Raw genomic sequence first — 115,864 nt, 5'->3', positions numbered from 1 at the left:
TTAGAAGCCAACCTGTAGAAAAGACTCAATTTTCTATAAAAGAGCTGATAAAACTAATATACAGATTTACCAAGATCACTGTGTGCAAGATCAGCATTCAAAAATCACATACATTTCTATATTCTAGCAATAAATAATAAAAAATTAAAATTTTAAAATCATTTACAATGGCATCTGTGATATGTGAAATATATATTTGGTTTTCATTTCCATTTCCTGGCATATACCTCCTAAAATCCTTGGAATCATCAAAATAGTGTCTTTTATGTGCCATTGAGTTGACGGGTGGCTGGCATACCCTAGCTTGTAGCACAGACACTGGTCACCAGAAAAACCAAAGCAGGTTTAGAGGATTGGGACTTTCAGCCCTACCTGCCAGTCTCCATGGAGAAGAGAGGGACTAAAACTTAAGTTGATCACCAATGACCAATGATTTTATCAATTATGCCTATGTAATGAAGCCTCCTTGAAAAGTCAAAAGACCAGACTTTGAAGAGCTTTTGGATAACTGAGCACATGGAGATCCTGGGGGGTTGGGGGGCACAACTTGAAAGGGCGTAGAAGCTCCATGTCCTTCCTCCCATAAGTCACCTATGAATTTCTTCACCTGTATCCTTTGTAACATCCTTTGTAATAAACCAATAAATGTATTTCCCTGAGTTCTGTGAGCTTCTTTAGCATTTAAACAAAAGAGGGTTGTGGGAGTCATGATTTATAGTTGGTTGGTCAGATGCACAGGTAAAACAACGTGGAGCTTATAATTAGCATCTGAAGTAGGGGGTTATTATCGGAATGTACCCCCCCCCCCCCCGTCCTTTAGGATCAGATGCTTTCACCATGTAGACAGTGCCTGAACTGAAGCAGATTACAGCATTACCCCACTGTGTCCACTGCAGTATTGTTTGCTTGTTGGTGGAGAGAAATATGCACACCTTTCTGAAGTCACAAAAACCTGTTTTGCTGTGCTGTGAAAGAGGAAATCAATTTGATTTTTCCCTACAACATCAAAAAATATAAAACACTTGGGGAAAAGTCAAAATAAATATATGCAAGAGTTTTACACTGAAAACCATAAAACATTGATAAGAGAAGGTAAAAACTACATAAATAGAGAGGTATACTATGTTCATGGAGTAAAGACAGTATTGCAGAAATGCCAGTTCTCCCAAAATTGATATATAGATTCTGAGCAATTGCAATCAAAATCCCAATGAGCTGGGTGTGCAGGTGTGTGCATGTAGAAATTTTTAAGTTGCAAGTTGAAGGCTGCAACTACCTGACTTAAAAGACACAAAAGGCTACATATTGTAGGATTTCATTTCTATGCCATTCTGAAAAAGGCAGAACTGTAGGGGAAGAAGAGCAGTAGACATTAGGTGCTAAAGGAGACGGGGAGAGAGATGAGTATAAGAGGCCATAAGAGATCTTTTTTGGGTAATGGAAATGCCCTTAGTCCTGATTGTAAGAGTGGGGACACTAAACATTTGTAGGCTCTTTGACGTATACACTTGAATTTATTGAATTTAAATTAGACCTCAACTTTTGTGTGTATATACGCACATGTGTGCATGTACTAAGAATTGAACCCAGGGCCTGGCACATGCTAATAAACTTGACTTTAAAACAAAATCTATGACTCTCCAGTGGAGAGTCACATTTTCATGGCCACCCTAAGCTCTATTCAAATTGCATTTCCATTAGAAAAATATATACACCAGTCAGGCACAATCAACACCTTTTCCACTGCCCCAGAGCATGAATAGATCATGCCTCTCTTCAGCTCTTCACACCAGAGTAAAAATTAAATCATTATTTCTTGATATCTTCTTTTTCAGGCAAATCAGGCTTCTCCTGCCTATGACCTCTGCCCTCACTTCCATACCAATTCCCTAAGGCTTGTTTCATTTAGATTTATAGAACCTACCCTCAGACCATGTAGTATTTTACCAGGAAGTTGTCTAAAATTACTTGCTGCTTTTCCAGTTCCCTGAGGAGCTCTCTTACAGAGTGTATTTTCCCCAGAGGAAAATGAAACAACAGAAGACCATAGCACAGGGTAATCAGTGTCACAGTATTTGATCAACTGCCCCCTTCAGAAAATTTCCCCACCCTTGGCATCAGTTCTTTTTCATCAGAAAAAAAAAAATGGTAGTGACCTTTTAATTTAGATTGGATTGTCACTGAATCAACAGCAGGCAGGCAGCATTACTACTTCTGATAAGCCAATTTCTGAAAAAGCTTGGAATTACAAAACCAAGTTTGCGATTTTTTAATGCAACTAGACACAAGGATAGGTTTTAAAATTGCTTTTATGTAGTTCTATCATTTATTGCTTCACTCTTCACTGCCAACCCGTTTGCCTGGACCTGTGGAACTTCTCATGGCTTCTGTCTTCAGTTCTCACCCTCCTGACTTTTCCCCTATGGTTTTCTGGTGCCCACCCCCGCTCCATGCGATATGAACCAGGACAATCAGAGGAAAGCAAATGTCGGGGTAGTTCCATGTCCATCCAGTGTCTTGGAGGACTTTGACACACTGGCTTAGTCTTCCCAGGCTGCCACAACAAAAGTATCAGGCCAGATGGACTGTCAAGATGTATTTTCTCCCTGTTCTAAAGGCTAGAAGTTCAACATCAAGGGTTATCAGGGTTGGTTCCTTCTGAAGCCTCTCTCCCTGGCTTTCAGAAGGCCACTTTGTCCCTGTGTCCTAAATGCCCTTTTCTCTGTGCTTGCACATTCCTGACATCTCTATGTGCCCAAACTTACAAGGACACCAGGCACCTTGGGTAGGACCTACTCTCACATCCTCACTTATCACCCCAATAAAGGCCCTGATTTCAAGCACAGTCACGTTCTGAGGTGCTGAGGGTTGGGATTTCAGCATAGGTGTTTCGTGGGGACACAATTCAACCCTTACCCCTGCATGATCCTTCTCTCATCTGGTTTTTCAGAAACACATAACTGACCCCAGAATAGCATCCCCAACTGCAAGCTTCCGCACTGCCCTGTTATAACCTTCCTTCTTCTTCACAATTCACAGCGAAAAGACTGTCATGTCCGAACTCCCTGAAGTCCCCATGAGCTCAAGACCCACTCCTTTCCACATCCAGGATCCCTACTTTCCACTTCAAATCTCACATTGCTTCCAGCCTGAGTTTTCTAACTCACAAGTCTGATTAAGTAACTCCACTGCCCAGAATCTTCAACTGTGCCCAGCCAAGATTTCTAGTGTGAAATTCAATGTCCTCCTTAGCTGGGCTTGTCCTGCTTCCATAGTCCCTCGCTCTCTGGCAACACTGACCTCCTTTGACTTCTTTTTTATTTTTATTCTACACCCATCCCATTTAAAAATGCTATCACAATCTACTGGTGCCCACTGATTTAACGTGTCATGCTTCTTATTTTGTAAAAAACATTAGGACACTACCGGCCACTAAATGAACCTTTTGAATGTCTTATAATATCTAGCATGGTACTAAAATAATACTTGGATAATTTCTCCTATGACTTCTATGGAAACGCTATCCTTTCCAGAGACAGGACATTGCGGGGTCACTGTGTTTTGACTTGGGTAGTTAGCATGGTTATTCCACTTTTTTGCTGGGAAGCCCTCTGTGCTCTACAGAGGTACTGGTCCTTCAAAATGTGGCTTGAAAGCCCCTCATCCTGCTGTTTTCTCTGGCTCCTCTCCAACACAGTTGATGCTCCCCATCTGGTTTTCCCACGGAAACATCACCCTGATCATAGCCGGACACCCCAGGGATCACTCTTCTCCCTGACCTCCCCCACCCCACTTTCCCACTAAGCACAGTACCCCAAGTATACAGATGGTGCTTGTTTTCCTCATCTCTGTAGCTCCAAAGTCCAGCATATAGCAGAAAGAAAGAGAGGGAAGAAGAGGGCAAAACCTAAGTCTTTATATGATCCCACGTAATTTAAACACATTCCACTCATTAAATAATTCATCTAGGTTACCTGCTTTCGTGTAATTTCAAGGCAAGTTACATGATGCAGTGACTTACACACTAAAACATGGCTGGGCACATGTTTTAGTATACTGAATAAATGTGGTTTCATCTATAAGTAGTAAGTCTCTTCCCTGTGACCCTACCTCCAGCAATGCATCCTGTGGGACTTCTGGTCATGGACCCTACCCTAACCTCGGAGTTAGACTTATGGAGGCTGAAGCAATCATGAGTCACCAACTGGATCCAAGACCCCAGCCAATCAAAATCCTCCAGGATTTTTTTTTTTTTTTTTTTTTTTTTGCCAAGAGTTAGTGAAAACTAATCCCTATGCCTCACTGTTGGGATGCTATAAGTATGTCATTCTAGAAGCTGCAGGCAGATATGTACTGTAAATACGAGAGGGTGCATTTCAGAAGCAAATGAAGCCAAGAAGCAGAAAGGCAGAGGTCAGAGCTAGATGCAGACCCAAAGTATCTGAAGAGAGGAACTGTCTGTGTGACCCGTGTTGATGGCAGCATTATTCAAACAGCCAGAGGGTGAGAATAACCCAGACACCCTGGACATAAGAATGGATCAACAAAATGTGGTCTGTTCACACAACGGACTATTATTCAACCATCAAGGAGTGACATTCTGATACTTACTAACACCAACAAACCTTGAAAACATTATTCTGAGGGAAATGAGCAGATATAAAAGGACAAATGTTAAGTGATTCCACTTATATAAGGTGCCTTGAATGCATAAATGTGTAGATAGAAGAATGGTGGCATCGCAGGATTTGAACAGGGAGAAATGTAGAGTGAAGGTTTAGCAGTCCAGTCTCAATTTGGGATGAAGATAAAGTTCTGAAGATGGTTAGTGATGGTGGTTGCCCAACATTGCAAATTTACTTACTGTCACCGACTTGGACACAAAAACATGGTGAAAACAATTAAAAATTACATGTATTTTACCATGACAAAAAAATAATTAAGGAACTGAAAGGCACCAGGACGGGATCCCAGCGTGGGTTTGAAGGGAGCTAGTTGGGAGGCTGAGCAAGATCACCTAAGGAAGAACTGTAGATGCAGCTGTGATTCCCAGTGGTTGTGGGGAAAGGAACATTTTCAGCCGGGAGCTGGGATAAGCAGAGTGAATGTACATCATAGGGAACCCTCTTGCCACTCCAGCATAGGAGCTGGGGTGGCAAGAAGTGGAGAGGAAGATGAGACCTGCTCGGGGAGGACAGGGACTAGCGATTCAGAAAGGCAGCTTGGAGGAGAAGGTTTCACCTGCTCCCCTGCCCACCCCAGCTCTGAGCTTGGGCTGCTTTCCAGTGCTCTGGGCTTTGGATGCCTCATTCCAGCGCTCAGAATGACACCCCCCCCCCCGCCCCGCTGGGCAAAAGGAGTTTTTCTATCTGCACTGTGCAGAGGAAGTAAAATCCAGGGGAATGTTTTAGTTTGTCCAAGTTTAGATGGACAGTGTGAGGGTTAGCTGAGTTTCAAATATAGATCTCTTTTGATCCCAGAAGATGTTAAGAGTGCAGATTCTCAGGATGACTCTCAGATTCTGATTGAGGGCTTGGGCTAGGACCTGCAACTCTGCAGGTGCATGCAGTTCCTGGGTAATTCTGATTCAGGTGGTCTTCCGTGAACCTCAGTAGGGAAAGCCCTCTCTCTCCTGCTTAGAGTGCTCCTGGCCAGTCCAAGGACTCAGGATGGACAATACCACTGTGAACCTAGACCACAGTCCACTCCTCCTGCTGTACTGGGCCAGTTTTCATCCAAGCAGACATTCCCTGAAGCCTCATTGTTCGCAGGCACCATGGCTTCCTGGTCTGGAATACTTGAGCCTTACTTAACATTTTAAGCTAAACATCCATTTCGAGACTTCCCATGGCATCTATTCAGCCAAACTTTCCTTCAACCATGATCTCTCATATGAGGCTATGGTTGAGAAAGCTGCTCCCAGGGAGAACATATCTGGTGGCTTAGCCTCAGCTGCCTCTGTGTAGGATTCTGACTCTCAGGGAGTCTACCAGCGAGTCGTTGGGCACTTCCCTTGGGTGGATCATTTGACAATTTTCTGAGTCTAAAACATTATATTTTGTTTAAAAGAAAGTTTCTTTTTCCCCAAGCATTTAAATCTTTTTTACCATTCCTTCCATCCATCCATCATCTACTTTTGACAAATGCCTGTGGAGCAATGGCCACCTTATAAGACTCCCCTGGAGATTGGGGATACAATGGAGAATACAGTTAAGTGTCTGACTTTGAGAAGCGCACAGTCCCTTGGGAGGCTAGGAGACAGGGGTAAACTGGGTGTCATTATCCTAATAATTTACAGTTGCTTCTCAGAGGCAATGTTGAATAGACATGCATTATACAGGCTTTCATTCAAAGGTTAATGATATTATGGGCAATAAATCATGTTTTCTAGTGATCTCTGGTAGTTTGCTTACTCTAAAGAAATCTAATTACATTTTGCTAAAAGTATAAAAAGTTATGTATAAAGATGACCTAGTTTTTGAGGTAAATAATAATAACAATATATAGAACATAGATATAGCACTTTCTATGTGTAATTCTATGTGTAATACCTGTATTGGCAACAGGTAGATCATAATCACCTGATCATTCCTTCCCCTGACTGTCCCAGCCTGTTAAAGGTACCGCCTGGGTCCAGCTATCAGCCCAGGCTGGTATTCCATAGGTGAATTTGAACTTCGTGTGTGATTGTTTCCTCCTCTTTCCTTTCACTCCCCTGTTTCGGGTCCTCTGCGTCTCTTCGGAACTCTTTGCATTCTCTTCCTGACCAGCTTCTCTGATCTGCGTCCTCATCCTGCCATGACCCACCCTCCACTTTGCTTTGAGGTGATTGTTCTCTTGTCTCTGCTCCACTTCAAAGCTCCCAAAGGAGCTGGTGCACCATACATTCCCAGCTTCTTGGGAGGCTGGAACAGGAGGAATTCAAGTTTGAGGCCCACCTGAGCAACACAGCAAGACACTGTCTCAAAGTAAAATTTATAAATGGGGTAGGGAAATAGTTCAGTGGTAGGGTGCACCTGGGTTCAATCCCTAGAACTGGAAAAACAGAACAAAACAAAAAAACCTCTCAATGACTCTCTGATGTGTGCAAACTTTTTGCCTTAGAATTCAAGATTTTTAGAAGCTGGTCCCCGCTTAAGTAACTTCTTGTCCTGCCACCTTACCAACCCTTAGCCACACCAAGCTGCACTGTTTCCTAAACACATGATGAAATTCCACACCTCGGGGCAGCCGTCCACGCTTTTCCTCTTACCTGAAACACCCATCCTCTCTTTCTGTGTCCTTTGAAATCCATTATTCTTCAGTGTCTATCTCAACTGTTCTTGGTGCCATTGCCCGATTCTGCCACCTGATGCCCCATTGCTCTGAACCTTACTCATTGAAGAAAGAAGAGTTCTTCCTCGTTACTTCCAAGCCATGCTGCATATAAGTTCATTCTAACACTTACATCAGGGGCTGCTTTCTACTTGAGTGTCCTGTTCATCTCCTAGAGAAGAGTTGCTTGAAGGTTCTCCCTGCTCAGAACATGCTGTCACCCTATGTCACTATACATAGTTACTGTAAATGAATGACCTTGTCCATCTAGAAGCCCTCGCCCCTGACTGTGCCCTTTCATTGCCTTGAAATGCTGGTCAGCATAAGCAGAAACACCATTGGCATCTCCTTCCCCTTCACCCTGGGTTTCCAATTCTCCAGTCACCTCTTCAGCACTCTCCTAGGTCTTTGCCCAACTCATGGATTAATTCCATTGATTTCGATGCTCCCGGCTTTAAGTAGAGCAGAGTAACTCCCTCTTTCTCCTACACCCTTGGCCCTTGTGAGGCAGCACAAAGTCTGCAGAGCGTGAAATGTCAGCCTAAACTAGCTGCTGCCTTCCAGCTGTTCTGCCAGGAGCTCCTTGAGGGCAGCAGCAGCCTCAAGTTTGTCAGGTTTATATCTCTCCCCTCTCAGTAAAGGACTGTGAGCACGACGCCACACAGAGAAGTCCCAAAGCCATTATGAGAGGAGCCCCATGGAGGCAAAACCTGGAGCTATCCAATTCAAAGTCTTTACAGTAGATGGAGCTGTGTCTTTCACTGTGATCTGCTCTGTACTTCATGTAGCATGAAATCCTGACCGTCTTGGCAATCGTTGATGCTCATACTTTCTGCTTAATCACAGTAAAAGCCATGGGATTCACTTGCCGTGTTTATCCTTGCTAGCTTTAAATTACTAGAAAACATTTTTTAAAAGTTTTACTAAAAATTGCATTGATTAAAAGCAAAAGAAGACATTATTAAAAACTAGAGATCCAGTGAAATCTTTGTGACCTCCCAGAAGTGCACAGAAGACATTTACATTCCCACAAGAGCAGCCAACTCACAAATAAGAAAAGAGGTTTTCTTCTATGAGCCTATTTCTAAAGTATATATTCTAAATTAACCAAAAATGTTAGTGATAGTGCTCAAATCTGGTGAAGTTCTATTCAGACTGTTATACTGTAGTAAGGATGATTCGTGTTCTTCTGGAAATCAATGTGGTAGGAAACATAAAAATAATTCATCTTTTGAACTGATGATTTATATCGTTTGATGCCTTTGTTAAGAAACAATCCAAAAGAAAAGAAGTTAAATTTTTGAAATTGCTTATTGTAGCATTTGTTATCAGAGACACTTAAAATTAAACATTTAAAAGCCTTATTAATAAATATTAAATGACTAAAAATATGAGATTAGAATGACGGGATATTATGTAACCATCCAAATATTTATGCAGGCTAGATAGACATACAAGAAAATGCTTACGAGCCACTGAGGTGAGGGTTAGATCAACACTTCAGAATGTAATCTACCTATTCTCTTGTTAGGTATTGTAAAAAATCGTACATAAACATAGGCAAGAACTGGAGTACACAGAAAAATGAAAATAGTGTATATATGATGTAGAATCTTCTCCTCTAAAATATTTTTGTTGTTATAATGCTTTCTCAGTTTAAAAATTAGAAAACTTACTCCATTCTCTTTTGGTTTGTTCACTGGACCACAGCAGGCAGTGGAGATTCAGATTCCTACATCTAATCACACAGATGGTAGCACTGGGCTTGATCTTAGACAGAACTGCTGTTTTTCCACCAATGGAGCACGTGTTTCTGTCCTCAGTTTTGTATGACAAGACTAAAGTGTTTTACAAAGGGGACACACAGTATCTTATTCATCTGTCTTTCCAGACACAGGAAGGTGCTTGGCACATAGTACATGCTGAATACCAATTTTTCATAATCCGTCTCAAGTGAGTAAGTGGCTAAGAAAATTCCTAATCAGGCTGTCGCCCCAAGTCCCCAGCGGTGCCCATGGAGTTCATGCATTTCCTCTGGTTGGCAGACTGAAACCATGCCAGTGACAGTCCTTGTGCATGGGCGGCTCAATAGGTGGCATTGGAAAGTAAGCCCTCGCTGTCATCACAGAGACTGGTCCTAAACCAGAGGGATGACGTATCTTTCAGTCTAATTTTTATGTGGTAAGGAATGAACTTCCTGAGAACATGCAATGAAGGGTCAGGGGTCCTTGGTTCCTTTCCCCGTATTTCTGAGCCTAGTAGGATAGACTGGGAAAGTGGTGAAGACCATTGGAACACGTCCACAGTTGTCAACAGCAAGACTCTTACTGGTCAGAACTTAGTCACGTGGCTGTACCTAGGAAGGCTGGGAAGGAGTCCACCAGGCAACTGGGGCAGAATTAAACTATAACATGGGGAGGAGCAACTAGAAGTCTGTCGTAAGAGGGCATTTTTAAAACTCCTTATTATGAAGTTGCAAGTATGTTAAAGATGTATCATGAATTTCACCCATGACAAAAATCTTCAACCGTGACCAACGTTTGCATGTCCTATTTCACATCTTACACACCTCTCCCACTGCCTATATTCTTATCTGCTTTTTTAATTTTTAAAAAAATAATTAACTTTGCATTATTTTTAGCATGCCATTTTACCATATATACTTCAAATTACCTCTCTGATAGTGAATGACTTTTTAAACATAACCATCTGCCATTTTCGCACACGAATTAACAATAATTCATTAACATAATCGAATATCCAGCCCACATTAAAATTTGTTCATATGTCTAAAGAAGTCTTAGCTATTTATTTATGTCAGGTGCACACAGAGTCTGTACGGCATTTGATTATCCTGTCTTAAAACACTCCTTTGGCCTGGAATGTCTCCCCAGCCTCACCCATTTTTTTAAATGTCATCTGTTTATTAGAGAGATCAGACAGTTTTTTCTGAGCAATATTTCAGAATGGGCTTTAGGTCCTCGGGAAACATTCTTTAGAATAAATTTCTAGAATTATCTGCACAAAGGACACCAACATCTCTGTGGCTCTGGCTCACCATGTGACAGGCAGGAGTGTTTATCACAGGCACTGCCACCAGCGGGGGATCCTCTCGCTGCATGCCCTCCTCACAGCTTGCTGAACACCAGGTGCCAGGCTCTTCAGCGGGTGCTAATTTGACACACGTGAAGTAGCACCCTAATTTACATTTTGTTGATGGAAGATGTGTAAAGTGTTCCTGTAACTTCCATTTCTTTAGCTACTGTTGTTGCCCTTGTATTGGCTTCTTTCTTTTTTTTTCTTATTGGTGTGTGTTTTTTATTATTTTTTTACTTTATTTCAATTGACAGATAAATTTGTATGTACTTATCATATATAACATTTTATTTGTTTGTTTGTCTTGGGCAATTAGCCACTGAGCCATATCCCCAACTTTTTTTTTTTTTTTTTTTGAGACAGGGCCTTGTTCAGTTGCTGAGGCTGACCTTGAACTTGCAATCCTCCTTCCTCAGCCTCCTCAGTATAACATGATGTTTTAAAGAATATATTGATTGTAGATTAGTTAAATACAGTTTTTAACATATGCATTATCTTATAAGGCTATCATTTATAATGAGAACACTTAAAATCTCTTTTAGCATTTTTCAAGAATATATTGTTATTAATTATTGTCACTGGGTTGTGCAATAGATCTCTTGAAACTACTACATTTTCTAATTGGAATTTGGTAACTTTTGACCAACCTGCCCCCAACTCGGTTCTCCTCCAGCTCCTGGCAATCATGAATCTACTCTCTGTTTTGATGAGTTTGACTGTTTTAGATGCCACAGGAGTGGGAATATGTGGTGTGTGTCTGTCCGCTGGCTTATTGCACTTAGCAAAATGTCCTCCCAGTTCACCCAAGTCATCCAATGACAGGATTTCCTTCTATGGCTAAGTAGTACACCACTGTGTATGTGTGTGTTTACACACACACACACACACACACAGATACACATGCATATATATATATATGTGTGTGTGTGTGTGTGTATAAACAATATAAATGTACTACATTTTCTTTATCTAGTATAAATGTACTACATTTCTTTATCTGGTATAAATGTACAACATTTTCTTTATCTACTTGCTTTTCTCTGACATGACTTGGCTATACATATTTTCTCTCTAGGCAAAGGAGCAGCTCTCTACCTTTTATGTAATTCTATAGCAACTTCCTATCATAGTCATGATTCTCTCTTTTTATAAAATATTAAACTCAGCTGGGCACAAGGCTCATGCCTGTAGTCCCAGGTACTCAGGAGACTGAGAGATGGGGGGATCGCTTGAGGCCAGGATTGGAGGCCTGTCTGGCAGCACAGCAAGACTCCATCAAAAAAAAAAAAAAGGGGGAAAGAAAAGAAAGTTTATTTTTAGACAATGTTGAAGTTAACAAAAAATTAAGCACAAAGTCCAGAGAGTTCTAATATACCCTCCATCACAGCTTCTTCTGTTGTTAACATCTTGCATTAGGGGTGATGCATTTGATACAGTTGATGCACTAATAATGATACATTATTATTAATCAAAGTCCATGGTTTGCATTAGGATTCACTCATCATGTGGTGTAGTTCTAGGGCCTGTGACAAGTGCATAATGATGTGTCCCTACCATTACAGTCTCATAAACTCATTGCCCTAAAAACCCCGTACTCTGCCTTTTCATCCCTCCCCAGTCAACTTCTGCAATCACTGATCTTCCTATTCTTACTATCTTCCATAAATTTACCTTTTCCAGACACCACATGATTAGAATCCTGCAGTGTGTAGCCTTTGCAGACTGGCTTCTTTCAATGAAAGACAAGCATTTAAGTTTCCTTCATGGAAGTTTACTTTCATGATTCAGTAGCTTATTTCTTTATGTAGTTGAATAACATGTCATTGCACAAATGTTCCACAGTTTATATGTTTGCCCATTAAGGACATCATCTAGGTGGGTTCCAGGGTTGGGAAATGACATTAAGCTATAAAAATGAATGTATAAGGTTTTGTGTAGATACAGATTTTCAACTCATTTTGGTAAATGCTACATCCTACGGAAAGAGTATGTTTAGTTTTGTAAGAAATTGCCAAACTGACTTCCCAAGTGACTGTCCTATTTCGTTTCACCAACAGTGAGTGGCAATCCCTCTTGCCCCATGTCCTTCCTGACATTTGGTGTCAACATTTTGGATTTTAGCTACTTTACCAGGTGATATCTCATTGTTGTTTTGATTTTGTAACTCTTTAACAAAATACCATGTTGAACATCTTTTGATATGCTTATTTGACAGTTGTATATCCCTGTTGCATGTCTATTCAGACCTTTACCTTACTTTTCAATTGTGTTCATGTTTTCCATTGAGTTTGAAGGTTTTTTTTTTTTATGTATTGGATACAAGTTCTATTTCATATATTTCTTAAAAATTTTCTCCTTGACTGTGGCTTTTCATTCTCTTAGTAGTGTCTTTCACATTTAAACTTTTTTTGTATTAAGATAATTGTAGATTTCATGTAGTTGTGGGAACTAATCAGAGAGACCCTGAGTTCCATTTACCATTGCCCCCAATAGTAACACCTGGTGACACTAGAGCCTAAGATCACAGGCAGGATGTTGACATTGCTATGGTCAAGATACACAACCATTCCATCAACACAGGATCCTCAAGCTGCTGATCCCTCATATTTGAATCACCTTCCCCTAGTTAGATACTTCTGCATATTTGAGTCCAGTTTTCCAGGATAGGAATGAAAACTCACAGGTATGACATACCCACGTAGGACAGATGTGGAAGTGGCCAAGATGAGAAAACAGACTCTCATGGCTTCTGCATTTTTCTGCTGGCCTGGTGGTGGCAAGAGCACCCAGCTCTAGGGAGAAGTCCATGACATTGGTGCTGAAGGGCGGCAGGGGTACCTTGGCAGCTTGGCCTGAGGCATGGTGGTCGGACCCGCAAGGCTTTCCTCTTCAGAGCTGCTGTTGTGCTGGAAGTTTTAGAACCTCCAGTCTCCTCCCCCCACCTCTTTCCGCAATCCTACCAGGGACCCTTCATCCTTTATTTACCTATTTAGTTTGTTGGGAGGAACTTACAGCCTTTGATGATATAAACAGAATAAACAAACAAGGAACCTAGTGATATTGTTTCCTGGACACAGCTGTGTTATTTGTTCCTTTTCTGTGTGACCATCTACAATGCACGTCTCTTACTGGGAACTAAGGACATTGACTCATCAATTTCTCCAAGACTCAGGCGTCACTGGATCCCAAGAAACAGAAAGATGAGCTTCCCAGCACTTGGGCTGACAGAAACTGTTCCCAAACAGCTTGCAGACTCCAAAACACAGCATATGGTCACGTGAGACTGGACAGCACATTGTCTATCTTGGTGGGCAGACCCCTGGAACAAAGCAGCAGAGGAACCCACCCAGGTGACATGGGGTGCTAGACTGGCAGGATCTCTAGTGAGAATGACTCTCAGTACTGGACCTTCCTCCTGGGGCCATGATCAAGATGGACACTTGAGTCATAGTGGAAAGGTGGGCTTCAGGGGTTGAGAGCCCAGGGTTAAAACGCTGAGCTTGTCACGTCTCCTTTCAAGACACATTTCCCAACCTCCATTGGAAAATGGGGATGTAATCACCCACCTTCAGGGTTATTGCAAAGATCAAAGGAAAAAATGGGTGTCAAGGGCTGACACACTTTCTGGTTTGTCATAGGCACTTAAGGGGTCATTGTTATTTAGTGTCCTGCTGGGAAGATAATGAGATGACCCATTCTCCAAGATGCCAAAGAAGAGATGAGCAGACACCACCTGTTACCTCCCACTCTCCCCCCTTCCTTCCTCCTTATTAACAGAAATTTTCTTTGAGGGCATCAATGTTCTTAGCTACAGAAGTACATTTCCCAGCCTCCCTTGCTGCCCATATTCCTCAGTGTTGGCCAATGGAACTTCTATGAAAATCTCCCAGAGTTTATGTTTTATTTCTCCGGCAGTCTCCTCCACTTTCCTGGCCCACGGTCATGGGACTGGGGTGCAGTCCATCTTTTGATCAGAAGAGACCATGATGGGGAAAGCAGAAGACAGAAAACAGAAGAAACCCGGAACATTGGTGATATGACAGAGCCACGGCCCCTCCGGACCTCCCCTGTCAGTTACTGGGTGGACAAGTGACTCTCTCTAGTGAAGAGCTATAGTCCGATTCTACAGTGTACAGCTACACAGGGCCAAATGTATCAGGCCCACGGGCCCAGAGATGAACTAGCTTTTAATTTTGACCTTAAAATACAAATGATAGAAAGTGCTGGGGAAGAGGAGGCAGCATAGAGGTTGGTCCCATTCATCAGACAATAAAAGTGAAAATGGTTATTTCTTCCTAGATTAAGAAAAGCTAAACATTTCCCCATAGCATTCATGTACTGGGGTATCTACTGATGATATCAGATGCCAAGCACTTGTCTCACTGGTCTTTGGTGTGTGACAGCCCCGATCCCATGTGCTAGCACAGGCAATGCAGAGGTCCCTGCCGCCTCTTGATTTGTGTCCAGGGCTCTTGGGTCACAGTGTCAGGGGGTTGGGGGGTCTGTTTTGGTTCAGCCTGCCTGGTGCCTTGGCAATGCTGGAAGATGACAGCTTACTGAAGCTGGGCTATTGCCTGCGTCCAGTGTGACAGTGGACAAAATGGATCCCCAGAAGCCTTGGGTCCTTGGCAGAAGTGACTCTTCTCGTGGTAGTTAGGCCTGATTGCCATGGCTGTGCTCAGCAAGGAGGCTTACAGTAAACTGGCCACAGCTGTGTGGGACAGTGCACCTGTGGTTCCCGAGGGCACTCGGTAAACCCAGCAAGGTGGAGCGGGCCGTCAGCCAGCCAGCATGTGCAGCAAGGAGAAAGTGCCTCCTCGTGCCTCCTACCCCGCCCCATCATCATCACCACTATCCACGATCTTCATCAGTCCAGTTATAAAAAGTCATTGCCCTTGACTCCATAGACCCTACAGGGGTATCATCAAAACAAAATTAGGGGCTGGGGTTGTGGCTCAGAGGTAGAGTGCTTGCCTAGCATGCATGAGGCACTGGGCTTGATCCTTAGCACCACATGAAAATAAAATAAAGGTACTATGTCCACCTACAACTAAAAATAAACCTTTAAAAATTATAAATAAATAAAAAAAACAATAACAAAATTAGAAAACACGGGGCTGGGGATGTGGCTCAAGCGGTAGTGCACTCGCCTGGCATACGTGGGGCGCTGGGTTCGATCCTCAGCACCACATAAAAATAAAATAAAAATGTTGTGTCCACCGAAAACTGAAAAATAAATATTAAAAAATTCTCTCTCTCTCTCTCTCTTCAAAAAAAATAGAAAACACATCAGCAAGTACCTTGCAACTTTTGATTGCAAACTGAAAAATTAGAAAATAAACCCATGAGCTGAGACATGGAATTTAGGGAAGTAGTGGCTTCTCTATAATATCTAATGTCACACAACAGAGCTTTGCTTGTCTTGAAAAAAAGAAGAAGAGCACGACTTCCTTTAGAAAGTAGAAAGTACAGACTGTTCAAGGCAATACCTCTTAAAATGTGGTTTCTCAATCTCTGTGGGTTTTGGGGTCTTCACAAGATAAGGTCACTAATTGACAGTAAGCATGTAGACACTTTCTGAGATGCTAAGGGCATCATTTTATGTACATTGACTCAGTAAGAAAAATTGGGGATTTGTCATTTTTAAAATTTCAATTCTTTTCAGATCATTTTCACTGAATTTTACAGAAGTATTGGTCCGCTACAAATTGGAACCTCTTCTTCTTAAAGCCCTTCATCCCACACAGTTTGGGAAGTCTTACTTTAATTTCTCTCCATGATCTTTGATTTTAGGAAGCCCTCCCCAGATTTTAGGAAGCTCTCCAACTGCCAGGGCTTGGGGCCCCACTGGTGGGGTAGTTGGGCCAGAGAAGACTGCACTGTGGGAAGGCTGCCAGTCTAGAAAATTCTAGGCTATCAGGAACATTCCCAGGGTTATGGAAGAGCCAGAAAAAAACCTGGGAATGATGACTCCCAAGCGAGGGAGGGGGCCAAGCTTTAGAGGGAAAGGAAGGGGCGCCATTCTAATGGCCCAGACACTGGCTTGGGTTACCCCCTGGGTGTTCTATAGACAGGAGCTCATTTCAGTCCCCACGGCAGGGCTACTGCTGTGATCTCCATCTCAGAGTCCAGGGAAATGGAGGTTTGGGCAAGTTGCAGCTTGTCTGAGGTCCCTGACGCTTGACTGCTGGGTCAGGAGGAAGGAGGAGGCTCTCCTGGCCAGTTTTCTGCCCAGCGCAGGGTGAGGGCACCAGACCAGCCCCCTGGCAGGCGCTCTTCCCCTGGGATGTCTGTGAGCCCCAAGAGAATACGAGCCAGGGGTTGCTTTCAGGGACAGTTCCGGCAGCGCCAGGCTTCTGTTCCAGCTCTGCATTGGTATCTTCATTCATGCATTTTTTTCCAGGCTCGCCCTTCTCATGGGCAGGACGCACCACCCCGTAGCACTCAAGGGAGTCTTGACTGTGTCCGTGGGCTAGCAGCGGGGACCGTGCTTGGCAAGTCGTAGTCATGTTCCCTGTGCATCGCCTTCCTCGCCAGCTCCTGGGGGACTTCAGCTGAGAATGGACCTTCCCCCTCAGTCCTATCTCTACCCACAGCGCAGCCCCGTGAGTCCAGCAGGCCTCCCACGAGCTGCCCACAGCTGGCCAACCCTGATAACCAGGACCCAAGCAAGCGTCTCCCAGCCTACTAGCTGCCTGTGCCCACCCACCCCCCTCCTCATTTGTAATGCACTTGGCCTTGTGTCCAGCAAAGGGCAAGGTCCTTCCCCCTGAGCAGCCGTGGCCAGTGGCTGAGCTCAGACAATGACATGCAGGCTGATGTGCTGTGCAGTTCCTCTGGGCGCCTTCCAGGACAGGGGCAGCTCGTGACTGCTGTTCCTACACTCTGCAGCAAGGAAACTGGTTCTGTTGTTTGGGTGTGTAGTCACCATTTTGGACCATGGGGACAAGTCTAGGGGTGACACACTGTAGCAGCTCTGGAAGCAGCGAGGAGGGCAGGCAGCTGCCGTACCTGGTCCAGTGCCTCTCTTGAGAGGAAATAAGCTTCTAGAGCATTTAAGCCATTGATTTTTTTTTTTTTGGGGGGGTCTGTCACATGCAGCTGGAACCAGTCCTAAATGTTACAGTAATTAATAGAAAATATCACTCTATCTTCACAACTGCCATGTTCTATGGCATAGCCAGCCTGTCCTGAATGAGACCCACGCCACCAAGCTGAAACAGAATCATGCACAGCTGGTCACAGATCTGACCACCAAATTGCTGGATTTGTCTTCCTCTGCTGTATCCGCCCCGTCTGTCCCTCTCTCTTTAATGTGGCCAGATGATCTGATGTTCACAAGGTTAAGAGAGGTTTGTGACGGCCCCAATGTCTATTAGAAACACTGAAAATGTAGAGGTGGCAGGTGAGTGAAGGCAGGAGGAGCAGGGGAGGGACGGGGACAGAGAGGCCAATGAGGGGACACAGGATGGCAGCCTTAGATACACTGGGGACCTGGGATTCCCAAACCTGACTGCCATTCCCACGCCCCAATCTTAGGCACAGCAGCAGACCACTCAGGGTCAGGGGCTGGCCCCGCACAGTGTGGACAGGCGAGTCACCTCCCCAGGCAGGTGTGGGGAAGGAGGCCTAACTGGCGTCCCCAGCTCAGCACCACCGACTCCCAACCTCCGCCCTCGTCTGCTCCTCATGTTTCCCATCTCAGTGAGTTGTGCTGCCACCCTTCCAGCTGCTCAGGCCCAAACCCGGAGACTCCCGTCCCCAGATCCCATCCATCAGCAAACCCAAAGGACCGCCGTTCAGAATCCATCCAGAGCTCGCTCAGGGACCTGGCTGCCCCACCCGGGGCTGCCCCATGGCCAGCTCTTTCCTGCATCGTTGCCACAGAGTCCTGGGGGGCCCTGGGCTCTGCCTTTGTTCTCATGACAGCCAGGGTTGGCCTGTTAAATGTGAGTTGACACATCCTCAAAACCCTCCAGTGGATCCCAGGGTAAAGGTCAGAGTCCTTGCCACATCCCACAAGGTGCCAACTGACTTGCCTGCTCTGTGTCCCTTAACTCCTCTTCCACATCCCTGACCTTGCTCACTGTGCTTTCACTAAAGCAGCCCCCAAAGATGTCTCACCACATGAGCTTTGACCCAGGTTTTATTTTCTGGAAAATCCAGGCAATGATAATAATTTACTGTAGGTCACGTGGCTCATGAACGACAGAGCCAGGATTCAAACCCAGGCCGTCAATCTCCAGAGCCAAGCAGCCACCATTGCTACTGCAGCCGGCCCTCGGCCCCTGCGGGTCCTGAATCGGAAGATTCAACCCACTGGGGTTAAAAGAAAAAAATATATGTGTGTGCCTGTACACACATATATTTACAATAATATATTTATTTATAGTGATATATATATATATAGCTTTAAAATTACATCTTTTTTTGAACACAAACATTCCTCAACATAATCTAAAGAATACAGTATAGCAATTCCTCACTAAGTCTTTACATTGGATTAGGGGCTATAAGTAATCTGGAGACGATTTAAGTATAAGGGGGTGGGGAAGGGCATAGTTTGTGTGCAAATACCAGGCCAGTTAGAAGGAGCTTGAGTGTCCAAGGATTTTGCTAAGTGAGGGGATCCCTGGGACAATACAATCCCCGTAGACACTGACCGACGAGATGCCACTATTGTCTCTTCTTGGAGCTTCACATGCAAAGGCTCAAAGCCAGTTAGTTCAAGAACACATTCCCTACGACTCCAAGGCCACTGGTTCACCTCGCCTGGGTAAAGTATTCTTTCTTTCTTGCTTGCTTGCTTGTTTTTAGAGTATTTTTTAGTTGTAGATGGACACAATATCTTTATTTATTTTTATGTGGCACTGAGGATCGAACCCAGTACTTCGCATGTGTGAGGCAAGTGCTCTACCACTGAGCCACAACCCCAGCCCATAAAGTACTATTTCAAAGGAAAGGCACTGTCATTTCTGGTTGTAAACACACACACACACACACACACACACACACACACACGGAAATAAATGTTATCAATGACACAGTCATTTCAAGAAATTTATATCCAAAAATTTTCATAAGAATACATGAAATTTCACAAGATCATTCATCGTAGCACCAAGCCTATATTCCTTGATAGAAAACTGTCAAATAACAAATACTCCAGTTAATTTCCCACAGGGATAAATTATGCAAATAGCCATTTATATCTTAATTTACAATAATCAATAAATAAGAGTGCACATTCATACAATTTTTAATCAAAGATCCCTTTTTTTTTACAAAGCTACAGCCATATATATATATATTCTAAATAGACAAAATAATCCTTGTACTACAAAATAACATTTCACTTTTTTTTCCTCCATATTTCTCCTGAAGCTCTCAGTAAAAGTTTTCAGACACAGTCAATGAAGTCCTGCCATGACATTAAAGAAACATTAAATCTGCTAAATATATCACAGATTCCCCCAAAACGAAATACCTGCTAACCTCCAGGATAATAGCTCTGAAGAAACCCATCTCCAGGTTTAACCTGGTCCAACAGTGTTCAGTAGGGCTGGCCATGTTCCCTACAGTGTCAGCGCCAGAGCAAGTGATACAGGCAGCATCTTGGTCCAATCTCAAGGGCAAAGAGCAAGGGTCTTGACACAGACAGCTGCTCCCTCCACAGGCCAGCCCAGGCTTGAGGGATCTCAAATGCAAACAGCACTGACTCTGAGCAGAAATTGAGCCTTTTTGAGTCACTACTAGAAAAAGAGGACAGAGGCCAAAAGTGGAAAGGTCTGGTTGGGTACAGCTATTTATTTCTGCAGCTGAATTTTTTAATTTAAAAGAAATCCCCTGGGAAACCATGTCAGCTGCTGTTTTAACTTAAGGAGACCAAATTAGTTCTGGAAACCCAAGGAAGTAGGTCCCCAGGTTCTACACCAAACTTTCATCCCAAACCTTCTACCAGATGACCTTCTACTATTGCAAACTCTTCCCTAAGGCACCCTTTGTCAGATATGAACAGGAAGCAATGCTCTGAGCTTTGGCGTTCACTTATATACAGAAGTGCACATTTCCAGCACATAGGCCAATGGTGAGATCAACACAGAAATAAACACAAAGAACTATCTTGCCAACGTTTGGATTTTTAAACCTAGAAAGAACTTTTTATAAGAGGTCTTCCAATTTCCAACCTAGAGAGGTCAGGGAACTATCCAGGGTGTCTGCAGGTGAGCCCTGACTAGGATGTGGGTCGCTGAGGCCATGGCCAATGATGTCTCACTTTGGGCAATATCAGCTCTCTAGACTGCAGACTACCTCAGATTCCTTTCAAAAGTATCTCGACTGTTGCATGACATTTAGGAATACCGGTGTCCTGTGGCTATCCTTCCTCACAGCATGGTCTTATAGATAATGTGCTATTGACTTTTGATACAACTAGAAGAAGCAGTGACAAATAGCATAAACCTATCAAATGACATCTTTTCTTTTTCTTTTTTTGATAACAATGCAAAAATCATGACTTTTAAACTTAAAAAAATCATGATCCCTATCTGAGACCCCAACCAATTATGACTTCATTTAAGTCACTCATGGTCTTCAGCCACCATTTTAATCATGCTCCACCTGTGCCTTTTCTGCTTGGATTTTCAAAGGAGAAAGCCTCGTTTCGACTCTGAAAACCATGTGCGGGAGAGAGGAACCATTAGGGACAGGAGGTACCATTAAACTCAAGTCACTGATGAACTGTGTTTGATATTAGACACTGAGATTTCACTGGTAAAGGCTGTTTAGAGGCAGAAATTTTGGTTGCAAATTTGCAACTGTAGGCTAAACCATGAATTTCTGAAGGAGAGATTTAAGCAGTTGGGTTTGGGAGTCCCAGTGTGAAAACCTGGGGACTGGGGAGAAGGCTTCGAGGAAGGAAACAGCAGTGTGATTACTACACGTGTCCACCTTCCCAGTACAGAGCATGTCCATCCAACACTGGTCCAACTAGGCCAGTGTCATGAAGGATCAGAATTTCATTAGGGGGATCACTTTCTTTCCTAAGCAGTGATGTTAATTGTGAACATTAATGTCTGAAAATAAGCCCTACATTCCTGGTTCTGCCAACTACTAGCTCCAGGATGTGACCTTGTTATTCTTCCGGCCTGTGCTTTAGTTTCCTCCCATGATTGTTGGGAGGGTCCCATCAATGAATACACAATGGCTTCAACTTCCTCAGCTGGATTAGAAGCAGGACAGCCAGCAACAGGGTGGTGAATTGGAGAGAGGTGGACAGAAGCCTTGGGTAATAGAATGTTGGCAAGGAGATGTAGCCAGTGCTTGGAGAGGAGGGAAATGGAGAACTGGCAGCTACTGGGCAGGCTACAACTTTACAGCTCGCAAGGAAGGTATTTGTTCTTTGAGAAATGTGTGCTGAGGGCCTACACTGCAAACCAGCTCAGCGGTCAATCTGCCCGAGGTCACCCAGGCATCAGGTGACAGTGAGGACACAGATCTAGATCTGGTTGACTTCCCAATATGCCCACTTTCCCTATTGTATGTGCCTCCCAGGGAAGGAAGAAAGGATGGGTAGAAAAAAACACCAACAAGAGAGGGTTCATTTAAGGACGGCCTGGTTAGCTGAAGCTAGATGGGACATCAGCATGTCAAGGATTTAAACAGGTTAGCAGCAGGATCAGGCTGCGGGTGTTGAGGCCTGTATTTAAGAACAGCTTGGCCAGCGAGCACAAAATACTGGTTGTCTTTTTCCCTGATGAGAATGTTTCCTGGTGCACGGCTGCTATGGCCGGGGCTGGGCAGAACCGCTTGCCTGGTGTTTTGAGCAAGAACCTCAGAACAGGCTCCGGACACAACCAAGTCAGCCTTCTCGGCACTGCAGAGGCTACCAACCCTGGAAAGGCAGCTCAACGGCTCTGGTAACTTCTGCCAACTCTCTGAACCAGGAGCTCAGCCTCTGAGGTCACGCCCAGCTCACCACAAGCCCTGTCCTTTACACAGCCAGGGAGAATGGCAAGGCCAAGGCCACCGAAGGCCAAGGCCGCTGAGGGGCTCTTACAAACCAGGGCGAGGAGGGCTGGTGCTCACTGGGGCCCGCATGCCAGGGAAGTGGAGGGGCCCCATGCAACTCCTGCGAAGCCCAGGGTCCTCAGCCGCGGGCTCACTTCCACCAGCTGGGGGAAGCCTGGTGAGAGGCAGGGGCACAAAGGCCCCTCAAGCTCCCCAGAGCACCAGCGAGGCTGTGTCTCCTTTCTACTCCCCCACTGTGGCCGACTGGGTAAGGGAAACACCCTGTGGCAATTTTTAGCAAATAAACAAGATTCCACCAGCACCGACTCCCAACTTCCACCGCCCATCCTAGGTCCTGGGCCTTGTCCTGAGAGCAGCCCCTCACTGCTGGTTGGGCTGGTGGCAGATGCAAACTGCAGCTGTAGCCGGGATGCTCCACCTTCTCTAAATGGGGTGTCAGCAGGGACCGTGTGGGGCTGGGGAAGAGAACACGCTGGGCCCTGCAGAGACCCGCACACCTTTGTTCCTGGAAAAACCACTGCCGAGAAGCTTTTGAAGCTCCGGCAAAGCCCTTTTCTGGGACTTCAGGGTGTGGAGCTCCATGGAAGAGTCCAGGTGGGCCATTCGGTGCAGACCCAGGGCAGTCCCTCCAGCAGGAAGGAGAGAGGGTCAGGTCTCAATGCTCCAACAGGCTCTGGAGCCCTGCTGGAGCGCTGGGAAAACTAAGCTGGTGTGAAAGACTTCATGTCACTCTGAGGATAGAATCACAGAAAGAAGTTTCCTCTCCAAAGAATCCGTGACTGCTTCTGACACCCAGGAGGACACCGTCTCTACTCATTTACTCTGGCTTCTGTTGGAGGCTAAAAGTTTGTAGAAAACTTAATTGGAAATGCAAATGGTCATCCCAGAGTCACTAGTTAGCAGGGTGATGAGTCATCTTTAGTTTTATTTATTCTTGTAATGGGGTCTCACTGTGTTGCCCAGACTGGTCTTGAACTCGGGCTCCTGCAAGCCTCCCATCACAGCCTCCTCATTTCTTATAGGAGGTGCTGAGCCCTCACATGACCCCTGTGGCTGTCCCACTTATGTCACCCTTGTGAAGGGCAGGTGAGCTGCCTTAGGAGGGACTCTTGGCAGCAGTTTTTCCAGCTGAACCCCAGGAGCAGGGAAGCCATGTCCTGGGTGGCAGCTCATGGAGCCATGAGGGTGTACTTACTGGGGCTGACCTCTGGGGGAAGCTCATCTGACCAGAAAGGTCAGGTGTGGCCAGGCTGCCCCCAACAGCTCTGTGATCACCAGCTCTGGCACACACTCCTATGAGGAAATCCGGCTCATGTTCCACACTCCAGCCCGCAGAGGACCCTGTTTGTTCATTGGCAAACACCAGCGTGGTCTACTTCCAGAAAACCTGGAAACACCACCACACAGCCTGGCCTTGTGAGCATGCGGAGATCTAGGGTGGTTTACTGGGGCTGAGTGACAGAACCGGGGGAAGGAAGGGGAAGAAAGAGCCACCTGAATGGCAGCCTCGAGCAGAGCTGGAGGGTCAGCTCACCTTCTCCTGTACTGGGCATCGCACAGATCAGCAACCCGGATGTTGTTATGGCCTCAGGGAGATGCAGAGAGGTACAGAGCAGTTGGCAGAGCAGCGAGCCACCGAGTCAACCATCGGAAATTCAAAGGGGTTTGCAGATCAAGACAGTGTACGGAGCACAGGGCTCACTTCTTCTGTCATGAAACTCTACAGAAATAAGAGCCAAGGAAAGACAGCTGCACAGCCATGAAGATCCAGGGTGGGAGAAGACAGCCGCAGGCCCTGGACGCCAATCCATCCACAGCAGGGGCAGAGCTGATGGGAAGTGAGGAGGGCGGAGGGGTACCAGGTGCCTATAGGGGGAGGCCACTGAGCCACTGCATCGGCATCCAGGAAAGGTGGGGGCGAGACACAGGGCTGGAGAGAGGCACATTTGTGGACTCCCAGGCCTCCTGTCCCTCCCATGCAGCCAGATGTCCCCTCTGCTCCTACACCATGGAGAAATAAGAGAAGCTCCAACCCAGGGACACCACACACAGCAAAGGCGGGAGCAACTTAGTGGACTAGCCACTGATTGGCCTTGAGACCGCCTGCTGGGCCAGAACTCCAGCACCGCAACGGGTCTTGGGTGCAGATGGCCTTACAGTTGTGGCACAGAACAGACACCCAGGCCGGGGGGCAAGCGGGAGTTGAAGTCCAGCTTGGGCTCTCCCTCAAGCTTTGCCCTACCTCACGGCTGCACCCTCCCAGAGAAAGGGATGAAGGGTATGCTCTGCCAGTCAGGCTAAGTGCCGTGGTGGCTTCTGCCCAGAGGGACACTTGTTTTTAAAACTGCACAAGGGCATTTCATAGACTAATAGCAGCCCCGTGTGAGTCCCTCTTCCCAGGCAGAGGAAGAGTGAAAAGCTCTCTAAAGAAATGGATCGGGCCGCAGAGAAAGAATGTGCAAATACTGACACAGGATTCTCCAAAGTCCAGTCCAGTCCTCGTGGACTAGAGAAAACCCACTAGTTGACACCCAGCTTCCTGAGCATCCGCTTTTAAACATGAACAGATAGATCCACAGAATCACCAGATACTAGAGAAAAACTTGGAACATGAAAGATAAAGACAGAGACCAAAACAAGAGGAAGGAAACTTAGAGGAAGCCAAAGCAATATAAGGAGCAGAAAAGAACTTCCTCCCAAACACTATTATTGGCCGAGCGTGGTGGCACACACCTGTCATCTCAGCAACTCAGGAAGCTGAGGCAGGAGGATCACAAGTTCAAGGCCAGCCTCAGCAACTTAGGAGACCCTGTCTCAAAAAAAAAAAAAAAAAAGGTTGGGGATGTAACTCAGTGGGGTAAAGTGCCCCTGGATTCAATCCCCAGTACAAAACAAAACAACGCCAACAATAACATCCATAGGGCAATAGGATCTGCATTCCTGAATCAAGAACAAAACACTACAAAACAAAACCCAGAACAATGAACAGTTTTGGAAATCAACATAAAATTGAATATATTTTCCTGAAAGCAAATCAAAAAATAGAGATGAGAAATTAAAAAGATAAAAACATTAGAAGATTAGTTGGAGAGGTCCTATATTGGAATGACAGATCAGAATGAAAGAATGTAAATAATTTCGAGAAAACTTAAGACCTTTCTCTTAGGGCTCAGCACAAAGTATAATAGCAAAGATGTGACACCATCATGACAGTTCAGGACACCAAGAACAAAGCATTCTTCAGTGTTTCCAGGGAGAGGAGAAAACCAAGTCACATGGGAGTCCAAAGGCATCACAGAGGTCAACAACCACAGGTGGCGGGGCGGGGTGTATTTTGTAACTGCAGTTCTCTGCTCAGCCACATTTGCACAAATGCATTTTGCATTTTAAGTCATGCAAAAAAAAAAAATCTCAAAATATTTGCAACAATATACTTTCCATGTTCCCTTTCTCGGGTTACTGAAGAATGTCACTCCAAAGAGAGATAGGGAGGGAGGGTGGGGCAGGGCAGAGAGAGGATATGAATCAAGGGGGAAGTGTGACTAGGAAGGCCATGTGCCCGAAGTGAACATGTGGCTCAGGAGTGAACATCCCTGACAAGCCCATGGCAGTGTCAATGCTGGATGCACCAAAGAACATGATCTAACTATAGGGTCCGGGCACAAGTGTCACCTCCATCTGCAGTATTAGCAGGTCAATAGATGTTTCTAAATAAATTAAAAGAATAAAGTGTAAGCATGTTATGTAGAAGTGCAAAGGTAAATATTAGAAGAACAGCTCAAAGTGTTCAAAATGGTTACTTCTAGGAGCAAGTTGCCTAGAACATAGGAAATTGCTAGTTCTCATTAAAAACCTGATAGTCCTTTTTTTTTTTAATTAAAAAAAAAAAACTCCAAGGAATGGGGTGGCTTGTCCAGCAGCCTGTTATAACCACCTTCTTCCATATAAGCCTATACTCAAATGAATTTTTTATCCTTTAAAAAATCAGTTTACTGCCAACCTGAGCCAAATGAGTTTTGGGCATCTTGCCACTAGATGTTTTAAAGAACATTCAAAGAGGAGGTGAGGGAGGGAGCCTGCAGAGAGCTTCTGAACAAGGCCTAGAGCTGTGAAACAAAATGATTCACATTTGGGTCAGCTCTTCTTTGGCATTTAATTTGGGCAGAGACGTCCAGGTGCCCAGGGTTATAAAATATCACACACATAATCTTTATTATGCGTACCTCTGAACTTCTGACGTTGCCAGGAAGCTCATTAATTAGCTCATTTTCTACGGGCTCCTGGCCTTCAAGATGGAGACACTCCAAGCTCCAAGAGCTTTTGCCTGGAAGGCTGAGATTCTTTGGGGGAAGGGAGGCAGAATGGCACAGAGGCCAGGTTTCGGCCTTAGGGGCTCCACCATGCTGTGTAAATTCTTTCCGTTTTGCTGGAACTCTGTATCTGAGACCTGCTGCTTGAAAGAAGAGAGTCCTTGGATTGCTAGGAAGGAATGGGATTCCCCGAGTAAAAGCAAGGCTGGTATGTCAAATGACACGCCTTGACAGGTGTGAAGAATGTTCCAGAAGGTATAGGGGTTGAGCTTGAAGGTGAACAAAGCTTCCTCATGGAAAAGACAGCAAAAACAAATTGAAATTTTTTAAAAAGATAACAAAACAAAGTTTGATAGGTGCCCAAATATTTGGTTTTGCTTGAATGAGAACATTTTTTTTTTCCCTAGTCATTTTATCAAGACATTCATGTGCACAGTAGAAGTTTCCTGCAAAAAGGAACAGCTCTGGACTGGGCATCAGGGTGCTCATGACAAGTCTATTCCTGGTGGGCTGTGTGACCTTGGCCAACCTGCTGTGCCTCTCTGGGTTCAGCTGGACAAACTGCTCCCTGAGCCTTTGCTGAGTAGAGTTCATAACTTTGGAAGGAAGAGTTCATAACTTTGCATGCTCTCGAGGGGGAGGGCAGAGGCAAGAGGAAACTTAAACAGCCTTCACTGACCTGAGTCTTAGCAGGACCCAGGCTGATCTGATGGGAGGGTGGGAGAAGTGCCTTTGTCTTTCTTACAACCCACCTGCTTTGCTCTACTCCATCATGGCTCTGGAACTTTCCAGAAAGACTTTTCAAGAAACCCGTTTTGATGACCGGCAAGGGGTGCCAAGGCCACAACAGGTATTCTGAGGTCAGCATGCCCCAAAGCATTCCAGCAGCACAGTGGGCACTTGTTCTTAGCCTGGCCACCTCCAAGCTCCTCAGGACCTTTCACAATGCCCTGCTGGGCCCCGAGGTCTCACAGAAGATCAGCCAAGTGGGAGTGGGGTCTCCGCCTGCTGGGAGCCAGCTAGAGCTCTGTTTAGAACACGTTGTCTAGATTGGCTCCTCTTAGGTTTCACTTGACAGAAAATATGATTTTCATTTGAAAAGTCACAGTTCTAACTCCAACCAATCAATGCAAAAGCAAATTAAAAATACATCTCAACTGGGTATGGTGACATTCAACTGAAATCCCAGCAACTCAGGAGGCTGAGGCAGGAGGAACACAAGTTGGAGGCCAGCCTCAGCAACTTCACAAGACCCTGTCTCAAAAAAATAAAAAGGGCTGGGGGTGTGGCTCAGCAGCAGAGTGCCCTCAGATTCAATCCCGAGTACCAGGAAAAAAAAAAATGCATCTCACTCCTCCAACCCCTTCAAGAAAACCAGGGTGAGAAATGCAAGTGCTGTGGCTCACAACAGAGCCTTGGTCTTCTTCCTTGATTCTGCCATTCCCTGGTGCCCTTTCTGGGAGCCCGCAGCTCGGTGCTGCTTGGTTCCCCCAACGAATGCAACCAGTCACCAGACTGCAGCAGGTGCACAGACCTGCATCTTCACCCAGACACCTGCACTTGGAGGAAACTTCTTCCAGGTAAGGTCCCCAGGGGACCAACGCTCCTCCTCATCAGGCAGACCTTCATCCGAGAGGTAAGTAACTAGAGTTCATCCAGGACCTGGGAAACCTGCATGCATCAGAGCCGAGATCCAGGTGTTGGCTGAATATTGGTGACGATGCTTACCATCTGATCAAGCAAGGCACAAGGACAAGACTCACCAGGGAGGCGGCTGCCACCTGAGTTCTGAGCACACAGCCAAAGGGGAAAGGTGCTCTCAGGCCCCAAGGAGGGGAAAGGACAGGAGCAAAGCAGGACAGCAGGGGGCGGGGCCTGGGCTCCCCCAGGTCTTCCACCACCTGCAGAAGCGGCCCCACCCCCAACACAAAACAAAATGAAGTAAAAGGACCCCACCCTGGTCAGGGGCCTGTCTTTTTTTATTCTCCAGACACACACATCAGAGCCTGTTGACATCCAGCTGCGGGAAGAGCAGGAGGCAGTAGACCAGGAGCCAGAGAAAGAGAATAAAATACATCACATCCGGCTGCTGCACAAACTGTGTCAGGGAGTCACTCTGTGGGCTCTGGCTGCCCAGGGACGTGGCTTCTCCAGAATTTTTGGCCTTCCTACAGAGGGAAAGACAGGGGACAGCCGTTAGTAGCAGGGCCCCAGGAGGGTGGCCCATACCCCTGCTCCATCCCCACTGCCCCAGAGCCCAGGACGTGGTGTGATGACTCCGGGAGGCCACAAGTCATGGGCATGGACCCAAGGATGAGGGTGGCCATCCCGGTGGCCCTTCTGGCTTCCACCTGCCCAGCTCAGCTCCTGGGCACCAAGCGGGAGGAATGGTCAGCACTGTCCCACAGATGGGCATACTGAGACTTGTGAGGGCGGTGACTTGCCCCAGCTCTCCAGGGACACTGCCTTCATATCACAGTGTCCTCAGGATGCTCCCCTTAAGGAGTGAGGTACTGACAGATTCCAGTTACTTTCTAGTCATGGAGGGGACTCCTCAGCCATCAAAAGGAGTGCAGAGTGCCCCAGTGACAGGTGATTTCAGAATGGCCACCAGAAACATGTAAAGACACCCCTGAGTTTCACTTCTGGCTTTAGAATATCACCATTAGGAGAATTATTAGATATGATTTTGGCCAGGTGTGTCTCTTTTATTCTACAGGACGCAGGGCTTAAAATGACACTTCGCTTTTGCCTGCTAAGTCACGGGGGCTGGCAGGATGGTGGGAGCCAGCCTAGGGCAGAGCAGAAGAGAGGGTCCAGCTGACCTGGGGGAGGGGCTGATGTGGGTGCCTGAGTGGCAGCGTCTAAGGCCCTTCCTGAGCCTGAAATGAGGAGGCAAAAGACAGCATCCCTGACGTGTGGGGGGAGGGTGTCAACTGAGTGGAGTGATTCATGTGATTCACGTAGCACGGGATGCACACCTGTAACCTCAGGGACCTGGGAGGCTGAACCAGGAGGACCCCAAGTTCAAGGCCAGCCTGTGCAACTTGGCAACACTGTCTCAAAATAAAAAAGTAAAGGCTGGGATGCAGCCTCGTGGCAGAGTGTTTGCCTAGAGTGTGTGAGGCCCGGGTTCCATCCTCCAAATGGCGATAAAATAAATAAATAAGCAAACTGAGTGATTCACATGCTGATAATGATCAGCTGACAGCATTTCTCTTTTTTAAATTATAGAAAAAAGTGAATTTCAAGGGTGATAAACGCTTGTTGTGGACCTGTGATCGACACCCGCATCTGTCACCCCTCGGGTTTTACTTTCGGCTGCTCTATCTCAAGTGTTGTCCTATGAGCCTGTTCAGCCTAGTCAAAAACTTGACTTTGCATTTCCGTTTCAGGCCAGCAAGGGAAGCTTGGCTTGCTTCTTTTTTAGGAGCCAGAGGGGAGGAGTCCTAAGGCCCATGCTCCTGGGGATTGAGCAATATTCAGACAGAAGCTTCCAATTCCAGTTATCTAACCTCCCAGGCCAAGTCAAAGCCATTGGGGGGATAGGGAGAGAGAGGGAGGGAGGGAGAGAGAGAAATTAAAGCCCCCGTATGACTGCGACTTGGTTGGGGCCATCGCAGACTGGGAGATGTTTCTGCTCTCTGGGCTCTACATGGGCTGTTTCTCAGCCAGCTCAGCGACATTCGATTGGGCTAGCTAGTTCTCCAACAGTAAGAAATACTTTCATGGACATCCCAGCATGTTTGCATTCCCTCTTCATGTCTGCTCTGATGCCATAAAACTGTAAAATCAGCTCAGTGAGCTTCTGAGTATTGTACCTGCAGGGGCGACAGAATGAACACAGGCTGTCAGGGGCCACTCCCCCGCCCCTCTCCTCCTGCCTGGCCCTGCGGCGGAACCTCCTTTCTGCCACTGCTTGATTTAAATGCAGCTGTCGGCTCGTAACTCAGACTCCTCTTTGCCCTGACTGGTTTTCTAAACCACACTCCAACACTGTTCATTAATATCCGCTTCACCCTCCCACGCATACTGAATTTATATTCGGAGCCTCTGGAACGGGTATTTCCTACATTCTTTCAAGTTATTATGACTGTGATCCACAAAACACAGTAGGAAAATAAAATCTCCACCCCATCAGGTAGGCTATGCCTCATTAAAAACATTTTTTTTTTTTTTTAACCCCACCAAACTTGCAGCAGAACGAAGCCACCAACCTGGTTAACATTCGGTTTCTTCTGTCATCCAGATCTGCTGCATTCCTCAATTGAACATAGCTAAAATGATCCTACAGTGAAATTTATAAACAAAACCCCGCAACCCAATTAGTAAAGATGAAATCTCTGAAACAGAAAATAAGATGATTTCAAACAGAGTCAAGGGTGCCAGGCTTTTCTCGATACTGCAAACAGCTAATTCCAAAATCAAACTGCTAAACAGTCAACATTCTCTCACCACTTCCCCACGCCCTCCAGGGTGACCGGGAGAGGCCCTCCCGCCACCCATAACCCCTTCCAGATGTGCTGCAGAGCTGGGCTGCTGCGGGTCCCCGAAATTTGAGGCTGGGTATCTGCAAATGTCAAGAGGGACCTCTACCTATGTTATGTCCCTGTCATTGAATGGGATCTTCTAGGTGTGTGTGCTGGGTCTAGGGAGGTGTCTTGGATGTGTGGTTTTTTTTTTCTTTCTTTCTTTCTTTTTTTTTTATAACAAAGAGGCCTTTGGGCTTTAAAATCATCACTTTATTTACATCCCTTATCGCCCAAACTGGACATCCAATTGGACTGTGCTTAATGACAAGGTTTCAATGTGTTTGTCTTCTATCCAAAAGTATAGTTGTTGCTCAACAGTGATTTCAAAGCTCTAGGCCTGGGAGGAGGAAGGGTGGAAAGGAATTGATTAATTAGCAGGGACCGAGGGGAAGAAGAAATTCACATACTAACCGATTCCAAAGACCTATTAGTATGGCGTCGAATGTAAATACTGGAGTCACTGTGACTAGTCCTGAAAAACAAAGACATGTTTTAAATTGACACCACCCAGAACTCCCCGAGGCTTGTGACATGGTTACCCCCAGCCCCAGTTGTCCCCGCGTGCACTCAGGCAAGTGGCGACTTCAGACCGAGGGACAGAAATGACAACTTTTATCCAACATGCCCACTTTGTGGGTGGGTGCTTATGCACAGTGAGACGGATACAGAGACACACGGACTACAGAGCGACACCGCCAGGATGCTTACTGGAAAGCAGGCCACTTAGTAATCCTGGCTTTCTGGGTCCAAGCACCCAGAGGTCCTGGGGCCCGCCTGGATCCTCTGCAAGTTAGATGGCCAAGGGCCTCACCCGGGATCTGGGCCCTCCAGCCCTCCTTCCCACTCAGAGTGCTGCTCTTGCGGCCTGGTCCTGGGTGTGCCCCTTTCCCCTCATACACAAGCAGCAAATTTTCCCACCAAAACTTTGAGGCTGGCGGGGGATGGGCCTCTGTCCTTGAAACACAGGTGGCCCACTGAGGGCTGTGGCAAGGGAGGCCTGGGCTGTCATCTAGGCTCCTAGCAGATTAGCTGGCAATGCCGGCCACAGACTTGTATCTCTGATCAGCGTTCCTCCTCTGTAAAGGGATCATCATTCCCATCCTGCCTACTCTGCAGAGCCAATGGTGCTGGTGGGCTCATGAGCTCTGAGCACGGGGTCCTGTTTTGGCGCCAGGTGTTGGTTCGGTGCTGTGGACCTCAGCATAGAGAGTCAACTCAGTTTCCTTGATTCAAGCCCCCTGAGTGACCTCCTGGGGGTCTGGGGAAAATGTATTTGTCTCAAGAGTTTATTTCCGGGCAATTTGACACTCGGCAGCTTTGGCTTTCCTGCCCACTGCTGTCCTGAGAACCCTGCCTTGCTCTGCACTGGGTACATTTGCAGCTAGGAGTTACGCCTATTACATACCAGGCCCATGTTAGGCTCAGGGAAACCGTAGTCCTTGTAATTCCATCTAAAAACTGCTACTTTTTTTCTGGCTGGTGTCACAGCACAGAAATAGAGTAAAATGTACCTACAAAGACAAAAACCCACTCTGGTGCCCAGACCCCAGTGGTGCCTCAAACAGAGCTGACCCTGACACTGCAGGCCTGGAGAGGCAGACGTGCCCTGCACGTGTGTCTGTGGTGTTTTCTAATAAGGGGGCACCTCCGTATCAGGAAGGGACTCTCCTCGGTGCCCTGGCTTTTGCAGCAAGTTTCCTTTTAGATATTTTGAGATTCATTTATAGTAGGTTTGAATCCTGATCTTCATTCTTTAAGCAAATACTTATCGAGATCCTACTGTGTGCCAGGAACCAGGCTAGGTGCTCAGAACCCACCCTCCTTGCCCTCCAGGAGCCAAGAGAAGACAAGAGAGCTCATTCATCAAGCGAGTGCCTATTTCCTTAATCTTCTACCCAAAGGATTTCAGTGAGTGCCAACTACAAGCCAGTGCCTGTGCTAACTAACTACTGGGGCTGGGCTCTCTATACATCTCTCTTTGAGGAGATCACTGGGGAGGATAAAGACATTCTTAAACACAGGTGACTACGGAAATTACAGTTCGGCTCTGCACAGTGAGGAAAAAGAGGAGCCTAGAGGAACATATAGAGGGGGATCTTCTTGGAGGAAGAGGCAGGTGGAGCTGAGAACCAAGGCTGAGATGCAGTAAGCCAGGGGACAGGCAGGTGCCAGCGTTCCAGATAGAGGGAAAGTCACTTAAGGAGCCTGGAGAGGGGCTCAGTCAAGAAACTGAACTACGGCCAGGTGCCTGGTACAGGGTGGATGGAAACAGAGATCACTTGGGTCCTGCAGGCTCTGAAACAATGGGCCTTTCTGCCTTGTCCAGTGGGGAGCCCCAAGGGAGACAGAATTGAGAGATGGCCAGAAAAACACCCTGCACCAGGGGGAGAGGCGCCCAGAACACGGTCCCTTTCAGTAATGTGGAGCCAGGTGCTGACCTCGCTGCAGATCAGTGTTCCTGGGTGTCCAGGAGGGGTGGCGTCTCCTACCCTGGAGCAGCAGGTGGAGGGCTCTGGGGTTGTCGCCTTTGCTTGCACTTGGGACTCAGCTTCCACCTGGACTAACACACTTCGTTAGCATTCGAGCTTTGCCACTGCTGTGCCTGGGTAAGGGGGAAGGACCTCTGCCCTGGGCAAGGAGATTGGACCCTGAAACGACAGCTTCCCCTCCCTGTCTGTCCTGGGCTCCTCTTCCCTGGGCTTCACCTGTGCTACCAATGGACACGGCGCATGTCCAGGGAGTTGGCTTTGCCCCCACTCCTGGCTCCCCTCCCACTTCCTTCCCTTCACAGCGTTTGCTGAGGTGCCTGCTGCTGGCTGTTTGCTCCGGCTGTTTCCTTCACGGCTGCCTCTGTTTCCCCACATCCCAGGCCCAGAAGCCAAGCAGAGTGGACCTGGAGCCCTGGGCACCCGTGGCTCTTCCTCTGGCCCCCAGCAGGCTCCCCAAATGCTTGACTCCATAATTTTCCTGATTGGCCAAGACCACTCACGCCTCCTGGGGAACAGGGGCCAGAGGAGAAATGTGGACCATGGAGTCGGCGGTTCTGGTCTCAGAGCCCGGCGCTGCCATTGCCTAAGCCCAGAGGCCCTGGGGAGTTCACAAGGTCCAAGATCCCCTGTCTGCCATTGCGAAGCACGAGCCCACCCACATGCCTCGGGTGGCGACGTGAGAACGAACGAGGAAGGCTGTGTGAAGGACCTGCACGCAGTGGGCTTGGGAAACAGTGACTCTGTGATGACGGGGAGGGGACCGGGAGACACCCGGGTCTTCTGACAGCAGAGACACATTATCCCTGTGACAAATCTGGCTCCTCTAGCAGCCTTGGAGTGACCGGGCAGGGGGGTGCTGCGAGCTCCTATAGATCATCTGAGGCTCGTCATCCTTCTGCTCCTTCCTTGCCCCAAGAAAAATCAAACATCCCAACCACCTTCCGGCCGAAGCTGGGGGAGACACCAGAATACTAACATCCACGTCTAGCTTCTATGTGACCAGGACAGAGGTCACAAGCTCCAAGTCAGTAGGGTGCCTATAAATGGGAAGTCGGGCTCCACTTGGCCCAGTGGCTATCTGGGACCAGGGCAGCTGGCAGCCTCCAAGTTCATCACTTTCCCACCAGCACCGGCTGGGTCGGGCCATTTTGGACCCATGGCTGTTTCCACCCAAACAGCAGAGTGAGGAGGGAGGGCAAGCAAGGTGCCCTGCCGGTCCTGCTCCTGACAAGCTCTGGTGACAGGCAGGCAGGGGAGCCCAGGTGCGGACTCTGTATTTCTGGACCCTTGCCCAGTGCCACCCCTGAACCCCCCAAAATCGAAAGCTGCAAACGGAATGAGTACAGACAGCGACTCTCTGGCTCCATCTCTAGGGCGAAAAGATTTTTAGTAAAATACCTGGAAGGGACTTTGTGGTCGCCAGCGTCTTCTTCTAGGTCCTCTGAGGACCGAACGGTTCCAGGTGCTATAAATAACGAGCCTTCGTCGGGGTCCACGTGCTTCCTTTTCTCCTTCCTCTTACTGCTGGTTGGCCCTTCCTGGACCTTTACTTCTAACGGGTTCGCTATATTTTCTGAGCGTGGGGATTCTTGGGACTAGAAGACAAAAGAGCCCAAAACAAGTCAAATTTCCTGCCAGAGCAGATGACATCACTGAGCAGTGTCCCAGCCCAGCCACAATACCCAGTAATCTCCCTCCAGCACCCTCTGCCCCTGAGAGAACCCACCCCAACTCCTGTGCCTTGTGTGGAATTCAAAGGCTGTAAATGGATGGAGTGAGAACAGGGCAGGGCTTAGAGTCGGGAGGCTCTCACTCCACATCCCGCTGAGTCAGCTCTTTGACCTTGAGCAGCTGACCTCTCTTAGAGCCTTCCTTTTCTGCCTGTCAGGTGGGTACAATATTCAACTCCCAACCTCCTCCCACTGTACCATGGGGTTTCCTAGAGAAGACGTCTCTCAGAGGGGCAGGAGTTGACTCCTCCACATGACCACCCTCCTCCCTGTGAAGCACAGGAAGGACCCCGGAAGTCAGGTGGGTCAAGTGTGCACAGGTGGCCACAAGCTTGAGTGGTACACACAGGCCAGTTCAGAGTTTGTGGGATGACACCCCACTGTGGCCAAGGGCCATGCAGTGCCACATCTCTAGCTCTCAGTTGGAAAGGAAGAGCTTCTGACCACTGTCATACCAGCCTCCTGAACCCATCAGCAATGTCCCATGACACAGAGAAGCTCAGGGACTGTGGAGCCACTCCTGGGACCAGGGCAGCTGGCAGCCTCCAAGTTCACCTGAGGGCCAGGTATCAAACGATCCACCCCCTGTCTCCAAGCCAAATGCCGGGAGCTCCGGGAGTGGGCAGGCACTTGTTGGAGAGGCGGAGCCAGAGTGTGAATACCAGTCCCCCAGATGCAGGGAGGGCCAGGCTCAGGAGGCCGCGTGACCTGCCCCAGTTCACACCACCAGTGCCATGGGGATTCTGTGTCTCCACTTGATTCCATGATCCCCCCCCAGGACCCCCTCAACCTGCCCACGTGCTGGAACAGCAGGGCTGGTCTGCCTTCGGCGTTCCCACTGCCAGCACTGCGCGGGCCAGGGAGAGGGTCCCGCCGCTGAGTAGTCATTCTAAGTAATGGGGCAGAGCTGCCACTCTACTCTCTCCCTGTCCCCCACCTGACCCAGACCTTTTGTCCTAAAGGAGCTTTTTGGCCGACCACAATCTGAAGAATCGCCCCCATTGTTCCCCCGTCCCCAGCTTGGGGACATGAAGGCCTGATCTCACTGACTTTTTAGGCTCCCACAGGGCAGGGCTGGCTTCGGAGAAGTCAGCCTCCAGCAGTGGGAAGAGGTGGAAAGGCAGGTTGGGGCTCCTCTCCCCAGGGGCAGTGCGTCCCTGGCCCTGCGGGACCATCTGTCCCACAGATGGCGCACTCACTGCCCTGCCCCAAACGGCCATCTCCTGCCACGTTTGCCCTCTACACCTGGAATTCTCCCCGCCACTGTCCCGAGGGCAAACTGAATGAAACCAAGCCCCAGGTGTGGCAGCTTTCCACCTGAGTCCCATCTGAGGCTCCTCAAGCCCCCTTCTCCCTGTAGCCCTCCCCAGAGTGCAAGGCTGGCTCCATCCGGGACTTTCTTGAGCAGAACTATCGTTCACCCACCTGACACTTGCCTATGCCCCAAACCAGCATGCAATACACCTTTGTCCCCGAACCATGCTGGTGTCTAGGGTCAGAGAGTAATACACAGATGCCCATGAGCTCCTGGGAGAGAACAAACCCCATGAAAACCCGCTAAGCACTCCAAGGAAGAAACGCGTCAGACACGTGACCGGCTGCAGGTGCAGGAGCCGCGCCTCTGCCTGGGCAGGGGCTGGGAAGGCTCCAGCAGGTGTCCTTTGCACGGGGCTTTGCAGGGTGACAGCTGAGGAAGGCTGTGGGACCAGCCCAGCCCAGAGCGTGGTGTGTCTGGGTTTCTGTGGGGCTGGCCTGGCTGGACAGGAAGGCAGGTCTGGGGGTGTGAGAAGTGGCAGGCTGGAGAGGGCAGAGTCTCGGGGTCATCTGGGAGTCTGGACTGACCCTGGAGACAGGAGAGGGGAGTGATGGGATGCTGAGACAGTGTTTTGGGGTCGCCCCTTGGCGGGCTGTGGGAAGGCTGGACTGGGAGGGAGGAAGAGGTGAGAGCCTGGGGAGAGACAAGGGGCACAGGGGGCACTAAAGCAACTGGACTAGCTGGTCACGTTCCCACTCAGCTTCCAGCACCAGGGGACCATTATCCACTCGGAACCCCCTGCAGCTCTACCCCCACCCCCCGCCAGATGCCACATTCCCTAATATCCAATCCTTGGGGGACTCTATGTCCCCCACATCTAACAGTACAGGCAGAATTTTCCTTTTTTTTGGGGGGGGGGGCAGTGTTGACATTGTTGTCCACAGGGGCAGACTGGGTGACAGGTGAGCTGGGTGAGGGCCGAGCCCAGGCCCATCCCTGGGGTAGCCCTTGGGGACCCAGCCAGCTGGCTTCCAAAGCTCCCTCTGGCCTCCCTGGGCCGCAGTGCTGCATTCCTATCACTGGCACCTGCAGGAGGACCCTCCCCTCCCCTGATTCTCTGCCCCTGCCCACTCCCCAGAGGGCCCCACACGCCTGCTCCCTGTGCACGCCTGTGCCTCCTGAGCTGCTGGGCCTGATGGGGTGGATATGCGTGGTGGACAAGTGTGTGTCCAGCTCAAGCTCAAGAGCGAGAGGCTTCCTTCCCATGGACACAGCCCATTCCAGGCCACAGGAGCCGCAGGGTAGTGCTGAATGTGCCAAAGGCCCTGCAAATCACGGCTGGGGTCGGGGAGAGCTGTCCGTGTCCTCCCCAGGTGGCTGCAGGGGAAAGGCACTGCAGTTCACTAACACAGCTTCCCTGTTGGCTACAGTTGCTATTTTTACCACAATTACTGCCTCGACCTTGCTGGACCCTCACAAGTGACCTTCACGATCCTTTTACAGACCTGTGACTAGGGCCAGGATTGGGGTAAGGTGGATAAGGCCAGCGAGGTGACAATGGTACAAAATTTCAGGAGGGGTTCCCTCTCAGGTGTCCACCTAGCACTTGCCTGAGACTCACAAAAGTGCTGCCCCTTTGATTTAGTGCCCTGGGGTGCCCACAAGGGGAACCTCCTCACCCATGTCATGGAGAAACAAGCACAGAATTTCCCCAGGCAGGAGCCAGGACTCCCCAACCCATGATCAAGTACCTGATGGCTCTCCTCAGGGCCACTCTCTTTGGTCTCTCTTGGCTGGTGGTCCTTGTTGGGGGACAGGGGACTGGGTTCTGCGGCTGGCATGGCCCCTGCGGCGTTCCCGTTGACATAGGACGCATGGGTGCTGGCACTAGGGAGGACCCCCACCAGCGTGGAGAGGCTGCAGCCGCTCTGGGCGCTGGCGGCCTCCCTGTTCCTGGGGTCCAGCTCGTGGGGGTAGCCCTCCGGCTCCTCCAGGTCCACATCTTCGCTTTTCAAATCCTCCATGCCTTCCGCATAGGCCTCCAGGACCGCGGCCAGCGGCACCTCGTAATGCGGGTAGTAGAAAAGGTCGTGGGGAATGACGGAAATCTTGGAGAGGGGCGGAGAGGGCTTGAAATCCAGGCCTTCTTCGCTGTGGCTCCTGAGGGTCTCCAGGCTGACACTGCCGCTTGGGGGGTTGGAAGGCAATTCTTCCACAACCCCCGGGAGGCCTTCGGCTTCCCCCTCTTCCTCCCTGAGACTCCGGGTGGACTTTCTCTTGGCCTTCTCATACACCTCGGGCTTTTTATCCACAGGTGTCTCGTCCAGGGCCAAAGAGTAGACTTGTGCCTCCTGCTCGGAGCCCTTGGGAGGCTCCTGCCTGTCACGCTTGACCTGGGGCTCGGGCGACTCCCTCCCGGTGTGGGCGGACTTGCCCCTCTTCTTGCCTAGCTTTTCAGCAGGAGTGTCAGTGGCCACCTCCTCCGTGGGTGTCTTCTCCTGTGGCAAAGGGGCCTCAGGGAAAACTTGGCTGGTAGAAGCGAAATCGACGAGGTCGCTGTTAAATTTCGAAGCTTTCAACGGGATGCCTTCAAAATAGTCCTCCTTATCCACAGCTTCCACGGTCAGCAGCTTCACCTTGACCTCCTGGGCACTGGCCAAGATGGTGTTTTCTCCAGGGTGGGGAGGAGACTGACCTTCCTCCCTGAGGCCAGGGGGACCCTCTACAGCACCGTTACAGGAGGAGGGATGCTGGGAGGGTTGAGCATGATCATCTGCCCCTGGCAAGTCCCCGGGGACCCTGGTGGAGGCTGCTCCCGGGACAGCTGAGGGTTCCTGCGTTGGCTTCTTTTCCTGGGCAACCTGGATTGACAAGGCTTGTTCGTCCTGCTTCGGCAGCTCCTGGGTGGCACTCAGGCTCTCTTCAAAGCTGAGGTCGGGACCGTAGAAAGGGTCATTGCTGCAGGAGGCATCTTTATAGGTGTCAGCCTCAAAGTGGACAGTTTTCTTGATTGGCAAAGAGTTGGACCTCCGGCCGTCCTTTCTGGTGGACAAGATGGAAGATTCCGGAGCTGGCTCACTGATGCTACTCATCTTCCCTGGGCTCCCCTGGAGGACTTGGTTGACGAACTGATGCATGAAATCAGTGGAGCTTTCGGAGGACAGTGTACGGCTGGACATGCCACCCAGGCAGAATCCCCCTGTGCTCTCTGGCTGGTCACAGACAAAGACCTTGGTGGGTGGTGGGTGGCTGGTTTCGTGGTTGACAGTGTAGGCCTGCTCCCCGTTCTCAGTCAGGAGGAGGACTTTGCTTTCCTGCTCAGGGGGGGTTTCTTTGATGCGGACAAAGGTGGACTCAATGGGGTCTTCTTTATCTGGATCCACAAAATCTTCCTGCAAAGAATCATAGGACGACATGAAATCAATTCAACCTCAAAGTTTAAATACAATCTCTATTCCCCTCTCAACACACACCCACACACACACACACAGCCACTTTGACAAAGTGTTCTGATTAAGATATAAATGGCAATGTCAAATAAATTAAAAATAAAATAGTAAAGCTATGGATGCAAGGAAATCTCAATGTGCTAATCTCCAGGGAGGGCTGGGTACTTCTTAAGCGAGCAGAGACTCTCAGCTACATCACGCCACTGGACCACCGGCCCAGTCTTGGTATGCACTGGTGGGCCACTAACCCTCTGAGCTGAGGCCTGATGGACCAGGTTTTACAGACTGGGAGGGCTGGAGTGGGAGACTAAATCTGGAAGGGCTAAAAACACAAAACGACTTCCTGTCATATGCTCCTGGTCCCGCATAGGAGTTTTAGTGTGTGAGAGTCAGCCAGGGGCCAGGCTGAAGAGGAGAGACTCTTGGTGGTACTACAGATTGGCCTCCCCTGCCCTGGTAGAGGGAGACTGTGCATACTGACCTCACCCTCAAATAAATGTGAAATCAGAGAACTGAAATGAAATAAAACTATAACAGAGCTCCTCCTGTCACTTCCTGATACAGTCAAAATGCTCAACTGCTTGTTCCGGGGACTTGATTGGGAAAGGGCTGCCTCCACTGCCATGGGCTGTCCCCCAAGGACTCACAGGTTAGAAGAGCGGTAGCCACTGTGGCCAGCTGAGGGGTGATGAGACCTCTCAGGGATGCAAAGGTATTGTTCTCATCAGACCCCAGTTAGTTCCCAAGGCAGTGAGTGTTCTAAAAAAGTAGGCCTGACCCCTGAATCACTCTCTGGCTTGCTATCTCAGAATGTGGTCTCTCTGGCACACACTTCCACCATGATGGTCCTCACTAGAGCCAACTGATGCTCCATGCCCTTGAATATCCGAGACTGTGAATTAAATAAATCTCTTTCCTGGGCATACTACCTAGCCTCAGTTATTTTATTATATCAACAGAAAACAGACTAATAGAGGAAAAAAAATGTTATCTACTTCAATCTCTACTATCCTTTTATATATTAGGTCTGGTATAAAAATTTTTTTAAATTCCTGAAGGATCCTGAAAGTAAAATCTATAATCAAGAGAAGCAATAGGCACTAGAAGTAGAACCACCAATGGCCCAGTGTAAGAATTAGCAAAAGAAAAGATTCTGGAATAACCCTTTAATCTACATTCGAGACAAACAAAGGAAGTTCTTCATGCTGAAGGGAAATGATTAGAGATAGAAGTCCGGATCTGAAGGGAAGAAGTAACAGAAAGAGTAAACGTATGTGATGGAAAAGACTATTTATACAGTTTCTTCAAAAGTCTACTATTTAAAGCAAAAATAACAAAGTATTGTGAACTAAAATGGATAAATAAGTAAAGGAAAGTTAAAGAGTAAAGAAATGGAGTTACACTGTTGCATTTAGAGACATACAGGATGCACTGAATCTGAAGTGTGTGATAATCATTTAAGGTAGGTTAAATGATGAGCATTTACAATCCCTAGAGCAACTGATTCATCAAGTTGTTAAAATGATAAAATGATTCATCAAGGAGATGTGGCTACCAGCCCCATAGAGGAGAGAAAGTGGACACCAAAAACGGTTGTGTAATTAAAAAAAAAAAAAAGAGTAGTTAGGAAGAACAAAGGAACACAGAACAGATGGGATCAATGGAAAAGGGTAATCCAGATGGTAGATTAAAACCATGTAGCAGGACAGAAAATGCACTGATTAAATGAAACAGCTTGTCAGATGGATAAGAAATAAGACTCAGCCATATGCTGTTTATATGAAACATACTTTAGTGCAAGTGCACATATCCATGAAAGGAAAAAAGATGGAAAAATATCATATAACACTAATCACAAGAAAGCTATGACTGCATCAGAAAAAGCATACCTCAAGACAGAGAGAAATGTCATAAAAACAGAAGTGTCAAGTAATTAGGAAGATACAAGGGCCCTAAACGTCGACACACCAAATAGCACAGTACCCACACACAGAAAGCAAAACCCGACCAAACTGAGACAAGCAAGTCTGCAGACCTAGTTGGAGACTGCCAAACACTTCTTTCCTGTACTAACTGACAGAAATGCATAAAAAAGAATCAGTCTGCAGATGGACTATTAGAACAGCATATTCACACATGAGCAGTATATTAAAGAATGTTAATTCTTTAACTGCCTAAGACACATTCTTCTCAAGTCCGTATGGTATATTCACCCCAAGAAACCATATGTGGTGCCATGGAGTGAGGCATAGCACCTCATCTGTGGCCAGCGCTGGGTGAGTGCGGCATCGTGGAGGCCCAGCTCAGGGACATCTGGTGAGCTGAGAATTCTCATCTGTGTCCCTTGAGGGTGTAAACGATTGCTTTGCAGTGAAGCACTGTGTCCTGTGACCCAAGACGAGTTTCCCCAGGAATTGTTCTTTAACTTCTCTATTCTCAGCTGCGTCTCTGATGCCAGCACTGGGGACACCCAAGTGTCACCTGGGCTGAATCCTGACTGTGGCCTTGATTCACACAAATACCATTAAGTTTGAGTTGATTTCAAATTCTGCCTCCTGATTAAGAGGTCAGGATTAATGAATGCCCTGAGGCCTGCTATTTGGAATTTAATAAAGGGCCAGGAAAACTGAATTGCAAAAATAATTATCACTGTTCCACGCGGAACGTCCACTGTTGTGTCAGGCCCAAGGCTGGGAACACGTCTAGTTGTTCTTCACACGGCCCCGAAAGGTGGGTGAAATCTCCACTTTACAGTTGGCATCTGATGCAGATGTCAGGGAAGCTGAGTAGCCAGCCGAGGTCACAGGGCTCCAAACAGCAACAATGGCATTCCTGCCCAGGAATCCCTGCCTCCAAATTGCCCTGGGAAGTGTTCCAGGGTGCTAGGGCAGATGGGATGACAGCCGCAGCACCTGGTGAGGCTCTTCAGTGGGAAATGGGGTGCCAGCTTCAGATGCATGTTGTGAGGGACCTAAGAGACTCAGCTTTGGAACCACAGAGAGCTGGGGTCAAACCCCAACTTTGTACTTAATAGCTGAGTGACCCTGGGGAGACGTTTAACCCTCTCTGAGCACCCATAGTCCCATCTATAAGAAGAGGCTACTGATTCTGAACCAGGCTGGATTGCAGGAATGGCCTGGAAACCCAGGGGCACAGTAAAATAATCAGTATCCGGCAAAAAGAGCAGTCCGTCCCCCTTTCCTACAAGCATTCTTTAACTCTTTATGCATCTTTTCTTTTCTGTTTAGTATTTACAACTGCTGGATATAATAATGTGTTTGCTGACCCATTAATGATTTTCCCTATGGAACCAAGCTACACAAAGTTAGGGACCTCATCTGTCCAATGGTATGCCTGAATGTATGATGTATGACGTATGTATCTATCTATCTGGGGTGGAATCCAGGGCCTGGTGCATGCTGGGCAAGCACTCTACCACGGAGCTGCACCCTCAGCCTCGTCCAGCTCCTTGCTGAGTCCCCTGAGCCAGCACTCCACATCCAGTAAAGAATGGATGAATTCACAAGGCTGTTGCTATTGTCACTGTCATTCTTTTTGTTGACATTATCTCAGGGCTGTGCATGGTGGGGGAGGGGTGTTCAATGAAGCCACCACTTCTGCAAAGTGATTCTGCTCCAAAAATATTCTATCCCCACGTATATCTGAGGTTCTGAAGATATAAAACATGTCTGTGAATGGTGTGTGTGTGTGTGTATTTTTTGTTTGTTTGTTTTGTTTTGTTTTGTTTGGGGGGGGGGTACTAGGGATTGAACTCAGGGGAACTCAACCACTAAGCCACATCCCCAGCCCTGTTTTGTATTTTATTTAGAGACAGGGTCTCACTGAGTTGCTTAGTGCCTTACTATTGCTGAGACTGGCTTTGAACTTGCAATCCTCCTGCCTCAGCCTCCTGAGTATCTGGGATCACAGGTGTGTGCCACCACAATTGGATCAATATATTTTTAACACTGATAAAGGCTGGTGATTGTTAAGATGTTCCGCCTGACAGCTGAAGAATCAAGTGGCTGATCTGTATCATAAGTGGATGTCTTTTATAATTTTATAAAGTTTGCAATGGGAAGAGGTTTGGCAAAGAGGTGACCAGCTTCCTCCCCAACTTTTACACGTAATCTATGTTTTATATAATCTGGAAGTTAAAACATGGCAAGGCAAGGACCACCAACTTGGGGTTGTCCCTGTTAACAGAGAATGACAGTCCAAGTCCCTGCTAGGTCTGATGGCAGCCAGTGGAAATGTACACTTTTTGAAATTGAAGGCAAGGAAAACCAACATACAGCTTCCAGCTCCGGAAAACGTTCTAGAAACTGGGCCACGTAAGTCACGATCGACTGCTCGTCCGGCGTGTCAACCATGATGTCTGTCAAGAGAGACACGGGGGTTAGCAGGACACAGGGCTTCCCCACAGCACTGCAGGGCGCTCAGTGGAGAGGCCCACCGATCATCGAGGGCTTTTTCTTTTTCTAAGTAAGGAAATTTGAGCTCAGAGAGGGTGAATCACTTCACTGAAACCTCACAGCAGACTGGTGAACCAGGATGGAAAGCCACAGCTTCTTATTCTGAAAGTGCCGTCCATCCTTCCCTGTGTCTTAGTCGCTCCCACTGGGAGCAGATGGCTCACTGCTGGTTCCACCAGCAAGTCTGGTGACTTGTGCACCCCACTTACTGCCACAGCGAGTCCCAAATGGCTCAAACCCCTGGAAAGCCATGTGACAGAAGAGATACCTGAGTCCCTTCATTCGGTGCATACCCTTCTACTCTGCCACTCTGCTGCTAGGACCTGCCCTTGAGGGGACAATCTGAGCTGCCTGCTGAGCTTTCTGCAGTGAGCTGCCCACTCTGGGCAAAAAAGATCATTTCTGAAGCCCCCTCGACGGCCACGAGCAGGGAGGAGCTGAGTGCATTTTAGTAGGCCTCCTGGGTGCTATTTATCTTTACTGGTGCCTGACATCACAGCAATATGTGAGATGCATGTGTCAACTCAGCTAAAACAGTAAGAGACAAAATGACACACACACTGAACAATGCCAACTACGTAACGATATTATAAATGGGTGCATTAAAAATATTGGAATATAGGAGATAGAAGAATTTCCTGTATTTTTCACATTTTCTACCTGGAACAGCAGGGGGTACGTTTGTGATAAGAATCATTGAGAAGGAACCACGGAGGAGTGAGCGTAGTGCTACCTTCTGGTTCCAGGAGCATGGGGATATGCAGGGCCTCGTGTGCGACTCGGAAGGCCTTCTCCAGGTTCTCCCGCGCGGAGTCTTCCAGGGCCTGCTTCATGTCCACCAGGCTGGGGTCAATGGCCTTGATTACAGCCAGGAAAGCCAGCCCGCTCCGCCAGCTGCCCGCGAAGTCCTGCACCGCCACGCCATACCTGGAGGAGGACCACAGCGGCACACCGTGCAGGTGAGCCAGCCGATCAGGACAGGGGCCGTGGCTGCAGTGGCCCCAGGTGCAGACCCCTGCCCCATGGTCAACCTAATGCACAAGGCAGGAAGCCACTCGTGAGGTGGCACCGACTATCGTTATTACTATGAATAAAACAACAATTTAAAAAGTGAGGGGCAAGGGAGGGAATCCTGCAGGCATCAATACCCTCAGCCCTGGCCCAGGGTACGCTGGGGGCTGGCGCTTCGCTCTGGTTCACCTATCTCAGTTTTGAGCAGGCCAAACCTGACCTTGACTATGTCACCGCCCATGTTATCACTTCTATATAGTAGATACAAACTCTGAAAGACACCCTGAGGCTTAATAATAAATGGGCACATATTTCCAGAACCCAAGAGATGAGCCATTTGGGGAGTTGGCGCGGCGACGGCCCCTCTGAGTTCCATTCAGATCCTCCCATCAGCTGTGTGTGCAGACACTGCCAAGCACAGTGCCCCCTGCTCTGAAGGCACACAGGAAGCATCTGCATGGGCACAACTGGCATCTTAAGAGCTGGGAACTCCCCTCTTCTTCGCCACTCCAGGGAAGGGGACCCTCCTCCCTTGGCCTGAAAACCCCTCCTTAACTGTTCGGTGGGCAGAGGGCCCAGCTTACTTCCTTGTTTTTCTCTGTACCCATGCCAACAGGGTCTTGATGGCCTTCCTCTGGTCTTTCACTGAGATTGCCACGTTCCTCTCGGTGGTGGGTGTAGGTGGGTAGGAAGAGTCAGAATCTGTGCCCCCCGAGCCAGGTGACAGACTGGAAGATGGAGAGTTTCTGTTGAGGTTGCCCGTGAGCTCCTTAATCTAGAAAGAAAACAGCGGTTCAGACACCAGGGCCAGACAGACGCTCCCAGCAAGCAGCCCTGTGTTGACCTGCAGCTCTCGGACGTGGCTGGAGGGACCGGCTCATGCAGAGCTGGTTCTCTGAAGGGAAGAAGCCTGTCCGACGGCGGCTGGTTGCTCTACTTGGGATATAGGTACCCTCCAAGGGAAGGGTCAGCCCCTCCGGCAGCCTATGCTGCTCTGGCCAGCCTCCACACACAAGGTCTTCCTGACCCGACTCCATGAACCCCTCTTTCCTTATCACCTGCCACTCCCAGGAGATATTTCAAGGCCACTGTCCCTGCTCAATCGAGTTCTGCTGCCTGGCTGACCCTTTCTTCCAATCACATGCACTTAGGAGAAAAGCAGAACCCCAAGCCTTGCCCCAGACCAGCCTACGGAGTCTGAACCTGCATTTCACCCATTCCCCAGCGAATCTGAGAAGCACTGATCACACACACTCCTATTCACTCTTCAAAAGCCAACTCTGGTCCCTTCCTCCAGGAAGTCTGCCTCATTTCCCTTGCTCAGCTGAGGTCACTGCCCCTGCTTGGGGCTCTTACATCACCAGGTCACACCTTGGTCATGGCCTGCACCCCAGAATTCCACAGCAGGGAGTGACCTGTCTGTGATCCTAGAGGGTTAAGAGGACAAGGGCCTCATAGGTCCAGGAGCTGGCATGCTGGAGAAACTCAACAGATATGTATCAAATGAATGAGTGAGGCTCTTGTCGGAATTAAAGCCTTGACTTTTAACCATTTCTGATCATTTTAGCACCTCTTAGGATACTCCACAATAGGGTTCAGTAACTAACTCCTGCAAAAAACACTAGACAGTGGACAAAGAGCCCTTGTACGTGGCTTTTCTGGCTGCTCACCACATTTTATGACCACTGCTCCCATTTCACAGTTGTGGATATTGAGGCTCTGAGATACAGAGACTTTCTTTTTAAGTTCAAGACTTACACAGAATGGGATCCAATTTTGTTTGTGCTTGTGTCTCTGGAAAGTAATCCTTATGCCAAAAGTTCAAGGAAATCTTTCGCAAGTGGATCATTTAATAATAAACCATTATTTTCTATTTCCAGTTCTATTTTAGTGAACAGAAAAGTCAAAGTCTGTAGCAACTGAGTCTCACTGACTCCCTTGAGCTGGACCCACACTGTTCTGTTGGTACTAAGTGGACTCAAGACCCTTATAGAGTGTTACAGAAAGGACATTATTTTACCTGGAAGAAGAGGATTATGTTCCATATCAGGCCAAGAACCAAAGAGGGGTTGCCGTCTGCTATTTCTGCCGCATCGATGCTAACCAGTTTAACCTGGAGAGAAGCAGTCCGTCAGCTTACAGGGGGTTCCAAGGAGGACCATCTCTGCTATTTTCTGTCATCCTCTTAAGCCTGTTTCTCTTGCTCACCCTGTGCCATTTGGCACTGGTTAAGACCATCTCTCAGGGACACTCAGAATGCAGAAGCATATTTAATGAGCACATACACAGTGCTTTCCATGGGAGACACCATCAACTCAGTCTGTGCTCATAGCGACCCTAAGAGGCAGGGGCTTCTGTTAACCCTATAGTTCAGGAGGACATTTCAGAGAGGTTAAGTACAATGAGCCCAGGGCCACACAATTTGCAAGGTTTCATTCAGTAGCTCTTTTCCAAGGAGAAATGGCAGGTGCCCAGGAGATCTGCTTGTAAGCTGCACCTAAGGTCCCTGCCTCTGGATTGAGAGCACCCTTGGACAAAGACAGAACACCAGCAATCACAACCCTGGGGGTGGGGTGAGAGAAGGGTAAGGCCACAGGCGATTAGAAATAGTGAGCTAAGATTGATAACCAGAGATTCTGTACCATTGCAGAACATTCTACTGACTGGTTACAATGTTTCCATTGGTTACAATGTTTCCACTACAGAAATCCCTAAGGAATTACCTGCTTTATTTAATCACAGAATGATGCTCTTGGTAAAGTCCTAAGGCCAAGTGTGACCCCTGGCTGGGCAGCACCATCGCCTGGGAACTTTAAGAAATGCAAATTATCCCCTACACTGATCATCAGCTCTGCATCTCTCTGGGAAGGGCCACATTGCCTTCTCTTTGCTGAACAATCCTGTAAAAATGTCTAAAACATCCTTCAGGGGGGAGAGAGGAGAAATAAGATAAACTGCAAAGTTCTGCCTGGGGCACCTGGGAAAGGAAAAATGAGGAGAACCATTACACAGATCTTTTCTTTCCCCACTTCTTTCTTCTCTCCCTTTCCATCACGGCTTTTCCAATCATCTGACATTGGACCCTGATCCTGTCTGTTTGCTGGGGGTTCCTGACACCGCCCGTCGGCGAGGCCTGGCTCACCTAATTGAGGGAGACTCCCGAGTCCCCTGGCTGACGTCGGTTTGGCAGGCTGATGCCAAGAATGTAATTCAGACAACAGGGGCTCATCGCGGGCAGGCGGGAGGCCAGGAAGGAAGTTGTCAACATTGTGAATAACACAGACAATCAAATTTGGGTCCCATATTCTGTCCCCATCCATCACAAGCACATGTCAACAGGACGGATCACTGGCCAGCCTTGGCTGCCCTTTCCCAAACCCCGGCTCCTGGCAGTCCCTGTTTTCATTCCAGTCCAGGGGAATCAAAGCAATCAGCCAGCCTGTCTTCCCCATCTTTTCCTCCCGCCTGGAGGAAGCCCAAGTGACAAGTGATGGCCACCGCCCTCTGAGCTGAGGTTCCAGAAGGAGTGAAAGGCAGAGCTGCCTTGTGGGGGTGCCGCGAATATGACGGCGTCCTGTCCCGAGAGAGGGGAGAGGAGAGGGCTGGGAAGGGAGCAGCGGCCCTTGGGAAGGCCGTTTGGAGACTAAAACACTGTCCAGGGCCAAGAGAAGGTGGTGGCACCTAATGATCTCAGGGCCTAAAGAAGCAGATAGCCCAGAGGTTTTGGTTGCCTGGACATTTTTCATTTTGGGGGGAATGAGCAATGTAACAGCCCGACTTGAGTCTGGAGCTTCAGACACAGTCTCCCCTCTTCCTCTCAGTTCAGCTGGGCTTTCCAGACTGAAAGCAAATGGACCAACTAACTGGTTTCTGGGGTGCCTTCTCCCTCTGGGCTGGCACACCTGAGGTGCTGACCCAGGACCTTGCTCCCTAATGGAGCAAGAGTTGCCTGCCAGTGGCTTTCACAGGTTAGTTCTTTTCACAATCAGAGTACACCCATTTCACAGAGGAGGAAGTCAAGGCTCATACCGAATGGCTTGCAGGAGGTCACAGGCCCGGTCCTGTGGGGCAACCCATTTCTGCCACCGGAGTCAACACTGTGATATTCAGTGGGGAGGCTGGGCAGCTCTGTGGAGCCACGTCTGCACCCCGGAGCAAGCGCGACCTGTCTGCCCCTGGCATCCAGCCCCCAGCTCTGGGCACTGCTTTGGCTCACCAGAGCCAGTGAGGGCTGTCTTCCTGGAGCAGGGACAGCAGGACAGGGAGGAGCCACAGGGCCCCTGTGTACTCTGTGGATTCTGGGAATGGCCAGCGGCTACCTCTGGAAGCCCTGTTTGCATCTGTCCCCCTCACTGGTGGGCATCTTCCTGCTGGGCCACTCACTCGTCCCACCTGCCTGTTAAAGGGACCAAGCTAGGCACAAAGCAGACATGCACCACCCTGGGGATTTTCCCAGATTTGTACTGTAATTGAAGACCAGAGGAGCCATTAATGGCCTATCGTACAGGAAGGCATTGGGGAAGACAGTTTGGGAAAGATTTACACATGGACTATGAAGGCCGGGCCTTCCTGAGCCTCGGCCGTGTGCTTTCCCATCCCGGGCTCAGCCCTGCGTCCTGGACTCTGCAGGATCACAGCTTCTCTGCCAAGTGAGGCCTCTTCTTCCTGACCCCAAGTGTCCTGAAGGCTCAGGACTTCTAATATTGCTGTGTTTCCAACATGGGGTGCAGCCCCAGGCCATGGGCAACACATGGTAAATGGTCCCAGGGGCCTCTCGGAAGCAAGCCTACTGCCTACCCCGGGGGTGAGGATATGCACAGGAAGAGGGTTCTCCACGTCACAGGGACTCATCCGTCTGGGCAGTCAGCACAGGAGAAGTGCATTTCAAGGTCAACTAAGGCGGAAGGAAGAGCAACGAGTACCTTGGACAGTTGCTCCAAGGCCTCACACTGTCCCAAGTACAACGTCCCTGTGGAATGCAGGGTAGGCACTGCGACAAAGATAAGGCTGACCCCGACACAGAGGTGGGTGTCGCAGTGAGCAAAGCCCATCAAGAGCGGGGAGTGGCAAGAGCTCCCCAGTGAGCCCTATTCTGGGCCCAGTAGGCTTTGCTTCTGTCACCTACTTAGAGAGGTAAGTAATCTCCCCATGGTTCCTGGAAGTGAGTGAGTGACCACGGGCTCCAGGCCGGGGCTGGTCCACGTTCACGTTCAGGCTCAGGGTGTGACTAGCTCTGCAGGCAGGAAGCCTTTCAATAGATGTAGGCGATGCCTGATTTTTAAACAGCTTCATTGAGAGAGAAGCCATGTCTGTTCCATGCACCCCCCTAAAGCACTGGATTTAGCGGTGTTTATTGTAGGCACAGGCGCGGGGAAGCTCCGCCACCACCAATTTTAAAACATCTTCGCTGCCTCTAAAAGAAGCTCCATACCCTCTCTTCACCTTGTTCCTCTGCCTCCCCCAGCCCTTACTGCACTTTTATCTCTAGAAGTTTCCCTGTGCTGGGCATGTCACATGAATGGAATCACATCCTGAGCACTCCTTCTCCCAGGCTGTAGGGGGCCACCTAGAGGCAGAGGGGCAGGAAAGTGGGGTCAGCCCTCACCCATCCTCCAGGTGGCTCTGCAGTGATCCTGGCACCCGGCATCCCTGGGCACGATCCCCCGTTCTCCAGGCTTTCCGTTCATTCCATGAGCTACTTGGCATCCTTTCAACAAATTCCCTGCTGCTGAAATCAGCCACCATCAGCCTCTGTGACTTACCCGAGGACCCAGATGAACCAGACGTCAGGATAAAGTTTTAGCTGAAGACTTTTTTTTTCTTTTTTAAGCTTAGATTAATTGCTGAAATCTAATGAAACTAGAGCTTTGGAATTTCAACCCTCTTGGGCCACCCTAACTCATCTGCAAGGGATCCAAACATAGAAAAGATGGACTCAGCCTCGAAAGTCCTATCAAAGAGGAGGGGATGCTAAGATGTCCCCCCTGCACCTTTCACCCCCTCTCCTCCTTTGTTTTTGTCATATTCTAAGTTCCAAGAGAAAGTTTTACCCTCTGGTACGTCTGCTGCACTCTTAGAAATGCAAAGGTCAACTAAATTCCAAAGATCTGAGAGCCAGTCAGCAGCTCCGCCCTCTCCCAGGCTGGCTGAGCATCGAGTTCCAAAGCTGGTGGACACAGGATGGGGTGGGAGGGGTCAGGCAGCGTCCCCCGTGGATGGATGATCTGATTGCCATTCACTGGAGCTCAGTTTACTTTGGCCATGCTAGCTGGATGCCCTGTTCACATTTCGTGACCAGCACTGGACTTCCCGCGAGTCCTTCCGGTCACAGGACAAGCTCCCATTCACAAGAGGAGCTCCAAACACTTACATTGCTATCTTCCAAAAACTTAAGAGCTTTCGCTATGTTGTTCAGCCGAAAAATACGATGTGATGAGGATTTGTATTCATGCAGCTGTAAAACAGAAGGAGAGGAACCAGTTAACCCACCCAGGCACCTCGGGAGGCCCCAGGGTGGCAGGGGATGGGGTGGCACGCTTCTCTTCTTCTTTACCCTTTTCACATGAATTTCTGGAGAAAGTTAGGACTGCACCTGGACTGCATCCAAACCCACACATACGTGCATCTTGGGGTGTGCAAATGGAATGTCAGGGACCCTCAACAGTCAGCCTTGTGAGGAACCTGGGACTTAACTCACTGGAGCTGGCGAATGTGAGGGACCCAAGTAAGTCTCCAAGGGACAAATCTGTCCAATTTCTCTCTTCAAGCCAGCTCCTGGCTTGTTGGAATCCCCTCTCCTCCAGAGACCGGCAAAAACATGCTCTCTTTGCTGCAGGGACACTCTAGTGGGGACAATGAGCTGTCTGTCCTGCATTACCACGCAGCTGCTAAATCATCCAGCCCGAGCCCTCCCTGGTGGCAGCAGATGTTTCTGGTTTGGGCCAAGAGCTTTGTGGGCCCTTATCTCAGGTGGAGAGAGAGAGAGAGGCCTGCAGAAGCTAAGATTCTGACAACACCCCCAGGGTACAGCCCCCTTCGGAGGCTCCTGTGCTTCCTGGGAAGCATGTGCCACTTCAAGGCCAAGCTAATGGGGAGGCCGAGGCCTGCTCTTGGCTCCTGAGGACGAGGACGGAGACCCCACCAAGGCCACCACGGAGGCTGCTGCCCATGCTCTGATACCCGAGTGGGGAGCCTGTGTCACTGGGAGTGCAGAACAGGGGGCCAGAGCACAGTTTCTCACGCAGCCTTCTGGGGCCCGTGCCGCTGGCTCCCTGGAGACCTGCTAAGAAGCCAAATGCTATTTCTGCAGCAATGGGTTCGCCCTTCACTAGAATTCCTTGCCTGTCCCCACACGGTCCCCTCTGAGCGACGTGCATCTCCTCTGCTATTGGGAAGGCAAAGGTGGGAGAGGTCGGTGAGAGCCCAGCCACGCTTGACCTGAGAACAGCAGTGGGGGCTCTGACGGAACAGCCATGAGCAGACGGCAAAAGTCCTTGCTGGCTGGGCTACGCGTCCTGTAGGCAGGATGTGTCACCAAGGCCAATTCAAACACTGGAGTCTAGAGCAACATTTTCAGCCTCCACACGACTGGGGCTTTGGACTAGATCCCCCCTCAGGGAACATGTGGCAATATCTGGATGTTTTTGGTCACTGTACCAAAGGGTCCTAGTGGCACTTAGCGGTCAGACACTCAACATCCTGAGGTACACAGGACACACTGCACAACAAGCACTATCTGCCTAAATGGCAGCAGAGCCAAGGCCCAGAGACCCACTCCAGGCGGAGGAGAAAAAGAACCACTCTGTGAGAAGCAGACACTCGGACCACGGAGAAGAACGAATGCCCACATCAGTGGACGTCCTTCAAGGTCAGTGCTATTTAAAAGAATGTTCTAGAAGCCAGGAGTTCTAGCGCTAGCCTCAGGTTAGATCACAGAATTTGGTTGGCAAACATCCTTCAATTTTTATGATTCTTAGCTGTTATTCTGGTTAATAACTGCCTAGCTGCACTTTAATTTCTAGTTCCAATTTTTAGCCATCACAGGTGTGTGGTAAACACTGGGCATTTAGTTGTTTACTCACTAAGATATATTGGCTTTTTTAAAAAGATACGGCTTAGCTACAGGTACATCCCACTTACTCACTGATAAGGAGAGTCGCCCTTCTGTGTGTCTGACTGTAGGACTTACGCACCTCCTGGCGCATGTGCACTCCATCTGCCCCTGTGGTCTGGAGCTTAAATGCCCCCCAAAGGCTAAAGGCCTGGTTGCAAGCCTGTGAGGCTCCCGGAAGGTGCTGGAACCTTTTACAGGCAGAGCCTAGTAGGCAAAAGTGTGGTCACTGGGACCTCAGCCTCTTCCTCTCTCTCTGTCTCTCTCTGCCTCCTGGTGGCCCTAGGTGAGCGTCTGCACTGCCATGTGCTCCCACCCTGAAGTTCTGCCTCATCTCAGTCCCAAAGCAACAGGGCCAAATGACCTTGGCCTGAAACCACGAGCCAAATAAACCTTCCTCCTCACAGGGCTTGTCAGAGCCACCGAGGGCCAGCACCTGTCTACTGGACAGAACCCTTCGGCACTGCTTCCCTATGCGTCTTATTTCCTCCGGATCCTTCTGTCACATACGTACCAGGTTTCGCCCAGACAGGACTTCTAACAAAGCCATTAGGATTTTGCCATCTTGTATATCAACGAATAGGTCTGTAACTTCTAGAGGTGGGTCACACTGTGGAGCATGGGGAAAGAAAGCAGCTGATTAGTGCCCTGCGCAATCCACAGAACTATGTCAGAGATGCAGGTTTCAGTTCGAGAGACGACTTCCAGACATCCAGGTCTGTCTCTAGGCAGAAAGCCCATCCAAGGGAGTAAGAGGCCCGTCCCCTGGAGGTGACTCCTGGGCAGCACTCGCACAGCCACCTGGCAGGTGAGCTGTGCAAGAGATTCAGCAACAGGAGACTAATTCAGCAAGTGACCTTGGGGATCCTCCAAGCCGGAGATCTCAGACCCCAAGAGTTGATCACATCCATGTTTCTAGTTACAGTTAGAAAGAAATGGCACGTCCTGATAGCCTTTGGATTTGGGGAAACCAAGGCTCAAAGAGGATGGGTGAGAGATTCAGCGTTTGGTTAAACAGCCCTTTGGTAAAATTCTGCTCCCTGCATCAAGCCATGACAGCGGGACCCAAGCGTACCCCAGATCTGCACTGTGATGGTGCCTGGGGTTAGCTGTACTCTAGCCTCAGGCTGGGTATTGGCAGGGTCCCCCAACCTTCAGACACTCCTGTCTCCAGATGTGCACCCACCTGAGGGTCTGTCAACTAAATGAACTTGATAATAACCCCTCTGATGTGGCATGGTGGGGACTAACCCCCATATACACATTTTTTTTCTTGGTGCATTGTAGTTGTACATACTGATGGGATTCGTTGTTACATATTAGAACATGCACATGATATAACAATGTAATTTGGCCAATATCCCTCCCCAGCACTTCCCCCTCCCTTGGTGTCTACCACTCTGTTCACTTTCCTCTTCTGAGCTCCCTTTGATTTTTAAGAGATCTACCCCATGGTGGGGACTTAACGTCATGGAGCAGGGTCAGAAAACCTGCATTCTTCAGGGGCTCCAGGAGAATTCCTTTTGGGACTGGGGTTTTGGCCAGTTGAGAGTGGTTAGCCTGGGTGCTCTCTTTGCTCCTGGGGACAAAGGGCAGGCTGAGCTTTTACACAGGAGGCATGAGTAATGGGATGCAGTGACCCTGGGCCATGGCAGCCCTAGCCAGCCAGAGACCCCAGGTGGGAAAAACCTTAGCGGCACAGTGGAACTGTGGCCAGTCACCCTTCTCCTCTGGGAAAGCCCTCTTTCTTTCCATCAAGCCTTGGAAGGACTGTGCTTTATTTTTTATTAGGGGAAAGCAGCATTTCCTTACCTTTTATACGAGTCCCTGTGCCCCCAGTTAGTCAAAACACAGGGCGATTCCACCCACAGGTGCACAGAAAAAGGTTCTGCTTCGAGGGCAACAGCAACTTTGAACCAAAAGGCAAACTATTTTCTTTGCAAACTCCCCCAGCTCCTTGGGCACATTCCACACCAAATACGACAGCCTCGGGTGACTGTGGCTCTTACGGAAATGTGATTCCTGCTAACTCAAGGCAGAAAGGAGACACCCGAACCAAACCCCCCTGATGAATGGACTAACAAAATTTCCAGTTACCGGCCCTGACCGGGGCTGGGACTGACTCTGGAGTTCAATCTAAAGAATAATTTCCACTGGCAGTTCCTGTAAGTGCCTCCGCCACGACATCAAACAGGGCCTTGGCCGGGGTCCATCCTGCAGGGTGGCAGGGGGAGGCGTTGAAACCGCTCCAGGGAAAACAGTCCCAGCCTGAACGTTCCCGCGCTTCAGGAGATCGGTATGGCCGAGTCCACTGCACCCCCAGGGCTTTCTGCATGATCTAACTCCTTCGGTAAGTTAGGGAATTTTTCCAGAAGCCAGAGACTTCAGTAAATATTCCTGACAGCCTTCAAATTGCAGTTAAGCCCAATTCACCAAGGAGTTCCTGGTTCCCGCCCATGAGAGGCCGCTCTTGAAAGCCTCAGGGTTGGAACATGGCTGTTAATTTTCCCCTGTTTATTACGCTTCAGGTTCAGGTGCTATCGGATTTATCTACAGGGCAGCCGCTACCCACCTGCCCCGAGAAAGGGGCAGGAAGTTGGCAGAGGAGAGAATCCTTGGAATGACAGCTGCTGACACAGGTTCACTCCGGGTGGCGAGGGAGTGCAGGAGGTGTCGCCGGCCCTGGACGACGCTCTGTTCTTTTCTGTATGTATTTATTTACCAATAATTTTATAAAGAAAGAATGGCAGAAATCCTCCCTGGCTCTCCTTGGTCCCGCAGCAGGAGTCTCAGCCACCTTGGCGCACGTCAGGCACCTCACGCAGAAGCAGCACTGAAGGTGCACCAAGAACCCAGGCCAGTGGCAAATGATTCCTAATGCTTCCTGCATGGTAAGGAAGCGTTTTCTGCACAGAGCTCAGGGTGATCGTGGGCTAGGTCACAGCCCTGTGTCGCCCGTATGCAGCAGGGAGCAGAAGTCAGGTGGTCATGTGCCTGCTCGGGAGATACTCTAGCCTAAAGGCGAACTGTATGAATCGGAGTTTTAGTCAAGAGTTCCGACTCCCAAGATCCACACGGGCTTTCTCTGTTTTCGATGACCTCCGCTAAGCGCAGAGAGCCGTTGCTCTAGCACATTTAAAAGGAGAGAGGAGAAAGGAGACACACTGGGTCCCATAAAGTGGAGTGTCACCAGCTTCCAACAGAAATGAGACCCTGGCTGGTCTTCAGCACCGGAGAGAGGAAGTTGGAAGAGGGGAAGTCGGCAACATGAATCCCGATAAACTCAGCTGTCTGAGAAAAACAACGCCCCATCCTGCAGCTCCAGCCCGCGCAGGACACCTTAAGGAGGGTTTGGGCCTCTGCTGGCCCCCCTGAGCCTCGCACCCAGAAATGAGTGTCTCCCCTCCCCCTCCCCAGCCCTCCCCTCCCCCCCTCTGGTCTGCAGTCCCTCCTTTGATCTGGGGCTGGCTTTGGTCTGGTGTGTACAGGTGCAGCCCACAGAGAAAATGCAACTCAAAAGGGAAGGGCCAAAGGACGTAAGGAAGAGAGGTAGGGAGGGCCGCTGAGCCCAATACCCAGCAGAAGCCGTGCGACACCAGGTCTGGGTGTCTCCGTTTCCCCCTTCTAACTGGACAGAGGGAATCCAGGCTGTTGTGAGGACTAACGAAGCTCCTGCTGGTGCCTTGTACTAAGCATGATTGGTGTGGGTGAAGCACATCATAGGGGCAGGCAAGGTCTCTCATCAACGGGAACGTCATGTCACTAGTCTGGCTTTGACGAAAGACACATGCAGGGCTCTTGCACAAAGCAGCCCAATGCCTGCAGATGGCTCTTAACGTGTCCCACGGTGGATGCCAGGATGCTCCTCAGTGTCTGAGGCACGGGTGAGGCCTTCTTGGCTGTGGGATTGTGTGGGGTTTTCAATATCAAATGCCTCCTGCCATTTGCTTCGTGGATCCAACCTCCTGGCCCAGCTAGACTGATGATCCCAGGAAGACAAACTGTGTCTTATCTCTGTGCTCCCGACACCAAGTGTGGGACCAGCAGTACGAAGCCCTCCAAGCCCTCGGGAATGTTTTAACTGAACGACTTCAGGGAACAGCCGTCGTCTCCTCCGGGCCGGTCGCTCTTCTTAAACTCAGGTATGGATGAATCTATGGCTTAACAATCCCCCGGTGCCCACTCACCTTTTCCAGATGTAGATTTATCCACCGAGTAAAAGTCCTCTTCTGCACATTTTCTCTCTCAACTGAAAACAAAGAATTGCCATTAGTGGGAGAGCAGGGGACAAATGGCGGGGAGGCCTGCAGAATCCTGCCCTCCCCCTTCCCAGGGGACATTCCATGCAGTCTGCAGAAAGAGCCCCGCGGTGGGTGTCCCAGGTCAGAACAGAGACTTCCAGAAGGGGGTCGGCAAGGGCTTATGTGGCATCCTGAGCCCATTTCCCCAGCCCCAGCCCTGAGCAAATGTGCAACCCACGAATTCAGACACAGGACAAAATGTTCTACGCGACGGGCCGTGAGCACCTGGACCTTTGACTCTGCAGGATCAGAAGCGCTGGTGGGAAAATACAAGCGAAGCCCCCGGCAGTGGTGCTGCTGCAGGGTCGCCTGGTGCAGACACAGGCCTGAGTACCTACAGGGGAGGTGGGCTGGGGTGGGGTCGATGATTAGGAATTAGGACGAGGCCTGGAATGTGCCAGAGAGTGCTGGGGGGAATTTTACAGCTGTGGGTCAGGCTTAGCATTGTCATCTCCGGGCTTTGTGTGATGGGGCCAGCCACCCACCCCTGTGCCCAGTCTGCACACTGAGGATAAGCAGCCCACCCCCTGGGTGCCGTGAGGACACTTGGGCTCCTGCAATACCATGTGCAGCCCAGTCCCTGCTATAATGGCCACTCATTTTTGGTAGCTACTGTTTTTAGACCCAGGAAGGGAGAATGCTGCAGCCACCTGCTTCTGCACGACAGAGGACACGAACCAGGACTGGGTGCCTTTGTCTCGGGAAGGATGCTGCCCAGCTGGGCTTCTTGGCAAAGTTCTCACCATGAAGGGCCACTGCCACCACCATCCCTTCCAAGCGGTTTGTTTACACGAATCTGAACCTTACAACCCCTGTGCCAAGTGGAAACTGCTGTTCTACAGATGAACAAATGGGCTCAAAGGGGCCCAGAGTTTGCCCAGGGCATCAGTGGGAGAGAGGCCAGGGTCGCTCTCAGGACTGTCGGCCAAACAGCCGGTGCCCTGCCAACGGAGCCAATGACAGCAAAGGAGTCTGATAGAAACCACAGTGATTTGAAAAGGAGCCAATGAGCACAAGGCAATGAGCCCGTGCTGCGAGGCAGACGCCGAGCCGGGCCCTGAACAGGCATCAAATTGTTAATCCTCACTAGGGACCCAAGGCAGGCACCAGGACGACCTTCAGATGGGACACCCGGGGCACAGGGAGAAGCCATGCTTGGCCAAGATCACGCCATGAGTAGGGTCATCCTCTCTATTTTACAGATGAGGAAACTGAGGGGCAAATAGTAGGCAGCCAAATATGGCTGTGGCCATCTCAGGGCCCTTGGGGACCCGGCCTGTGTTACCAGGGAGGGTCCTGGCGCAGTGGCCTGCAGTGGCTGCCTCTCAGCACCAAGCTGCCACCTCTCTCAGGAAGTGTCCCTGAAGTGCCCAGACGACACCTCAATTACTAAGCTCTGGATTTCAACATATTGGAAGAACAAATCACAGATGCCTAACACCATCTCACACTTCTCTGGCAATAAGAGCACGAGAGCCAACTTATCTCCCGGAGGAGAAAACAGGCCACGGCTTTCTGTAACGACTACGGCGCCTTTTTCCTCTTGGCCTCATAATGAGGTAGATAGCGACGCCCGTAAATCAAATTTTAATATTGTGCCTTTCAACCTTCTTAATTGAAGAGCCCGCAGACAGTAATTATGCACACAACTGTTTTTCTCTCGTTTTCCTCCTTTTCTGAAGTGAAGGTCGCTGGCTCTAGGCATGAGAAGGAAAGATCTAATTCCAGCAAGCCGGGCTTCAGGGCTGGGACTGGGGGGAGGAAGGAAAGAAGCTGGCAGAAATGGGAAGAGGGGCGCGGTTTGCTGAGACTGATGAGTCACAGAATCTCAGAGACTGCTGGAAGCTTGGACTGTATCTGGTCCCAAGCCTCATTCAAGATCTTCCCAAGTCTGCACATACAGATCTGCCTCGTTCTCTTTGAGGGCCACAGTGTTTGCCTGTCAGGGTGTGCTGCATCTTAGTTACCGTCCCCCACTCGATGGACATGGGGCTACTTCTAAGTTTTCACTGTCACAAGCACAACAGCGAAGAGCTTCCTCCTATAAGCATCCTGGTACATGGTCCTTTGTGTATAAATGTCATTTCTTACTCTCGACAACTAAAAGTGGAACTGTGGGGTCTTAGTGGTAGGCACATTAAAAAATTTAATAGCTACTTCCAAATTGCCCTCCCAAAAGGCTGCCCCAGTTTATACTCCCCCCCGACACCTGTCTTTAAACAAGTTTATGGGGACTGTAAAGTATTTACACACACATTCAAGCATGCAGACTGGTTTCTCCATCTGGGCTCAGAAAGAGCAAAGTATACCCCTGAAACAGAGGTGCATTTAGTAGAAGTTGGTGAGAGCCAGGTCAGGCTGCTACTTTAACTGCACTCGAGGGTGTAAATGAGGCGGTGGGTGTCTGCTGGTCTACACATGCCCTCTCCATCCACTCAGAGGTCCGTCCGTCCATCCATGCAGCCATCCATCCACTCCCCACCTGCCTATCTCTCTATCTCTCCATCTCTCCATCCACCCTCTCTCCCAGCTGATATTTATGCAGTGACTACTCCATGCTGGGAACCATGCCAGGCTCCGTGGGCAAAATCAACAGTGAAGAATTAAGCATCCATGGAATCTGCACTCCAAGAATTCACAGTCAAGCAGGAGAGAAAACATCGATGTCACAAGGCACATTTTGCAGGGAGAAATGAATTAGAAAAGTGGAGGGTGACGGGGATGGGAAGAGGTGACTTCACACCGCATGGGTCCTCCCCCAGGGCCCTAAGAGGATTCCACGGGAGAACAGAGACCCAGAGGGGCTGGCAGAGATGGTGTGTGCAAACCCTGCCCTGATTCAGGACACCTCTGGTGGCTTCACTTCTATTCTGGCCAAGACCAGTGGGTAAACCTGAGCATGGATCAACTCTGACAGCCATGCTGATCTCCAGGAGGGGCCGGTGACGACGACTAAAGGACATCGGAGGATGGGAGCTGAATCATAAATAGCAGATGAGTCTCAAGCTGAAATAGGGTGTGGAGACCATATTTTCAGGACCTGAAACTGGGACGCATGGCTCAATACACAGGAGAGAGACGGCGAGAACCCAAGGCTCACACAGAGCGACCTTGGGCAAGTTCACGACTTTCAAAATGCCTTTGCCTCCCTCTCCCTCTCCCTCTCCCTCTCCAGAACAAGGACAGCCCTGCCTGCCTCTCAGGAAGCTATGGAGACTGCATGAGATCACTCCAGAAAGCCTTGCAGCCTCCCCCCACCCCAGGCGCTCTCCCAGTCCCCCGCCCGAGCGTCCCAGCGCCACGGACTTGGGGATTTTGTCTGGTGTCTCGACACCCAGGCCTGTGGCTCTCACATGGCCTTCTCTGTTTCAAACTACCCGCCCCCGTCCTCCAGACACTTCTACTCTGGCTTGCCAAGACTCCATAAACTTTATATAGTTTCCATAAATCCAACGGCCCCTTTTTTCCTAGCACGTTGTAAAGGTGTAGGAAACCATTTCTCGGGAAAGGCCTGGCTTTCTCACCGAGGGTTTGGGGGGCCCGGTGTGGGTTTACTGGGCAACAACAGAGTAATAACAGTGCTGTAAAGTCGCCATCCCTGCTCTGCCTGGCTGGCCGGGCTGCTGGAGAGCGGGCAGGTGGGCAGGGGGGCTGCCCAGGCCTGGGACTCCAAGGACCAAGGCAGAAAGGAGTGCAGGCCCAGCCTTGGGGCCCAACGCCACTGCCCAAATTCCCAGGTGTGACTCTCTAGCTCTGGCTTCACCAGGAACAGATCATCTGAAAACAGGAGGAGGGACATTCCACTCTTTTCCAGGTGTCCAGTGACCAGCTCAGGAGTTGGAGCCTCAGAGAGAAGGGCACTGCCTCTGGCAGATAAAGTGGATTCGTTCGCACTTGTGCCCTCTTTTCCTAGATCCAGTTTCCTATACGGTATTTCCTTTATGCTGTCCTGCTCCTCCCTGCACAGGGGGGAAAGGCTAGGTGGCTTCACCTGGTTACAATGGATCACAGGCTCATTATAAAAACATGCACAAAAGCCTAGAGAGAAGGGTCTAAAATCTCCTAAAAATTCATTCTGCCCAGGAAAAACACACACAGCTAACACATGAAAGTACTCGTGCAATGTCAATGTAACGACTCAGTTTCTCAAAATGTGGCCCACAGAGCACCAGCATCCCCAGCTTCTGGAGTGATAGTTAGGATGGGTTCCTGCGCTCCACCTAAGGGTCACCCACACTCCGGGCAGAAGCAGCACTTAACCAGCTTGGCGGTTGACGGTGCAGTCCCAGGAGCCACTTGTTGGCAGGAGGAGACCATTAGCACACTGGCTTGGTCCTCTTTGGGCAGAGCAGACAGTGCCAATGGGCGTGTCAGCCTGGTGCAAGAGGCCCAGGCTGTCTGAGCCAGGTTCGCAGGCTCCACCCAGGCCCACTGAGGAGGACAGGGCTCCCAGATTCCATGCTTAAGACTGTTCAGTGAGGTATCACACAGGGTATGGCTTTGGGGCACCAAGCAAGAAAAGAGTCATTTCCTATCTGTTTTCTGCAGGAGGGGGAGTGGCTTTGGTCACTAAATTCCTGGCTGGGAAGCGTTTTGGCTTAGGCGGCCTGCAGATCAGAATGTCGGGAGAGTTGAGACCACATTTTTATAGCTTCAGAGACGCTGTGGGGCAGAAGGCAGGAGAGGGAAAGGGGTGAGCTACGACTCTGCTTATCTCCAGAGTCCCAGTACACAGCTGGGGGTGCAGGGCTGGGCTGGTGCAGACCCCAGGGCAGTGCCCCACTGCCTCAAGCTGCCACCAGGGCAAAGGCTCCAGGGCGAGGTGCAGAGTCGCTGAAGGACAAAAGGCCCACCTTCCCTCTGTGGTAGAAGAGGAAGCTGTAAATCAGCAAGCCCACCCCATCAGCCAGTGCTGTGAAGGCTCACAGCAAGGGTCTGGGGCACCAGCAGAGGCCACGGCTTCCTGTGCAAAAGCTCCTACGTTTCTACAAAGCTGGTCTAGTACTGCCCCATTTCACAGATAAGGAGCTCAAGTACTGCGGTCACCCGGTGAACACCAGGGTGTGAACTCAGACTGCCTGGGCTCCAGGCTGACACTTCCCTGGGACTGCAGGCCGGGGGACATCCTTCTGATGTGATCTCATAATCCCTTGGGGCGTCTGCTCCTCGGTCAGCCTGGTGGTCTCAGTGCCCCAAACCCACCACCAGCAAGTACTCCAACCTAGCGGCTTCCCTCCCCCCTCCCCCATGCCACGATCGGCTTGGAATCCCCCAAGGTCCAGTGCTTGGCCACTGGTTGTCAACAACGGCGCTGGCTCCCCGGGAGATGTGGCAGCGTGTGAAGAGCATCCTGATTCTCACGATGAGGGGCACCACTGGCATCCTTCAGGTAGAGGCCGGGACACCACTCAGCACCCTACAATGCCTGGGTGCCCCGACAGCACAGAACTGTCTGGCTCAGAGCATCAGCAGACCCCAGGGGGAGGAAGCCTCCGGGGAGCCCGTGGACCCACGGCTGCACAGGGCAGAGTGATCTCTCACCTCAGACTCCCTCCCGTAGAACACAGAGAAGGGGTGCAGAGAAGAGGGCTCTGCCAACAAGCCCTTCCGAGGGCCTGGACGAGGCCAGTTCTGCTGTCGGGGCCTCAGTTTCTCCGCCTGTACAACGGGAAACTTAGAGCTCCCTTTACTGCACCATGGGATGGCCGTCACTCTTCAGTGGGTCAGGCAGGTGGGGACGGTGCGCCAGCAGGGGACAGAGGAAGGGGCAGGGAGAGGAAGGATGAAGCACAGGGCAATAGGAGATGAGGAAGAGGTTAGTGGGTGCTTTAGAGGTCTCAGCACACAGATGGCCAGCTCCACTGCTCTGGGCCCCAGGTGAGGCCGAACTTCACAGCTGAAGGGTGTGTTGGGGAAGCAGCTCAGGACATGGCACCAGGAAGCAGAGGGAGAGTTCCCCTCACCATGGTCAAAACACGAACTCCACAGGCCGCCCCCACGACCACCTTTCCCACCACGCCCTCCTGCCCACAGTCCCCACTCGGTCAATTCCTATCAGAGGATCAACACGCTGATTAGGTCAAACTCTTGTAACCCAATCATTCCCCTCCTAGACTTTCTTGCATTGCCTCTGGTGTGAGCTTTTAGGGGACACCTCATATCCAAACTGTAGCAGGGGGCACCTCAAAAGTGCTCCATAAACATAGCTAGTGCTCTACCATTAACTTTGGACAAATTACTGAACTCCCCTAAAGCTGATGGTCTTTTCTATAAAATAGAGACAGTGCTTCCCTCGGGGGCTGCTGAAAGCTGTCAGGAAACAGACTCGCCCTTTACTATAGCTTACGGCATCTCAAGACGGGTCTGCAGGCGCGACAAGCGGCCTTCCTTTAGCGCTCCTGGCGGAGCCGGCTTCTTTCCACAGGTTCACCTGGCAGCCAGGGAGGTGGGAAGCCAGCTGGTTCCTCAAAGCTGGGTCAGAACTTGGGGCAGCAGGGAGGGCGGAGCCCACCTGGACCCCACGTGTGACTGTGTTGGGGGATCACCCACCCAGGACTAGGACAGCACGGTCATCTGGCAGACAGCAAGTGGCTACTGGATGGGAGGGTCATTTGAAGGTGAAAAGCCCCTTGCACCCTGGCTGTCTGGAAGGGTGGGGACAGCAGATGGCAGGAGGCTTCCACTTGTGCTTTGGGCAGGGGTGAGACCCTGACACATACCTGCTCCTGTCACACAGAAGCACAGGGACAGCTACAGCCTCTGCTGGTGACAGGCACTGATGGTTCCTCTGACACTTCCTGGTCCAGATATCTCTCACGTAAGCTCATCTCCAGCCTGCCCCCTATCTGTGTGCCCTGCATCCAGGATCCAATCACAGATCAAAACTATTCAGAAAGAAGACTGCATCTGTACCAATTGTGTGCTTTCTTGTCTAAACAACACAGCTAACAGCCATTTACACTGCTCTGGATGTTCAAAGTAATCTAGAGATGCCAGAGGAGCCAGGAGGATGTGTAGGTTCTGTGTAATACTACCCTGCTTTAGATCAGGGGCTTGAACACCCAGGGGGTCCTGGAACCAACGCCCCCCATACTAAGGGATGGCTGTATTAGCACACTCCTAGACCCCCACGTGTACCTTCCCATTCTCGGTCTGAGCTGGCTTCTTCTGCTGTCTGGAAACTCATCCTCCTTCCTGGCCCAATTTCCTCCCCTCTTTCCCTAGTTCAGCACCCCCCGATAGCGAGTATCCTCCTAGGTTCCAGCCATAGGTCCACAGTGAGGTGGCCTGGGGACAGTGCAGGAGAAGCCAGCCCTGGCATGGCCCCACCTGCCCTCTGCGCTCCCTGCTGACTTGAAGGGCACCCGCGCTCTGCCCCTTGTGCAGCCGGCTGGGCCCACGGTGGTTTGGCCCCTCTCTCCATCTTTCAACACCTCCCAGAAACACAACCTCATTACATGGCCCCATGCTGGTTCACTCGAGAAATAAAACTCAGAAACAAATTAAACGGCAATTTCTTTTTAAACAGGAGAGGGGCCAGGCTGCAGGAGTACCAGGCCAAGCTCCTCTGGTTCCGACTCCTGGGGGCCACTTCCCCCCGTCGGCTCTGGTGGTATTAAAGTCAAGGCCTCCATGTGGTTTTCTCCAGCAGTGATTTTGCATTTAATTTCCTTTGTTTTTCCTCCCTGAATGTTTGCTCTGACCCAAGTCCCTTTTATGGAGACTTTGGTAATAAAATGCAAACCCCTCCTTGGGACCACAGGCCGAGCGGCATGTGACTGCTACAGATCAGGGTTGGGGGCGGCAGGCCAGCCTGGCAGGGATCCTCGCACCCACTCTCTGGCTCCTCTGCCACCTTCTCTCTGCTGTCCCTGGTGCAGAAGGTGAGAAGGGAGTAATCTGCTCGTGCTGGTGCAAACCCGTGCCCTCCACCCAGTATGTGCCCACGGAGACTCAAATAAAACCGCCAAGGCTCATTCTAACTGGGGACTTAGATCCAATTCTCTCACAGGTCCCAGAGGCCGCCAATTAACATACCATGTCCTGCCCCACTAGGGCCCTGCTTCTCGGCTGCTCCAAAACACATAACCCAGGGCTCCAAAGAGCTAGCCCCAATTACACACCAAATTAAGTTTTAAGCTATATATATAGGGCTGGTGCCTGTAACTAAAATAAAAAAAATAAACTTGCTCTAGTTTTTCCTGAGAGTGATTCTGTCTAACCTCAGTGCTAAACCTCAGCTCTCCTTGATTTACGACAGATGACGCCAGCCTGCCATAAAAACCTAAGCTGAGGAATAGGGATTTTAACATTTGCCCGGATGGGCAGGCCAGGGCCACAGGCCCAATCTACTAGGCAGACTGCCCCAGTGCATCCAGGTAGGACAGAGTCCAGGATGTAAGTGGCACTTCACAACCATCTGCACACGCACCTAGTCAGCAGACATTGATGACTACACTCAACCATAAATAACAAGACATGGGCCTTGTCCTCATGGGCTTGGTTTGCCAGGTTTGGAAAGGATGGATGGGGGAGGGAAGAAGAGGGGAGGGAAGGAAGAACATTCCCTTTCACATCCTAAGAAGGTTCACCTTCTGGGCTTCTGATACCATGATCCCTGGGGGGACTAAATTTTCTGTTAAGAGACACAAATTTTGGTGATTAAAATTTTTGGTGATTTTTTTTTCTATGTCAATGTCTTCTTGCCTCTGGCTTCTGAATACTAACTCGAGTAACTTCTAAAGCAATGTTTCCCAAGCCATACTCTGTAGAGTACTAGTTCCAAAATGCCTCTCAAAAAGGGAGAGTTGATACGAAAGTCTGGGACATATGGACTATCCTGTCCCCCGTCAGGTATATTTATGATCAGTAGGTTTAAGGTCACAGTAGGTCCTATCATTTAAAAACTCGGTTTCACTTCATTTGAATTACACCCATTCGAAGTAAAATCCCCTCTCTGTGTAAAACAAACTACAATATCTTTATATAATCCTGCTTTAGAAATACAGAAAGACTTTCCTAAATGGGAGGAGATGTCGCTACTAGATCCACACAGATGGGAGGCTGAGCAGCCACACTTCCTGTGGCAGAGTCTCCCATATCTACCAGACTTTGTTTCCTTTTCTTCTTGGGTGAAGAGCTGTACTACATTCCAGACTCCTGGGCAGGTGGGTGGGGTTGCATGACTGAGCCCTGGCCAGCGGAACGAAGGTGAGCTCAAGGCATGTTACTACAGATGGGGCCCCATACAAAGCTCCCACGCAATCCTCCATCCTGGGACCCCTACCTGGAGGTGACCCCAAGGATCCAGAGGAGGGCAGAACCACAGAGGGAAGGAGTCTAGAATCCCGAGTCTCCTATGGACAAGGGTGACCTGGCAGAGGAATGTCACTGTTGGACTGTTGAGTGAGAACTAAATTTGCATTGAATTCAGCTACAGTCACTGTGGGCTGCTGTGGCAGCAGCTGCCCAACCCGGCAGCCGCCTGTCCTGAGACAGAACTAAGGCCCAGGGAGAGGAGGAGGGGAGAGAGGGAGGCATTTATAAGGCCTATTAACCCTCACAACAGCCTGGACGGACAGGGATGGCACTTCTTGGGTGGATGGGGACGTTGAGTCTCAGAGTGGGGAAGGTGTGCCCCAGTGATGGTGGTCCAGCTGAGAGAAGTCTAGGCTGGTCAAGTGGAGCAGGTCACATGCCATGCCGGGCTGCTTGAGCCCCCGAAAGCACACACCTGGTGCAGGCCCTTCCTCTAGCGCCCGTCTCAGGCTGGGAGAGCTCAACTACAGAACCAAGGTGGACCTGGTGGGCTGTCCCACGTGGACAGCTAACCCAGCAGCGTGACAAGCCAACAAGGAGAATCAGCTTGACCTCCTGCATTCAGCTATTTTTAAAAAGGAGATTAAACACACACAGCCTCACACATGACCTTGATTTGCATTTGAAGCACATCTGTCTTTAATAAAACACACACAGCCTTCAAACACCAGTGCTTGGTGTGCACAGAGGGCAGCCAGTCACGAGGCTCGCCAGCGTCAGGGAGACCATCTGTCCCTGAGTGCCCAGGACCAAGGGGACTCCAGCATGATGCTCAGTCCTAAAGCTGTGCATGTCCCACTGGGATGAGTCTGCCATCAGGCACTATGTCCAGGAGAGCAGGCCCTGGAGGACCACGGCTGGGACAGGCAGAGAAAGGATCCACATGGGGACAGACAGCAAGAAGCAAGGTGGTTGAATTTAGTCCGAGTGAAAGGGGAAAGCAAATCCTGGAAGGAATTCCCACTTACCACACTTCCTGCCAACAGAGAGCGATACCAGTGTGGATTTAAATTCCTCCCGAGCAGGAGAGGTGAAGACTGTGAACTGTGACGGGAAAAGCGAGAGGTGTCACGTTCTCCTCCAGCTGGAAGTGGCCCCAAGATTTCACGTTAATTAGTACAAAGGTCCCCAGGCTGCCTACCCAGAGTCGGGGAAGGGGACGAGCTGTGTCAGTGTGACAAAGAGCAGCGACGCTCACACACCATGGGAGTGCTCACACACCCTCCCCCTCCTGTGCTCCCTGGACAGCCACCTGCCATGGCTGTGCCTTTCTCAGGCTGTGATGGGAGTAAAACCCCAGGCAGGTCTCACGAGCCCCACCCCCCGAGAGTCTGGATGAGGAGATGCAGGAACTGGCATGGGCCCAGCCTTGGACAGTCACGGTGGCTATACCAGTGGAAGTCAGACCTTGGATGGAAGTGTCCCCAGGGTGCTGGTCAGGTGCTGAGCCTCTCCCTGGGATTCCTCCCCAGCCAGCACTTTCTGCACCAGGATCAGGCCCAAGAGCACAGGTCTGGCTGCCTAACAGGAACCATGCTCACATGGCCGCGGGCAGCCAGCCAGGCCTGGCCCAGGCCCTGGTGTCTTGGCACTAGGCTTGAATGAAGGACTGTCTCTTAAGGAGAAAAGAGGCACCCTGCGTGTGGCACTGTGTGCCTGAAGTAATCACCCTGGCTCCAAGGAGTTTCTGGCTGGTCACTCTGGGTTGCTGAAAAAGCCACATATTGGATTCACTCTCTGCCCCACGCTGTGTACTGGGTCCTTTTCTCCAAACCATCCACCCTGGTATTGCTGTGGTGTGTGCCCCTCTTTTGTGGAGACGCCCCTCCCTTGCTGCTGATCCATGTGGGCCCCCAAAGCCAATGATGTGGTCACTGAATCAAGATTGAGCCTAAGACCCTTCCTGGGGAATTCAGAATGGGATGCCACCAGGGTCCCTGGATGGAGGGATGGTGAGAGGGCCATTTGCTGTCATGTGGACTGGGCAGCAAAATACCAATGAGGAAGCAAGAAAGAGAGATGGGGAGATGGTGAGGGCATGCAAGGGAGGCCTGTTCTGGCCTGTTCCTGAGGCCCAGGCATACCCCTGCCCTTGGGTTCATTGGGATCCCCGTAATCAGAGTAAATCCAACTTTACAGTTCAATCACCCTCATGGGTTTCTGTTGGTTTAAATTAAAAGCATCCCAGCTAATTTCATCAGCAAGCAAATTGCAAGTGAAAAGAGAGAAAAGAGAAATAGTAGGAGAGGAGTAAGAGACACAGCGCGGGGCTGGGGATATAGCTCAGTGGGTAGAGTGCTCGCCTCGCATGCACAAGGCCCTGGGTTCAATCCCCAGAACGACACACACTATTTGTAATCAAGTCATGGAAGTTCAAAAAACATAAGTCTTAGAAATGTATAAAAAATGCCAAAATTAGAGCAAGAATTAGGGAAATTCAACACACTAATGAATGTTAAAAATAGCAGCAAAGTGTCCTTGACCTGAACTTCTCTGATCCCCATTTCATGGCTGACCAAGAGAGGAACTAGGTCATTCATTTATCAAGTGACAGAACAAGGTTTCAAACCCAGCTGGGCCCTGAAGCTCGCATCCCTAACCATGACACATTTCTGCCCACTGACCTTGCCCTTGCCGGGGGCCCCAGAAGACACAGCTCCACTCACAGAGGTCCCAGGCAACCAGGAGGACATCATTAAGAGAACCATTCTAAGTCCTTCCAAATCAGATCACAGCCCCCTGCGATGATGACTGCCACCATGGTAGGTCCCTCATGGTAGAGGGACACTTTCAGTGGTTGCGTTTTTAGCAACTTCAAATATCTTAGCCAGTTCTTCCCCCAGCCCACAACTTCTGCAAGGGAAGAACCCTGTCTTTAAAATAAAAAAGCTATACAAGGGCAAGCAGGCCTGAAGGTAGGGACAACGGAAATAGGGGACAATTACTTTTTCTTATGAGCTTGCCTGAGTATTTCATTTTCCAACCATATGCATGGGCTTGGTAGAAATTTTAAGTTTTATTAAAAAATAATTACTATGTACTCAACTTTATGCATGAAACAATATTTCTCTTGTTCTTAATACTGTTGGTGAGGAAATATTTACTTATGTAGTATCTGACAAAAGAATTTTCTCTTTATAAAACAGATAGCTGTAACAGAAAAATCGGAAAATATGACAAAGAGAAATGTCACATGGATTAACTTATATTGACACCTCATTCTCTTCCATTCTTCTTTCTATGTTTTATATTTTTGCTGGCTTTTTATCCAGAATTTGTCCATACTGTGCGTGCAACCTGGGGTTCCCCTCTGACTCAGAGCAAGTCTATAGGCAAGAAGAGCCAGACGCATTCCAACCTGGTGGAGCTGGCCAGTTGTCCATCACTGAGATTCATGCCTTGGCTGAAACTGCACAATGGAACTCCGTGGCTCTCTCCCTCAGGAGGAAGGTGATCAGGTCTGTGATGGGCAGCTAACGGGGTGAACTGTGGCACACTGCTGGTCGCCTCCCCAACGTCCGCTTCCCCCTTCTTACCAACAAAAGCCCCATTTTGAGTCAGCCATCTTTCTAGTTTAAGAATGAGCATTTCCCAGCCTCCCTTGCAGCTTGGGGAGCCATGTGACTAAGTCTGGCCAATGAGGTGGGAGAGGAAATTAGTGGGTGGGGCTCCCAGGAAATGCTCTTCACCAGGGAGCAGAGAAGGCTGGTGTGTCTCTTTAACTTAACCCTCTGCCTCCCTAGAATGCAGCTGTGAACTGGGGAACCACAGTAGCTGCTGCTTATAATGACCAAGCATGAAGACAGCAGCAATTTCACAATGGCCACACTGGGCTCCACAACTGGCCCCAACTGCCTATCTCTGAGCTTCCCCTGGATGCAATAAATCAGTCCTCTTTGAAGAAGTCACTCTAAGTTGGGTTTTTGTTACTTACAGCTGAACACAATCCAAACAATACCAGAGACATCCCCTTGTTATTACAAACCCATCACTTGTGATGGAGAACAGCCCACCAGCCCACCATGCCCCTATGGTTGGCTATTTAGACTAGCTCCAATTGTTTCTCGCTGCTATAAATACTTCGGTAATAAGCATTTTTATACATAAACACCCCGGGCCCTGGCATCCCTCTAACATCTTACAGTCTGCACACCCTGTCACCACCACACTCTCATGAAGCCAGAGGAAAACACCAAGACAAGATGGCTCTGGAGCCCCATCAGAGGCCCCGCTGCCAGCGGGGTCTTCTCACATCTGCTCAAAAAGCTGCATAACTTCAGTCGGTATGGGCTGCTGAGCTGAAAGCCAGAAACAGGAACATTTACCCACCCTGGACAGCGAGGGACGGAGCCGTCCAGGTCCTAAAACTCTGCAGATTAGCTCCACCGGAGGTCACCGCGGTAAGCCAGGACGCCTGTCTCCAACCCCGGGGTGCAAAGAATGAATGAATGCGGGAGATTAGGCACGAGTAAGGGCTCGTAAAGACTCTATATTGCTCGGGGCCTGCAGAATCGTGGAGGATTGGATCCAAGTCTCAGGATGAGGAGCCAAATGTCTGTGTGTGTGGGGTGGGGGTGAGCAGGTGGGGGAGAATGGAAAGGACAGGCCCTAGACAAGGTGGCAACGACCGGGAGATCTTGAAAAGGCATTAGGAGAGGGCTGGTCCGTAATGACAGAGCCAGAAGTCTGTTCTAGGGACCACGGGGAGCCCAACGGCACCTCCTCTAACCTCTAGATTTCCTGAGCGCTGTTGGGACTTCCCATGTGGTGAGGGGTGTGCACTTGGTGCCTGCACTGGGTCCTCAGTGTGTGTTGGGGGAGGGGTGGAGAGCCAAAGACATTGTCCGTCTTCTCAGTTCTGAGATGACGATGATGAGCCGAGCCCGCCATCTTGCATTTTGGGAAGCTCTGTGTGCCTCTGCAGTTGGTATTTGATTTGTGGCTGGGGTCCAGTCATTCTGACTGTGAAGTGAACTCCACATTCTCACCAGCCAACCCTATAAAACCAGAGACACAGTAAAAGGGACTCATCTCCCAGTCAAGCGGTCTTTGCACTCTTTAAAGCACATCTGGTTCCTACCTACTCAGTTCGGAATGTCTTCAATTCCATAAACAGAAATCATTTGTTATAGGCCCAGGGGGACCTGGCATCCAAAGCCCACAGGTCACCCTGGGGTGTGAAACTAGGAACTGACATTTGTTACGTTTGGGGCACCTGTGAGATGGGTCTGACAGATGAGGAAACTGAGGCTGAGAGATGGAAGGGAATCTGGTGCTCAGGATCACACAGGGAAAAGAAGCTGTTCTACGGCCCAGGCAGATCCACCTCATCCTGGAGTAGTGTGGCCAGAGGATCACCGGCCTTTGCAGGTCAATGGCCCCCTCCCCTCCTCCCTCATTCCTTTCACAAGGAGCAGCTGGGTCTCTCTGGAGCCCGGGCGATGGCTGAGACACATTCCTCGCTCTGCTCATTCTCAAAGCTGAAGGTCCGGGTTCTCAACTTAGGTTCAAGGGCCAGAAACAGGCCCGGCTGTCTTCATGCGAGCAGCTTCCCGCCCGTGGCCCCTGCAGAGGAGGATTAGTGAAGCAAAGCCCGACTTGATTGAAAAATACCTTCCCTCCAGGCTCGGGGACCTGGCTGTGCGCCTCTTCCTTCCAGCTCTCGCTGAATCTGGCCCCAAGACCCGTGGACTCGGGGTGGTCCTTCCTTCTCCACGGGCCGGAAATTACCAGAAGAACACCAGGGGGTGCTGAGCAGGCCGTCTGAAGCAGGGCAGCTGCTGATTAATGTGTTTTAAAAGTTTAAAAACCAGAGCAGCCAAATGTGAGGAAGAGGTCAAGGGCAGGCATCCTGGAGCACGGGTAGGGGCCGCCAGCACCACTTACGGGCTCCATGATAGTGGCCAAGTTGCTTCGTCTCAGGATCCTGGTCGGCAAAGTGAAGGTAACTGTCCCTGGCATCACTGGGCTGCCACGAGAGCTGTGGTTTGCAAAGCGCTTAGAACTGGCCCGGAGCACTGGGAGGGGAGTGGGCAGTCCCTGCCCTGCACCTGAGCCGCCCATCACCTACTGTCATCAGTCAACCAGGTCCTGCCGTGGATTCTGAGCAGTAAAGAAGCTGGCCTTGCCCAAAGAGAGGTCTGGCCTTTGCCCCTGGCTCCTGGGAGCTAATCCATGTCACATCTGATAAGAGGCGACCTGCCAGTGTTAGTTGGGGCGAGTCACACCTGCTGGTCTCAGGGTGGGGGCTGGCCACACCTGGAGGGCGGGGTGCTGGCCATGCCAGGGAGACCAACCCCAGAACTGATGACGGGGCTTAGGTCCCCAGCATCAGCCGACTGGAGAAGGCGTTCAGCCATGTGGGCGCTCTCCACGGATCCATCACGGCGCCTTGGTTGCCAAGCCCAGCAGCAACTCCTTGAGCATCCCTGGTTGGCAGGACTCCATGCACTCTGTCACACAACTGCAGGAGGGTGGCCTCCCGGCCCCATGGGAAACAGGGACATCTGCCATCTGGAATCTGGTTTTCTGCCCTGTGCACCTAGCGCTCTGGTGATGTGAACCACCCCCTTCTCCTGTAGCAGACCGTAACTGGGAGTACTGCAGCTTCCAGTAGCTCTGAGTTCTTCTAATGGAATCATTGGACTGAACTTGCTGTCAGTGCCAGAAATGAGGGTGGTCTGTGTGGAGCCTCGGCCCTCAACTCAGGTGGTCAGGCCGCCTCCAGGCCTCCTCCTAGACACCAACCGTCCCCACACCTCATGCCCACTGTGACCCAAACTGGAAAGAGCAAGGGCACAGAAGAGAATTTATGTTGGTACAAAGCAAAGGCACGACCTTAGGGGGGCCTCAGCTTACCACCCTGAAAAATGGAACCACAGTGCTCACACAGTGACCCGCTCACGCCTCATAGCTGGAAAGCAAGAGCACAGGACTCAACTCTGGGGCCCAAACACTCTGTACACGGTCTTCACCATCCTCCTGGGCTGGGGTGCCGGGGTCAGCTTAGGGTCCAATAGTCTCCCCTTCAGAAGGAGGTCTCATTCGCATGGGAAATGCCATTTTATATATTTTAATCACCACAGTTAAAATTAGGGGTCAAGTCTCACTGACACACAGGGAGAAGTAGGACTCCCCCGCCTAACACTGCCTGGTCACACAGGAAGAGCGACCTGGCCCAGGCCCCAACTGGCAAGATCCAAATAGATGCTGCCCAAGGACCCCCGGAATCTGTATCCTGCCACCCGCACAGGCTGAGTCCTGCCCAGGGACAGGCTCCAGAGCTGTCTCAGGACCAACAGAGCCTGGCTCTCCTCTGGGCAGCAGCACAGGTGGGCAAATCTCAGGTCTGGGCCTTTGTCCCCACCTACACTATGGGGTGATGGTCACAGCTGTCCTTTCTCAGTGCACTGGGAGGTGACAAGCTCAGACAGGCCCAGCACTTGACCCAGGAGCCAAGGCCACCCCAGAGCCTAGCAGTACACAGCACTCACTGCACCCAGGGGCCAGCTTGGCCCCAGCGCTGGCTAGAAACGCAAGTTGACCCCAGGGCAGCCGGGGTATCAGGAGCGATTTAAGCATGATGTAAATCCGGCCTTTGCTGTTACACAATTTCATCCACAAGAAACATTAGAGGCAGACGGACAGCTGCCCTCAGCTGACCAGAGCTGGCTGGAGCTGCACAGGAGTGTGACACCAACACACACTCACAACACTCCACACATGCACACCCACACACCTCCAACGTCCTCCATGTGGCGCTCTCTGTGCGATGAGCCCCACCTACGCACACTCGACGTTACAACTGCTGTGAGCCAAACTGCCCCCACCCCATCCCTACAAACTGGACGTTGAAGCCCCCAGGACCTCGGAGTGACTCTATGCGGGGAGGGCTTTTAAAAAGTCATTAAATTAAGACAAAGGTTTCAGGGTGGCCCTGATCCCACTTGACTGGTGTCATAGAGGAGGAAATCGGGACACACAGAGACGCCAGGGGTGTGTGCACAGCGGGACAACCACAGGACCACCAGGCAGCAGGCCAGTGGCCACCTGCAAGCCCAGGAGAGAGGCTCGCAGGAACCCAGCCTGCTGCCCCTCCATTTCAGGCTTCTGCCTCCAGGACGGTGACAAAGCCCACTCCTGGTGTTGAAGCCACCAGCACAGCCCTGGCTTCTTCCTGGCTGTTTCTGGATCCGCCCCTCCCACTACCCCACAGTTACGGGCCAGCACGCCCTGCCTGGGTCCATTCCTACACGCATGCTTCCTGCGCTCCTCAAGGTCCAGGGCTGCGTGGATTGTAGCGTCCATGTGTTTCTCAACCACTTAGCTGTGCAAACCGTGTCCCTGTTCTGTTAGGATCCCGTCTTTTGAATGTGTCACTGATGAGAATTTAGAGTGTCACGCCCCAGCCTGATTTCCCTCGTCCCTCCCTTGTGTTAGCATGGTGGCTCGGGCCACCCTCGTCCTGTTACAGCAGAACTAACCGTCCTATGTTCTGCACTTTGCCAAACCCTCCTTCCTTTGGTGCGGAAAGGCACGCGCTCTTCCCATTCTACAGATGGGCAACCAAGGCACCGGGAGCCAAGCGCCTGCCTGAGTCTTCCGCTAGGTGTGGCACAACTGTGATCTGAGCTGGTTCCTGAGCGGGGGTGGGTGGTTATGTGGGTGGCTATGCAGGAGCGGATGCCCTGCATGTCCCTCCCCACAGGCGTCCTCCACCTGAGTCCCCATGTCCCCGCCACCCACTTCTCAGCAGCCTGCTGGGCCCCGCACTGCCGTGAACCCCACTCTCTTCAGGACACCCCACCTGAGGGTGCTCCATGGACGGAACTCTCCTGGTTCTGAGAGCGGCCTGAATGGCGATGGAGGACACGGTAACCAGTGGCTCCGTGGCTGCACGGGTAACGGCAGGACTCAGCGCTCCATCACCCTCAGCTCCCCCGTGAACGTGTGCCCCACCTCCCAGGCACCCCACCTCCGCTGCAGGCTGACTCCTCCCGCTCCTGGCCTCTCCCGCGTCCACTGCACAGAACCAGAGAGAAACCACCAGAAAGAAGGGGCCTCCTGCTAGAGCGCTTCCATCGGCTCACGGAAAACCACGCTGAACAACGCAGGGGTCACAGGGCAACCCCGTGCAAGGGACAACGGGGACAGCAGAAGAAGGGCTGCAGGTGACTCCTGGGTAGGAGTTGGGGTGGAGTGGGGCCTGGAGGTCCAGGGGTCGGCATAAGTGGGGGAAGCCGGCCTCCCCCTGACTGCATTCCCCACAAGGGGACACTCTGAAGGGGTCCAACAAATGCCTGGTGACCAGTGAGAGTCCCACAACCCGGGGAACACTCTCTGAGGGGACTCACAGCCCACAGCCCACAGCCTCAGGCCCAGGGCCTGTTATGAAGAGGCCTGTGGGAAACAGCCCAAGGACACAGGAGCTCAAGTCTGAGGACTGAAGCCACCAAGCCTGGCTGTGTGTGTGTCTATGTGTCTGTATGTGTGTGTCTGTGTGTGTCTGTGTGTCAGTGTGTGTCTCTGTGTGTGTGTGCATATTTGCGACTATGTGGGGAGGAGAGCGTGTGTTTGTGTGGAGTGTGTGTGGGTATCTGTGTAGTTCCTGCACTTGCGTATGTGCAGTGTGTATAGTGATGCTTGAGTGTGATGTGTGTAACACATATGTTGTGTGTGTTGTACATGTGTACGTACATGTTGAGGTGTGTTTGTGTGTGCTTCTGTGTGTAGTGTGAGTTGTGTGTGTAGGCGGCATGTGGTGTGTGGGTGGCAAGCTGTGTGTGTCTCTCCCATGGGCAGGGCATGCATGTGTGTCCCTCCCGTGGGCTGGGGGTATGTGTCTGGGAAGGGGCTGGACCTGGAGGCTGGGGAGCTAGCTGGGCCAGCGGGGCTGGGAAAGGGGTCTAATAACGCCTGGTGACCTTGCTCTGGAGCAAGGAGGCTGCGAGGTGAACACACAGCTCTGAGGCCGGGGGGCCAAGCTCCAGCTCCCCGCCAGGCGTGACCTCGGGCACCACAGCCAAGGAGGAAACGCACACTTCACAGGACACCCCGCCCCAGCTCTGCCTTGCAGGCCCTGGGAGGAAAGGACACGGGCTGGGTTCCCACGGAGCCGCTGGGCGCAGGCCAGGGAGACGGTGTCTGGATCTGCGAGGGACACCTGTTTTCATGCCTAGCTGGGGATCCGAACAGGAGTCTACTTGTGTCTCGCCCTGTCCCCCAGCCTGGGCTGTGGGGTCCCAGAGGACGGACTGGGCCTGATTCCCTGAGTCGGACGCCTACTCCTAGCTAAGCTGATCTGCTGAGTCTACCAAGGAAGAAGGTCTGCCCCATTCAAGACCATTCGCAACTTGGCCTGGTGCCTGGGTGGCCCCACCCTATGTCCGCTGCCCCTCCCTCTCTCCTGCTCCTACCCTGGGCTGCTGCACACTCAGGCTGACCCCACCTGCTCAAGTCTCCAGGCTGGGCACACCTCCCGCTCGGTCACAATCCCTGGATGTGTGCCCTGCTCTCTCTGCTCCCCACGCCCACAGCACCCCAGGTAACGACCTCCTCATCCCTAGAGCCTCACTGCCTCCTGCAGGTGTGTGACACACAACGCCCCAGGGGCTCAGTGAGAGTGTCCTTCACGGCCACTCCTCCAGGTCTGCATTGATTTGATCATTCAAAGAATCCATCAGCTGGGTGTGGTGGCTCATCCTGTAATCCAGAGGCTCCAGAGGCTGAGACAAGAGGACCGCAAGTTCAAAGCCAGCCTCAGCAATGGCAAGGCGCTAAGCAACTCACTGAGACCCTGTCTCTAAGTAAAATACAAAATAGGGCTGGGGATGGGGCTCAGTGGTAGAGTGCCCCTGAGTTCAATCCCCCCAAAAAGAATCCATCAAACAAATCCATGAACTGTATATTTGTTGAAATAACTGGGCACTAACACACTGGCCCCCCAAGCAGAGGCATCATCTCAGACCCACACAGCCACGGGGAGCCTCATGCTTTTGTCACACACCAAGAAAAACGGGTGGGAAAGCCACTAAGGTTTTGCAGTTCTGTGTCAAATCAGTGGTAACATTACACCTGCTGCAGGGCGGGCGGGTGGGGGTCAGACCTTGGAGTCAGCAATGGGAGGCTTCCTGGAGAAAGCGGCTTTGCGTCTTGAGTGACTGGGAGCCCCGGCTTCTCCCTCTAATCCAGGCAACTGGCGTATTCGCGGCACTAATGTTCTATAACGCCACTGTGAAGGCTGAATCAGTGAATACCGAACCGCCGGCGCCCCAGGAGATGTAGGGGCAGGCGCCTACAAACCACTGGTCACAGCATTTTCATTAACAGTTAATACAAACCTTGTTTTATGTGTGTTTCAGTTGAAAGATGACTTGTTTAATATGCGTAGATCCCTCACCGCTGACCTCAGCAGCGACTGTCCAGCGACGCCCTGACGAAGCTCAGCCAACGCACCTCTTTTCTCTGTAAGATACCACACACTGCTCTCCCACCTCGGCGTCACGCTTGGGAACCATTTAAACAGCAAAATCACCAAAATGTGAAAACGGTGGCACTCTCTAGACCTAAAAAGAGGCTGCCGGTTTGCAGCCAGAGATCAGAAACAAGCCAGCCAGCGCCACCTTGCTGACTGCAGCTGGGCACGCTCACGTCGGGGAACTCGAGATTTTGTGCACCTACATGAACAACCTTGCAAGTACCAGCTGATTTTGCAGTTACAGATGAACACCACTGAGTTGGAGAATTCGTAAATATGGAGTCTGGAAATCACGTGGATCTACTGTGACTGACAGCATCCCTTTTCAGTCTCCAAGGCCGTGGGGACCTGTGTCTCAGTTCTGGGGCCCAGCAGAACATGCCAGGGCTGCTGGTCAAGGTGACTCTTCCAACCCTGGTCCCCCCAGGCTGCAGCAGGTGTCCAGCTCTTTGTCTGCCACAGGGGGTACGTGCTGCAGATGACCAGGAGCCCGCCACACACCCCGACTCTTGCAGGAACCTGGAAGTCATCACGGCCTGCTGCCGCTCCGGCAACCATGAGCATCCATCAGCGGCGCTCTGACAAGGAATGAGCCCAACAACCTGCCTGCAGCCCCCTCTCCAGATGCCTGCCCTGGGATTTCTCCCATGAGCCGCAGCTTGGCTCTGGGCTTGGGAAAGCCAGCATCAAAGACCTGGATGACAGGCACTGGGGCCGGGCCAGCGTCCGCGTCTATGTTCCCAAATGCTCCCAAATGTCCTGGCAAATCACTCTGAACTCTCCACGTGTCTCCCACAGTGCACGGGGAGCCAGCAACCAAATGTCATCGCCTGTTCAAAAGCATTAAGGCCGTCCTCGTAGCCGGGCTCCCGAGACTCCTCAAGCCGCCTTTTCCCGTACCTGCCCTGCAGTTAGCCCAGGTGCTGCCCCGCTACTGAAAACAGGCTCCCAGCAGTGTGTTCAACAGAGCACGGCCCACCTCCCTCCACAGAGGACAACAGAACCAACACACTTCCAGGGACCAGAGGGCAGCTCAGCAGGCGGCGGCCTGAGAAGCAAGCTCGGACAAGCACAGAGCCCGCCAGGAGTCTGCTGGGCTGCGTGTGTTAAAAAGCAGCTGCTATTCCTTGAGCTCAGGTTCTGTGGGAGGCGGGCTCAGTGCAGAGGGCGTCAGTGACAGTGTCTCATCCAGCCCGTGGTGGCCACTTCTCTCTTCCCCCCTTTCTGGGAGGGCAGGTGATGTCCAGCTTGTCTTTCCAGGGTGCAGAAGCAAACCCAGGGCTGGGGGGCTCAGGGTCCAGCCAGGGTGCAGTGACTGTACTGTGGGGAGCCCCAGCCAACTGCCCCGGGGGTGGACACGCAGCTCAGTGGGGGTGGCCACCTCATGGGCCTGACAGTAACGAGAAAATGGGAGGGGCCGTGTCCATCCAGCAAAGGGACCTGGGAAAAGGAGGAGGAGGTGTCTGCTCCCTTCACCTCAACGTGGAATTCAGCGGCGGAGCCCCAACGTGGACTTGGGCTGTGAAGCTGGACGAGGAGACGAAAGTGGGGGGACAGCTCTGCGGAGCCTAGAGCAGCCACAGGAGATGAGGCGGGCAACCTGGGAGAGCAGAGGACGCGTGCATGTCACGTAAGTTGTGCCTCAGTGCCTAGAAAAATGGGGACAACAGCAGCATGCACCTCGAGGGGTCACTGTGAGCACGTGGGAAGAGCTTAGGCCAACACACGCCTGCATGGCAAATGCCCGCCACCGCTGGTCACCAGGGGCCACCCTCAGCAGCACATCACACCCAAGACCCAGGCAGCCCAGGTGAACACCGCCATCCCCAGCCCCGTGCTCAGCACGCCTCACCTTGCGTTAATGAATGCTCACCCACCTTGGGGACAAGACCAGACCAGACCTGGATTCTGGGACCAGACCTGTCCACTCAACAGCCGTACAACCCGGGGCCATCTTGAGATGTCCTGAACAAGCTTGGGGAGAATCACAAATCTGCCACGCTCAGGATGGAGAGCGAGGTGAACAAACAGCCCCACCATCCCTCGTTTACAAGGTCACAGGGGCTCACGGAGGCCAAGCGTCCATCCCCAGGAAAGGCGGGAAGATCCACCTCCAGCCCTCTGCGGTCCACACACTTCTCACATGGTTGCCACTGCTCTGAGCACACTTAGAACACACACACAGTGTGACAGAGATTGATTTTTCAACCTAACCAGGCTGTGGCACAAGAGCTAGTTGGACGTTCTCTCAGATGTGGAGGCAGGTTTCAGGTGAGATTAACTTTTAAATCTCCACACCGTGAGTGGGCCTCATCTAATCAGTTGAAGACCTTAAGATAAAGACTGGCCTCTGAGCAGGTAGGAATGCTGCCCACAGGTGGCCTGCAGACACGCACGGCACTCTCCCTTGGGTCTTCAGCTACCTTGGAGTCTGGACCCAGCAAGCCTCTGTAACTGTATAAGTCAATTCCTTCTCCTGGTGGCTGTCTCAGAGAAGCCTGGTCGCTGTGCACAGGTGTGATTGTGGACCCAGCAGAGGGGAGGAGAAAGCTCTACCTGGAAACAGACCTTCTGTCTGCAATGATCTGCCTTCGCCCGACTCTATCAATTTCTCATTCTGCTTCCTGGTGAGTCACATTCCAAGCAGCTGGCCGGGATGGGAAGGAACAAAGCTCCTTTTCATGCTCAGACAGAGCTCTGTTGAACATTTACCTTCCACCAGCCTCCAGGAGACAGGAGGAAGGGCCTCGGTGCCGTTCTCCAGCCTTGAGGGGAAAAGCGGCTCATTTAGAGAGGGTGAGTCCGACGCCATCAGGTTTTCTCCATAGCAACGGCTCCACAGCAGGGCCAGCAGCTGGCCCCTGGTGAAACTGGACATCCCACATGCAGGCCACTGGAGAAGCCACTGGTGACACAGGAGCCACCAGTACCTTGCAGGCACAGCCATGTGGGTCCTCAGCTGTGACTTGGGGTGGACAGCTGCACGTCCCCTTTGATTGGCAGACCTGCTGACAGGTGGTCAGACGGCCTGACCCAAGGCAGAACTGAAGGAAAGCACTTTATCCCAACTCGGCCCTTGTGACAAAGGTCGTGTGCAAAGTGCTCCCATCTTGTCTTTCAAGTCTTCAGAGGGCTTGTCCTCAAGGTCACACAGATGATGACGTCACCCACTGACGGCAGCATGCGGCCCCTGCCAGGCTCTCCTGCCCCCACCAGCCCAGCCGCCTGCCCCCAGGAGGCCCACACTCAGCTTTCCACATACTACAGAGGATCTGCCTCTCCCCGCCCCGGGACCCTGTGACAGTGTTCGGGCCAAGGGAAGGGGGTGGATGGGATGTGGTGTGTCACTTCCAGCCTGTTCTGTCCCCCCTCCCACAAACAGTGCTCCTTCCCACCTCTGTCCACCCCCACCTACTGGCTAGAGGTGGATGCCCTTCCTGAGGTCCGGGCCGTGGACCCTGTGTGAAAGTAACTTCCACCATTCTGCACGACAGGGGCTCTGAGGCTCCGGGTACAGACCAGGTTCCTTTAACAGGTTCCCATTTTACCAATAAGAAATCGAACCCAGGACTCGTGCTCCTCCTCCTGTGATGTGCCATCTACCAAGCCATGGTCCAGCTAATGCCCTTCCTGACCATCTCCCCGCCATCACCACCTGATTCAATGTTTTTAAGGAAATTGAATTAACAATCATTTGTTTCCCGTTGTATCTGCTTATTCTTTTTGAGATAAAATTCATATGGCATATAATACAATAAAGATCAGCGGTCCCCAGCATACAACCCTTGCCACGATCTAATTTTAAAATGCTCTCCCTCCCCAGGCCCCCTCCCACTCCCTCTCCCCAGCCCCAGGCCACACAATATGCCTTTCTACCTTCACAGATTTAGGAAATGTCATATCCTAAACGACTGGCTCCCTTCACTGAGCATCATGTTTTCAAGGTTCATCGAAGTCATTCCTTTTTACTGCTGAACATATGCTGTGGCCCAGCCGCACCTCGACATTACCCCCCGCAGTGTACTGAGGTTCTAGTTTTTCCACATCCTTGTCAACACTTATAATTGCCCATTGCTACTTTAGTCATTCTAGTGGGAGGGAAGCGATGTGTTACAGCTTCTCTTTCTTTTCCCCACGGACTCAATAATATTAAGCATCTCTTCACGAGCTTAGTGGCCATCTGTACATCTTGTACGGAGAAGATGTTTACATTGACTCAAATCCTTTGCTACTTTCTATATTGGGTTGTTTGTCTTTTTATTGAGTCATAAGAGTTCTTTATATGTTACATTTTACTTTTGATAAAATCGGATTCATTTTTCTAAGTGACTCCTGATGAACCAAGTTATTCTGGACAATTCAGACCCAGAATGGCAACGGTGCTCGCTGCACCTATTTATGCAGACAGCACATTCCTGAGGGACACAAAAATGGCACAGATCCTGGCTCCCTCTGTCTTCTTTCATCGTTTCAGTAAGAATTTCCACCTGCTCACAGAGTTGGTCTCAAAATACCAGTGACATCCTTGCAATGGAAAGCTACGCAGCCACTAAAATTATAACGCAGGTCCACCTCGTGGCAGCACATTTAACCAAAGTCAGAGTTTGGGGAGCAGGGCAGCTTCCAGAATATGGGCCTGTCCAAAAAATTTCCATGTGTGTGACAGTTGAATGTGAAGCTTGGTGAATTCCAGTCTGTGAATACCTCACCGGCTCCCAGACCATATGCACCTCCCCATCACCCTGGGGCGTTCTCTCTGCCCCTCCCCAGGCCACATCCGCCCCATCATCCCTGCCAAAGGCATGCACTATTTAGACTTCTGCCACCACAGGTTCAATCCGCCTCCACCTGTTCTTGAACTGCACATAGTGGGGTCACTCAGCACACAGTCCTTTGTGAAGTCTGTCTTTTTTTGTTCCCTGAGTGTTTTTGAGACTCATTCATGTTACTGTTACCAATAGCCTGGTCTTTTTCACTGCCGTACATTATTCCACTGGGAGACTCCTCCCCGATTTATTTACATCTTCTTCTATTGATGGGCATGCATCCTGTCTTAGAGAAAGACATAAATATCTTTTTAGAATTTTATTTATTTATTTGTTCTAACTAGTTATACATGACAGCAGAATGCTCTTTGATTCACGGTTCACAAATGGAGCACAAATTGTCACTTCTCTGGTTACACAAAGTAGGGTCCCACCATTCGTGCAATCACACATGTACCTAGGATAATGATGTCCATCTCATTCCAAGAAAGACATAAATATCTGAATGGAGAAGAGTGTGGAGTGAAAAATGTCCAGCAAGGATTGTCCCTGCAGAGAGCAGCTCAGTCTGCTGGTGGCCAAGTGGAGAAAGAATGTCAGGTAGGCGCAGCTTTCCAAGAAGAGAGGTGCTGAGCAGAGGGTCTCTGGGAGGATGTTGTCTAGGGAGACGGAGAGAGAGGACAGGAGGGCGCTGCAGGGAGAGGACCAAAGTGTATTAGCACAATTCTGGCTGCTGTAACAGACAGCCCCAGACCTCAGTGGGGCCTGGGAAGGAATCAGCCGGGGGGGCTTCAGAAAGCCTGGAGATGAAGTCAGGCATATATCCCTCCTGTGCACCTACTATGCGCCAGGCTCTGTGCCGGTGACTGGGAACCCCGACACAGAGGCAGTGATCTCGCTGGACAATTGTGACATCTGAGGCAATGTCCAAAACCCAGAATGTGGTGGACACAGACTCACACCTATGCTAGCTGTGTGTCCTGAGTGTGCTCACTTATTCACTCTTAATTCACCTAATAGTTGAGTGTGGCTAGATGCCAGGCCCCTGTGCAAGACACTGAGAACAAGGCAGACGCAGCTTCCCGCCTGCGAGGGGCTCACAGAGGACAAGGGAGCCCAAACCCAAACTGACTGGTAAAAAACCGTGAGCAAGCTGGGCACGGTGGCCCTCGCCTGTGATCCCAGGAGCTCGGGAGGCTGACGCAGGAGGACTGCGAGTGCAAGGCCAGCCTCGGCAACCTAGTGAGGCCCTATCTCAAAATAAAATACAAAAAAAAAAAGGGCTGGGGGTGTAATTCAGTGGTTAAGTGCCCTGGGTTCAATCTCTGATACCAAAAAATAAAAAAGAATTCCTGTGAGCTGTCCGTGAACACTCCGCCAGCAAAACTCCAGAGGGGAGCAGATGGAACCCTCCTCCTTTGTTCATTCACTTAAATGTCATTTTTTAGAACATATTTTTAATTGTAGCTGGATGCGATACCTTTATTTCATTTATTTCTTTTTGCGCCATGCTGAGAGTCGAACCCAGTGCCTCTACCACTGAGCCCCAGCCCCAGCCCTTAAATATCATTTTTTAATAAATAGACGCATGGGTTGGAATTCAGAATTTAACAGAAGTGGGTGTAGGAAAGTCTCCCTCCTGTCCCTCCCCCAAACCGTCAGCATCCCTCCCCCAAAGCCGGGGACACAGTAGTGGTTTGTGTGTTTCCTTAAGGAATATCTTCGATGTCTACCAGAGCGCACCCACACCCACACCTTCCCCGACACGGGACTCAGCTACTCTAGAGGACTGAGCCCTGAGGCTCCGCCCTGCAGTGATGCGAAGAACATTCCAGAGAGAAGAACCAGCGTCAGAAAAGCACCAGAGAAAGCTGAGACGCTGGGAGGTGGCGGGGAGGAGGGTTTGGACTTCTGTCCCTGGAACTTCTGGGAGGAGATTCCTGCAGAGGCCCATCTGGGTGGGTCAGTGGCCCGCCACCCCCCACCCCACAACAGAGGCTGCGCATCTGGGGGGCCCCTCAGTTGATCCTCTGCCCCGGAGGGTGAGCAGCAGGAGGAACAGGAGAAGGCACTTGTGCCACCACAGGCGACTTACAGCCGGGAACTCCACGCGGCCTGCTCCTGCCCGCTGATGGGGCTGGCCAATGTGAGCAGTAGGGAACAAGCCACACTCGGCCAGGGCCCAGTGACATCCGCGAGGCACCGGGAAGGACCACAGCTCATTCTGCACCCAGGCAGCTCACAGCATGTAACAGCCGCCACTGGGGAGGTGCAGGAGGGAGGGAGGCCGAAGGCCAGGGTCTGTCTGGTGGATGGTCTGCCTCTGGCCTGGCTGACCTGAGAGCCCCCCGCTGGCCACACACCTTAAGTCAACAGTAGCAGCAGCTCCTCCCCAGCCCCACCCAGCACCCGCCTCCCTCCAGTGGGGCCTGACACCCGGGCACCCTGCGCCTGTCCCGCTGCAGGCACGGCACCCCTGCTGGGCAGGCGGAGCATGTCCCCCCCTGTAGCTAGCTCACTTAGGGCAGGGACAGGCCTGGCTGCTCCGTCCCCTCTGTGTGAGCTGGCCCCGGCTCCCAGCTGGCATTCTGCCCTCCTTCATGTGACTTCTTACTTCCTGCTCCTGTGACTTTTCTTCTCTGCATCTGTCCCTTTTCCTTCGCTCCCACTGCTTCTCCTGGGCTCCTGCGCGTCACTTGTCCCCATCTCCTTGCTGTTCTTCCCACCCACGCGCCTGGAGATGCCTCTTTTCTCTTGCCCCCTGGGACCCCACGCTGCACTAACCACACCCCAGGGCTTCAGGGCGCCCAGTCCCATGGAGCCAGCTGGTATTCTTAGGCCACCCCTCCCCAAGCGCAGCAGCCACAGGACGCAATTAGCGCCATCCTGTGATCCTGTGGTCAAGCAGCAAACACTCCTTAGAACTGGCCCCTCTGCCCGACCCAGGGACAGGAGGGCGGCCTCCCCCCAGCCCTTTATTCCAGCTGCCTGGTACCAAGGCCTCACACAAATTCCCTACGGCGCCCTGGAGGGGACCCTGAACACACCTCATCACCTGCTAGCCCAGGCCTGAGGTCAGTCTCCATGGAAGCCAGCGCCCTGCGCAGCCACAAAGCCAGGTGTGCCGGGCCTGCCACAACCTGCCCGCCCTCCCGAGCGTGGCAGGCGGCCCAGGCATCTCTAGGGTGCCTGATGCCACCAGATACCCAAGCAGGTAGCAACTGGACTTATATTTGTCATATGACTTGGGGAGGGATGGCGGAGGGTCCCAGAGTGCCCCCTCCCTGCAGTGTGGCGGCTGTCATACTGAGTGCGCGTGGGAATCACCGAGGGGCTTGCTGACACTCAGGCAGTAGGCTGCAGGCTCAGGCCCAGGTGGAGAGGCCGCAGCGAGGAGCCCAGGATCACTCCAGCGGCTTAGTGTCGCAGGACTTCCACGCGCTCCAACCCTGGAGGGCCTGGAGCAGAAGCCTCCTCGGGATTCTGAGCTCCAGACTCACTTCCAAGGTCGCCAGCCTCGAGCTCACAAGCTCACCGCGGCTCTGGCACCTCCCTCGCCCTCTCACGGACCCCCAGTGACTGCGCCTCGGGAGGTCCTGGTGCAGACAAGCCCTCACCTTCCCATCCACAAAGTGCTTCCTGTGCCTTAGTTCATGGTGTCAATGACACTGTGATTCAGGGCAGCTTTGATGAGCCAGCAGAGGAAACAGGGCCCTGGGGTGCTGAGCCAAGGGAGCCCGCCCTCCCCTCTGCAGTCCAGCCCTCGCCGCTGTTTTCCCACCATCCGTCCTCTGCGCTGCTGGCCTCCTGGCCCTGCCTCCTAACACTGTCCTTGTTACGACCCCAGCTGTCTCCCGGTCCACGCTGGTTCTCTTGCCCAGAGGACACGAGCTGCCAGCCTGTCCACCCCACACCAGGCGGTTGGCACAGGAGCCTGTGATCCCCACAGGGTACACGTTGGCAGGGGCAAAGACACAGATACAGCTGCAGAGACACACACCTGCTCACAGCCACCTCTCCATCTTTGGGGATCTTTCAGGATTCACCTTCAAAATAACGTACCCTTCAGGAAAGGGAAGTCCCTTTAGCTGGGCAGTGAAGGCACGTTGCCTCCAGTGCAGGGCTGTTCTCCTGGGCATCTGTGGGCCCTGCCGTTGCAAAGGCTCTCAGGTGCCTTCACCCACTTGATGATGCCCGGTGTGCCGCCAGCTCTCTTGTCTGACTGTGCTGTGTGACCCTGACATATTCTACTGCTCTCCCAAAGAAGGCCACACCCTAATCCCTAGAATGTGTGCATGTCACCTTTATGCAGTAGAAGGGACATGACAGGTGGGATGAGTTAAGGATCTTGTGGTGCAGTGACTCTCCCAGGTTCCTGGGGGTGGGTCTTAAATGTAAGCCCAGGGCCCTTCACGAGAGGCAGGCAGGGAGCAGACCAAAACTAAAGGGGAGCCCGTCATGGCTGCAAGCAGAGCCAGGGACGGAAGATGAGATGGCGCTGGCTGCAGTAGGGACGGGGGACCACATGGCCCTTAGAAGCTAAAAAAGACAAGAACAGAGCCTCCTCTGCAGCCTCAGAAGGAACCAGCCCCGCTGGCACCTTGATTTTAGCTCAGGAGACCGTCAGATTCCCAACCCCCAGCTGTTGGTAGTGCATCTGTGTTGCTCTAAAGACCAACATCGTGGTACGTGTTACAGCAGCCACCAGAAACTCATACACCATGACGAGAAAGTCAGAAGAGCCTGCTCTCGCCCTGTCCCTGTGCACTGGCCCACAGCAGGTGCCCGTCGACGCTGGTTCTCTGACAGGCAGCAGCACAAATCAGAGGATGCAGGGAAAGTAGAAGGACAAGGACACACTGCTCAGAGACGTGCCTGGCACGGTGCAGCGCCCTGAAATGCGAGCTGCTGAAGCCATTAGCTCCTCAGTAACCTCCCTCGAGGCTCCGGCCAGGCTCCGGGTCAATTCAGAATTTTTTCCAAAGAACAATTATAAAAGGAACTGCCTTGGAAAGGGCGTTAGCTGGCCAGAGAGGCAGGGGCGCTGTGACAGTGTCCCTTGTCACTGAGGACAACATTCACCCCCAGCTGAGCCCCCGTGAGAGGCTTCCTGTGGGCCTGGGGCTGGGCTGACCACCAGGAAACCACCTGCCTGGCTCCTGCAGATGGGAGCCGGAGGCCTGGGCTGGCAGTGGCTGTCCACAGATCCTCCACCCACGCAGATCTGCATGCCCTGGCTCCTGCCCTGCTTGGAGCTGAGCAATGACCGCTCGGCACGCTGCCTGTGACGGAATAAGAAAGAACCCAGACACCGCATCCTCCCGGAGGTGGCCCTGGCCCCGGTGGCCCCCTCTCCTTCCCAGAGGCCCCTGGGAGCAGGCATGGCTGGGGACTGTCACTGCTGCAAATAAACAGCAAGTGGACAGGAGGCTGGAGGAGGGCGGGGCCAGGCCGGTCCTGGCCAACCCGCTGGGAAATGCAAAGCCGAATCGTCCCCTGGAAAGCAGTCCTGGCCACTATCCAGAGGCCCAGAAAAGAATTCCCACAGCCTGTGACCCAATCTCTCCTCCCAGGCATGTGTCCTAAGAGATCACCAGAAATGGGGACAAGAAGGAATGCTCCCTTAAGCACATCACGGCAGGAGGGACCAAAAAGGTGGACAAGTCCTAGCGGCCCACAGCGGTTCCGTCCACCATGGGGAGAACACCAGCATGGCCTCAACACCTGAATCACGGGACAACTCGGAGGTCATGACACCAAATGGAAAGGATGTAGGGTCCAAAACCCCATAGGTGATCCGCTGAAATGGCTCAAGACAAGGGCAAGCGTTTATTGAACACCTACTGTGTTCTTGGCACCACACCAGGGCGTGGCAGTATGCGAGTGATCTCATTGAGTTTGCCTGTGTGGGAGGCCAGACCGTGGGGCCATTTCACAGATGAGAGCACTGTGAAATCCTCCCTGGGGAGAATTAAGTCGCTAGCTCAAGATTACCCAGCTGGTCAGCTCCACGCAACCACAGGCCCTTAGCTTGCTCTTTACCAGTCCAGTGAAAATGGACGCATCTACAGGAGAAGCCTAAATAGAAAAGGCACCCAAATTTTTACCACTGGTCACTTGTGGGCTGTGCCATGTGGGATGATTTTATTTATTTATTATTTTTTTGTATTTGGGGATTTTTCCATATTTATGCAGTGGACATGCAGTACTTTTAAAAACCAGAAACTAGACTATTTTTAAAAGTCTCCGGAGAGTTCATAACTTCCCCTGAATCGTATGCAGTAACAACATCAAGAACACCAGCGATGGGGAGCTCTACCCCCAGGACCCTAGCCCCTGACCCCTGCACATCTTGGGGCACAGACTTGGGCCTCTGGCCTGCGGCCTCCAGCCTCCAGCCTCCAGCCAGTGGAGGCAAAAGCCTTGCAGTCTCATGGATTGATTTTTCCCTTCCTACAAGACAATGCCCTTGACTTTTAACAGCTCCAGGTCCAAAGCCTGAGAACAGCTTTCCCCTCCACACTCAGGGAAGGGGGCAACGGGCACCAGGACTTTGCTTGCTCTCAGATCCCCAGGGCGGTGCAGGGAAGGCTGCGGACGACTGTTCCTGGGCCCCATGGAAAACACCAGGCCTCCCAGGAGCCAGGACTCACCGGGAGCAGGGGGAGATCACCTGGCTGACAGGGACCTGCTCAGGGAGGGCAAGATACAGCTCCAAGACAGGGCTGTGGGGAGGCCGGGACAGGAGGCCCAGCCTCACCTGCCAAGGGCACCCCCAGCCAGCCAGGGCACAGCCTTGCAGTAGCACCCAAGCAGCAGGAGGAAGGGGTGGGTGGGCAACAGAAAGCAGGGTACAATCATGCACGTCACCTTCCAAGGCCCTGAGGACAGTCACAAGTGCAACTGGGCAATGGTTAGGGAAAAAACCATAAAAATGGAAGTGACCTCAGCGCGCGCCCTGAAGACTTCTCCCTGCCCTCCTTCAGATTTCCCCTCTGTTGTCAAGTTTTCTCCGATTTGTTTTGTTTTTTGTCAAATCAAACACACACACATGTTGACGCCCCAGCACCCACACCGCAGTCTGCCTGCTTAACGTCCTCCTCTGGGGATCCCAGTCCTGGGGAGGTTCTGGCTGGGCCCGGCTCAGCCCGGCAGGCACGGGTTCCTGCAGGAGCCCCGCAGGTGCACAGGTGCCCACTCAGCCTCTGGCTGGGACCCAGGCTGAGCTGTCCGGTCCCGCCAGGCTGAGCACGGGTCAGGTCACTCAGACTGACCCCAAACAAATCAAGTTCAGCCCTCACCTCAGGACTGGCTCCCTTAGCACTGGAGCTAAACCCCACCAAGTCCAGGGGAAGGTGCTGGTCCCTGGGAATGGCGAGGAGGAGGAGGAGGAGGGGGAGGGGGAGGGGGAGGGAAGTTTGGCTGGAGACTGCCCCACCCCCACCCAGCCATCCAGGGCCATGTGGTCAGCTGCTGCCAGAGAACCTGAAGTGGGAGGAAACACGCTCCTTATCTCCAGAACTATTTGCAAAGCACCTACTTTGTGCCAGGCGCTGGACTAGACCACCATGAAGAGCAAGTTCCAGGCCCGCTCTTGGGGGAGGGCAGGCATGAATCACAGCTAGAGAGGAGGGTGGTGGGCAGCGGGGCGGGGCAGGCCCCGCTGGGTGCTCAGGGGGACCCTCCACCAGCACCCCGGGAGGGGCCATGGCCAGCCACCTGTCCCCTCCCAGCAGGCAAGGCACTTCCTGGACTGTCACCTGCAGAAAGGGACACTGATTTCACGCCCAGGGCCATGGGTCAGGACAAAGACCCCGCGCCTGTCCATCTCTTTGGTCCACTCCACCCCACTCCCTGTCCTGCTTCTCCCCTCCCCAGTGTGCTGGGAGGCTGTCCCTCCATAGGCCATGCCACTGGATGTCCTTGTCCTCTTGCCACTCGCTGGGCTGGGCCAACAGGGCACTGACAGGATGATGTGGGTGGAGGCCGTCGGGTGACCCATGCCCCGCTGCCCCGCCCTCCCTGGCCCCCAGATGTCCAGTGCTGAGCTCCTCCCCTCTCCAGGTCCCGCTCTGTAAGTGTGGGGGGGGGGTGCTCAGCGCTCCCCCTGCAGGGAGCCCCTGGTGCTGCACACCCCTGGGGGCCTCCTCCTGCCCGGCCCCTGGGGACAGCCCTCCATCCCCTCTGGGGTCACCCCTTCAGCTTCCTGCAGGGCTCCCGGCTGGCAAAGCCCAGTGAGGGGCTCAGTGTCCTCTGGTCCTGATCGGAGGGCAGAGGGCGTTGCCCCTGGGGGATTCGCGCTCCCGCCACGATGTTCACGGAGCTCAGTCGAACCCGGGAGGTGGGTGGCCGGAGAGGTGAGCAGGAGACCAGCGCCACAGCCCTGAGGCCAGGCGGCCGTCCACTCAGCATGTGCAGGGTGAAGAGGGAGGATCAGGGACAACCTGAAACCCAGGGGCAGCCCAGGAGCAGCCCAGCAGGGGCCACGGATGTATGAGAAGCGCTGCGCAGGGGGCTAAGCACGGTCAGCGCTGAGCACAGCAAGGGGGACCCACGAGTCTGCACTGCAGCCGTGTCAGGAGGGGACACCAGGAGTGGGGTCAGGAGAGGACTATCAGAGAAATGACCCTGGGCTTGGCATCTCTGGATGTGTGGGAGTCTTCCAGGCTGACAGAGCAGACTGGGCAAAACAGGAGATGTGGGCAAACATAAGGAGGTAAATAGTTGCTGAGCAAAGGTCAGCATTCTCCTGTTGACCACAGGATCAGGTCACCTAAAGTGACCAATGGCAGAAGAGTGACCCACAAACAAGTCAAGTTCAGCCCTCACCTCAGGACCTTTGCACTGCTGTTTCCTCTGCCCCCCGAGCCCCTCTCACTGGGATCTTTCCCTGGCCTCTGAGTTTCACTGCTCATCTCCTCAGAGAGGCCTTCCCTGACCACACATGGCTTCCCACATGCTCTGCTTGAGACTAGAACAAGTCACCACGAACACCGTGGCCTGAAACATCACAAATCTACCTTCCTGCTCTGGAGGTCGGAAGCCCAAAAGAGTCTCATCAGGCTAAAACCAGGTTCCGTTCCTCTGGAAGGTCCTAGGGGAAGCCTATTTCCTTCCTCCAGCTTCTAGGGGCCATGGTGGCCTCCCTTTCCATCTTCAAAGTTGTCCACACCTGCCCAAGTCCCCCTCAACTTCCATTGCCCTGACTCTCCCTCAGGGGGTCCCTGTGGTCACATGGAGGCACCTGGTGGCCTCAGCGCACCTGGCACATCAGGATGCTTCATCACACCTGCAAGTCCCCTTGGCTCTGGGGACGGCCTGTGGACAGGTCCCTGGGACCCCAGCACCCGACCCCGCAGCTGTCTTCATTCCCCTCCAAGCACCAAGCCGCCTGGATTCTGATCATCTGTGTGCTCCTCTGAGGCCACCTGCCCCAGGGGGTGACGTTCTTCAGGAACAGACCTTGTCGGTGGCCCACCCTGAGCTTCCAGTGCCCACAACCACCTGGCACACAGTAGGTGCTCCATAATGAAGTGCTATAGGGAGGGAAGGCAGGCGGGGGACCGTCAGAGCAGCCAGGCCCTGCAGGGCTCCCACCTGGACCCCGTCCCTGGGGGCAGCAGGTCTGAGGAGCCTGCTCCAGGGCCAGCACTCCTGCAGGCAGGTCACAGCAGCAAGCCCAGCTCCCCTCCAGGACCTGCCAAAGGCCGAGCCCTGGAGCAGAAGCCCCATCAGAGAGGGAGACGGCTCATGGTCAGTGGCCACTGGACAGCGGGAGGAGCCAGCCCAGGCCCAGGGCCAGTGGCCGAGCCACCAGCTGGACTTGGGGTGCAGGGGTGGATGCTGAGGATAAGACAGAACTGAGAGGACGACATGCTGTCCACTCTCACGTCCACAGCTTCACTTTGAACTGGACTCCACAAGTCACACCACCCACCCTAGGTACAGTAGTTCACAGATGTGCAGACTGCGAGACTTCAGCACGATCCCGCCCTCGGACACTGAATAGCAAACACTTCACTCCTGGGAATCACCCCAGCCAGGGCCACCGCAGACATCGCTAATCAAACTCAGCACACATGCCCACCAAGGCCAGAGCCGGCCTGGGAATCCTTCTGGAGGCAGCCACCGCCAGTCGATCAGAACAGGCAGTGAGGTCCCACCCAGTCATTGTGTGGGTCAGGAAACAGGCCCCCAGAGGGGAAGGTGGCCCGCCCATGGGCGCAGCTCAAGCCCTCCCCAGGAGCCGAGAGGACCAGGCTGCCTTCCAACAGTGAGGTCCAAAAGCAGACCCCCGTGACGCCAGCTCTCCCCCCGAGATCTGCGTTATGCCCCCCCTGAATAAATTCCGTCTCCTCCGAGCAGTGTAACGTGCAGCCTGAACACTCCGCTTGGGTGAGTGTGTCCACGAGGGACGGAGGACTTGGGGCTGGCTCCAAAGGACAGCTGAAGGTTGCTGTGAGCCAAGGAGAAGCTGGAAGCCACTCCCTGATTCTTTCGGTGACTGGTCTCGCTCAGTTGCCAGGCTGAGCCTGAACTCCTGGCCCGGCTCTTCCCACCTCAGCCTCCTGGGGAGCTGGGGCCCAGGCAAACACCGCCATGCCCGGCTTCGATGCCCATTTTAACAAAGTCTGACTCTTTTCCTCATTAGGAAGAAGAGCTGAACACGCTGTGGTTGAAAACACACTTCAGTGGGAAGAAGAGGACACCAGACGCCCCCGCCCACCAGCAGCCAGCCCAGCCGCCGTCAGCACCCGGGGCTGTCCAGGGGCTTCTGAAGGCAGCAGACCTGCTCCCCTTCTCCCAGGGCCCAGCCCACCTGCCGAGGGGTCCCCGCAGCCTGTGAGGGACACGGCCTGTGGGTTCCCTGGGCTTCATGGGCCCATGTGTCCAGCTGCCGGCCAGGCCTGACGTCAGGGCAAGATGCAGGCTGGCGGAGGAGGGGGTCGCTGAGGGAGAAGCACAAAGGAGGCCAGGAGGCCAGGAGGCCAGGAGGCCAGGAGGCCCGCCCGAGGGGCCACCTTCGCGTCTCCGGGGAACTCGCTGCACCTCGCCCCAGGTGCAGGTCCTCACTCTGAAGATCCACCGGGCAGATGGACAGCAGGATGAACCACGGTGACCTCCCCTGCCATTCCCAACAGGGACACCCTGGGAGGGGCCCCCGCTGCCTGAGGTCTTCCTCCGACTGGCCATGAGGCCTTGGGCAAGTCTCTTGTCCCTGTGTGCTACAGGCTCCTTCCGGCTAAATGGGGCCAACAGCCTTGGTGGGGATCAGAGTCGGGCACTGAGCCCGCTGAAGAGGACAGCGAGGGGGGCAGGACACAGCCCCGGGGCCCAGCACGGAGCTCGCTGTGATGACTAGATTTGGGGTCTCCAGAGAGGGTCCCCACCTCTGAGCCAGGATATCAACAGCCAGAGACCGTTATTGAAAACACAGTGGAAGCAACTGAACCCGTCCCACGCGTCTGAGTGCCCAGGGGCTGTGCGCACATCACTCGTTTACTTTCCCCACCAAGCCAGAGAGGAGGGGCTTTGCACACGTCCCACAGACGGGGACACCAAGACCCGGAGGGGTTAGAGACTAACCCCAGGCTCCACTGGTAAACACGGCGAAATGGGGGTTGCAAGAGAGACTGCTGGTTGCCTCTCCCACCCAGGTATCTATTTTCTCTTCTCTCCAAAGACACAGAACCTCTTGTTCTTAGGTGGGCACCCCAGACTCTATTTTCCAGCCTTCTTTACAATCAGTTGCAATGAAGTTATGGAAAGTGAGATACAAGTAGAAATGCCATGAGGCAGTTTCTTGAAACTCCTACTAACAGAGAGCTGGCATTAACCCCTTGACCCTTCTTCATGGTCCCTTCCTCCATTCTACTGCCTGAAACACTAATGCAATAAATGCCTGGAGCTGCAGCAGCCATCTTGGGCCACGAGGTCAAGAGCCACACCAGGGCACAGCAGCACAACAAGATAACAGGAGCAGATTTTGTGAGACGTAACTGCCCCAGAGCTTTGGGCTGCCTGCGTGGAAATACTGCTCTGTTTACAAGGCCGTGGTTTGGGGTTTTTTAGAACTCACTAGCCAAACCGTACTGAGCTGGATTCAGGTCCCTCAGGTCCGTCTGACACCAGGGCTGGCACCCTAGAATCTCACCTTCCCGCGAGCAGAGTTAAGAGGGCGCAGTCTCTTGGCAGTGGAGAAAGCCACACCGCGTGCTCCGAAGGCAGCCTCTGGGCTCAGCTGCAGGGTCAGGCTCCCACCTGTGGCTCCCCTAGGTCTCCCTTTACTAGGCTCCAAGAACCTGTAAAGTCTCCTTTACAAGGTCAGCCTCGGCGGGCTCCGGGGTCTCCTGTGGTTTTTACGAGGAAGGGATTTCCAGAGCAGCTCAGGGAACTTGTCACAAACCCACAAGGCGCGGCCTCTCTAGTCTCATCTGCAGCCCTGGGTCCCACGTGGGAGCCAGGAAACAGGCTCCCCCAGCCCTGGAGCCCCAGAAAGGAGGGGTCAGTCTGCAGAGATGGCGACCTCCACAACAGGAACCCGACCCCACCGAGACCCCAACACACAGAGGATGAAGAACAAGGCAGCGCTGCACCGGGCCAAGGGAATCCAGGGCCTGGACGCTAGCTCCAGTGTCAAGCAGGGGACCTGCCACAGGCAAGCACACCCTCCAGGCCTCTGCATCTGCAAAGGACGGCAGCTGTACAGAGAGAGCAAACACCTAGCTCTGTCACCTCGCACCCCGCTCTACAGAAGAGGATAGGGAGCCCAGAGACATGCAGTCACCAGCTCAGGTCACACAGCCAGAGTGGCTGACCTGCACGCCCAGAGCCTCTGCCGATGCCAAGGCACGTTAGGAACAAAGCGTCACAAGAGCTTCTGTTACCGCCAGGCTCTGTTATCTGGGTGCCTCACAGAAAGCAGCCTCCAGATGTCCCAGCACTTGTTCATTCATCCCTGTGTGTACCCAGTGTCCTCTCTGCAGGACACCAGTGCAGACGCAGGCGTGTTCAGGGCAGAAGCAGATGCAGGCCCTGCCCGTCAGCACCCTGCCTGGTGGAGAGGCAGCCAGCGGGTGGGGACAGAAAGGCAGGCCAGGGGTCTGAGAGGGAGACTCTTCTCGCCCCAGCTCCCAGCCCCCACCACAAACCTGTCCAGCTGAGGCCTGGCCTGGAGGCTGCTCTGTGCCTCACACCTCGACAGACTGCGGCCAGTGGGCACAGACCCTGGGGGGCTCTGTCAGGTCCGGGCCACACACATGGCGGGCACTGGTCAATCCACACCCCAACTCTGAGGGAGGCAGAGCAACCCCCCCTTTCTAGCATCAAAGTCCCTTGTGCAAAGTCCCAGGAGGCTCCCTGGTCCAGCTGCCCAGATGTGGTCACCTCATCCTGAGCTCCTGCCCACCTCTTCTGCCAGGGAGACCAGAGGACAGAGCTGGTGGCCTGGGCAGCTTCTCCCCATGGCCTCCCGGGCCCTGCGTCCATTCTTCCCCAGGACAGAGGCCAAAGCCCAGGGTCCCTGTCGCTGCCCCCCCTCCCTGAGTCAGACACACACAGACTGGGGGTGCAGAGGGGGTGCTGATCTCATCCACAGCTGCCACCAGGAGCCCGCAGCTGGGCCCAGGGGGGCTCCCAGAGGGACAGCTCAGCTGGTCCAGAGGGGAGGCTTCCAGAACTTGATGGGAATCGTTCTTTCAGTCTTGGTTTCTCCAAGGAAAATGGGGGAGGCAGGAAATGCGCCCCTCCCCCAAGGGCCATGAACCGCGGACAGGGCCCTTCACACAGTGCCTGGCGCTCCTCGGCTCTGCAGAGGGACAGGTGGCCGCGCCCTTGGTTCCCTTCAGAGCCTCCTCCTCCGTGGGGTCCAGCAGGAGCCTGAGGCTCCCCTGGGGACCTGTGAGACGTGGGGGTCTCAGGCCCAACTCAGATTTAAGGAGCCACCGTCTCTGTGGGGACAGACACCTGCGGGGACCAGGCCTCCCAGGAGACTCGGACGCACCTTCGCACACGGGGCTGCGTTCAGGGCCCCGGCACCTCCGGAGCTCACCTTTGCCAGTCACCTTGCCCAGGGTCCCCGTCCTGAGGAAGCTGACCCGCGGCTTCCCCCAGCTGGGCCACGCTGGGACTCCTGTGCACCCCAGGCAGCCACAGGATCACGGCGTGACCTGAGCCAGCTGCAGGGGGGCTCAGAGGAGCCCGCGATGGCCACTGCTCTGATTTACCTTTACTGGGGTTCCCATGGCTCCCGCGGGGCCTGCTCACCGCTCACGATTCTCCTGCCACACTCCCAAGCAAAGGGAGTTTGAGGGACCAGAAACCCCATCTCCAAGAGAAGGGCGACCACAGGCCGGGGTTTAGGATCCACCCGAGTGTGGCTCAGAGCCCCCGAGGTCTGGCCTGTGGCGGGTTTTCCCACCCTAAAGGCTGGATGGCTGGTGGCTCTACTGGGAAGGCAGCCTCGGGTCTCCCACGGGGAGGGGGATGTTCAGTGGGCACCAAGGTAGCAGCTCCAGGACAGGCCGAAACAGGTGGCCGATGCCAGGTCCTGCGGGAGCCAGACAAGACACTGCAGTGTGACAGCAAAGTGACAAGAATCCCGCTGCAATACCAGTGCACGAGAAGGCACCGAGAGGACAGCACACGGCTGAGTACAGTGTCAGTGCACAACAGGCCCCTCCTGGAAGGACCGGAGGGCAGTGCAGGGCAGTGCGGCGCAGGGAGGGGCCCTTTTAAAAGGTGGTTGTGAGACTTTTACAACCACATAAAACAAAGGCAGTAATTGCCACAGATGATTGACAGTCCCCTTGGGGTCCCTCCCCCGCACCCAGCCAAGTGCGCCACAAAGGTGCTTGGGTAGCAGGACTGGTCCTCAGAGGTCCTGGGCAGCAAGCCAGCCCCAGGGACCTGGGAACCCAGGGACCAGCCCGAGTCCAGGCTTGGCTTCTTCAAGTGACTGGTCAAGCGAGGGCTGCTCCGCTCTAGGACAGAACAGCCTCTAAGGGCAGCGATGTCTGTCCCTCCCTCTCACCTTCGCCTTCTGTCTGTGAAGTGTCCCCTCATCACCAGCCAGCATGCCCCCCGCCCCCCGCCTGGCAACCTCAGCCATCCCTCTTTACCCCTAGGGCCACTAGGCCTGAGTCCCCTGTGGTCCCAGCAGATGGCCAGACCCCAGAGCCCTTGTCCCATCTGCACAGAGGCCCCTGATTTCCCTGCACCCGCCTGGGAGCTAGACCCAGGCCCCCGCCCACGTCTTCCTCGGCCCACGCCCTGTCTCCCCGTCAGGACCGACTTGGAGGGCAGGGCAGGGCAGGGCAGGACCGCAGGAGTGGCTCACTTGACTCTGCAGTGCCTTGTCCCCAGTGAACTTGCCTAAAGAAGTAACATCACAGCAGGGACAATGCCAAAGGCAATTGCTACGTGTCATGACGGTGACAAACAGTGACAAACCTTGGCCAGAGAAGGTTGAGAAGGGGGTGACGTGCGGACAGCTCCTGCTAGGTACAGGGGCTCAGCACACCCCTCTGATCTTTACAGCCAGGGGAAGGTAACATCCAGACCCTGGCCCCAGTGTCAAGCATCTTCACAGGCATCTGAGGGCCAGAAAGGTGACGTGCGTGGCCCAGGGGGGTGGTGATGCTGGAGCACCAGGAGGGAATTCAGGGCCCAACCCACAGAGCAGCTGAGGAAGAAGAGGGGTGCGGGCCCTGCTGTGGAAGGGTTTGAGCATGAAGAGGTCCTTAGAATTCCACCTGCACCTCCACATTCTAGAAACTTCCAGGGAGAAACTGCATCTGCACTGACCACGTACCCACTTTCTTGTCATTGTTTCCTAAACAGCACTGTGTGACAACTAGTCACACTGCACTGACATTGAATTAGTGTCATAAGCAATCCAGGACGATCCAAAGTATCCGGGGGGACAGTACGGGCTGCGCCAACGTCACTCTGCATTACATAAGGGGCTGAGCATCTGAACCCCCTCAGGTACTGGGGACCAGTGTGAGCCACGTGGGCACACTTTCTAGTAGCCATGTTATTCGAAGTCAAAAGGAACAGGTGAAGTTGATTTTAGTGATCTGTTCTACTTACCCTACTCTATCCACAGCACTATTTCAACGTGTAACACTGAAACACAACTGATGTCCTGCACTGTCCTTCACACGAAGTCTTTAAATCCCAAGTATCTCTACCTCAGAGCGAGGCTCAGTCTGCACGGGTCCACACCAGGATGGTGATGGACATACAGGAGGATGCAGGTCAGTCCACCTGCACAGGGAAGGTGAGGTCCGGAGGGGAGACTGAGGAAGGCCAGAGCCAGAGCTTGTCATGCAAGGACCCAAACTCGGCGTCTATGGAAGACGGGTGTGGTGCCGGGGGGAAGAACACGGGTTTCTGCAAAGACCCACAGTCAAATCCTGACCCTGCCACTAATGGGCCGTGACACCATGGACCTCATACTTGACCTGTTGGTGCCTCAGTTCTCCATTTGAAAGACGGAGAAGAGTCCCCCACTCAGTGACCGTGAGAATTAAATATGAAATACCCGACAGGATTCTTGGCACGCAGCAGGTGTTCCACCCAAGGGACACAGTGCTGACCTGGGTGATCAAGAAACTGCCACTGTGTCGGCTTCACTACCTCGTTCACTGTTTTAATCATCCCCAACCTAGAAAACCAAGGCCCGAACGGAGCAGCCTCTCCCTTGGCGGGCAGATATACCTGGACTAGGACCGGGGCAAGGACGTGGGGACAGGGAGCACAACCATGGTGCCCTGCTGCACCCCTAAGCACACAGCTGGGCACAGGGAAGCCCCCCAGCTGGGAGGGCTGGCCGCAGGGCTGAGCCGCGTGCTCTCAGTGGCCAGAACCTCTTCCATGCTCAGCCCATTTGAAGAGAAGCAGATCGTAGTCTCTGGTCCCAGTCCAGTGCTTCTGCTGCAGCTCCCGGGACGTGACAGTCTTCCCCAGAAAGGACATGGGGCTCCACACAGTGGGTGCTCCAGAGGGGCCAGCCCCTTGAATGCAGTCCAGGGGCCACGTCCAGGGGCCTCGCTCCTGCCCCCTCAGCCTCTGTGCCAGCTGCTCCCTCCGCACAGCAGGCTCCACACTCCCCGCTCCCTCCCGCCCTACTTCCATCCACTCTTTGCACTTCCACTGAGCCCCACCTGCTCTGGGTGACCTCCCTCCACATCTGACACAGGGGCCCTGTCAGTCTGCTGTCACTATATCCCCATGGGACCGGTCGGGGGGGATGAGACTTGTTCCCAGCCACGGAGCAGAGAAGGCCCACTTTCCTCCCCTCTCTCCCCGGTGCCTTGCAGAGGCCTGGAACCATCAGAAAACACCAACAGATGCTTGTTGTGGACGCTGCACGGAGTCAACTCGAGAGCCAGGACCCGGCCGCGCTGACTTGAGGCAGACGATCCTGGGGACACGGGAGTTTGCACCCGATGCATGAAGTCATTTTCCATGGAGTCATGGGAAGGGTCACACGTTGTCACGTCACTTTCTTGGACTCTTCCCACCACAGGAGAGGGCTGGGTGACAATGGACGCAATTCACGGGACAGATATTACATCAACTATTGACTTTCCAAGGGCCTCTAAGCTGGAGCTTCGTGTCAAAGGGCCCTTTGAGCGAGGGGACTGTCGTTGCCCACAGTGTGCGGGAGAGGAGGCGGCCCTTCCTCTCCCCCAGCAGACTGCCCCTGGAGTTCTCAGATGCCCGGGACCACCCCAAGGCGCAGTCGGGGGCGGGAGGTGTTGATGGCCTCATGATTGGCATTCTGTTCACGGAGTCAAAAGGCCTGACTGTATGGGGCACTTCCAATGTTCATGACTTCACTGGACCCTCCACATAACGCTGGAGGGTCTACTATTATTAAAGCCACATTAGGGACAGAAGAGACCAACACCACGACCAGGATTCCTCATTTGGCTACAATCCGGCAGCCACCTAGGGATGAGCTGAACTCGAATCCAGGCCTGGCTTCCAGCCCCTTCTGCCGCACGTTCTCGGGTTTTGTTCTTAGGGACCCACTGTGCTGAGCTGATCAGGGACGCGAAATAAAGAGCCATCATCTGGGCAGTTCTGGGGCCCGTGTGGATTCGTTCTTTACTGGTCTCTCCAAAGGCCCTTTCCACCGGGCTGCTCCTTCCGGGTAATCTGATCCACTCAAAAATCCAGACCATCAGGTAAGGTCAGCCTGGCAGTATCTGATGGCCGGGCAGGTTAGCCTTTCATCTTGATAAGAGCTGGACGCCAAGAGCTGGCACCAGTGAGTCTCCCCTGGGCAGCCTGAGGCTTCGGGCCTGGGCAGGGTTCTGAAAGCTGACGGAGTCCAGTGAGAGCTACACAGAAACCAAACAGCCGCTCCTTCAGCGCTCGGCCCTTCTCCCTGCAGGCGCCACATGGCCGAGCAGCAAGGGAGAGCCGGCCCCTGGCATGCTGGAGGAGCTCCCAGCCCCGGGGGTGACCTGAGGCCTGAGGAGGACCTGGAGGAAGACTCTCTGCTTCTGCAGCTGTACCCCACCTGGGCCCCAGGCCCCAGAGCAACAGCCACAAGAGAACCAAAGTGTGTGGCTGAGAAAAGATCTCCCCCATGTGAGCAGACCCCTCCGCAATGCCCCGAGCTCTGCTGGTACCCAGTACTCAGCAGCAGGCCCGAACTGGCCAAACGCCAACGGCATCAGGAACTTTAAGTCTTCAAAGCCAGGGTGACAGTGGCACCCATCTGTCATGTCGGCTTCCTACCCAGCCTTTCTGAGATCTGGGGGGAAGGACACTCAGCCCGGGCTCCCCAGTGCGGTCCATCCCCAGCTCCACTGAAGCCTGCAGGAAGGATCTTTGCGGTCCACGTTGTGCATTTAGAAAAGAGACAACTATGGGAGGAAGGACCAAGTTCTGGAGCTGGGAAAAAGACCAGCGGAAACCGAGCCAGCTCGGGACCTCTACACCCACGTGGCCACGAGAAGACGCGCACCAGCCGACCTACATCCCCAAGTCCCCAAGGTTCAGAATCAGTGGCCACATGTACCACCGGGAGGTTGAGGTACAGGAGGCCTAAGATGAGCGGAAAGAACCAGAAAGCAGGTGGAGAGAACCCATCCCCCAGGCCTCCCAGTGGTGTGACAGCCCCTCCCCCACCACACAGGGCTGGTCCCTGGCGGGGGGGGGGGGGGGGCTTGGGAACTGCACTGAAACCAGGTGGATTAAGTGATCTCTCCAAAGGGGATCAGAGGGTCCCCCCACCCCAAGCCCTCTCCCTTCTTTCAGCTGCCAGACCCCCATCCCCACCCCCAGATGGCTGGTCCTGACCATTCAGACAGGACACTGTGGGACCCTTCCACGGGAGCTTGCCCAGCTCAGGAGAGAAGACATGTGCATAGGGGTTCCCGTGAGACAACCCGGAAGGGCACCTGAGAGAAGCTTCCAGAAAGGAAGCCCCACCCCACGTGCTGTGAGCAGTTCACTTTTCAGTCCCCAACCCTAATACATGAGAAGACAACCAAGAATGAAGAAAGGAACCCATAATGTGAGAATCCCAAAGAAGGAGAGACGCAGCTGCGCAGAGTGGACGGAGGAAAACACACCCTACCCAGCCTGGGCCCGCCGTGGCTCTGCACCCGCCGTGGCTCGGTGCCCTCTACTCCTGGAACCCCCGCGGTCACGGCAGCTCTTGAGGCAGGCATTGGTACTGTGCCTCTCATTTCACAAAGCAGGTGTCTCAAGAGTAAAAAGGCTAAATAACTTGCCGGAGCCACCAGGCGAGTGAGTGGCAGAGTCGGGGACACGCTCTCTACAGTGCCCGCCACTCAGAAGAAGGGGCGTATCTTAAGAACAGAACTTCTGCAAATTAAAAATGCAAGAGATTAAAACTGTAAAACTGATGAACTCTCCCAGGAAGCAAAGCCAAAGGAATAAAAAATAGAAAAGATAAGAAAATCAGAAGATTAGTCCAGGAAGGATGTCCAGATAGAAGGAGATCTAGAAGGTCACAGAAGATCAAGGGACGGAAACTATGACACAATAAGCCAAGAAAATGTCCCAGAACTGAAGGGCAGCCTCCAGATGGAAAGGTCTCACTAAGTGTTCAACTTAAGGGACAAAAAGGGACCAGCACCAAGCAGGTCCCCTTGAAGGCTCAGGGCACTGGGAACAGAGAGGACCCTGCAAGCTTCCAGGGGGAACAAAGCAAGCCACAGACGGTGACCCAGAATGGCTTCACACCTTCCAACTGCAACCCTAGAGGCTGGGACACAGCGGAGCAAGGCCCCAAAGCTCTGAAGGAAGAAGATTTCCAACCTTGAACGTGATGCTCAGCTAATGTGGCAATGAGGAATCAGAGGAGAGAAAACTCAGTGTCCCAGGTTCAAGTTCTCAGAACATTTCCTACCCTACATTCTCATGTGCTCTCATACTCAAGGGAGAAGGCAGGAGGTCCAGCCCAGGAGAGAGGCTGGGCACAGGTGATGGCCACTGATGGACAGGCCCCAGGTATGGAGGGCAGCAAATCCAGACTGGAGCGGGTCAGGGACCAGGATTGCTCAAGAAAGGTCAATTTACTCACTGCCCCGAGCAACCAAAGGGACACCTGGAATACAAGGGTACGGTCATGAATTCACAAGCACATACATGACCACCAACGGGCAGATCTGGATTGAAGGAAAAGAGGAGCAGAAGGGAAAGGGAGGTCCTGCTACACAGAACTGACCAGAGGAATAGCCCAAACCAACCAACCCCTGCACCAAAAGGAGGAAGGAAATATAGTGGGCGCTGGGTCAGGGGCGGATCTTAGGCTAAAAGAAGTAAAGAGGAAACCCACATCCTACCTTCCAAAGCCAAAAGTCAGAGCCTGGAACCTAGAAATCAAGATGGAACAATATGTGCATGACATTTAGAGACAAAGGAAAAAAAGCAAAAAAACCCCAAATCGTCAGCTAAGAAAACTCAAGTGGCATTCCCCATGGACAGGGGCAGTGGGGGGCTCACAGGAGCCTGAGAGAAAAGGAAGGGAACAGGAAGCAGACACGGAGAGAGACCCATGGCCTCACGGACCTTCTGACAAGCTGGACGGGCCAGGATTCTTCTCCTTTCCACCAAAAAGTCGCCATGGGGCTGGGTCATCCACCGTCATTCAATTCTAAAAAGGGGCTCAGACCCAGTTCTCCCGGACCCCAGTGTCTACACATTCATGCATTTGACAAATATGAACAAACACACGCTGAGCCTCGGACAGGGCCCACCCAGTGCCTGACCCCGCGGGCCTCTGGACCACAAGGGCGGACCAAGAAGGAGCACTCTGAGCAAATCCACCTGCAGCCATGCCCGCCCCGCCCGCTACGCCTGTGACTCTGATTCCTGCTGTCCTCTTCCTTCCTCACCCACCCTGCTGGCCCCGTGCTCGTCCCAGCATTGTAGAGCCTCTGTCCCCACAGACGCCTCATGGCCACTGCCACAGTGCTCCTGAGAACTCAGAACACACCATCGCCCAGGCAACAGCCTGTCCCCGCCTAAGGCTTTTATTTGGAAGCACAACTTTTTGTTTTAGGTAAGACTCAAGTTCGAAGCCCAGACAGGTCCTCCCCTCTGGACCTCTGTGTCTGCATCCGCGCAGTGGAGACCTAACACCAACCTCAGGTCAGCTTGGAGTCAAGGGACAGAGTGGAGACAGCAAAGCTTCATGATCTGCCAACCCCGGGGCAGGACAGGTGCCTTCCCACGGCTCCCACCTCTCATTTACCTTTCTGGGCGTTTCACAGTTGAACATAACGACGGGATCTTTGTTACGTATCAGTACGTGCACACGGTGTAGTAATATAACGTGGCCAATATCGTTCCCCAGCACCTCCCTCCCTTCTCTCCGACCACCCTCATCCCTTTCCTCTGTTGATCTCCCTTTGATTTTCATGAGATTTACCTCTCCCCACCTTTCTTTCCCTTTTTCCTCTCTAGTTTCCACAAATGAGGGAAAACACGTGACCCCTGACCTTCAGAGTGGGACTTACTTCACTTAACACGATGGTCTCCAGTTCCATCCGTGTTCCTGCGGATGACATAACCTCATTTTCTCTATGGCTGAATAAAACTCCGTGGTGCACACAGACCCCGTTTTCTTTATCCATTCATCCACTGATGGCCACCTAGGCAGGTCCCCCGGTTAGGCCGTTGTGAACTGTGCGGCTATAAACAGGGGTGAGCACGCATCCCTGAAGTAAGATGCTTTTAATTCTCCAGGGTGGGTCACGTGGTGGCCACGCCTCGTCCTTTGAGGAGCCTCCACACTGACCCCACATGGTTGTACTCATTCACAGTCCCACCCAGGTGCTGCCTCCGTCACTTCTGCCATAATTCAGGGTCCTGGGAGTTTACCTCTCCGACCACATAAGACGGGATTCTTGTCCCCAATCTCCTCAGACCGTCCCTGGTGATCACCAGTCAGGATCCGTCAGTTGGAAGTTTAGCCTTTGTGTGGTCACAGCTCAAAGCGGAGGGTACCCAGGTGACTGGACACAGCCAGCTGTCACTGGGTCTGCCCCGACGAGTGCCGACTTTGTGCATGTGTCCCTTGCCTGTGTCCAGGGATCTTTCTGGGGTAAAAGTCAGCTGCCTTCTCTAGCTGGTCCTGGATCCAGTGCAGGCCACGTCTCTCTCTTCCCCCAAATTCAAATCCCCTTCAGGTCCCCCCAACACCTTGGCCCCAAATCCACCTTCCCCGACTTCTCTCCATCTCCTGGTTCTCGGGTCCATGAGCCCAGGAGCCTGGCACTATCTGTCTCTGCTGGTCCTCCTACAGTCCGCTAGTAGAGATGGTCCCTGACTTCATGGATTCAGACACAACCTGGACAGCATATTATACATGACAATGACCCCCCCCCCCCAGATTATCTCCTGAAACTCAGGCTGGAACTTCGCTAGGCCAACCTGAAGATGAGGGGGCCACTCTAAAGCACAGGGGGCTTTTACCCAGACGCTGCCGTCTCATTGTGTCCGCGGATCTCACTGAGCCGCTACGGCCCTGCATCTGTGTTTTAGCAAAAGAAGAAGAAACAGAGGCCGATGAAAGCGTGGATAGGGACGATCGCTATGGCTTCACCGCCTTACCATGGAAACCGAAATGGAACCAAAGCAATGGAGGTCATGTGTCGACCTTGCACTTGCTAAGAGCAGGGAGGGTCAGGGAGGACGCAGGGCAGCCCAGAAACGCCAAGGGAGACGTCAGTAAGGGTCCCTGTGAGACGGGGTTAGGATTTTTTCCATTCCCTGGGAGTGAAGCCCCTTGTCATTTGCACAGTCTTGGACTTCCAACAGTCAAGGCAACGTGACCAAAAGATGGGAACTGCCCAGGAGCCCAGAGCCTCGTGATGGCTCTTGTGTTTTCTGAACAGACTTTGATTTTCACATGAAGTAGGAGGTGGTTCACCCACAACTGGGCCCGACCTGCTCGGGATGAACAGCTCTTCCCAAGTTCATGACCTCAGCCCCCAGAGAACACAAGGGTTAGAACACAGGTGTCCTCTCTGCCAGATCCAAGAGTCCACACAGCAGGGCAGGGGCCTGGAGGATACTGTGACGCCACCCTCTTGAAGCCAGGGCACAGAGATAGATGGGACGCGTGACCTGACACTGCACTGCATCAGGATTCCTGCCAGTGTTCCTGGGCCTGTGGTCCACAGCAATGACACCATCCCACCTCCTCTGTCCCTCTGCCCCTCCTGCTCCCCTCTTCCAAGGCAGCTGTGACCAGCAGGCTGACCTGGATAACCCAGCATCCTGTCCCCATCTCGCTTCTGCCAAGTCCCCTTTACCAAGAAGGGAGCACATTCCCAGGTTTGGGGGCTGGGACATGGTCGTTGTGGGGAAGGGGCTGTTCGGCCTACAACCTGACAACAGTTCTGAAGCCCCGCGCTGTGCCAGGGCCTGGTCCTCCTCTTGGGGCCTTTGCAGAGGTGGGCTCAGCAGACATCAGGGAGCCCAGGGAGCCCAGAGGGAGGGGGCTTCCACCTAGGAGCAGGCAGACAGAGCTCAGGGAGGCTATTCTGGACACATCACGGTCAGGCTCTGTAGGAGGGACCACGGGGACAAAGGTCCCCATGAGGGGGCCACTGGCGATGTGAAAACGTGTGTCCTGAGGGAAACAGGAAGACCCTGGTACAGCTGGGTCCACCTCATTCAAGGAAGGGCAAGAGGTGTCCCCCAGTCCTGGAGCACACAGCAGAGCTTCTTCCTGGGGCACGAAGGTGTCTCACAGAGGACAGACCACGAGGGAGATCTCCAGCTTGAGGGGCCCCAGCAGCCAACGGGAAGGGCGCACGCAAGGCAGGTGAGCCCAGGAAGGCCACCAGAAAGCCGCTGCAGGGCAGCACCCATGGGATGGGCGGTGTGGGAGGGCTGAGGGGACCACGCCATCGAGGGCTTCCACCACCAAACTGGCAGGTCATCTCCAGGCCCCTCCACCTGCCGCCCCAGTTCTCAGTAGAAGGGCCCAGAATGCTGCTTTTTAAGTATGTCATCGCATAGAAGATTAAAAATAGTCTAAAAGAGGAGAGGGATATAAATATCGCCAAGGTTCCAGGCTGCACAGAGAACCCCCCCAGGAGAGGGAAGCAGGAGGGGACGTGACGTCATCAGAGCCCTAGGGGTCCTCACAGTTCCACCTGCGCTCTGCAGGAGCTGAAGCCGGTACCGATCCACACTAGAATAACCCAGGTCCTCCTCGGCCTTTAGAGTCCTCGAGGGCTCTGGACCGCCATCGCCAAGCAGCGGCGGATCCCAGCGCTCAGGAAGGCAGATTCAAGAGGACCCCTGACTGCATGGCTCCCTCTGAGCCCCGTCCCCACACTCCTCTGCCTTTGACGAGACTCCTAGTGGACGAGCCCATTTTTAAATCAGGTACAGAATGTCCCCCAGGCACACAGTCAGCCCTTCGGAATGAGGCTGGGCCATGTCACACACGGCAAGCACTCCCTACTGTTGTCACCAAGGGCCCTGAGTCTGGGCTTAGAAACACAGTTGCCACCATCCTACAGGAAGCCTTCCACACTGCCACATTCCGAACAGAGGCCTCCAGGGCTTCCAGATGCTGTTATCCCACAAGGAGGCTGGCCAACCTCACCCGCAGACCCAGCCTCCTGCACCCACATGCACAACCCGTAGGTGTTAAGATGGTATCAGGGCCTCACCCAGCATTTCTTCTGGATGTAATCCAACAGGCTAAGGCAGAGAGAGGGCAGGTGTGGCCACAGTTCAAAGCCAACACTTTTGTTCTGAGACCTGAGGCATCTTGGTGGCCTCTATCCTGGGCCACTTCCAAGACAGAGCAACTGACTTGGCAAAAAAACGCTTACCTAACAAATCACAGGGCTGGCCCCTAAATTAAACACACAACACACACAAACTCTGACACACGCACGCACACCTTTCCTTCACTGAGAACGTTTCGCTAAGTTTCTGTTTCTTTCCTCCTTTTCTGCACAGGGCCAAGTAGTAAAGATATGGGGTTTTGTGCCTACTTCCCTGTCTCAACAATCAACTCAGTCCTAGAGCAAAAGTAGCCATTGACAGTATGCAAATGAGTGGACATGGCTGTGTTCCAATAAAACTTTATTGACAAAAGCAGGCAACGAGCACATATAGCCTCCTTGGACCGAAGGGTGTGAATCCTCCTCTGATAGAAAAAAAATGAAGGGAGACTCACCAGGAAGGGGGGGGAACTGACAAAGATTCTTTAATGTCACATTTATGATTTTGGCTCAGCTGTCTCTAATTCCTTCTGTGACTGACACAATGTACCACTATTTAAAAAAATGGAAAAAAAAAAAAAAACAGGCATGAAGAGGAGAAATGAAGAAAGGTTTCTATGGGAACAGGGAGTTCATTTTTAATGGCACGATCACTTCAGAGACAATCGCTTTATTTTCCTCTCTTCCCCTTGACGCAGGGCAGGCGTGACCTATGGCCTGTTGGTGGGAGGGCTTTGCTCAGAGCCTCTGCTGCTCTAGTCAAATATTAAATGCCAGAGTGTCCCAACGTCAGGGAGGGCAGTGGAGGAAAGCCGGGCCACGGGGGCAGAAGCCCACCTCCCCAGTGGCAGCTCTGGTCCCAGGCTCGGCTCCTCCGTGACCGCCTGGCCTGGGGCAGCGTGGGGCATCAAGGCCACCATGAGCTGCAGCTGCTGCTGCTGGGTGATGCTGTGGTGTAGCCTCTTCCGGGCTCTGCCACCAACGGCGCCAGGGCTCCCCTCTGGCTGCTGACAAACCATTTGCGAGTGGGGCTTGTGTTCCGCCTGGCCCTGAACCTGTCGCTGCCTGGTACACACAGTCAGGATCCCTGTTTGCGGAAGGTGGCCGCGTCACTAACCTCCCTGGGCACTTTCAGCTCCATCCAACTTGATCAGCCAAGGACAAACCAAGAACGCAGGCCATTTGCCACTGTGTCCTTTAATAGTAAGGCCTTGTCACTGTGGCTTTTACTGCACAGCCCCCTCGGTGGAGGTGAGTCTCGGCACTTACCAGTGGAAAGATTCCAGGAGAGCAGCCAGCCGTGGTTAGCGGGCCAGGGCCACATGCTGGGGTGGTGCCAGGGTCCAGGGAGCAGATGGCTTTGAGTGGGCACACTCTGCCCAGGCCCTGCCTGGGGGTGGACTGGAGCCCCTGGTGGTCCAACGCTCTCACTTTTCAAATAAGGAAACTGAGAGGCACAAGTGAAAGGCTTTCCCTGGAGCCCACAGCAAGGTGGTGACGAGTCCAGGACGCCCCCCCCCCCCAGGCCTCCTGGTGTTGGCTGTGGTTCTGCCGATACCAGCTGCCCAGTGCCCCATCTGGAGTAGCCCCAGGAAGAATCCACACTAGCACAAGGCCTGCCACCTACGGCACAGATGAACTCAAAGCCTGTGGCCTGACTCCAGCTGGGACCAGGGAAAAATCACAGGATTCGTCCCTGAGAACCAAGCACAGGGCCCCAGGGGCAGCGCCCTGCACAGCGGTTCCTGAGGACATGAGACCTCTGCATCTGATTTGCTTTTGAGTTTTCAACAGAAACCTCCAGTGCACTTGCTGTGCCCTTCAAGAGCCAGGGAAGCGGGGGCGGAAAGGTCCCCTCAGGCTCCTTCCCTTCTTTGGCCTGGTCCCAGGTCCCAATGCCGCGTGCACTAGTCTAGCGACAGGGAGGGTGCTGAGGGCGGGGAGTGGGGGTTGACAGGTAGATATGGGAAAGAAGACCATGACAGTACTGATTCTGGGTGGACCAAGAAGCCACCCAGGTCCCCACTCTTGCTCTACCTCCCAGGCTGGGCAGCTCTGCTGCAGGCCGTGAGACCCACTGAAGCATGTAGCAGGGATGCATCTGGGCAGGACTGGGGTGGACAGGAGGAGGTGAAGCAAGGCCCAGAGCCTACAGAAGTTGCTGTGGAGGCCCAGCCAGCACCAGGAGGGCCTGCACCCCTCCCGAGCCAGCGCAACAGGAAGAGGAAACCTGGGCTCCCACTGCCCTGCCTGGGAGCCAGTGAGTCCCCTCCATCAAGTCTGTGGTCAGCCTTCAAAGTCCTGACCCGACACCTCCGGGCGGTCCTCACAATTCCCAGGTTAGCAGTGCTTTACCTGGGTGCCCAGGGCACCTGACCCACAGGATGAGACTTTGGTTAGTCTCTCCTGGGCTCAAATCCGAGCTCTACTTACAAGTCACATGATCTTGGTTGGGTGAACTCTGCCTCAGGTGCAAATGTTGCTTAGAGAACAGGAGCCAGAAGTCCCCAGACAGCAACAACGGATGCTCCCGTGGGACTCCCAGAGCAGCCAAGGAACAGCCTCATGTCTGCCCAGCACCACCTCCTTCAACTCACCTCCCACCTCCAGGTCCAACGCGAGCCACTCAGGTAAGAAACAGATCATGAATTGCAACATCAAACCCCCAACTACTAGAACAGGAGAGGGCCGAACCAGAGCCAACCTCTGTGCTCTTAGGATCAGAAATGCAGAGCCCGCTGGCCAGATGCTGGGACAGTTTCACACTCCCTGAAGGCAGAGACCAGAACCAGCTCCTCATTCTCCAGGGTCAGCAGGATGTGATGTCTTGGCACAGTTCACCTCCACTAGACAGAGAAGGGCAGTGGATGTGGGGGGTGGCGGAGGTTCCCACGTGAGCAGGAGCACCTCCAAATCCTGACGCAACACCCCACCCTGCTCTATAGTAGAGCCAGCCCAGGACGGATGGAGTGCTCAGCTGGACCAAGGGGCAGCCAAAGGAGCCTTGTCCTGGGAAGGACAGTGGATCCCTCCTGTCCTCAGCCCACAGGAGACTAAGGCACAGATGTGCTAACCATCCACCTCTATGCCAGATTTACTCCCACGAAAGCAGACACCACCCGGGAAGGCTGCTGCCTCCTGCAGTCCCATCTTCTCTTCTCTAGAAGGGTCAACAGCTTGGGCCACCCCCATTTACTTGCAAGAGACCCTGTGAGGGTGGCACAAGCAGTCTCTGCGCAGAGGGACATGGTGCTCTGCCAGAAAGCCCTTGATCCAAACAACTTTATGAGCCGTCCATCTAAAAGCATCAATGAGAACTGCATCTGCTGTGTGTCCTCCTAGACAGAAGGCGGAGGGACAGGCCTCCTGGGAAAGCTCATGCTTCCTGCCCCGCGGAACTGACCTCCTGAGACAGATCAGGAGTCTTCGTTCCGAGTTTCCTGGGGGATGAACTTCTGCATCACAATCACAGCTGCCTAGATTCCAGAATCCCACCGTTCAGGGGGCAGATGCAGGCCGGCAGACAGAGACAGAAAGAAAGAGATCTCTCACTGACCCATCCTCCCCTGAAAGGCAGTGTCGGGAGGCTCGAAGTTCAGAGCTGTGTCTGATTACTGACCCCAGAACCACCCTGTCCCAGGACCAGCAGAGTCCAAGCTTTCGGAAAAGAATCAGGACCCCCAACCCTGACGGCTGCACTCCTGTGATGACAGACTCCAGGGCTCCCGCTGAGCTGAGCCTCCATCACCATAACCGCGATACAGAAGGACATGGGGCTTCACCTGCCTCCCCGGCCCACCACCCACACAGGTTCGGCTGCACAAGGCCCCCGCTGGAGGCCCCATTGGACCGCCCAGACACATGGGGGCTGCCTGACGTCTACCAGCTGGTTTTACAGATGATCTGAGCTCCTCGTGGGGCCTCCTGGACTTGGACCTTTAGGCAGGACTTTCTGAGCACCACAAAAGCATGAAGAGAACATGTTAAGCACCCAGTTAATTGGGAAAATCTGAAGAACACAGTCCTGCCCTAACTCCAGCCTCTACTCAGCAATGCTGGCAAAGTAGCCAAACCTGACTGTGCGACTCCACGGAGCTAACACCCCTGCTCCCCACAGACACAGTCAAGGGTTGGTATGTCCATACAGTGGAATAGTACTCAATAAGGAAAAGGAAGTACTGACATAGGCAAGAGCACAGCTCATACTAGCACAACACTGATGGAAAAGCCAGATCAAAAGAGAATGTACTGCATGACTTAATTTTATATTAAGTTCTAGAAGCAAAACTAATCTTCAGCCCAAAAAAAACCCCATAAACCATCAGAATAGTGGTTACTGAGGTGGGGGTAGGGCTCCTATCTAGGATACTGGAAACCTATATCTTGGTCCAGGTGATTACACAGGTGTTCTCATGCCCCAAAACTTCAGCTTACACTTAAGATTAGTGAACATTATACACGTGTGCAATACATATGTAATAAACATAATGTACATATACACAGTTTAGAAGGTTTTTATGGCAAAGCCCATTAATGTTCAAATGATAACTGACATTTACCTAAAAGTGAGGACAGGAGGCCCATTCACAAACTTCAGGACCCATCTCAAATTGTCCCCATCCTGTGCACTAACTAAAAGCACATATTGCTGAGCTTCCCTTCACAAAAACCGATCTTTAAACTGGGAGGTGATCTTGGAGGACTGCAGGAACTTATTGCACCAAGCATCAGTTAGTACATGCTCAGCAAACACCCGGCAACTGCCTAACACAGTCCACACACACACACACACACACACACACATGTGCACACACAGAGTCCAAATTAAATGCCATCTCAGCAAAAGATGACAGTGTCCACCCCTAAATAGGGTGTCTATTCTTCTCAGGCAACAGGATCTAGGCACTCTGCTTATTATCAAGAGGATCGTTTTCAGCATGCTCTGTCCAACCCTCCTCCTTTGACACAAATCACAGCCAGAAGAGATCAGAGGAGTCCAGAGCAAACAGTCTCCGGTGCCCACCCCAGGAGGCTGCCTGCTCCTTTTCAGGTCACCTCTGCCTGCATGGCTCCTGCCCAACCCAGGGGTGGAGCAGGCCCACGTGAGCTCCCAGGAAACTTTTTATCAGGTATAATGTTTAAACTTGGCTGCTCCCCACCCCCCCCACCCAGCTGGCCTGCTACCCACTGGGGTTCCCCTTCTCCTGGCAGCAATGCCACTGCACCTGATGGGGAAGGGCACCACCCACTGCCCCCCAACCCCTGCCCAGGCCTCCGGCTCCTTCCTAGGCACCTCCACCTTGGACTCTCTGGACCCCGAGTTTTGCAGGGAAAGAGACTAGAAACTTCACCTGCACAGGTCGACGTGGGTGTCCACAGGCCGGAAGTGGAATTCCAGCTCCACAAAGCCCACAAATGGAAAGAGAAAGGGCTGAAAAGCACTTGCACCAAGAGAGCTCTCCCTGGGGTTGGTAGGTTGGGGGACAAATATGGATGATTTTCTTTTTCCCCTTCAAGTATTTTTGGGGCTTTTCAAGTTCTCACACTGAATAAACTCTTTGGCAAGACAAACGCGCTTCTCCTGTGGCTCTGCTGCGGTGGCCCGTGCCAGGCGGGCTGCCAAGGCAGGCTGCCCATGGAGTTTTTCTTTCACCTAGTCCCAGCTCCCTCAAGGTACAGACTCTGGTGCCAGCCTCCGTGCCCAGGTGGGTGCGGTATCCAGGACAGTCCTCTGCCCTGTGCTCCTTGCAGAGAGGCAGCTCCTTGGGAAAGTGGCAGACTTGGACTGGGTGGCCTGACCCCTCTTCTCCAGCCCACCCTCGGGGAGGCGCCCCTCCCCTGCATGACAGGCCCCAGGGCACTTGGAAGTGTGCTGATCCTGTCTCGTGTCCCACAGGCTCCTACTAGTTGCACTTCTCCCCTCCCTGACCTGGGCCATCGCCCCCAAGTGCCCACGCGCAAACTTCTCCAAAGTCGCAGCTGGAGGGGGGTGGTGACGTCCCCTAAAGAAAACAGGACCCCCTACACACACACACACACACACGCCCCCGCCAGGGCCACTGCAGGTCAGGCGCTGGGGCCACTCGGGCTCCGGGGGCGGCGCCCCAGCCCCCACCCGGCGGCAGCGGGGCGCGGTGGGCGCGGGCGCGGCGGCGGCGTTACCTTGCAGGTTCTGGACTCGGATGTCGCTGATCTGTCCGATGAGCTCCTCGCGCTGGAACCAGTCCCATTCGTGCGCAGCCATGAAGCGCGGCGGGCCGGGCGGCGGCGGGCGCGGAGATCGGGCGGCGGGCGCGAGCGGCTCGCACCCGGCGAGGGCGCCGCGGGGCCGGGGCGGGCGGGCGGCCCCCGCCTGGGCCGGGGCGGGCGGCGGCGGCGGGCTCGGGGCGGCGTGCGGCTCCCGGCTGCGCTCACTGCCCCGTGCGGGGGCGGGGCGGGGGCCCCGGGCGCGGGAGGGCGGGGCGGGAGGCGGCGGCCAAGGGCCGGTTCCTTTTTTTCCCCCCCGGGGTGTGCGTTGGCTGGATTGTTGGGTCGCAAACGGGCGGTGATGAGGCGCGGGGTCCCAGCCCCCCAGATTGTGATGTCTCAAGGTGCGGTGGGCCGGGTGACGCAACCGGGGGTCGCCGGCGCGCAGGGCGCAGGACCTGGCCGCGGAGGCCTGACCAGCGCCCCGTCCCACTCTGCACCCCATCCGCGGGCCCCAGCCTGCACCGGAGCCCTGCCCAGCCCTGACCCCGGGGGCCAGGGACAGTGGCAAAGGCCCCTAGTATGGGCGGTGGGGGGCCTTCAAAAGAGGGCCACAGGAGAGGGCGAAGTAGGGGGGAGCCTCCAAAGGGGGCCACCACGGGAGGGGACCTCTTTCCTTGGTTTAGCCCTTGAAGCCATTTCCAGATCAGAGAGGGACCCAAGCTTCCCCGAGAAGCCTAACCTCCTCTCCCACTCAGTCTCCAAGAGTCCC

General features: G+C 52.6%; 1 protein-coding gene across 3 annotated transcripts; it reads right to left on the bottom strand.

Moving 5' to 3' along the window:
• Nucleotides 1-19,523: 19,523 nt before the first annotated feature.
• On the bottom strand, nucleotides 19,524-115,218 carry Clmn (calmin). Of its 3 annotated transcripts, XR_011706527.1 has the most exons (15): nucleotides 115,069-115,218; nucleotides 57,989-58,050; nucleotides 54,316-54,411; nucleotides 52,062-52,145; nucleotides 47,712-47,804; nucleotides 46,276-46,466; nucleotides 45,414-45,607; nucleotides 44,501-44,583; nucleotides 38,508-40,148; nucleotides 35,170-35,366; nucleotides 31,694-31,754; nucleotides 30,968-31,038; nucleotides 30,475-30,571; nucleotides 23,975-28,914; nucleotides 19,524-23,279 (listed from the first exon to the last, which is right to left on the bottom strand). XR_011706527.1 is itself a non-coding variant. In XM_071607562.1 (14 exons), exons 1-14 carry the CDS (start codon nucleotides 115,148-115,150, stop codon nucleotides 28,750-28,752), a joined length of 3,117 nt encoding a protein of 1,038 aa, XP_071463663.1. In that variant the 5' UTR covers nucleotides 115,151-115,218; the 3' UTR covers nucleotides 19,524-28,749. The 3 variants fall into 3 exon arrangements, 2 of the variants coding, with proteins under 2 accessions (XP_071463663.1, XP_071463664.1); XM_071607562.1 differs by having other exon boundaries at nucleotides 19,524-28,914; XM_071607563.1 differs by lacking the exon at nucleotides 30,475-30,571 and having other exon boundaries at nucleotides 19,524-28,918.
• Nucleotides 115,219-115,864: the final 646 nt, after the last annotated feature.

This window comes from Marmota flaviventris, chromosome 2 (genome assembly GCF_047511675.1).
Source record: "Marmota flaviventris isolate mMarFla1 chromosome 2, mMarFla1.hap1, whole genome shotgun sequence".
Taxonomy (NCBI): domain Eukaryota; kingdom Metazoa; phylum Chordata; class Mammalia; order Rodentia; family Sciuridae; genus Marmota; species Marmota flaviventris.
The sequence above is the reverse complement of the archived record's forward strand: the minus strand, read 5'-3'. Positions and strand labels throughout refer to the sequence as shown.

What these genes read in the sequence shown, in the direction of transcription:
- Clmn (XM_071607562.1), bottom strand. Translation starts at nt 115,150, where the DNA reads ATGGCTGCGCACGAATGGGACTGGTTCCAGCGCGAGGAGCTCATCGGA. An exon ending in GTACAGAGAAAAACAAGGAA is followed by an intron (nt 45,608 to 46,275) that starts GTAAGCTGGGCC and finishes GTCCTCCTCCAG; the next exon opens with GTATGGCGTGGCGGTGCAGG. An exon ending in GCCCTGAGGAGAGCCATCAG is followed by an intron (nt 35,367 to 38,507) that starts GTACTTGATCAT and finishes TTTGTCTTCTAG; the next exon opens with TCCCAAGAATCCCCACGCTC.